General features: G+C 41.1%; 2 protein-coding genes across 2 annotated transcripts; both read left to right on the top strand.

Moving 5' to 3' along the window:
- The first annotated feature begins 2,806 nt into the window (after nt 1–2,806).
- On the top strand, nt 2,807–4,466 carry LOC103298012 (lysophosphatidylcholine acyltransferase 2B-like). Its single transcript, XM_008154748.3, has one exon. It carries the CDS (start codon nt 2,848–2,850, stop codon nt 4,384–4,386), a length of 1,539 nt encoding a protein of 512 aa, XP_008152970.2. The 5' UTR covers nt 2,807–2,847; the 3' UTR covers nt 4,387–4,466.
- Nucleotides 4,467–11,368: 6,902 nt separating this feature from the next.
- Nucleotides 11,369–110,506, top strand: BTBD8 (BTB domain containing 8). Its single transcript, XM_054721355.1, has 18 exons — nt 11,369–11,618; nt 20,191–20,388; nt 39,133–39,365; nt 44,934–45,051; nt 61,213–61,302; nt 72,903–72,983; nt 74,445–74,541; nt 81,059–81,147; nt 81,555–81,657; nt 90,726–90,908; nt 91,568–91,705; nt 92,596–92,725; nt 95,203–95,264; nt 102,191–102,902; nt 103,150–103,234; nt 103,625–103,764; nt 105,667–107,946; nt 109,239–110,506. Exons 1-18 carry the CDS (start codon nt 11,470–11,472, stop codon nt 109,703–109,705), a joined length of 5,355 nt encoding a protein of 1,784 aa, XP_054577330.1. The 5' UTR covers nt 11,369–11,469; the 3' UTR covers nt 109,706–110,506.
- Nucleotides 110,507–112,243: the final 1,737 nt, after the last annotated feature.

Raw genomic sequence — 112,243 nt, forward strand, 5'->3', positions numbered from 1 at the left:
ACCCAGGATCCTTCAGTTCACAGGCAGACACTCTATCCACTGAGCCAAACAAGCTAGGGCAAGTTTCTTGCATTCTTTACCCTGTTAACATATGGTGCCTTTACATACATATATTAAAGATTAGTCATATTGTCCTAGTCAGTTTTGCTCAGTAGTTAGAGTGTCGGCCATGGACTGAAGGGTCCCAGGTTTGATTCCAGTCAAGTGTACATACCTCGGTTGCAGGTTCGATTCCCGGCCCCAGTTGGGGTACCTGCGGGAGGCAACCAGTAGATGTTTCTCTCTTGCATCAATGTTTCTCTCTCTGTCTGTCTCTTCCCATCCTTTCCATTTTCTTTCTAAAAAAATAATGAAAAAATATCCTCGGGTGAGGATTAACAACAACAAATAAATAAATAGAAAGATTAGCCATATTAAAAGGCAAACTTGCAATGGTATAAATTTTCATTTTATTGTTCAAAAGTTCTTTTAACTATTTTTTAACCATTAAAAATTTCTATTAACAAGTTTCTTGTATTTAGAGTATATTTATTAGTTTGAAGGCAAATATGACTAGATGAATACTAGTATACACTCGTAAAACAGACCATAAGTACTACTTATACTGGGAAGATTAACAAGAGATGATATGAAGATTCTCATATATACATATATATATTAAACATTGCAAAGTAGGAAAGCATATCCATTAAATTATTTGCCTTAATTCTCCAGCTAAATTGGTGAAAGATTTAGAAAAAGTACCAAAGTGTCAGTTTGCCCCACTCCAGGCAACAAGAATTGAATGCTATCTTCCTATGTGCACCAGAATCTAAGTTCCCCAGGGCAGAGACTTTTTATTGTTTTATTAACAGATACATCCAGCATCTAGAAAAAGGGACTAGCTCATTGTAGGAACTCAAATACTTGCTTAATAAATAAATATCTGCCACACTGCTCGGCACTGTGGGAGAAGTATAAAGGAAAGATGACATGGTAATATAGAACTTTCTCTTACAGAATGCATTTAATTAAACAAGGGTTCAAGAATAGTAATGAAAATACAAATAAAAGTGGGTATCTGCCACACTGCTAGGCACTGTGGGAGAAGTATAAAGGAAAGATGACATGGTAATATAGAACTTTCTCTTACAGAATGCAGCTAATTAAACAAGGGTTCAAGAATAGTAATGAAAATACAAATAAAAGTGGGTATCTGCCACACTGCTAGGCACTGTGGGAGAAGTATAAAGGAAAGATGACATGGTAATATAGAACTTTCTCTTACAGAATGCAGTTAATTAAACAAGGGTTCAAGAATAGTAATGAAAATACAAATAAAAGTGCGAAGAGTTACAGAATAGAGAACAATACCAGCTCAAGGGACTACTCATTCTCTTGGGTTGCTCTCCTTGGCAAAGGAGACAACCAGTGATGTTGCCAAGCCATGGCCCCTTAGAGACTACATTTGTGTTCCCTTGGTGAAAGGAATGTTTCCCTCCCTAAGCATAGTTCTGACAGTGACAGAAGAAAGAGGAATGTCCCTAAGAATTCTCATCATTGTATCCTAACAACTTGTATTTACTAGTAAAAGCCCACTTTTCTCTATATATTATACTTGTGCCTCATAACAACACTCCCAGGTAGGGAGTATCAACAATTTACAGAGGTGAAAATGAGGTTGGCCAGTGACCACAGTGTTGGAACCGGGATCTGAACTAGATCCATCTGGTTGTAAAACCCATAATCTTTACACAGATCACATTCTGTTTAACAGGCTCTGGTGTCCACATATGTATAGGAAAGATTAGTCATATTGCCCTAGCCGGTTTGGCTCAGTGCTTAAAGCATTGGCCTGCAGATTGAAGGGTCATGGAGCACACCTGGTATGCTCCAAGAAATAGAAACATATCTCAGAAACCTTCAGTTCGACTTTTAATTCTAAGAAAAGGAATTTAACTTCGCAATTAGTGAACACAGGACTATTCGATATAGCACTGTCAGGGTTGCAAATGCTACAAAGTATAGAGAGAGCCTGGTTCACACCAGCTTTGATTATGCATCCCATTGATCACTTCCAAAAGACAGCAATAAAGGGAAGAGACAGGATGCTGACCGTGGTTGGCGCAATGAAGTAACCCTGATTTATTGTAATGAAAACTTGTTACTGACAAAGGTAATCGCAAGGTTTGCTGTTGTTACTTATGTCTGTTCGAAATGCTGATGGGTTCATGTGGAATAATATTAAGAGTAGGAATCAAACGTTCCATGGCTAATTCTGGCCTATGGTAATGGATATAGTCTAATTTTCAATGGATGTGGAAGAGTGTTTGTAAAAGATAAAGGCTCAAGGGTGCCACCAGTTAAACCTCTGAACATAAAGAGATATTACTGTTTCTGTGGAAATCAATTGTAGGGAGAGAAAATGAATTGGACTTACCAGTTGCCAAAGCATCTCACAGTAAAAACTGTCATTAAGATTCATATATTTAAATTAATTCAGCCCTAGTAGCTATATACTATGTGCTTAATATGAACGTCAGCAACTGTTATGTGAAAATAATTTATTAAGCATATATATATATATATATATATATATATCAAATTATATATATATGTATCAAAAAGAAGATGTTTACAAAAAGCAAAGAATATTGTCCCGGTGATATGATTCTAATCCTGCTACATCATTCACCATTTAACATTTTTTGGATTTTAAAGGTAATACATCATATCCTATTAACACACAATTGCCTCTAAGTTCTAATGCTGTGTGAGCAGAAAGAGCAGGAGGGGGAAGGTGTGCGCTCTGGGGGCCGCCCCGGATCCCAGCTGCTGGCCTCCCAGGACCGCCGCAGAGCCGGCCCCATGTCTCCGCTCTCCTCCTCGGACTGGGGGGCGGACGGGTGGGGGTCCTCCGGCAGTCTGCTGAGGAGCAGGTCCCTGTACCCGCCCGCGGTGGCCAACCCCTTCCTGCAGCAGACGCACATCAGCGCGTGGCGCTGGGCCTCCATGCTCCTCCTGGGCACTGTGCTGGTGCCGGTGCGGGTGTCCTGCATGGCCGTCCTCTTCGTCTTCCTCTGGCCCGTGACCATGCTGTCCACCATAGGCCACTCCGCTCGCCGAGGCAAGCCCGCCAAGAGCTGGAGGAGAACCCTGGTGCAGCGACCCCTCCGGTTCCTGTTCCAGACGTGCTTCCTGGTGTTAGGGTTCCTGGTGAAAGTGAAAGGGAAGAAGGCCACCCGGAACGAGGCCCCCATCTTCGTCACCGCTCCGCACTCCACCTTCTTCGACGCCATCGCCTGTGTGGTGGCTGGGTTACCCTCCGTGGTCTCCGCGAGCCAAAACGCGCGCATCCCGGTGGCTGGGAAATTCCTGCTGTCGACCCAGCCGGTGCTGGTGACGCGAGAGGACCCCAACTCCAGGAAGACGACCCGGGATGAAATCCTGAAGCGAGTGACCGCCGAAGGGGAGTGGCCGCAGATCATGATTTTCCCAGAAGGCGTGTGTACCAATCGCACGTGTCTGATCACGTTTAAACTCGGGGCCTTCTCCCCAGGGGTCCCCGTGCAGCCGGTGCTGCTCAGGTACCCCAACCGCCTGGACACGGTGACCTGGACCTGGCAGGGCTTTACCGCCTTCCAGCTCTGCATGCTGACCCTGAGCCAGCCCTTCACCAGGGTAGAGGTGGAGTTCATGCCTGTGTACATCCCAAGTGACCAAGAAAAAAAGGACCCCATCCTTTTCGCCAATGCAGTGCGGGTCAACATGGCAAATGCCCTGGGGGTGCCCGTGACCGACCACACGTACGAAGACTGCAAGCTAATGATCAGCGCGGGTAACCTTCAGCTCCCCATGGAAGCTGGCTTGGTGGAATTCACGAAAATCAGCCGGAAGTTGAAGTTGGATTGGGATAGCATTCACCAGCATTTGGATGAGTATGCTGCAATCGCAGTTGCCTCCAAAGGAGGGAAGATAGGAATTGAAGAATTTGCGCGTTATTTACAACTCCCGATTTCAGAGCCCTTCAGACAACTGTTCGCCCTTTTTGACAGGAATAACGACGGCAGCATAGACTTCAGAGAGTACGTGGTAGGGCTGACGGTCCTGTGCAATCCCGCCAACACGGACAAGATTGTGCGAATGTCGTTTAAGCTCTTTGATCTTGACGAGGACGGTTTCATAACACAACCGGAGCTGGCTGCGATCCTTCAGGCAGCCTTTGGAGTGACCGACCTTGATGTTTCCAGTCTCTTTCAGGGAATAGCTAGACGGAACTCAGAGTACATTTCGTACAAGAACTTTAGGAAATTTGCTTTGAAGCATCCAGTATATGCCAATCTATTTAAGTCATATTTAGAACTCCAGGCGGCCTATATATATACATTACCACAAGAACAAGTTTAATCACTGTATTTAAAGGTTTAAGTCAGCCCTGAAAATGGTGCAAATACCTTCCAGGTAGATGCTATGAAATAAAAAATATTTCTTTGCGGAAAAACACAATCGTGTTTACTCTAAGTGGCCTAGGCACTTAATTATGATATTTAAAATGTACTTAAGGCATTATATTTCAATTAGACTTTATAGCATCTAATTTTTTTCTATTTCTTTTAAGAATAAAACTTAGATTAGGTAGAATTGCCCCCTATAGCAGCAGTATTAATAAATATCTCATTTCCTTGATTTAACATACTAATAAGTATAATTTCAGGGGAAAAAGGAAAAAGATCCTTAAATGTGTACTTCTATTATAAAACAATTGTTGACACCTGTTTTTTTTATTGTTTTTTTTTTTAAAGAATTTCTTTTTAAAAAATATATTTTTTATTGATTTCCGAGAGGAAGGGAGAGAGAGAGATAGAAACATCAATAATGAGAGAGCGTCAATGATGGGCTGCCTCCTGCACACCCCAGAATGGGGATTGAGCCCACAACCTGGGCATGTGTCCTTGACCGGCATCAAACCTGGGAACCTTCAGTCTGCAGGCTGATGCTCTATCCACTGAGCAAAACCAGCTAGGGCTGTTGATACCTGTTTTTAAAGATAAGTTATAATTATTTTAGATACGTGAAAGATGAGAAAATGTGTACTTTACAATCTAAGAAATACAAGGACGTGTCATGTGTAGCAACACAAAGCAGTAACTGTTGTGTCTGAGGAGAAAGCTGGTGACAGAAGAGGTAGAACATTGCCCCACGAACAGACATAGAGAAGGGTCAGGAGTCATCTTGACACCCTCGGTGAAATAGGAATTTTTAGGGTTGAAATAGGCAGGTTTAGGGAATTTTTAAAATTAAGGGGGTCCATGGAAAAAACACAGGGCTACAGAGTTGCAAAATGATAGTTCCATAAGACAAGGGAAAGGCAGAAGTTACATTTCCATAAGATTAGGGAACTGGGAGTAGCCAAAGGTCTATATTTACAGAATAAAGAAGGAGGGCCTCACACATCCCATGTGAGGTTTGATCTTTGAGCTCAGGAGTTGCTATAGTGACCAAATCAAAGGGGAATAATGGCCAATCAGAGGGGATATCAAGGCACAAAAACTGTAGCCTTTATAAACCGGGAAAAAGGAACTCGGTGGGACTCTTTCCCCCTCCCTACATGGGAGTCTGTACTTGTTCTTCAATAAATTTCCACCTTTGCTATGCTGTCTTCCATCCGTGGTTCCATTCTTTAACTCCAATGGACAAAGAATCCGGGGAAGCCATGCTGCCCAGGGGAACACCGCATGTTCCAGTCCAAAAATCCCGTTCATCAGCAACCACTGCTGTCCTCCCAGCCCACCCCTCTCTGCCCCTCCCTTATGTCCAGAATAGCTAATTCTCATCTGTTCTCGATGGTAGTTGTTTTTTTTCTCACGAAAGCTATTTTTAACTGGGTTGTTTTGATTCTCCACCATTATGGGTTTTTAACAGTAACTGACAGTCTGACAAATGTACACAGTGCAAACATGTTCTTAGCAATGATGACAGAATAGCCAACAGAATGTTATGTGTGTGAACTGCTAACCTTAGTGTTTACTCTGAGCAAATGAGCAGTATGTGGACATATGAAATATATGTGTTTGATATTCTGTCATGTAAGGTGGTTCAATTCTATAGTCTATTTTGTATACTTTTCCATATGAAAAGTACCTGACAATGGCACCACCAGTTGTTCGTCAGTCCATGTGAGTCCACCCTCTGTCAGCCTGTGAGTTTATCATGATATACCTACTCGTACATGGAATGCACTGTTGCCTTTTCTCTGCTTCCTCATGCACAGGGGTGATGTCTCCTTCGGGCACGGGGACTCTGATTAGTGACATCTGTGTGCTCCCTTTCTTGGATCATAGCCACCAGTTTCTGTTTAATTTGGTTCCTCTCTAGGGCCTTCAAATTTTTATTTTCTTACATATTTCTTCAGCTTTTAAAATTATTATCAGTATGAGGATTAGTTCAATGGAAGTTACTTTGCTGTGCCTGAACCATAACTCCTGGAATCCAGAGTAGGGAGGCCAGATGGGACCGGAGTTGTGCGAGGAGAAACTGGGGTCTGTGGCTCCGGGGAGGGAGCTGGGGGACAGCCCCTAGGACCCCTGTGCAGAGTCACACTCCTGCACCGCAGATGCCATCCTTCCCGGGTCAATGTAGTTATTTCAGTGTAACTTAGTGGTAGAAGAATAAGAGATCTAGTCATAAACTTTGTTCACCTAGCATGGTCCTACTTAGTGCCTTTATTTTACTCAAAGTAAGTAAGTAAAATAAAGGCACAAGGTATTTTTGTTATGGCAGTCCAAATGGACTAAAACAGTGGGGATTATGAAGTACTTCAAGTAAGTAAAATAAGTGCCTTTATTTTGCTCAAGTAAGGCCAGAGGAACATTATAGCCCATCATTTCTCCCTCATGTTTGCAGAGAAAATATCTCATTAAGAGCTCCACTGGCAATAAATAAATACATTAAATTATTTTTATTCTCTCTAAAAAAAGATTTGCTGGCTAAATGCCTGCTTACCCTTTCTCAAAGTAGCTCAAATGTTCTTATTCTACAAGAGGAAATAAAGAGGAAGATATAGTATTGGGAATACCATTGAAACAGTTATATATGGTATGGCTGTCCATTATTATTATTATTATTATTATTATTATTATTATTTTAGGTATGGAAGTGTTATATAGAATGAGAAAAAGAAATCACAACAGACTACAACAGACTATTATATTTCAGAGAGGAAGGGAGAGGGAGAGAGAGATAGAAACATCAATGATGAGAGAGAATCATTGATTGGCTGCCTCCTGCATGCCCCCCAGTGGGGATCGAACCCGCAACCTGGGCATGTGCCCTGACCAGGAACTGAACCGGTGACCTCTTGGTTCCTGGGTTGATGCTCAACCTCTGAGACTTACAACTTCTGGAAAGCTAATATCAAAGGTTATAAATACAGGAATTCTGACAAATTCTATTTTTGTATGATTCTCAAAGAAAGGGAAACACTGCATGTTCTGCATTACTGAGAATAATCCTTTTGTTCTGACTAGACACCAATGAGAACTGCAGCCTCTACTTACTGTTGTGCATCCCCTTCTCTACCCATATACTTCCAGCACCCTTTGCTATAAGACATCTTCACATAATGACGTGACCTTGGGTTCTGTCACTTCATGTCACCACATGGGATGAATCAACGAGTATTCCTAGAAGCCATTTCTACACCAGAACAGGGAGCAAACTTACATAGATGTGGAAGTGATTTTGAACCAATAAATATTCCTTGCTAATCTAAACTACTGTATCCCCAACTTAGTTTCATTGTGGCTAAGTCTCAAAATTGCCTGTAGCCACTCAGTGTCATCAGATATGAGGGGACATTTGACTAAGGGGTAAGTCTTGATCATTTGTGGTCAACATCTCTTAGTTTTGCAAACTGTACAAAAAACATACCCAAGTAGACACATTTCTAGGGACCTTACTTAGAGATTTGGAATGAGCTTGTGCAAATAGGGCCCCTAAAGCTTAAACTTCATGAGTTAGCTTCCTGGTATTTTGAAGAAGAAATGAATCGGAGAAAGGTAAGCAGATGGGGAAAGCTGAAGGGAAGGGAAAGAAAAACACCAATGATTGTTTTCAGATAATTTCCATGTAGGTCTCACCCAAGAGGAGGAGATCATTAAATAATATTTCATAATCCTTTCTGTCTCAGTCCATTTGGGCTGCCACAACTAAACTACTATAGCTAAGTAATTTATAAATAACATTTATTTCTCACAGTTCTGGAGGCTGGGAAGTTCAATGCACTGGCCGACTTGGTGTCTGGTGAGAGCCTGCTTCCTGGTACACAGATGAGTGGCTATCTTCTTGCTGTGTCCTCACCTAGTAAACCAGGGAGAGAGCTCTCTGGAGTGTCTTTTATAAGGTTACTAACCCCATTCATGAGGGCTTCACCCTTATAACCCGGTCACCTCCTAAAGGCCCCATCTCCAAATACCATCACACGGGGGGTTAGATTTCCATTTTTGAATTTGGAGAGGATACAAATATTTCCATGGTAATAGTGCACACATGTAATTCAAATACAGTAAGTTTTAAGATGTACTGGAAAATAGTAATGTGAATAAGAGATTTTCGCTTAAAAGCAGTTGCCAAGGTATATCTTTTTTTTTTTAAAAATTTATTTTATTGATTTTTTTACAGAGAGAAAGGGAGAGGGATAGAGAGTCAGAAACATCGATGAGAGAGAAACATCGATCAGCTGCCTCCTGCACACCTCCTACTGGGGATGTGCCCGCAACCAAGGTACATGCCCTTAACCGGAATCGAACCTGGGACCTTTCAGTCCGCAGGCTGACACTCTATCCACTGAGCCAAACCGGTTTCGGCACCAAGGTATATCTTTATTGAAAAACTGGTACATTATTAAAACATCTACTTAACTCTAAAACTGTATCTAATTAGAAAATGAACTATATAAAATATCAGAGTCATTTATTTATTTTTCACTTTTCCAGCAAGTATTTAATATTAGTTAACCCATGATTCAGGATCCCAGGGTGGGATGTAGCCAGTTCAGATCTTCTCAGGAAACTGCCTTTTGTCCCGTGGTGGTCCCAGGATATGGGGCGGAGGGGCTTGCACACATGCTGGTACCATTTGCACATGGAGACATCACCCCCTCTAGCGGTCATTGCCTTCTCACAGTGGAGGAGGTCCAGGTAGTTTGGTTAACAGTTTCTGGTTGAAGTGGCTGTTAAAAGGGTAGCTATTGATTTTGGTCTTGATGTCTTCTGCCATGTTGCTGACTCTTAAAGACGCCCCTGAAACCACTCGCAGCTCAATGTGACCCTCAGCAAAGCCCCCTCCGTCAGAAGCGGAATTCTGAGTCATTTATTATACTCTACCGTTTTTAGAAAATATATATTTTTTTTGATTTTAGGGAGAGAGAGGAAGAGAGCGGGAGATAGAAGCACGGATGAATGAGAGAGAACATCAACATCCATCAGCTGCTGGCTGCCTCTGGCACACCCGCTACTGGGGATCAAGCCCACAACCCCCACATATGCCCTAATCTGGAATCCAACAGGTGACCTCTTGGTGCATGGGCCAGTGTTCAACCACTGAACCATATGGGCTTGGCTATTATACTCTACCTTTTAACTCAAAATGTTTAACATAATACGTAACACAAAGTTATTTTTATTGTAAAACAAATACAGATCAAACCAATCTGTAGTTAACAGTTAATACATAAGTATATAATATATATTAAATGCATATAATATTTTTCTTCTAATTTTTTTTAAATTCTCATGCGAGGACATTTTTCTATTGATTTTTAGAGAGATCGGAAGAGAGCGGGAAAGAGAGAGAAATATCGACGTGAGAGAAACACATTGATTGGTTACCTCCTGCACGAGCCCTGACCAAGGTTCTGCTGGGGAGGAGCCTGCAACCAAGGCCTCCCAGACAACCAAGGTACATACCCTTGACCAGCATCAAACCTGGGACCCTTTGGTTTGCAGGCCGATGCTCTATCCACTGAGCCAAACCCACTAGGGCATTAATATAATATTTGTCAAGATGAACGTTTTTGTCACTAACACTTGGATCAAGACATAAAACTGTTCCAGCTCCCCAGCCCACCAAGCATAATTACAACCTTCTCCTTCCTCCCAAAACCAAGCTATTTTCCTGACTTTCATGTTTTCACTCACTTGTGTTTTACATTTTTATCATCTAAATTTGCATGTTTCCTTCTATGTAAACTGGGCTCATAGCAGTATCTACCTAAATGGTGGTTGTGAGGATTAATTGAATTAATACATATAAAGCAGGTAGGGCAGTTTTCTCACCTAATAAGCACTCAATAAATATTAACCATTATATTATCTCTGACACTCCTCTTTTCTATAGGAATAAGAATCTACCATCCAGTTACATTTTAAATAAGGTGTCTGAATAATTGAAAAGGGCATTATTTGGAGAAATGTCTACTTCTTGGCCAATCTTATGGTACAAGGTCCGTGTATTTCCCAAGCAATTAGTATTTTACTCATTACCTTGTATAGAGCTTCTGAATGAAACAAAACGAATGAGCTTTCTTCCTTTGGAGAAAGTACAGTATTAAAAAACTTTTTAAATGATTCCACTACAGCTATTGTCTTCAGGCCAAAATATTCAAAACTCTGTAACTCCTCAATCCTCCCACTTTCCCACTCAAAGGCGCTGTCCCTACAACTTTACCTCCTCTCTTCATACTCATGCTGTGGCTTTATAAGCAAAGTGCTGTACGATAACCCAACATTTCTCAGCCGAAGTCCAAGAGCAATTATATGCGCGGCTCGAGATGCTGTACACCCCCTCTGCAGGGGACTCAGGAGTGTTCTGACTCCTGCTGATTTTATGTTCTCCCCTGCACCCCAGAACCCCCGATTTTTCTTGCCCAAAGCCATTTAAGTAAGGGAGTGCCACTGGCCGCTGGAAGGGTCTTGTGAACCTTTTGTGTGTGGGGGGGGGGGGGGGCGGGGGGGGCGGGGGCGGGGGGGAGGGAGTGCTCTGACATCCCACATAGTGTAGAAAGGCTGCAAGCGTTGATTAGATCTTAGCTCCCAATAAAACATCTATGAAAATGAATGACTAGCAACAACCCGGAAGCAAAGAAGAGGAACGGGATGAGGAACACCAGGGGCTGGGTAGCCCCGAGGGAACCGTTTGCCCCTGGAGCAACGAAGGGCCCGGTACTGGCCGGCAGAGGTAAACACAGCTACTACGCCTGCGCACAGCCTCCCCGGGTCACGTGCCGGCGCGGCCCCGCCTCCGGGGGTTGTCCGGACTGCAGCTCGGCTGCCGTCGGGGACCGTCTACACACTGACGGGAGGCGTCCACCTCTTCCCCGAGGGGGCGGATTCCGGCAGGAGCCGAGCGTTCGGTCGGAGCCGCCCCTTTCCTCCGGAGGTGGGGCGTGAGGCTGCGCCCGGAGCCCGCAGGCGCCGCCAGCCTCCGCGGGACATGGCCCGCCGTGGGGAGGGCGGCGCGGCCCCGGCGGGACTGGGGGGGTCCCCTGCAGCGTGCACCAAGGGGCTGCCGAGGAAGGGGCCGTGTGAGCGGCGCCGGCTGAAGGCGTTGGTGTCGGAGCAGCTCAGCCAGGATCTGCTCAGGTAGGAGGAGGCGGGGACGCAGCCGCCTCAGTTCTCGGCGCGCCCACCTCCGCCCCCGAGGCTGTGGCTCTCCTCCGACTCCGTCCCCGCCCGGTTCTCCGCGCCTCGGGCCGCCGCGCGGTGTTCAGCAGTCTCCTCCCTACGGAGCGGTTCGCCTGCCCGCAATGACCAGTCCCGAGCTGCTCGCAGACCACGTACCAGATTCCAAAAGAAAACCAAAATCACTATCCTAGGGATGGGCGGCACCAGTTGATGCCCACGTACTCGGACACGGCTTGGGTCTTGAAAGACATCCCGCTAAGGTCGGGGTGCCTCCAGGGTTCGCGGTCCTGAAACGTACACGTTGTGCTAAGCTTCAGCAGTTTTAAGAACAATGATAAAATTAGGCAGAAAAATAATGAATATTTAGAATGAGGAAAAAAATAGAACAAGTTACTGGAGCCTCGGAGGTCTCTTTCTTCCAAGCTCTCTTTAAACGATTCATCACAAATGCTGACGTAGAAATACTTCCCTATTGCAACCTGGCTTCCCCTCTCCACCCAGAACCCTCTACAGCTCCCAGCAGCTGCGCGCTCCCTGCAGACCCAAGCAGATGGAGGGTTGTTGTGAAACTTAACCCAGACTAGGGTAAATCCAGCTAAAGTCACCTCAGTTTCTAAAGAAAAGGAAGCTTAGACGTATTCTCTAGCTAATTTTCATTTCCACCAAAACACTGATTCTTGAACTTTAATGTGCATCAAAATCACCTGGAGGCCTTGTTACAATTTAGATTTACCGGGTCCCAGACCATAGGTCTGATTCATTTGGTCCAGGTTGGGCCTGAAGTTTCTGCATTTCTAACAAGGTCCCAGGTGATGCTGATACTGCTGGCCTGAGCCACACTTTGAGAACTACTGAACTAGAGTTAAACACAGTTACTACTAATAACTAACAGCTGTGCAGCTTTCTACATTTTAAAAAGCACTTTCACTCACACTTAAAAGGCTCCAGCAGCTATAAAATGAACTTTATAAGGTTAAAAACACTTCCTTTTAATTTGGGCCTACCTACCAGAGATGCTCCTTTGTCTCCACCAGTGGTGGATGGATGGAAAAGATGGAAAAAACAAGTCAGAAGTTGTTCTGTTTCTAGGCTGAGTCTCTAAGGATAAGGTGCTCCTCTTCAGTGACCTTATTCTTCTGGCTGTATTGTGAGCAGAAAGTGTCATGAATTTAAGGAAGATAACATATTTAATTTATATAAAGGAAATTAGGTTAAAAGTACAGCAGGTGAACAGTTTATCTTCATTCTAGCAGCAGTTAAGGACAGGACCCTGCGCTCCCAAGTTCTTACCCTATACTAGAGGCCCGGTGCACGAAATTCGTGCATGGGGGGCGGGGGTGTCCCTCAGCCCAGCCTGCACCCTCTCCAATCTGGGACCGCTCGAGGGATGTCCTACTGCCCTCTCACAATCCAGGACTGCTGGCTCCCAACTGCTCGCCTGCCTGCCTTCCTGATTGCCCCTAACCGCTTCTGCCTGCCAGCCTGATCACCCCCTAACCACTCCCATGCCAGCCTGATTGATGTCTAACTGCTCCCCTGCCAGCCTGTTTGCCTCCAACTTCCCTCCTCTGCAGGCCTGGTCACCCCTAACTGCCCTCCCCTGCAGGGTTGATCGCCCCCAACTGCCCTCCCTTGCAGGCCTGGTGCCTCCCAACTGCCCTCCCCTGCTGGCCTGATCGCCCACAACTGCCCTCCCTTGCAGGCCTGGTCCCTCCCAACTTCCCTCCCCTGCTGGCCATCTTGTGGTGGCCATCTTGTGTCCACATGGGGGCAGGATCTTTGACCACAAGGGGGCGGCCATCTTGTGTGTTGGAGTGTTGGTCAATCTGCATATTACTCTTTTATTAGATAGGATAGAGGCCTGGTGCATGGGTGGGGGCCAGCTGGTTTGCCCTGAAGGGTGTCCCGGATCAGGGTGGGGGTTCCCTTGGGGCATGGGGCAGCCTGGGCGAGGGGCCTGTGGTGGTTTGCAGGCCAGTCATGCCCACTGGCAACCCAAGCAGAGGCCCTGGTATCTGGAATTTATTTATCTTCTACAATTGAAACTTTGTAGCCTGGAGCAGAGCCAAGCCTCCTGCTCGCTCCCTGGCGGCAGCCATTTCTGTTGGAATTTATGTATCTTATATAATTGAAACTTTGTAGCCTGGAGTGGAGGCCTAGGCCGGCCAGGGCTGCAGAAGCTTGGCTTCCTCCATCGCTGAGGGCAACCCTAGCCTCCTGCTCTCTGCAGCTCCGTGGCTGCGGCCATTTCTGTTGGAATTTATTTACCTTCTATAATTGAAACTTTATACCCTTGAGCGGAGGCCTGGGCCCGCCAGGGTGTGTGGAAAGCTTGGCTTCCTCCATTGCCAGGGAAACCCAAGCCTCCCTCTTGCTCTCTGTGGCTGCAGCCATCTTGGTTGGGGTTAATTTGCATTAACCCCAATCTCTCTGATTGGCTGGTGGGCGTGGCCTGTGGGTGTAGCGGAGTGATGGTTAATTTGCATATTACTCTTTTATTAGACAGGATAACAAAAGGGTAATATGCGAATTGACTGTAAGGGCAGAAAGACCAGAACTACCGGTTGCTGTGATGCACACTGACCACCAGGGGGCAGACGCTCAATGCAGGAGCTGCCCCATGGTGGTCAGTGTGCTTCCACAGGGGGAGCTCTGCTCAGCCACAATCCGGGCTCACTCCTGTAAGCGCAGCGGCGGTGGCGGGAGCCTCTCCTGCGTCCTCCACAGCGCCAAGGAGATCTGACTGCGGGGAGCGGGCCTAAGCCGTCAGTCGCACATACCCTAGGGCTCTCGGGCTACCAGAGGGATGTCTGACTGCCAGCTTAGGCCCAATCCCCTGGGGAGCGGGCCTATGCCGGCAGGTGGACATAACCCTGAGGGGTCCTGGACTGCAAGAGGGCGCAGGCTGGGCTGAGGTACCCCTGCATGCACGAATTTTCATGCACCGGGCCTCTAGTTGAAAATAAAGAAAAATAGGTGCAGGCCCTAGCCAGTTTGACTCTGTGGATAGAGCGTAGGCCTGCAGGCTGAAGGGTACCAGGTTCGGTTCCGGTCAAGGGCACATACCTCTACATTGATGTATCTCTTCTCTGTCACTCCCCTCCCACTGTCTCTAAAAAAGTAAAAATTAAAAAATAGGTGCAGCATCTTTTTAATTACAAAAAAACTTCACATGCTCACCCAGCCACCTTAAATGCTAATATTCTTCAAGCACAGAAATATCATTGATTTATTTTACAAATATTAATGAAGTAGCTAGCACCTACCTGGCTCTGTTAGGAGCAAGCTCCTGTAGAATCAAAGATTAATAGGATATGGGTTTGGTGTTTGTGTTTACACTCTAGTGCAGGGGTCCTCAAACTTTTTAAACAGGGGGCCAGTTCACTGTCCCTCAAACCGTTGGAGGGCCGGACTATAGTTTAAAAAAAACTATGAACAAATTCCTATGCATACTGCACATATCTTATTTTGAAGTAAAAAAACAAAACGGCAAAAACACCTGCATGTGGCCTGCGGGCCATAGTTTGAGGACGCCTGCTCTAGTGAGAGAGAGAATAACCAAACAAAAGTGATGTTGGGACCCCAGTGAGTTGTAGAAAGCTTTATAAGGTAACATCTGAATGATCTCTGGGGGTTGATTAAAATTGATTAGGTAGAGATTAGTAAGGGAGAAATCAGAGGGTATTTAAACAAGAGGAATGGAGATTGGAAAGAGCTTGATATAGTCTCGGAAAGCAAGTTGTATTAAATTCTTCTAAACAGCAAGGAACAGAAACACCTCTGGGTTACCTGAGGCATTAGGATATATGGAGAAGTAAGGGAAAACAGGAAACAGTTTCAACATAAAGCCAAATCTGAGATCTGATGTAGAATTGGAAAGTTGCTGGGGATATAACAGCAACTGTGAAATGGACCATTATTCAGGACAATTGTAGTAAAAATATGTAATACTTCTTGCCATCCTACTATTAGCTAGACCCTGGGTTGATACATAATGGTTTATTTACTCCTCTGTAAGGTAAATCTTATTATTATTCCCATTCAACATAAAAGGAAACTGAGCATGAGAAGACAAGCAGTGGAGTTGGAAGAAGAATGTTGGCAGTCTGGCTCCAGATAGTAGAGTGACTTGCCCAAGGTGATGTGACCAGAATTTGAACCCAGTCTGCCTTCTCTACATAAACTGATCTTCCAGTAACTTTGTTCCTTCATCTCCGCTTCTCTCGCACATTTCTTTTTCTTACTCCACTTTGGGTCAGCTTTGCAACACTTAGAGTGCGATCAGTTGGTCCTTGTTTACTATAGAATGTTTCTGCCAGAGTTTACTTGTTTAACTACCACATTGGCTGATGGCTAACCTTGGCTCCGTCTGTTGCCCATTTAGATGTGGTTAAGAGTATCAGGATCGTGTGGTACTAATAAAAGCCTAATATGCTAAGTGTCCGACTGTTTGACCCGTCGCTATGACGTGCACTGACCACCAGGGAGCAGATGCTCCGACTGGTAGTTAGCTTGCTGCTGGGGTCCAGCTGATTGGGACTGGATGAGACGGGCCGGACACACCCTGGAGCCCTCCCGCGGTCCCTCCCCGGCCCCTATCGTGCACCGGTGGGGTCCCTCGGCCTGGCCTGTGCCCTCTCATAATCCAGGACCCCTTGGGGGATGTCAGAAAGCCAGTTTCGGCCCGATCCCTGCAGGCCAGGCTGAGGGACCCCACTGGTGTACAAATTCGTGCACCGGGCCTCTAGTATATAAATAATAAACAAATTTGGCAGCTTTATTTAGGAGGGGATTGTGGGTTTGGCAGGCAATCAGAGTGACAGTAGATGAGGGTAAATAGATAAAGTGACACTAAATCATGGAGGCCTTTTTTCAGTAAAGAGTTTGGAATGTATCTAGAGGCAGTGAAAAGCCATTGGTTTTTTGGAGGCTTTTTTTTCTAACATCCAGTATTATTTTATATTAGTTTCAGGTGTACCCATTGGTGTTTTTATTTTTAAATAAAGGGTCAACATATTTAGGTTTTGAATTGAGGAAAGAGAAATTGAAACTAGGAAACCAGCCAGGAGATTTTGTAATAGTTGGAGATACATAATGGTGGCATAAATAGAAAAGGTGAAAGGGATTCATATGGCAATTGATGAGCTTGGTGACCAATTACATGTGGAGGAACAGGGAGAGGAAAACAAAGAAGGTGGTGCCAAATCTTAGGACATTTGAAAGGGAGGAACATGGTGAATGTTCAGAAAGCCATATCAAAGAGACCTTTGGAAATATGTCTGGAGTATAGTAGGGAAATTGGGAGAACAGATATAGATTAAAGGTTGATGGCATCACCAGCACCCAGTTGTCCAAACCAAATAATGGAGAGATCCTAGCTTATTCCCTTCACCTTCTACATCCAGTCACCAACTATTGCCAGTTTTATTACCTAAATATATTTTAATTCTATCCTTATTCTCTGTCACCATTCATTTTCTCCTGGCATAATTCCTTTACATCACTCATCTGTGCTGTATAGTAGTTTTCTCATCTTCATTTTTCATTCTCATGTTCCCCTAATTCCTCTTCTACACAGCTAACAGGGGATATTTTGAAAAATAAATTTATTCATGTTTTGAACCATTTGGTGATTCCCCTTCAACTGTAAGATAGAATTCAGCTCTTTGCCTCTTTTCTTAAAAAATATATTTTTATTGATTTCAGAGAGGAAGGGAGAGGGAGATAGAAACATCAATAATGAGAGAGAATCATTAATCAGCTGCCTCCTGCAGGCCCCACACTGGGGATCAAGCCCATAACCCGGGCATGTGCCCTGACCGGTAATCGAACCATGATTTCCTGGTTCATAGGTTGACACTCAACCACTGAGCCAGGCTCTTTGCCTCTTATTCATCTTTATCCCTACAGCTTCATCTTCCATTTCTCATCTCAATACTTTGCTGACCAGTTTGTAGCTCTGCACTCATATATATCAGGAACTCTTTTCTACCTTGCTTTGTTTCTCTGACCAACTCTTACTCAATCTTTAAAATCCCATTTGGTTTTCATGCCCTCTATAAGGTCTTCTCTTATGTCTGTCTCTGAACAAAATTTACTTATTTGTGCGATTGAATATATCATGCTCTTCAATTTTCAGGCATGCCCTCACTACTATTATTCTATGTACTCTTTGAGGGCAGATATTATGTTTTAGGCATGTTTATATCCCCAGTGCTTAGTACATAGTACTTGTTCAATAAATATTTTAGTGATAATTAGGTTCAATCAGCAGTCTAAAATGCTTTAGATAGGTTAATATAGTAGTTGTTGGTAGAGAAATGATGTGGAAAGAAGCTGGGCCTTGACATCATTGAGCCTTTGCTCTAACCTGTCCTTCTTTTAGATCTTACTATTAGCTGAGCCAATAAACCTCTCTTAAGAGGTCCAAGTCAGATATTGTTACTTGTAACTGATACAAGTGGTTTTATAAAATAAAAAGCACTATATTTTCACATTAACAATTTTTTTTAACACATTAACTTTATTTATTTATTATTTTTAATATATATATTTTATTGATTTTTTTACAGAGAGGAAGGGAGAGGGATAGAGAGTTAGAAACATGGATGAGAGAGAAACATGGATCAGCTGCCTCCTGCACACCCTCTACTGGGGATGTGCCCACAACCAAGGTACATGCCCTTGACCAGAATCGAACCTGGGACCTTTCAGTCCACAGGCCGATGCTCTATCTACTGAGCCAAACCAGTTAGGGCTTAACACATTAACTTTAAAAAAAATTTTAAATACTCATGATCATCTATTATGAGCAAAACAGATTCTCTAGTGAAGGTTATATGGCTACCAACTGCAATGCTTCCTTGGCGAAGTGGGGAATGGAAAGAAGGTGGGTGGGAAGAATGAACAATTATTTGTACAATTTGAATTTGTATTAATTTTTGTGAAACCAATACATTTTGCATAACTTTAAAAATCAACTATGAGAATAAATTATTGATGAAAATGTTGACTAAAATGCATCTGTTTGCTCGTCGTTTCCAAGTTTCTAAAAGCTTTGCTCTGAAGCATTTGTCTTGTTTAGGATAAAATACAACAAAATTTAACAGCAGATATTGAGCTCTTAGTATATACTGAAGATACACAATTTTTGCCTTTGGGGAGTTCATTGTCTAATAGGGAAAAAGACACATAAAAATGATGATGCAATGACAGAAGTACTGTAATAGAGGTATGTACTGATGCGATGGGAACAGAAAAAGAGCCATTAACTTGGTCTTAGGGGAGTGTGTTAATGGCAACATTCTAAGCTTTCACTGTAATGGATATCTTTATCCATTACTTGGACTCCTATAGTGAACTGGTGTGATTGCCAATTATACCCTGCAAATACAAGTCCTCTGAGAATACATATCTTGTTGATGATAATGTTATAGTAATATGAAGTAAAATATATACTTACCATGGAGACAAATATTGTATTATCACAGTTTCTATTATGCTGATTTCTGTTCTTCCATCACCTTACCACACATATTATCAGTGGGCTATGTCTGTACATTAATAAAAGAATTTGAATGGGTTTTAAATCATTTTAATAATAGATTAGAGTATGGTTAGTTGTGTTTGTTTGGGGGTGGTGGTGGAAAAGGGCTTAAATGTCACATTCTTGAAGCCAAGTCTGCATTTCAGACTTGGTATTTAACAATGGTCAGAACAAAGTGTACTGGTTTCTAATCTGTATTATCTATTGTTATATCTGGTTTGCGGGTGTTGTTGACTGTTTACTTTTTTTACTTCAATTTTAGTAAGATTTTAAAAAATTGATTCTGCATAATGTCAACTATATTATTACTTTGTTTTCTCAAAATAAATCTAAAATAGAAAATCAACACAAATAGCAGGAGATACATTTTACTATTATTAAAAGGAATAAAAAATATTTTTTGAAAAAGTAGTCTTACTCTTTTAGTGAAATTACTTTGGTTTTCACATATAACTTTTGGAAAATTAGATTCATAGCCAATATTAAATAGTGTTCTTTGAAATGAACTAAGAACAAACTCATTTTTATATTAACATATTTATTTTATGTTACCTCTGTATTTATTTTGTTTGTGTTATTTTTAAAACTTACTTTATAAAAATGGGTATCTATACTAATAAAAGGGTAATTTGCTAATTAGACCGGACAGCTTCCAGATGACCTTCCAGACGTCCTTCCGGACAAAGCCATGGTGGTGGGGCCAAGGCAGAGGCGGTTAGGGGCGAGCAGGCTGGCAGGGGAGAGCAGTTAGGGGGGTCAGGCTGGCAGGGGAGAGCAATTAGGGAGATTAGGCCGGCAGGCAGGTGAGCAGTTAGGAGCCAGTGGTCCTGGATTGTGAGAGGGATGTACCGGATTGGAGAGGGTGCAGGCCGAGCTGAGGGACACCACCCCCCACCCGTGCACGAATTTCATGCACTGGGCCTCTAGTATTATATATCTGTGAGTATCACTAATTAAACTATTGTTCCTTTTTATTCCTGACAGGCTTCTAAGGGAAGAAGTCCATACAGATGTTACTTTCTCTATAGGTTGTACTTTGTTCAAAGCACACAGAGCAGTCCTTTTTGCAAGAGTTCCTGACTTCTATTTTCATAGTATTGGACAGACATCAAATAATCTAACAAATCATGAGCCTATTGCTGTGGAGAACTTTGAAGCTTCAGAATTTAGAACATTTTTACAGTAAGTGCTTTCTTTACCTTTTTTTCTCTTATATTTAAGTTTAATATGTAATCATTTTTAAAACATATGTATGTCATTTCATGTATTTTTATAAACTTCTAAGAAAAATCCATTCATTTAAATTCCAAATTATCTTAACTTAGTATTAGTAGAGGCTAAGTATTAGTATTAGAGTATTAGGAGACTTAGTATTGGTAGAGGCTACATACTAACTTGAGATTGATCCTGAGAGAGAAGAAATGAGTAGTGAGCTATCTGTTAATTTGAATGAATTACTCTATGCCAGAATTTCTCAACAGTAGCACTGTTGACATTTGGGTTAGATAATTCTTTGTTGTAAGGGCTGTGCTGTGCATTTTAGGATGTTTAGCAGCATCCCTGGCCTGTAGCCACTAGATATCAGTAGCACTTCCCCTCCACATCCTTCCTAGAGCTCCTCCCCCACAAGTTGTGACAACCAAAATGTCTCCAGACCTTGCCAAAAGTTCTCTGGGGTAAATTTGCCCTCTGTTGAGAACCATTGCTATACTGATCTCTATATTATTGATATGTAAAGCTTTAAGTAAATTATGTATGTTTATAAAAATATGAGATCATAATTTTTATTCTCTTGACTTGTATGTGGCCAACATTTTTGAAAATAGAACTTCCATTGAACTGTGTTTGGTGAAGTTAGAGAATTGTCATTGTTAAATAATGGGATAAAGTACTTTATATTAATCCCCATTTCTAATTGAATAGAATTCAATTTTAATGCTTTGCTGTTATCTGTGCAAATGTATAATTATTTGACACTAACTTTTGCTAAATGTATTGGGGGAAAGTACTTTCTAATGTATTTACTCAAAATTATATCTCTTTTTAAAGAACCTATTTAAATGACTTCAGAGAGGTCTTAAATACCTTAGTACAGTGGTCGGCAAACTCATTAGTCAACAGAGCCAAATACCAATAGTACAACGATTGAAATTTCTTTTGAGAGCCAAATGTTTTAAACTTAAACTTCTTCTAACGCCACTTCTTCAAAATAGGACTCGCCCAGGCCGTGGTATTTTGTGGAAGAGCCACACTCAAGGGACCAAAGAGCCGCATGTGGCTCGTGAGCTGCAGTTTGCCAACCACGGCCTTAGTACATTGATTTTTCAACCTTTTCTATCTTATGGCACACATAAACTAATTACTACAATACTACAGCACACAGATTTTTAAAAATATTTTTTGCCAATCTGACAAAAATCAGTATAATTTTGATTTATTCACACCCGATTACCTATTGTTATGTTGGCTGTTGTCATTTTTTTAATTTGACAATCTAAGGAAAAAGAGTCCAGTGACCTGACTAAATAGTCAGGTATTACATGTTTTAAAAATTCTTACAGCACACTGGTTGAAAATTTTTTGTCTTAGTGTTTAAGAACATGGACTCTAGGACTAAAGTGCCTGGGATCAAATTCCCTGCTCTGCCATTTGGTAGCTGTGTGCCTCAAACTTAACCCCTATGTGCCTGGAATTTCCTCAAATGTAAGATGCCTGGCATATGAATAAGCATTATAAAAATTGTTAACTAAGTTTTTTTATGTTTATAAATCTTGAGGTGTTTATTTGTATTTCATTTCAGTAATTTAAATACTGCCATCCCATCATTTCTTCCCTTTCTCTAATATATGGAAGTTAGTATCATTCTAATAATATTTTAGTGGTTTTCTGTCCTACCACCCCTCACATACACTTACTTAGTAGATATTTATTGTGTCCTATTTTGGGCAAGGTCGTGTGTGAAGGACTAGGTATGTACTGGCTAGTGGTATTTTATTTCAGTGATTGATAATAAGTGTGAGGAAGGGGAAATTTTTCTCTTTCCCTCCTCTGGTTCTTTTGGCTGGCCAAATAATCAAATCAACAGGAGGCAGATTGTCAAGAGTAAATAAATTTAATCTCGTGCACATGGGAACGCCACATATATGAGATGAGCAGAGATAGAAAAGGGGATTGAGGTATAAGACATTCTGAGCTAGGGATGAGGTATTGCCTCTTGGGGGCCTCAAAGTGTCATTACTGGATGATAAGAAGAGCAGATGTTTAAATTGAATTAAGGACAGACATACAGACCTAAGCTGTCAGTCAGACATCCTTAGCGCTGCTGCAGAGGCGGGAGAGGCTCCATGAGTGGCTTCTGGCTGAGTGGTGCTTTCCCTGTTGGAGCACACTGACCACCAGGGGTCAGCTCCTGCGTTGAGTATCTGCCCCCTGGTGGTCAATGTGCATCATAGCGACCGGTCGTTTCGCCATTCGGTTGCTTTGCATATTACCTTTTATTATATAGGATAGGATGGTTTTATTTTATTATTTTATTTTATTTTATTTATTTATTTATTTATTTATTTTATTTTATTTTATTTTATTTATTTTATTTTATTTTATTTTATCTTTTTTAAGAAAGGGTTTATGGCCGAAACCGGTTTGGCTCAGTGGATAGAGCGTCGGCCTGCGGACTCAAGGGTTCCAGGTTCGATTCCGGTCAAGGGCATGTACCTTGGTTGCGGGCACATCCCCAGTAGGGGGTGTGCAAGAGGCAGCTGATCGATGTTTCTCTCTCATCGATGTTTCTAACTCTCTATCCCTCTCTCTTCCTCTCTGTAAAAAAATCAATAAAATATATTTAAAAAAAAGAAAAAAAAAGAAAGGGTTTATGGAGCCGTATGCTAGCCAAAAAAGGACCAGGTCCTGGGGTATGAAGTCTAAACTAGGTGGAGATGGCAACATGTCCTTGGTTTTATGCTTTTAGCTCTTACATTTAGCCTTCTATAATCCATTTAGAGTTTGTTTGTTTGTTTGTTTATATGAGGAAGGGTCCAACTTCATTCTTTTGTGTGTGATACCTAGTTATTCCAGGACCATTTTTGAAGAGACTTCTTTCCCCATGTGGTTGCCTGTACATCCTTGTTGAAAATCCGTTGCCCATTGCTATGGACTGAATTGTTTTACCCCAGAACTTATATGTTGAAGTCATAACCTCCAGTGTGATGATATTCAGGGACTATATTTTGTGCCTTTGGGTGGTAATTAGATTTAAATGAGGACATGAGGGTGGGACCCTCATGATGGGAATAGTGCCCTTGTAAGAAGATATACCAGAGTCTGCTCTGTCTCTGCCATGTGAGGATACAGCAAGAAGTTGACTAACTACAAGCCATGAAGAGAGTTCTCACCAGAACCCGACCATGGTGGCACCCTGATCTTGGACTTCCAGCTTTCAGAACTGTGAGAAATAAATTTCTGTTGGTTAAGCCACTAGTCTATGATACTTTGTTATGGCAGTCTAAGCTGACACATAAACGTTAGGGTTTGTTTCTGGTTTCTCAGTTCTATTTCATTGGTCTGTATGTCTGTCCTTAATGCCAGTTATCAGTTTGACTTTTATGAGAACTCAGTTAGATTTTTCTGTTTTTATGTACTGGATCCTAGGTGTTTTTTAGATGCTAGGCTTTTAGCTGTTTGCTGACATACTTCTTGCCTATAATCAAAATCATGTTGACTTTAGCGTAGAAAATTACTTTTGAGTGATTAAATTTTAAGTATATTTCTTTGATTTGGCTTATTTTTTCTTCATTTTATGCTCCAGCCATTGCTTAAATGGCCTATTTCTTTATTTCAGAGTTTCTTTTTTTTTTTTTTATGTGCTCATCTTTTTTTTTTAATTTCTTTATTGATTAAGGTGTCACATATTTGTCCTCATCCCCCCATTCCCATCCTCCACCCCTCCCCACGGATGCCCCCACCCCCCTGTTGTCCTTAACCATTGGTTAGGCTATGAAGCTCCTACAAGCATAAATGGAAAATTGCCTAATCTTAGCTTCTCCCCATGTGTAAGAACAGTGACATATAATTTAAACAGAGACTGTAAGAGAAATTTAGAAAATCATTGTTATCTTCCAGTATAGATCATAGGCTCATCATTGAGTTTCAACTATCAACTTTAAATGTATATATTTTTTTCTCTAGTAGGTGGTATAGTGGCATTGTTGTAAGAGCAGGCTTTGTAGTCAAGCCAGGTCCACCACTTCTAACTATGAATTTGAACTAAACAGTTATCATTAGTTTCCTCACCTGAAAAAAATGGACATCATCACAATACCCACTTCAGAGTGTTGTTGTGCGGGTTAAATGAGATGCTCATAAAGCACTTAGCACAGTGACCTGCCATATGGTAAGCACTAAATACATTTTAATAAGTGTTATTCATAGTAGTTTGTCCTATGAAATTACACATTTCTTTAGGTATTGAGTGTATGTTTATAAGTAGATGCTTGATATAGACCAAAGTTTTATTTATTAGAGAAAAGGAGAAATTCCATCATTGTTATCCTTTATTTGTGATCATTAAAAATGATGGAATTGAGGTTTTGGAGGTCACAATCTGTTTGTGGTTTGGGTTGCTATCTACCTTTTAAGGCAAAGTAGAGGGTTTGTCTTCTGGGAAGACAAAGTTCTCTTCTCTGAAAAAAGCCTCCTCCATAGTTGGTTTTGGCATCTTACAGGAATGAGAGGGCAGGGATTGAGGCTTCCTGAGTCTGGCTTTCAGTTGAGATAGTGTTTATAACCAGGAAGTCCAGAGTGGGGTGTAGGTACCTCAAGAACTCGTCAGTTAACCCAACCTCCACTTCATGACAGTAATAGAGGTGAATTTCTTAATAATGGATTAATAATACAGTTAAAAAATAAATAAAAAGAATAGAAAAAAGATCGAATGAGAGACAGCATGATAGAATGGAGGAAGCACTGGACTTGGCAACAAGACAGAGATCTGCCTTCTGGCTGTGCATTATCTTGTTTTATGATTTCTGTTAGCTTGTGTGTGTTTTTCATCTTTAGAACAGGAGTTTGGAGTAAATGGCTTTGTGCTTCACAGTCCTCTCTTTTAAGCACTTAGTCACGTTCTGTTTTGTAGTAGGTTAGTCATGTATGTCTGTTGTTATATAAGCTCCTTGAGATTAAGTCATCTCATTGATGTGAACATCCCCAGGGTACCTCATGTATTCTTTTACATATAGAAAGTGTTTGTTATGTACCCTCTCCCATTTTTTAGCACTTTACATTGAAACTTCTCTATATTAATATAAAGCATAAGTAGAAGGTTATAATGTAAAATATGAGGTTAAATTTTTTGTTTAGTAAAAATCCTAATAAAAAAGATTTTTGAGTTTTTACTTTGTGAAATTCACTCCTTATAAGTGTCTTCAAGGCACATTCTTTCTCTTTAAATAACCAATAAAATTTTTGAAATATTCTGTTATGTTGCTACTCAATATAGAGTACTTTGGTGTATACTTGAGTTAGAGTTGGAAATACAGTTTTTGAAAAGTTGTTTTTTATACAGTGACTTCAAATTTGGATCAAATGATTTAGTGGAAAGTAGTGTTTGCTTTATGATCTCATGATTAAAATTTAACTCAGGGTTATAAAAATCTTTGATTTCCCAACAAGACTTCCTATGTTATAGTTGTGAGACTGTATGTATATTTGTATGTGTGCATGTGTGTGTAAAGGAAAGAAAAGAGGGAAGATCTTTGAATTTTAAGTTTAACATCAATAACTGGGAAATGCTAGGATAAAATATCAATAAGGTAAACATATAGAATAACACAAAACCAAGGATTCCATTTTCCCTGCAGCTTTCTCGAGTGCTGGCTGTTTTCCCTCCTACGTCCTTTATACTGACTAGTAGGGGTGGAGGTGGGTGAGATAGGTATACTCTTGTATTAATTATACTTAACTATATTTTCTGTGTTCTTGATATTTTGGCATTTGGGGCCCTACTGACCCTGATGAAGTAGGGCCCCACAGTTAGCTAATTCCTGTAAGCATGCCTTTGATAAGCAAACCACCCAGTCCAGAGTTCATTCAGGCACCCATGTCTTTTATCTGGTTCTTACACTCCAGAAAGTAATATTCCTCTGCTCTAATCTTTCCATGGCTAAATAGTAGACATCTAAAGACCACCTTTATAGCCCAGAGTCTCTAGCCCTCTGCCACCAGGGCCAGGGATCGAACCTACAACCAAGGTACATGCCCTTGACCAGGAATCAAACGCGAGACCCTTCGGTCCACGGGCTGATGTTCTAACCACTGAGAAAACTGGCCAGGGCATAGATGGTGTTTTTAATACAATGGCCTCTTAGTTCCTTAATTCCCATTTTCTGGTAATCTTGTTTTCCATTATACCTTGACCACTCAATACCAAGTGAAATAATGTTATGTCATTATCAATAACTGCAACTTTCCACAATCAGATTCCAAGCATCTCACTCTCTTAACTTCTGCCTCCTATTTTTCTAGTTCACTCCTTTAAAGCTCCAATTCTAATAATTCATTAACTCCACCAGGACCTGCAGTTAATCTTACAAAATTTTATCGTTTCTTATCTGCTGATGTTTTCATTTCCATCCTTACTCTGCTTACATTCCTTTCTATCATTGTGTCACTTCCTTTACATACAGCCTCTATTCCCCCTTCCCTCTGAATTTGTCTTATTTGCATGTCAAAACTCTAAACCTAGAGTGCAACCCTTTGACTACTCCATTCCTGCATCTATACAGTCAAGTAAGACAGGAGAAAAACACATACTAGTCAGTCTCACTATATATATGTATATCCTCTCTAATAAAAGAGTAATATGCAAATTGACCATCACTCCAAGACACGAGATGGCTGCCCCCATGTGGTCAAAGATGGCTGCTCCCATGTGGACACAAGATGGCCTGCAGGGGAGGGCAGTTGTGGGCAGTTAGGGGTGACCAGGCCGGCAGAGGAGGGCAGTTGGGGCAGACCAGGCCAGCAAGAGAGGGCAGTTGGGGGGGACCCAGGCCTGCAGGGGAGGGCAGTTGTGGGCAATCAGGCCAGCAGGGAGGGCAGTTAGGGGAGACCAGGCCAGCAGAGGAGGGCAGTTGGGGAGGACCAGGACAGCAGGGGAGGACTGTTGAGGGGAATCAGGACAGGAGGGGAGGGCAGTTGGGGGGGACCAGGCCTGCAGGGGAGGACAGTTGGGGGGGGGGACCCAGGCCTACAGGGGAGGGCAGTTAGGGGTAGTGGGCCAGCAGAGGAGGGCAGTTGGGGGGGACCAGGCCAGCAGGGGAGGGCATTTGGGGGGGACCAGTCCTGCAGGGGAGGACAGTTGGGAGGGGGCAGGCTTGCAGGGGAGGGCAGTTAGGGGTGACCAGGCCAGCACGGGAGGGCAGTTAAGGGTGACCGGGCTGGTCAGGGAGCAGTTAGGCGTCGATCAGGCTGACGGGAGTGGTTAGGGGGTGATCAGGCTGGCAGGCAGAAGCGGTTAGGGGCATTTAGGCAGAGGCAGATAAGCGGTTTTGGAGCCAGCAGTCCTGGATTGTGAAAGGGATGTCCAGCCACCCATTTAGGCCCGATCCCAGTGGACATCCCTCAAGGGGTCCCAGATTGGAAAGGGTGCAGGCTGGGCTAAAGGACAACCCCTTCCTCTCCCCCACCCCCGTGCACGAATTTTGTGCACCAGGCCTCTAGTATATATATAAAATAAGACAGGAGAAAAACACATGCTAGTGAGTCTCACTATATATCTATATCTATATATCTATATCTATATCTATATAAATTGATTTCAGAGAGGAAGGGGGATAGAAACATCAGTGATGAGAATCATTATGCTATGGCTGAAACAGTTTTGCAATTGATCGGCTGCCTCCTACACACCCCCAATAGGGATCAATTCCGCAACCTGGGCATGTGCCCTGACCGGGACCCTTCAGTCTATAGGCTGATGCTCTGTCCACTGAGCCAAACCATCTAGCTTCATTTAAAGTGAGACCAGGACAGCAGGGGAGGACTGTTGGGGGGGACCAGGGCAGCAGGGGAGGGCAGTTGGGGGTGAGATCAGGCCGGCAGGGGAGGGCAGTTGGGGGGTGAGTTCAGGCCAGCAGGGGAGGGCAGTTGGGGGTGAGTTCAGGCTGGCAGGGGAGGGCCGTTGGCGGCTAGATCAGGCTGGCAGGGGAGGGAAGTTGGGGATGAGATCAGGCTGGCAGGGGAAGGCAGTTAGGGGCGATTAGGCAGGCAGAGGCAGTTAGGGGCGATCAGGCCAGCAGGGGAGAGCAGTTAGGGGCGAGATCAGGCTGGCAGGGGAGGGCCGTTGGGGGTGAGATCAGGCCGGCACTGGAGGGCAGTTGGGGGCGAGATCAGGCCAGCAGGGGAGAGCAGTTGGGGGCAAGATCAGGCCAGCAGGGGAGGGCAGTTAGGGGCGATCAGGCAGGCAGGTAGAGGCAGTTAGGGGAGATCAGGCAGGCAGGCAGAGAGGTTAGTGGTGATCAGGCAGGCAAGCAAAGGGGTTAGGGGCAATCAGGCAGGCAGGCAGAGGCAGTTAGGGTTGATCAGGCAGGCAGGCAGGTGAGCGGTTAGGAGCCAGTGGTGCCAGATTGCGAGAGGGATGTCTGACTGCCAGCAGGGGAGGGCAGTTGGGGGTGAGATCAGGCCAGCAGGGGAGGGCCCTGTGGGATTGGGCCTAAACCAGCAGTCGGACATCCCCCAAGGGGTCCCCGATTGGAAAGGGTGCAGGCTGGGCTGAGGGGACCCCCCCCCCATGCGCGAATTTCATGCACTGGGCCACTAGTGTATAATAATAAAAGCATAATATGCAAATTGACCACGTCAGGACATCCTTCTGGACAACCTTCCGGATGAAGCCGGGGTGCAAAGGCCTACTCTTGCACGAATTTCGTACATAGGGCCTCTAGTTAGCATATAAACATGGTGTCTCCCCTCACCTAAAAGAACAACAAAACCCTCTCCTTACCCTACTTACCCTCCAGCTAATACTCTACCAGCTAATATCCTAATGCTCTGCTCCCTTTCACATCAAATCTCAAGTTATCTATCACGCTTCCCAATTCCATTCTCCTTTTAAAAAATTGAGATATTCACATATTATAAAATTCACTCTTTTAAAGTAAGTAATTCAGTGGTTTTAGAATACAGTTGACCCTTGATCAACGCAGGTTGGAACTGCACAGGTCCATTCAAATGCTGATGCTGATTTAAATCTAAGCTATTCAAGGATCTACTGTATTCACAGTGTTGTGCAACCATCATCACTGCCTAATTCCAGAATATTGTCACCATCCTAAAAAGAAATCCTATACCCATTAGGAGTTACTTTCTACTCTTTCCTCCCCTCTAGTTCCTGGCAACCAGTAATCTACTTTCTGTCTTTAAGGTTTTGCTTATTGTGGGCATTACAAATAAGTGGCATCATATAGTATTCGGCCTTTTATGTCTGGCTTTTTAAATTTGGTATGATATTTTCAAGGTTCATCCATGTTGTGTTGTTCATCAGTACTTCGTTCCTTTTTATGGTTGAACTAGAGGCCCGGTGCACAAAATTTGTGCACTCAGGGTGGTGGTGGGGGTCCCTCAGCCCAGCCTGTGCCCTCTCACAGTCCGGGGCCCTTGGCGGATGTTTGACTGATGGCTTAAGCCGGCAGTCGGACATCCTTAGCGCTGCTGCAGAGGTGGGAGAGGCTCCTGCCACCACCGCTTTGCTCACCAGCTATGAGCCTGGCTTCTGGCTAAGTGGTGCTCCCCCTGTGGAAGCGCACTGACCACCAGGGGCAGCTCCTGCATTGAGCGAGATCAGGCTGAAACCAGCTTTCTGACATCCCCCGAGGGGTCCTGGGTTGCGAGAGGGCGCAGGCCAGGCCGAGCAACCCCACCAGTGCATGATCGGGGCTGAGGAGGGACCGTAAAAGGGCTCCAGGGCATGTCCATCCTGTCTCACTCAGTCCCGATTGGCCGGACCCCAACAGCAAGCTAACCTACTAGTCAACTGTCTGCCCCCTGGTGGTCAGTGTACGTCATAACAACTGCTCAATGGGTTGACTATCTGCCCTCTGGTGGTCAGTGCATGTCATAGCAAGCAGTTGAGCGGCCTTAGCATATCATTAGCATATTACGCTTAGATTGGTTGAACAGACTACTGGACGACCTGACACTTAGCATATTAGGCTTTTATTATATAGGATATTTCATTGTATAATGGATCAAGGGTCACCAAGACCATCCTCAGGTTTGATGATTTTGTGAGAAGGATTCAGGACTCAGCATATAGTCATACTCTAAGCTATGATTTATTACAAGGACACAGAGAAAAGGCACATGGGGTAAAGTCTACAGGAAACCAGATGCAAGCTTCCAAGGATCCTCTCTCCTAGCAATGAGTTGTGACAACATTTCTGAAATGTTTTCAACCAGGGAAGCTCATTAAAGGCCAACATCCAGAGTTTTTATTAGAGGTTAGTTACATGTGCTTCCTTTGCCTAATGCAGGGGTCCTCAAACTTTTTAAACAGGGGGCCAGTTCACTGTCCCTCAGACCGTTGGAGGGCCGGACTATAGTTTAAAAAAAACCTATGAACAAATTCCTATGCACACTGCACATATCTTATTTTGAAGTAAAAAAACAAAACGGCAAGAACATCCGCATGTGGCCCGCAGGCCGTGGTTTGAGGACGCCTGGCCTAATGTATACCCATATTCCAGTCTCCTAGAAAGAAAGGAGGTGTTTAGCATAAACCAATTGTTTAGGCATAATGAGCCACCCTTGTAATTTACAAAATCCTAGGAACACTCCTGAAATCATGTTTTCAGATACCAACCAAGGGCTAACCTTGTAAGTCTTACAGAAGATAACAATCAGGTCTGGTATGTTAACTCTTTTCTGTACATGTGGATATACCATATTTTGTTTATCCATTTATCAGTTGATAGACATTTGGGTTGTTTTGATCTTTTAATGTTATGAATAATTCTGTGAACATTATGTGCAAGTTTTTGTGTCAGCATGTTTTCAGTTTTCTTTTGTTATACACCTAAAAGTAGAATTGCCAGACTGTTTTTCAAAGATGCTACACCATTTCACATTCTTACCCCCATGTATGAGGTTTTCAGTTGTTCCAAATTCTCAACAAAACTTGTTATTATCTTTTTTATTATAGCCTAATGGGTATGAAGTGATATCTTGTGGTTTTGATTTTCATTCCTCTGATGACTAGTGCTTTTGAACATCTTTTTTTGTGTGTGCATATTGGCTGATTGTATATCTTGTTTGGAGAATTGCCTATTTTTTGCCTGTTTTAAATTTGGGTTATTTGTCTTTATATTTATTGAGTTGTAGAAATTTTTTTTAAACAATATTTTTATTGATTTCAGAGAGAAAGGGAGAGAGAAATAGAAACATCAATGATAGAGAATTACTGATCGGCTGCCTCCTGCATGCCCTTTACTGGGGATTGAGCCCACAACCTGGGCATGTACACTTGACTGGAATTGAACCCAGGATCCTTCAGTCCACAGGCCCACGCTCTATCCACTGAGCCAAACCGGCTAGGGCTAGAATTTCTTTATATATTCTAGATACAATCTCATATTAGATAAATGATTTGCAAAAGTTTTCTCCCATTCTGTGGGTTGTCTTTTAACTTTTTTTATGGTATCCTTGAAAGCACAAAAAATTTTTTTCTTTTAATTTTATTTTACTTTTTCCATCACCATTTATCCCTCTATGTCCTCTTCCACCCGCTCCTCCCAATCACCACACTGTTGTCTATGTCCATGAGTTCTTTAAAATTTTAAATTTCTATGATTTCTATTTTATTTACTTTTTGTTAATTGTGCTTTTGATGTCATATCTAAGAAACCATTGCCTAATCCAAGGTCATGAAGATTTATATCTCAGTATACTTACAAAAGTTTTATACTTCTAATTCTTACATTTAGATCATTGAATAAATTAATTTTTGTATATAGTGTGAGCCTAGGGTCCTACTTCATTCTTTTGCATTTGGATATCAGCTTGTCCCAGCACCATATTTTTTAAGAGACTATCTTTTCCCATTGGATTATCTAGACACCTGTAAAGGAAGACACGCTCCTGTGTGTCTCTTCCACTCTTTTGTTTTGTTTTGTTTTATTAATCCTCATTCGAGGATATTTTTTCCATTGATTTTCAGACCAAGTGGAAGCGCCCGGGGGGGGGGGGGGCGTCATCAATGTGAAAGAGACACATCGATTGGTTGCCTCCCACCCATGCCCCAATCGGGGCCAGGGATTGAGCCTACAACCCAGGTATATACCCTTGCCCTGGAATCAAACCTGAGACCCTTCATCCTACAGGCCGGCACTTTACTGGGGATTGAGTAAAGTGCCGGCCTGTAGTCAGTGATAACTAACCACTGACCAACCCTGACAAGGCTCTTTCACTCTTAATACTCTACTCATAGAATACTTAAGTCCTGACACTTCTGGTCACCAAATGTGTAGGGATTTTTCCTCACACCAAGCAATTCTGAGATTCTCCAGACACCAGCTAGGTGTCCTATAGATTTAACTAAATTCTGATAATATATACCTGGAGAAAGCATCAGATCCCACAGGTTAAGGGCTCATTCCCATAGGACTGCTCCCCATTCCCCACTTCAGATGCCAATCTGAAGTCCAGGTTGTTACCTATGCTTCTGACCAACTGTATAACTTGGAGGTTCCCACAACTCGTACCTTATGTTCAATAAATTTGCTAGAGCAGATCACAAAACTCAGGAATACATTTTACTTACTTACATTACCATCCTATCTAATAAAACAGTAATATGCAAATTGACCATCACTCAAACACACAAGATGGCTGCCCCCATGTGACACAAGATGGCCACCACAAGATGGCCATCAGGGGAGGGCAGTTGTAGGCGATCAGGCCAGCAAGGGAGGGTAGTTGGGAGGGACCAGGCCTGCAAGGGAGGGCAGTTGGGTGTGATCAAGCCTGCAGGGGAGGGCAGTTAGGGGTGACCAGGCCAGCAGAGGAGGGAAGTTGGGCGGGGACCCAGGCCTGAAGGGGAGAGCAGTTGGGGTGTCCAGGCCTGCAGGGGAGGGCCCAGGCCTGCAGGGGAGAGCAGTTGGGGGAGACCCAGGCCTGCAGGGGAGGGCAGTTAAGGGTGACCAGGCCTGCAGGGGAGGGCAGTTAGGGGTGACCAGGCCTTCAGGGGAGGGCAGTTTGGGGCAATCAGGCTGGCAGGGGAGCAGTTAGGCATCAGTCAGGCTGTCAGGGTAGTGGTTAAGGGGTGATCAGGCTGGCAGGCAGAATCGGTTTGGGGCAATCAGGAAGGCAGGGAGGCAAGCAGTTGGGAGCCAGCAGTCCTGGATTGTGAGAGGGATCCCAGATTGGAGAGGGTGCAGGCTGGGCTGAAGGACACACACACACCCCGTGCTCTAATTACGTGCACCAGGCCTCTAGTTTTATTATAAAGGATATTACTCGGAAATAGTCAGATAGAAGAGATGAATAGAGTCAGGTATGTGTAAAAGGGCACAGAGCTTCCATGCCCTCTCTGGGCAAACCATGCTCCTAATATCTTTACGTGTTCACCAACCTGAAGGCTCTTCAAACCCCACCCTTTAGGGTTTTTATGGAGGCATCATTACATAGGCACAAATGATTAAATCATTGACCATTAGTGATTAATTCAACCTCTGTGTACGTGTTTGTCATCTGTAAATAGAGATAGCTTTGTGTATTCTTTTCTTTTTAAAAAATGTATATTTTTTATTGATTTCAGAGAGGGACAGAGAGATAGAAACATCAGTGATGAGAGAGAATCATTGATCGGCTGTCTCCTGCACACCCCCTACTGGGAATTGAACCCACAACCCAGGCATGTTCCCTGACTGGGAATCAAGCCATGAACTTCTGGTTCATGGGTCAGTGCTCAACCACTGAGCCACACCAGCTCAACTTGGTATTATTTTCCAATCCAGACGCCTTTTATTTATTTTTCTTGCCTAATTGCCTCAACTAGAACTTCCAGTTAAATATTGAATAGAAGTGGTGAGAGCTGGTATCTTTGCTGACCTTAGAAGGAAAGCTTTCAGCCTTTCACTGGTAAGGATGATGTTAGCTATGGGTGTTCTTTTTTTTTAGTCAGGTTGAGCATGTTCCCTTCTATTCCTAGTTTGTTTAGTGTTCTATCGTGACAAGGTTTTGGGTTTTGTTAAATGCATTTTCTTAGTGTTTATTAAGATGATCATGTAGGTTTTTGTCCTGTTGATATGGTGTCTCAGTCCATTCAGGCTAGATTCGGGCTGCTATATGAATATACCACAGACTAGGTGACTTATCAGCAACAGAGATTTATCTCTCACAGTTCTGGAGACTGGAAGTCTGAGATCAGAGTGCCAGGATGGTAGGGTTCTGGTGAAGGCCCTATTCTGGGTTGCAGACTGCTGACTTCTCACTGTGCCCTCACATGGTAGAAAGAGGCAAGGGATAACTTCGGAGTTTCTTTTATAAGGGTACTAATTCCATTCATGAGGGCTCTGCCCTAATGACCTAATCACTTAGCAGAGGTCTCACCTCCTAATATCATCACACTGACCATTAAGTTTTAACATTTGAATTTTGATGGGTTGTGGGGGTGGCGCACAGACATTCGGGCCATAGAATATGGCATATAACATTGATTTTCATATGTTTAACTACTCTTGATTTCCTAAGTTAAATCCCAGTTAGTCATGATGTATAATTCTTTTTATATGTTGCTGGATTCCGTTAGCTATTATTTTGTTGAGGATGTTTTCATCTTTATTACTAAAGATACCAGTCTATGTTGTTGTTGTTTTTCGTGTGATGTCTGCGTGTGCTTTTGTATCAGGATAATACTGACCTCACAGAATAAGTTGGGAACTGCTTTCTTCTCTTTGGAAAAATTTGTAAAGGTGTTAGTTCTTCTTTGAACATTTGGTAGCGTTCACCAGTGAAGGCACCTTGTTCTGGGCTTTTCTTTGTGGGACATTTTTGATTACTAATTCAATCTCTTTACCTGTTTTAGGTCTACTTAGATAGTCTGTTTCTTATTGATTTCAGAGAGAGGAAGGGAGAGGGAGAGGGAGAGAGAAAGAAATACCAATGATGAGGACCATCGATCGGCTGCCTTCTGCACACCCCGCACTGGGGATAGAGCCCACAAACCAGGCATGTGCCCAGACTGGGAATCAGACCGTGACCTCCTGATTTGTGGGTCTATCACTGAGCAACACTGGCCTGGCTATTCTGTTTCTTCTTAAGTCAGATTTGGTAGTGTGTGTCTTTCTGGGAATTGTCCACTTCATTTAGGTTATCTAATTTGTTGGCATTATATATTCCTCTTTAACATAAAAAAATTTATAGACTACTTTTCAAACTTTCTGCTATTTTAGATAGACTTTTCTACAGTTTGTTCAGATTTTAAATTTTTAAAAATATATTTTTATTGATTTCAGAGAGGAAAGGAGAGGGAGAGAGAGATAGAAACATCAATGATGAGAGAGAATCATTGATCGGCTGCCTCCTGCACGCCCCCTACTGTGGATCGAGCCTGCAGCTCAGTCCATGTGCCTTGAATCGAACCTGGTAACCTTCATTCTGCAGTCTGACACTCTATCCACTGAGCCAAACCAGCTAGGGCTTAAATGTTTTTATTTTTTTTTTTATTTTTATTTATTTATTTATTTATTTATTTATATATTTTTTATTTTTTTAATTTCTTTATTGATTAAGGTGTCACATATTTGTCCTCATCCCCCCGGTCCCATCCCACCCCTCTCCCCACGCATGCCCCAACCCCCTGTTGAACTTAACCGTTGGATAGGCTTATATGCATGCATACAGGTCCTTTGGTTGAACTCTCCCCCTCCCCCCACCTTCCCCCCACCATCCCCTATCCTTCCTCTGAGGCCCGATAGTCCGATCGATGCCTCCTTGCTTATGGTTCTGTTCTTGTTCCTCAGTCTATGTTGTTCATCATTTCCCCTAGATGAGCGAGATCATATGTCACTAGATATATACTTATAAGAACTGAATGTGAGACGAGCAATAATAGTTATGTTGACAGGCAAATGAATCAGTCTGTAGCGAGCTTCCCCCTGGACCAACAGTTCTTTTGAGACCCAATTTCAATGTCCAGCAGTTCCTTATGTGTACATGTCAGCACTGACCCCTCAGCTCTGGATGGTGGACAAATGGTGGTAACAGAGGTCCGACTCCCTCTGGTTTGGTCTCGGCCGGACCCAGGGGCACGGCGTCACCCGGACTAAGGGGCACGTGGCCTCACCCTTACCCAAGGGGCGCGTGGTCTCACCCGGGCCTGGGATCCAGCCTCACCCGGATGGATCCAGGGGCACACGGCCTCACCCGGACCCAGGATCTGGCTTCACCCGTACCCAGGGACGCTTTGCCTCTCCCAGACCCAGGGGCACGTGGCCTCACCCGGGCTTAGTTGCACAAGGGCTCACCTGGATCCAGGGACACATGGTCTCACCCGGACCCAGGGATGCTTGGCCTCTCCCAGACCCAGGGGAACGTGGCCTCACCCGGGCCTAGGTGCACGAGGTCTCACCCGGATCCGGGGACACATGGTCTCACCCGGACCCAGGGGCGCTTGGCCTCTCCCAGACCCAGGGGCACGTGGCCTCACCTGGGCCTAGGTGCACGAGGCCTCACCCGGATCCAGGGACACATGGTCTCACCCGGACCCAGGGGCGCTTGGCCTCTCCCAGACCCAGGGGCACGTGGCCTCACCCGGGCCTAGGTGTACGAGGCCTCACCCGGATCCAGGGACACATGGTCTCACCCGGACCCAGGGACGCTTGGCCTCTCCCATACCCAGGGGCACGTGGCCTCACCCGGGCCTAGGTGCGCGAGGCCTCACCCGGATCCAGGGACACATGGTCTCACCCGGACCCAGTGGTGCGTGGCCTCTCCCAGACCCAGGGGCACGTGGCCTCACCTGGACCTAGGTGCACGAGGCCTCACCCGGATCCAGGGACCCATGGTCTCACCCGGACCCAGGGGCGCTTGGCCTCTCCCAGGCCCAGGGGCACGTGGCCTCACCCGGGCCTAGGTGCACGAGGCCTCACCCGGATCCAGGGACACATGGTCTCACCCGGACCCAGGGGCGCTTGGCCTCTCCCAGACCCAGGGCACGTGGCCCCACCCGGGCCTAGGTGTACGAGGCCTCACCCGGATCCAGGGACACATGGTCTCACCCGGACCCAGGGACGCTTGGCCTCTCCCAGACCCAGGGGCACGTGGCCTCACCCGGGCCTAGGTGCGCGAGGCCTCACCCGGATCCAGGGACACATGGTCTCGCCCGGACCCAGTGGTGCGTGGCCTCTCCCAGACCCAGGGGCACGTGGCCTCACCTGGACCTAGGTGCACGAGGCCTCACCCGGATCCAGGGACCCATGGTCTCACCCGGACCCAGGGGCGCTTGGCCTCTCCCAGGCCCAGGGGCACGAGGCCTCACCCGGGCCTAGGTGCACGAGGCCTCACCCAGATCCAGGGACACATGGTCTCACCCGGACCCAGGGACGCTTGGCCTCTCCTAGACCCAGGGACACGTGGCCTCACCCGGGCCTAGGTGCACAAGGTCTCACCCGGATCCAGGGACACATGGTCTCACCCGGATCCAGGGACGCCTGGTCTCTCCCAGACCCAGGGGCACGTGGCCTCACCCGGGTCTAGGTGCACAAGGCCTCATCCGGATCCAGGGACGCATGGTCTCACCCGGACCCAGGGATGCTTGGCCTCTCCCAGACCCAGGGGCACGTGGCCTCACCCGGGCCTAGGTGCGCAAGGCCTCACCCGGATCCAGAGACACATGGTCTCGCCCGGACCCAGGGGTGCGTGGCCTCTCCCAGACCCAGGGGCACGTGGCCTCACCCGGACCTAGGTGCACGAGGCCTCACCCGGATCCGGGGACCCATGGTCTCACCCGGACCCAGGGGCGCTTGGCCTCTCCCAGACCCAGGTGCACGTGGCCTCACCCGGGCCTAGGTGCACGAGGCCTCACCCGGATCCAGGGACACATGGTCTCGCCCGGACCCAGGGGTGCGTGGCCTCTCCCAGACCCAGGGGCACGTGGCCTCACCTGGACCTAGGTGCACGAGGCCTCACCCGGATCCGGGGACCCATGGTCTCACCCGGACCCAGGGGCGCTTGGCCTCTCCCAGACCCAGGTGTACGTGGCCTCACCCGGGCCTAGGTGCACAAGGCCTCACCCGGATCCAGGGACACATGGTCTCACCCGGACCCAGGGACGCTTGGCCTCTCCCAGACCCAGGGGCACGTGGCCTCACCCAGGCCTAGGTGCACGAGGCCTCACCCGGATCCAGGGACACATGGTCTCACCCGGACCCAGGGACGCTTGGCCTCTCCTAGTCCCAGGGGTACGTGGCCTCACCCGGGCCTAGGTGCACAATGCCTCACCCGGATCCAGGGACACATGGTCTCACCCGGACCTAGGGACGCTTGGCCTCTCCCAGACCCAGGGGCACGTGACCTCACCCGGGCCTAGGTGCACGAGGCCTCACCCGAATCCAGGGACACATGGTCTCACCCGGATCCAGGGACGCTTAGCCTCTCCCAGACCCAGGGGCACGTGGCTTCACCCGGGCCTAGGTGCACGAGGCCTCATCCGGATCCAGGGACACATGGTCTCACCCGGACCCAGGGACGCGTGGCCTCTCCCAGACCCAGGGGCACGTGTCCTCACCCGGGCCTAGGTGCACGAGGCCTCACCCGGATCCAGGGGCTTAAATGTTTTTAAATTATGTAGTTGTTGTATATGAAAGCTGCACAGTAGGAAACTAATTTTTAAGAATCATCATTCTTTCTATTAATATTTTACATTTTGTATTTTAGGATTGTATACTCATCAAACAGAAACTTAAAAAACTATGAAAAGGAAATTCTTAGGAAAAAGATAGGAGAGAGTGGGTTACCACAAACTAAACATGACTTCAGTTTTGGAAAATATACTGACAATGATGGAAGACCATCTTTAGAGCTCTTAGATAAAACATCACCTGATTGTTCTCTTCTGAAGCATGAAATTCCAGATATCAACGATGAAGAGGACAATTTTATTTCCAGTGGTAAGGCATTTTATTTGTTGATTTTTATAAAATTTTGTGGGCATGAAAGTAATTATATTCTGATATAATTAGAGAAAAGCATACTTCAAAAATAAGCTCTACTGCTCTTTTTATAAATTAAATGAAAGGAAATTTTATGGGTAAATGAAAATAATAGTATGGTCAACTCTCATATTCCCAAGTAATTTGAGATGGAATTATTATAAATAAATACACATATAATTTACAATTATCCTTTTAAGCTTCCACATGTTGTTATCCTTATTCTAATCTACCAGACCATAGTCAGTTCTGTTATAATACAATGTAATGCATTTCTTAAAAAACACCATGCAACACAAAAATCACTGTTACTTTTTGTCATGACACAAAAAATTACTAAAAATTTTGCCATGACACATTTTTAAAAGATAGGAACATAATAAAAATGATAGCTTAGTTTTAAAAACATGTTAAAAGGTGAAGAAATATATAAATACTTCAATAAATATGGCATTTGACTTTGAAAAAGCTTTTAGCTTGTTTGTGGGAGTGCATGTCAGAGGAATTGCAGCTTGTGAATTATTGTGGAATGGTGGGGAAGGAGGGTGTTAAGGATATAGCTATAGAAATACAGATATATAGAAATAGTAAATGTTCTAACAAGAAACTTGAAATCTCTGAGTCAGAGAACAAACTGTTTATTACGCACAGAGCATCTTAGTGCTAGTTCCAACCCCCAATTCCCATAAGGCTATGTGGTGAGGCCCGAATGTTATCCTTCACATGCAGTGGGATTGCACCACGGAGAGGAACATGAAAATTCGGAGAGTTTTATAGTGTTCCAGCAGATCTGCCCATCCTCCAAACCAGAGAGAGACAGAGAGACAGATAGAACTTTGCTTTGGAAGGTAAATACATCTCTGGTGAGGGGAGAGGAAGGGAGCTTCACTATCCTGGAGTGTAAGGAAATAAATGGTTTGGGGGTGAGGAGCATCTCTAAATCTTTTTGGGGCATCACATTATCTCTAGCTTCCAAGGCATGTTTACTGTTAATCTTTTATCCAAATTTGCCAGTGCTCTCCTGAAAGGCCAGACCATGTAGAAACACAAATATATTAATAGAAAGTGGTTTCCCAAATATTGGTTGAACTCCACCTAAAATAAGATGGGAATTTGTAACACCAGATATGGATGGGTGTGGCTCATAACATGCAGTGAACTGAGTATCTAGTGGATGTTTTAGTGTGCTTTGTGTATTTTTTCCATGGTTCAGTTCAGCTGGTACAGTTTTCTGCATTGACCTAGTGTTTCTCGTGGATGAACTTGTACCTAAGCAAATGAAAATTTTCTGTTATGCTCAGATTGTTCCCTAATATATCAATTGTGTTGGATCAAACTTACGTTTTCAAAACAAGTGTTACAGCAAAATTGAATGTATATGGAATTATCAGTTAACTAAAGGATTTTGTTACTGATGTTTAGTTCAACAATAATAACAAACAAAGTGATTTTAGCTCAGTTATATTACTCTGATTATTCACCATACTTTATTATCTATACTAATAAAAGGATAATATGCTAATTAGACCGGGTTGACTGGACATCTTTCGGTTGTCTGGTCCTCCTTCCGGACAAAGCCACAGTGGCGGGGGCCAAGGCAGAGGTGGTTAGGGGTGATGAAGCTGGCAGGTGAGGGCAGTTAGGGGCGATCAGGCTGGCAGGGGAGGGTGGTTAGGGGAGATCAGGCCAGCAGGCAGAGGCGGTTAGGGGTGATCAGGCACACGGGCAGGTGAGTGGCTAGGAGCCAGCGGTCCCGGATTGCAAGAGAGATGTCCAACGGCCGGTTTATGGATTTTCCTGTGGGATCTGGCCTAAACTGGCAGTTGGACATCCCCCAAGGGGTCCCGAATTGGAGAGGGTGCAGGCTGGGCTGAGGGACACCACTCCCCCCGCTCCCCATGCACGAATTTCATGCACTGGGCCTCTAGTGGTGAATAAATAAGAATGAATGAATGAATGTCTATTCTAGGCTTGAGACAAATCCATTCATATTTTATCTCCTTTAGCCTCAGATAAACTAAGACATAAGTAGTTACAGACTGCTTTTATAGGTAGGATTCCAAGGCTCAGGATTAAAGGACTTTCCCAAAGCCATACATATAGACATGGGCAGAGCTGGTATTTGATACCCATTTTTCCTGCCTGTAGTCTAGAGCTCTGTAGTGGCCCCACCACAACCCATTAAAGCAGCCAAACAAGTTGTTAAGTATAAGTGAAAAGAGTTCTTTTACTCCTCAACCCCCTGCCTTTTAACCACTTTCTCCATCACTCCATGGAAAATGCCCATGTTTACCAGTTTCACAGACACTTGTCCATATTTTATTAACTTGTTTGCAGTCTTTCATACTGCCAATACCACCCTCCTCAAAACTTCCTCTGTGTTCTATGATGTTGTGCTCTCTTGATTTTCTTTGTTTTTCCTCATTCTCCTTCACTGGCACATCATCTTTCTGCCCTTCAGATAATTGTTGTTCTTGATTTTTTTGAACTTCATATATTGTCTAAATACAGAGTGAGGCAAAAGTAGGTTTACAGTTGTTTGTATGAAAAATAATACAACAGTTAATAATAATACAAGAATAAACTCACAACTGAAATCTACTTTTCTTCCACCTTGTATACCTTAAATATCTCAAAATTTAACCTGTCCCAAACTGACCTAATTATCCACCTCTCCCAACCTGCTCTTTATTTGAATACTCTATCAGTGTGAATTATCTATATATATAAAGTAGAGAAACATGCTAATCAACTGCAATACCATAACGGGTCAACCGTACAGGAGGAGGTTGTGTATGCAGTGTCGAGGGCGCGCCTGTCCTGGAGAAGGGCCTGATCAGCAGCGGCCGCAGCTGCTTCAAGGGCTGGAGAGCGAGGCAGGGCTGGATCGGCGACTCGAGGGTGGGCGTCGCCGCGCGATTTCGAATCGCACGCTGGGCTCCTAGTATTATACTATGTTTCTATTCATTTACTCTCCTCATACCCTTCTGTTGATTTATTAACCTGTCTATTGATTTACCTCCTAAGTAGTCTTAAAAACTTCTCTTATATATCCTGTTGCCAATTCTTTATTTTAGGACTTGGCTATTTTCCTTGAGAATTTGCACCCCAGCTGCTTGCCAGGCCTCTCATTGTGCCACCCATTTATATCATATAGAACAATGTCTGTTGATTGCAAGTCTACTCATGGCACTCCTCTTATTAAAATTCTCCAGTGGTGTCGCATAGCATTAATATAAATCTCAAATTCTTTCCTGCCGTGTAAAGGGATTTTGTGAACTGGCTCCTGCCTAGAACTCCACACCATCCTGTTTTCAAAACCCCCTTGTACCCCGTGAGCTCTTGTCTTACTGAATTACTTGGTGTTTCCCTCCAAAAAACTATATTTAGTCACTGTGTGCTTTTGCACTTGGATTTGTTCCTGGAAGGCCATTCGAATTATTCATCACAGTATTCAATTGAGTATCAACTTGGTGCTAGGAGTTGAAGATTTACAAGTGAACAAAACAGGTAGTGTTCCTGTCCTGCAATTTAGTAGTGTTATCTGTGGGGTGCTGTTGCTGGTGGAAGTGGACTTCTTGGTGTGCCGTGGGAACAAGAATTTCCTGAGGCCCTCATGGGAGGATGAGATATCATGGAAAGCTTTATTTCTGTGGAATTAAACCCCTGAGTTTCCAAGGTTCAATCTCCCTCTGTCCCACCATGGAAAAAGTCCCATTTTGTCTTTAGCAGAGCTAAGATCAAGCCATTGCCCAGAGTTTCCGCTCCACATTTGCACAGTCCAGTCCAGCATCAGGCTAGTTAGGTTGTGTTCACAGCTGCAGTCCATTGTATGTGGGGTCCACATGGCCCTGGGCCATGTGGTTTCTAGGCCACATGGCTGTGGAGGGAGCATTGGTGAGTGCAAAAAGCAGGAGCAAAGCAAGAGGAGCAAGGCAGCCAAGAGAATTCCTTTGTCTGGGGATTATGTGTATCCAGATTTTCGTGGGCTTGCAGTGGCTCCACCCCCTAGCCAGTTATCTTTGTTTCAGGTGAGACTGACAGGCAAGCACCTTTCCTGTGTCACCCCAACTTCACTGTGCATGTACCCATCTTCCCCTTTGTTGGACCTCTTCCCCTAGTGATTGTAGGGAATGGACCCGGGGTTCCCGGGGGAGCATGAAGTTGCAGCTTCCTGGTGAAGCTGACCAGATGACCATGCTTATAATGTCTGGCCTCCACATTGCTCCTTTCCTATTACTAATATTAATAACAGGCACAACAGTAACAGTAGGAGATAGGTGGGTTATGTACAAAGTGTGATGAAGACACCAGTAGGGCATATGTTACCTGGATTTAAGCTTCTAGAGAAAACTATCTGGAGAGAGTGATGTCTGAATTGAGTCCTAAAAGGAAGAGCAGTTTAGGGGAATATTCTAGGCAAAGGAAACAACATGTTTGGAGGCAGAGAGCCAGGTACATAGCATATTTAGAAAATCAGAAGTGGTTTGTTGTGAGAGTGGAGGTAAGTAGAGGATAGAAATGGTTACAATAAGAAATGAGCCTGGAGATATAAGCAGAAGCCAGATTATGAAGAGCCTTATTTATATAAAGGATGATCTTATATTTTATTGTCTAGTCTGGGACCCTTATGAGAGAGTGAAAGGTGAAAATTTATTACTGCTGTTGATAATTATTCTGGGGCAACAACAGGCATTAACTGGGACTCTCCCAGACTAACCATGATATGTGGTCACCTTACTCATAAGCCATCTTAAGGAGTTTGGGGGTGCCATTTTGCAGTGGTCAAATTCTGGATCTCTTTTGATAAGTAGAGCCAATATTGGCATTCTGGTTTATAAATATTTAATTTGTAATTTTGGTTAGTAGGAATCTGTCCCCTGTGACTGATCCTCACCAGATGTACTGATGAAAGTTTTTGGACTGACAAAGCTATGATATACAGAGTAGTGTTTTTCTTTTTTTTTGTATACATGTTTTATATTTTACTTCCCACTACCTAAATTGTGAACCTTTTGAAGTAGAGCTAATTTATAAAATATTGATGTTCTATACCTCTCCATACTGTGTATAGTACTAAACTCATAGTAAGTGTTCTATAAATCCCATTGATTTCAGTTGAATTTCTATTAATTCACTGATAATTCTAGCCATAAATCCAGGAATAGGAAGGAAAAATACCAAAATTGGAAAATTTTCTAATTTTCTATGTCAGATGTTCATGCAGTGGCTTCTATTTTGGTTTATAAGTTTATGATACTATTATATATATTTAAATGTGTATCTACATTTAAAGGTATATCTATATTTAAATATAAGTGGAAATATTTATTTCAAAGCAGAAAGTATACATGATTTAAAATGTTGTTTTATTTTTAACTTTCCACTTAAATATTCCAGTTATTGTTGCTCTATTTCAATAGCTAATCAAGATGACTATGTGGAAAAACCTTTGTTAATGTTAAAATATAATTTTTTGATATTTATATTATTAAATAAACTAATTTTTAGTTTTCTCTTTTAAAGATATTTATGACTTGGAACCTGCATCTGAATTGGGAAAAGACTTATTGAATCTTTACGTGAATCATTGTTGCCCAGATATTGATATTTACGTTGATGGAAAAAGTTTTAAAACTCACAGGTAACTAGGCATGTGATTGGTTTGGTGTCTTGGTTGTGGCAGTATTAATTGTCAACGGGTGACTGTGTTTTTCTAGCACAGTGGCTTTCCGGCTCTGATTACACAGGGGTTCCATGCTGATTCCTCAGGGGGACTCTGACAGGGGAGGGGTTGGCCATCAGGTAGCATTTTCTGCCTGTGGGTGCACACAAGCCCCAACCCCGGCATGTGCACATGCTTCAGCCAGAGCAGATCTGTGTTTTGCATTGGGCAGGAACCTAAGCTTTCATTAGAAGAAAATATTCTGCTGCCTAAAATAGATTTGAAAGCCACTGTCACAGAAAATGTAATTAAATGCAGTTTTTCGTTTCACAGGCGTTATAGTATTAACAATGATTATTTCTACATGAATGACATGTATTTTCTCTGAATGCATTTCAATTCAGTCTTTCATTCAAAATGGATTCTAGTGAATAGCATTGATTAGGAGGTTTAATATTTCAATGTACTTTTAAAAAATTCTGCTTTACTGTTAGGTTAGACATTCAAATTAAATTCTGCTGCCTGTGTTGGTCCAGTTCTTTTTTTGCAAATAATTAAAATCTGCTTAAAAGAAGAAAAAGTTTTAATAAGAAATACAGACTTTCTGTTGGAACCCAAGGGACAGAAGTACAGCTGGTCCTCACAATGGACTAGAATCAGAACCACAAAACTGAGGAACCCAGACAATTCTTCTCTTTCCCTCTCTGTGTTTCAGAGAGAATGTTGGTAAGTCACTGTGGTGCTCCTGAAGAGGAAGAACCAAATTATTTGCAGTGGCAAGAAGCAGTCCTCAAGGTGCAAGGGTGCACAGCCTTAATAATATTAGCATTGGGTTTAGATTTCAGCCATTCATCAAGCCAAACAGTAGTGATGTTTGTGCTTTCAAAAATCATACTGATGCCCTGGCAGGTGTGGCTCAATTGGCTGGAGCATTATCCCATGCACTGAAGGGTTCGATTCCCAGTCAGGGCACATACCTAGCCAGTCAGGGCACGTACGGGGGCAACAATCAATGTTTCTCTTTCACATCGATGTTTATATATCTATCTCTCTCTCTCCCTCTTCCTTCCGCTCTCTCTGAAATCAACGGGAGCATGTCCTCAGTGAGGATTTTGAAAAATCATACTGGTTTTGCCTATTAATTGACAGCATTACATTGCTAAACTCTAGGATTGCCATTTCATTCAGGCTATTTACCATTCAAAATTTGAACTTTTCTCTTTGGGAACATATATTTTTTAATTACATGCGTACACATTTTCCTAATATTTATAAAATCTGCATTATATATAATAAAATCCTGTATAATAAAGAGGGAATATACTAATTGACTGCCACACCCTCACAAAGATGGTGGCACCTATAGCCAATAAGGAGGGAATATGCTAATTGACTGCCACGCCCTTAAAGAGAGCAGCACCCACAGCCACAAGATGGCGGCGCCCAGTCCCCTCAGCCCTGCCAGGGCGGCAGGCGTGTGGCACAGCTGGGCCCATCCCCAGGTGGGTCCAGCTGCTCTGCGCGCCTGCCTCCAGAGTCCCCCTGTCCCCTCAGCCCCCCAGCCGCCCAGGGCCAGCCTGAGGTGCAGGCAAGCCTCAGATGTCGGCTGTCTAGCCACCCAGGGCCGGCCTGAGGCACAGGCAAGCCTCAGATGTCAGCTGCCCAGCCGCCCAGGACCGGCCTGAGGCACAGGCAAGCCTCAGATGGTGGCTTTCTAGCCACCCAGGGCCACCTGAGGCTCAGGTAACCAGGGCCAGCCGAGACTTGCACTGCTGGCAGTGGCAGCAGCAGAGGTGTGATGGGGCGTTGCCTTCCCCTGATTGCCAGGTCGCCGCCCGCCCCTGAGGGCTCCTGGACTGTGAGAGTGGGCAGGCCAGGCTGAGGGACGGCCCCCTCCAGTGCATGAATTTTCATTCACCGGGCCTCTAGTACAGAGTATAATATAGATTTATCAGTATATTTTTCATATCATGGATATATATTTACTAGTTGATAGTGTGTGTGTATGTGTTTCCTTTTGGTGGGGAGAGGCCAACACAATTATATTTTATTTTTCTTTATTGATATAGGTATTACATCTCCCCATTGCTCTCCTACCCCCTACCCCACTCATCACTCATGCCCTCACCCCCCAGTGTCTGTGTCCATTGGTTAAGCTTATGTACATGCATATAAGTTCTTTGATTGATCTCTCTTCCTTACCCCCACCCTCCCCTATGTTCCCTCTGAGATTTGATGGTCTGATCGATGCTTCTCTGTCTCTGGATCTGTTTTTGTCATCAGTTTATGCTGTTCATTATATTCCACAAATGAATGAGATCATGTGATATTTATCTTTCTCTGACTGGCTTATTTCGCTTAGCATAATGCTCTCCAGTTCCATACATGCTGTTGCAAATGGTAAGAATTCCTTCTTTTTCACAGCTGCATAGTATTCCATTGTGTAGATGTACCACAGGTTTTTAATCCACTAATCTGCTGATGGGCACTTAGGCTGTTTCCAAATCTTAGCTATTGTAAATTGTGCTGCTATGAACATAGGGGTGCATATATGCTTTCTGATAAGTGTTTCTAGTTTCTTGGTATATATTCCTAGAAGTGGGATCACTGAGTCAAATGGGAGTTCCATTTTTAGTTTTTTGAAGAAACTCCATACTGTTCTCCACAGTGGCTGCACCAGTCTGCATTCCCACCAGCAGTGCATAAGGGTTCCTTTTTCCTGCATCCTCGCCAGCACTTGTCATTTGTTGATTTGTTGATGATAGCCATTCTGACTATCAGGTGTGAGATGGTACCTCATTGTCATTTTGATTTGCATCTCTCAGATGATTAGTGACTTTGAGCATGTTTTCATATGTCTCTTGGCCTTCCTTCTGTCTTTCGAAAAGAATCTATTTGGGTCTGTTGCCCATTTTTGGATTGGGTTGTTTATCTTCCTTTTGTTAAGTTGTATGAGTTCCCTGTAAACGTTGGAGATTAAACCCTTGTTGAATATAACAATGGCAAATATGTTCTCCCATGCAGTGGGCTTTCGTTTTTTTTTTTGTTGATGGTTTCTTTTGCTGTACAGAAGCTTTTTATTTTGATGTAGTCCCATTTGTTTATTTTCTCTTTAGTTTCCATTGCCCTAGGAACCTTATCAGTGAAGATACTGCTTCGGCATATGTCTGAGATTTTGCTGCCTGTGGATTCCTCTAAGATTTTTATGGTTTCCCATCTTATGTTTAAGTCCTGTATCCATTTTGAGTTTATTTTTGTGTATGGTGTAAGTTGATGGTCTAGTTTCACTTTTTTTGCATGTATCTGTCCAGTTTTCCCAACACCATTTATTGAAGACTCCATTGATGTTCTTGACTCCATTGTATGTTCTTGCCTCCTTTGTCCACTGTCTTGACTCCATTGTATGTTCATGCCTCCTTTGTCGAATATTAATTGAGCATAATGGTTTGGGTCGATTTCTGGGTCCTCTATGCTATTCCATTGATCTATATGTCTGTTCTTGTGCCAGTACCAAGCAGTTTTGAGGACAGTGGCTTTGTAATACAGCTTGATATCTGCTATTGAGATCCCTCCTACTTTGTTCTTCTTTCTCAGGATTGCTACAGCTATTTGGGGTCCTTTTTTATTCCAGATGAATTTTTGGAGAGTTCGTTCTAGGTCTGTGAAATATGCCATTGATATTTTAATGGCGAGTGCATTGAATCTACAGATTGCTTTGAGTAGTATGGACATTTTAATGATGTTGATTCTACCAATCCATGAACACGGTATGTTCTTTGATCTGTTTATGTCTTCCTCTATATCTTTTTTCAGTGTCCGGTAGTTTTCCGAGTACAGGTCTTTTACCTCCTTAGTTAACTTTATTCCTAGGTATCTTAACTTTTTTGGTACGATGGTAAATGGGATTGTTTTTTAAATCTCTCTTTCTGTAAGTTCACTATTGGTGTATAGAAATGCCATAGATTTCTTGGCGTTAATTTTGTATTCTGCTACATTGCCGAATTCATTTATTAAGTCTAATAATTTTTTGATGGAGTCTTTAGAGTTTTCTATATACAGTATCATGTCACCTGAGAATAATGACAGTTTTATGTCTTCTTTTCCAATTTGGACAACTTTTATTTCTTCTTTTCAATTGCTATGGCTATCACTTCCAGTACTATGTCGAACAGGAGTGGTGAGAGTGGTCATCCCTGTCTTGTTCCTGTTCTTAGGGGAAATGGTTTTAGTTTTTGACCGTAACACAATTTTATTTTAAAATTTAATTTTGTGTCCAGGTTTTTCTTGACACAATATGGACATCCTACCAAAAGTTATACTGATAGAGTCCTAAGGCTCTTTTAGTACGAAAAGCAAGACCCTGTGACCATTTGCAATGTGTCCTCATACAGTGTCTGTATTTGGCCTCCCTCTGTGGGCAGCCTGACAATGGACTGTGTTTTAGGAGTGGATCTAGAATATTAGGTTTGTATTCCAGGACAGCTCTTGCACACATTTCTGGTTTATTTTGTTCACCTACCAATAAAAAATAAACTTATATTAACTAGAAAGGCAATTTCCTGAGGATATGTTTCAAGAAGATCTGGCTTAAGTTTTCCTACTTTGTTTTTAGTGCCCTATGTGAGTTACAGTTACCTTCATAGTTAAACTCAAACACATCTCTATTTTAGTACATATTAATTTTATCATTCAGTTCAAGGAATATTATGTCAGTAGTTTCAAAAACACATACTAACGTAATGTAGTCTGAAGCCCAACACAGAACTTTCTGCTGGATCAGTGTCAGCATTTATCCTAGTAGTACAGCTGAAAATTCATTTGTAATACGGCTGCTTTAATTGTTCAATTATATTTACTTACTAGGGGCCCGATGCACAAAATTTGTGCAAGAGTAGGCCTTCCTTACCCTGGCTGCCGGCACCAGCTTCCCTCTGGCACCAGGGACCCGGGCTTCCCTCTGGCTGCCAGCAGGCACCTGGGACCCGGGCTTTTATCGCAGCCCCAGCTTCTTCTGAAAGGTCGTCTGGAAGGATGTCCAGTCTAATTAGCATACTATGCTTTTATTATTATAGATATACTAGAGGCCCGGTGCATGAAATTCGTGCACGGGGTGGAGGTGTCCCTTAGCCTAGCCTGCACCCTCTCCAATCTGGGACCCCTAGAGGGATGTCCGACTGGTAGGATTGGGCCTAAATGGGCAGTCGGACATCCTTTTCACAATCCAGGACTGCTGGCTTCCAACTGCATGCCTGCCTGCCTTCCTGATTGCCCCTAACCGCTTCTGCCTGCCAGCCTGATCACCCCCTAACCACTACCCTGCCAGCCTGATTGATGCCTAACTGCTCCCCTGCCAGCCTGATTGCCCCTAACTGCCCTCCCCTGCAGGCCTGGTCACCCCTAGCTGCCCTCCCCTGCAGGCCTGGTCACCCCTAACTGCCCTCCCCTGCAGGCTTGATCAACCCCAACTTCCCTTCCTTGCAGGCCTGGTCCCTCCCAACTGCCCTCCCCTGCTGGCCATCTTGTGGTGGCCATCTTGTGTCCACATGGGGGCAGCCATCTTATGTGTTGGAGTGATGGTCAATTTGCATATTACTCTTTTATTAGATAGGATTGGAAGATCAATGCAAGTATTCACAAAGACCAGGATTTATGTTCAGAATTACATTTGTTTAGGTCTCAAATTTTAGAACAGTTTAGGTTGCTAGTTTAATATGTCCAAATTGGTATGGCAATTAGGTAGTTCCTTCTTTGAGTCATTGTATTCTTCTCTTGTTCAAGTTCATTCCTCAGAAAACATCTCTGTTACCCCAGTTTTACCAACAGTATCTCTTCAGTTGCTAGTTGCTCTGTCCAATCTTTATCTCGATCCCAGCCCAAGGCCTGGAGCCGTTTATATGCTACAAAACAGTTTGATGCCAACCACTTGCTTACAGTGGCACAGTTAAGCCAAAGAAGTTATTGATAACAGAGTGGTTAAGAGTGTGTGGACTGTGTGGGACCTAGCTGGGTTTGAAGTCCAGCTCTACTATCTTTGAGCTGTGTGAATTTGAGCAAGTCATTTAACCATCATCCTGTGCTTCAGAGTCCTTATCAAGCATGGGGATTATAAAAATACCCATCTCGCAGGGTAATTATTTAAAGCGTTTTAAACTATACCTGGCATGTAGTAAGTACTATGTAAGTGTGTGCTATCATCATCCAGTTGATGGGCCTTTAACCTTTTGCACTCGGATGTCGAGTGTGACTCGACATGGTTAGCATTGGTAGCAGCTCTTTTTATACTCTTTGAATGTATCAATAATTTGAAATATAAAAAAATCCAAATAAATAAGTTTGTATGAAAAGAAACTCCAGTTTTTATTCTACTGCCGCGCTTTGTAAAATCTGGGGTATTTAAAAAATTAAATCCCGAGTAGAATAAAGGAATCGAGAAAAAAGCAAGCGAGTGCAAAGGGTTAATATAACCTTTGCATAGATGGTAGCAACCGTCTGCATGCCCTTATGTGGAGCAAGCAGAGAAATGTGGGTTGAGTCATTTGCATTTTCCCCCAATCCAAGGAAGAATGAGATAGCATTACGCCTCCAGGGAAAGTCACATTTATTACATTCCTCCATCTACACAGACCTTTCCCTCTCTGATGCATACTTCTTCACCCCTTCCCACATCTTTGTCCTTGTTTACTAGTATATCCAATACTTTTGCTGAAAGGAGAAAGGAAGAAAGCTCTTTTTATTTGAGGGGAGGGAGGTTATAATAAAAGGAGGACCTACTAAAGTTCACTGATCCCATTTGTTGGTTATGTTACTATTTTTCTGTATTACTTCCTGGAACACTACCACAGAGATCCTTGTGGATCTCTGAAACATTACTTTCCTGCTTGAATTGCTCTCAGTCATCACATGAATACCATCTGGGTATTTATTGTGCATTTATCTCTGCTTGTATTTCCTCCTGTCATCATCAGCCTACCCCTAAGCACCTATCTGACCCACTCATTGCTGGTGTCCAATTTTATATTGTTATCTATTATTTTAGTGTTTTCTGAGAGGAATTGAATCTCTTGTGTTTTTAAGATAAATAATTTGTTGCATTTCTATGCTCCATAGTTAAGATTCTCCTGTGCTGCTTTATTGAAAAAAGCAGGGCAGTGATTTCTAATTTTAGCTTTGTGACACTCCAGATCTGATATCTCTTCCAAAATACCTTTCTTTTCAATGCCTGATATTATACCATTAGATATTCATTCACTGGGTTAAAACATTGTCAAAGCACCTTTTAAAATGCAGATTTCTTTGAATATTTGGTACACAGTGGCCGAGTCAGGAGTCAATGTTCTAGTCTGGACTATACCACTAATTACCTGTATGTTCTTAGGTACAGCAGCTGAAAGGTTTTTCAGAAGCATATAGTTTAATAATTTAGATGTCAGTCTTTCTGGGTTTAGATACTAATTCCACCATTTATGTAATCTTGGAGTTAATCTCTCTAAGTCGGAATCCTATCTAATAGAAGGGTAATATGCAAATTAACCATCATTCCGTCACAAAGATGGCAGTGCCCAGTCCTGTCTGCCCCGCTGGAGTCCCACAGTCCCGGGGGAGTGGCCTCTGAGAGCAGGCAGTGTGAGCGGCATGGCGGAAAGCTTGCTTTGTCGCTGCAGCAAGTACAATAAAATTGGCTCCAAAACAGCCTGTTTCTTGGCAAGTCTGGGCAGGAGGGGGTGCTCAAAGCTCTTCTGCTGGCTGCTCAGGAAACAGCGCTGATGCTGCTGAGGGAGCCATTGGGGAGGAGGCGGTAACTGCTGCTGCGGAGCCTGAGCGGAGGAGGCGGGCCACCACAGGAGCCAGAGCGGAGGAGGCAGGGGAGTGGAAGCGGAGGAGGCGGGGCTGCCTCTGCTCCTGCAGGGGTGGCGGGTGAGCCACAGTTCAGGAGCCTCTGGGAGTGGCGGCGCCAGGCCATCCAGTGCTGCATCCAGTCCCTGAGGCATGCCCGCCAGTGCCACGACGCCAGGTGCCCGCAGCCATCCTGCCAGAAGATGAGGTGGGTTGTGCAGCACCCCAATGTGCCAGCGCAACACCAATGGAGGCTGCGGAGGTTGCAAGCCGTTCATCGCCCTTTGCTGCTACCATGCCAAACACTGCCAAGAAAACACATGCCCCATTCCCCACTGCCTCAACATCAAGCAGAAGCTCTGCCAGCAGGAGATGCAGCACCGCCGGCAGCACGTGTAGCTCATGCGCCAGCGGAAGCCACCATCAACACCCGCACCGTGCCTCAGGGTGTCTGCCTCCCCCTCCTTCAGCACCACCCCGGCCCCCCACACTGCATCCCAGCACACCCTGGACACCACAGCCCCGACTCTGCCCCAGACCTCGCCTGTGAGCATGTCACTAGCCGGCTTCTCCAGCGTGGCCAGAACTCAGCCCCCCACCACAGTTTGCACTGGGAAGCCCACTAACCAGGTGCCAGTCCCCCCGCCCCCCGCCCAGGCCCACCTGTGGCAGTGGAGGCGCCCGGCAGATTGCACGTGAGGCACAGCAGCAGCAGCACCTGTACTGGGTGAGCACCAACAACGGTATGCCCCTGAGGCACAGTGACCCCTGAGAGCCAGATGGCCCCCCTGGGCCTGAATGTGACCCAACCAGGTCAGTGGGCCTGTTATTCTGCCCCCGACCCCCCGCAGTGGCAGCCGGCACCCATCCCCCAGCCACAGCCAATGTGAGGCATGCCCAGCCCGTGATGTCTCTGCAGACTAAGGTGCAGCCCCCTCAGAGCATCTCTCCAGGTGCCCTGCTGCGGACCCTGAAGTCTCCCAGCTCCCCCAGCAGCAGCACGTGCTCAACATCCTCAAGTCAAACCCTCAGCTGATGGCAGCTCTCATCAAATAGCACACAGCCAAGTAAGTGGCCAGCCAGCTCGGCCTTCAGCTCTAGCCCAGCCTGCTGAACCTGAACGCCATGCAAGCCAGCGGGCCACGACCTGCTGTCCCTCCGCAGCAGCAAGCAATGGGAGGCCTGAACCCCCAGGGCCAGGCCTTGAACATCATGAACCTGGGGCGCAACCCCAGCATGGCGAGTATGAACCACAGTACAGAGAGATGCCACGGAGCAACAGCAGCAGCAGCAGCAACAACATTGTGAGAGGCATGTCCTACTGTCGGTTGTGATGGGGTGTCGCCTTCCCCTGATCGCCGGGTCACCTCCCACCCCTGAGGGCTCCCAGACTGTGAGAGGGGGCAGGCCAGGCTGAGGGACCCCCCCCTCCAGTGCATGAATTTTCATGCACCGGGCCTCTAGTTTCTTTATAAAAGGAATAACCATTGTGACTAATACCATAGGATGGCTGTGAGGATTGAATCAGATAAGGCACACAAAACACATAGCACAATATTTGGCATATTGTAAACTTTCCATAAATGTTAGTTGCTATAAATATGTGTTAGATATCTGGGAGGCCCATCGTTGCCTATGCTACCTTATATTTATGTCTGATATTTACTATTTGGCCCTTTATAGAAAAAGTTTGCTGTTCCTTGTCTTTCTAGGTTTGCCAGGAAGCTGTATTGAAATCTATGTACTATATAGTAAAAGGCTAATATGCAAATTGATCAAACAGCAGAATGACCGGTTACTATGACACGCACTGACAACCAGGGGGAAGACGTTCAATGCAGGAGCTGCCCCCTGGTGGTCAGTGCACTCCTACAGGGGGAGCGCCGCTCAGCCAAGAAGCCAGGCTCATGGTTGGCAAGCGCAGCAGTGGTGGTGGGAGCCTCTCCTGCCTCTGCGGCAGTGCTAATGATGTCTGACTGTTGGCTTAGGCCTCCTCCCCAGGGGGAGCGGGCCTAAGCCGTCAGACATCCCCCAAGGGCTCCCAGACTGCGAGAGGGTGCAGGCCAGGCTGAAGGACCCCCCCCCCCCCAAAAAAAAAGTTCACGAATTTCATGTACCGGGCCTCTAGTATATATATAAAAGGCTAATATGCTAAGTGTCCAATCGTCTGACCAGTCACTATGATGTGCACTGACCACCAGGGGGCAGACGCTCAACACAGGAGCTGCTGTGACACGCACTGGTACCATGAACCTGGTGCCCACAAAGCAACACTCGGCTTCCCCCATGTGGGACACAGGCCCCACCACTACCCCGGAACGACAGCCCACCAAATTGCAGCCAATGCTGCCAAGACCTCATGACACAAAATGCGGCCCATGGCCCAGCCCAGCCCAAAAATGGTCACTGTGGGCACCGGGTAATGATGTCATGTAGCAATGCCCAGCTTCCTCTCCCTAACAACAACTAGCCTTCTTGCAGTTTCTTCAGCCCAGGAACACGACTTGCTTTATAGCCAGGTGCAAACATTTCACATTTTAACCAAATGTCTGTGAAGCATTTTCCTGTGCCTCATCTCATTTGATCCTTACAGAAGTCCTGGAGTAGGTAGATAGGAGACTTGGTAGAATCCTATTTTCTTTTTATTAGCTGGAAAAACAGAGATTTAGAAAGTTTAGAAACTTGACCTGACTAAAAAGAAGTAAGAAATGGTGGGCCTTGAAAATGACTTCAGGTTTTCTCACTGCACAGAATATAGTCAAACACTGCTGTAGTTAAATATTTTACCCTTTGTTCTCCCTGTGTGATCTACAATAATAATCTGCTTTGTGTTGATATTTACTGCTGTGTTGCTGACATTACCTGAAAGAGAAGTTGGGGTGCTTCACTGGATTGGAAAAAGTTTAGCTACTCAGAAAGCAGGTCTAATTAAGCAAGTTTATTCTATATCCATAAAAGGCTAAGTTGACTCGCGTATGCACAATACATATAAAGCTCTTTCTGGCGCCAATCACATGTGTGTGTTTCGATCTGTCATTGTCAATCGTGAATTTGGTTGACACTTCTATTATAAAGAAAGGACAAATAGCAATATTAAAATATTTCTTTTAATTAATTTCCTTTCAATGTGCACAAATCCATGCACCAGGCCACTACTAATTATAATAAAACTCCAAATTACCATGCAATAAAGTGAGTTACTAAAGTCTTAATACTAATTATTAGTGATAAATAGTCTACTTGAGAGGCTTAAAACAATGATAAATTATATGCAGGAACCATAGAAGAAAAAGAGGCAAAATTCTTTGGTACCACAGGTCTTTGTGGGCAGTAGCAATGGGGAACCAAAGCAAAAGCCACTGGAAGCCTGAAAGGAAACAAACTACTTATAGTAGAAGCCCCTTAACTAAATTTGACTAGACCAGCTCTTTGTTTTTTAAAATATATTTTTATTGATTTCAGAGAGGAAGGGACAGAGAGAGAGAGAGAGAGAGAAACATCAATGATGAGAAAATCATTGGTTGACTGCCTCTTGCATGCCCCCTACTGGCGATGGAGCCCACAACCTGGGCATGTGCCCTGACTGGGAATGAACCATGACCTCCTGGTTCATAGGTCGACGCATAACCACTGAGCCACTCCCGGCCGGGCTAGAACTGCTCTTTAGATGTTTTTTATAGAACCTGGTAATAGCATGTTAGGCAGAACTCTCAAACAGTGATGGCGAACCTATGACACGCGTGTCAGCACTGACACGCGTAGCCATTTCTGATGACACGCGGCCGCTGATGAAACATTTGCTGCTCCTGAGGATGAAACATTTGCAAAATAATGTTTTTTCCTCAAAGTGACACACTACCCGAGTTATGCTCAGTTTTTTTGGCGAAATTTGACACACCAAGCTCAAAAGGTTGCCCATCACTGGCTTAGGAGGTCATTTTCTAGGATACCTACACGTTTCCATTCCCTATTAGTGAATTTGTGTCTTCCAAGAGTCACTTGGGTTTGTTACCAAACCTTTTAATGCCATTTGAATTTATTATTTTGATGTCATAACTTAATGAAATATCACATAAAGCAATGATATATGAAATATGAAAAGAAAGAGTTACTGTTCCAGTGAAAACTAAAAGTGAATGCTTTGGAAAGATTTAATAAAGGAGAGGCACTTTAAAAATTGCTATTGAATTCAGTATAGATGAAACAAAAATTTGAGGGTAAGTTATAAAACACTAAAATGATTCAGATTGCTTCATAAAAGTTTTAAATTTCCTTCTTAGTTTAGAACAGTTTAACTAGAAATCAGAGGGAGCATATATTGGTATAGTTTTTGCAAGAAATATGAGGCTCTAATCAATAAATCCACATTTAAAAAAAGATTGGCCTTATGTTAAAAGATTTGTGAATGAATGCATAATTATATTTTAAATGAGAATAAAATGATTATGATATATACAAACTATTTTTAAAATTCCTGATTTTTTTATTAAATAAGCAACTATTAGTCCCAATTGTGTTGGATAATAGGGCACTTACTACACTTTACAAATAATTATTTAACTTAGGAAAGGCCAAACCTATGAAAGCTATAGTCAATGGATGTTAAAGTGGATGTCTTAAAAGAAAGCTAACTTTCCTTTTTCAAATTTTATGTTCTCTAAAATATTTGCCAAGAAGTGGTGTGTGTAATAGTGACAGCTCCAAAAAGTTTGGATCTACTACTCTGGATTTAATCCTTATGAAGTTATGTGGAAATAAAAAGGAAAAAAAAATATTGGAAGCAAGAGTATTTTAGAAAATAGTTCTGGTTTAAAAAAAAAAAAATCCTTTTTTAGAGCTTCTCTGAGTAATCCAGGCCATTATTCTGCCTGGAGTAGTGAATCTAGTTGAGCTAACATCAGGAAGAATTGAATAGCAATGGACTAAAGCAATAGCGAGGGGAAAATTAGGGCATCTCAACAGAGCCAGAAGCAGCTTTGTCAGTTGAAATTAAATTTAATCAAAAAGAGAAAATTGTTTTTGGCGTGTGGGAAAATGAAAAATCTGACAAAAGGTTTTAAAAATATCATGCCATCTACAACATTATTGTTTAAACTGAGGCTTATAGCCTGATTAAATGGGAATGTTTTCTAAGTTTCTGTGGTGAGGGTAATTGTTTAAGCCCCAGATGCTTTTATTCTTACTTAGATGGAAAAGCTAGCTGCTGTGTTAGTTCAAGTCTTCTGAGAAGCAGACATAAAGATGGAATTCGACTTGCAAGAAATTTATTAGGGTAAATGCATGTGAGAGAATCTGGGAAAGAATCTAGAGGTGACTAGAAGAGCTGTTAAATTGAAATGTTATTCTACCCTGAGTAAGGGAGACAGGAGAGAAAGGAAGCTTGGTAGAAGCATCTTAGACTGCAATGCAGTTCTGAGGAAAGTTTGACAGGTTGGTAGAAAGTTCCTAAGCCAAAGTCACCTATCAGAAAAGGCCCTGTCTCCCAGGAATAGGCTTATTTTATTATCCTTGATATGCTGAATGACTGGCAGGGAACAGCCAGTGAGAAGGTGGTCTTGGAACCAAGGTGGTATGGATTTCAGAGTACTGTAGCAGCCCATCAATGATTTTCATCATTGCTGTTTCTATCGCTCTCTCCCTCTCCCTCTCCCCCCTCCCATCTCCCCACCTCCACCATCTGCCAGGCCCGGGGCCCGAGCCCCAGAGGGAGACCCAATGGGGCTGCTTCTTAGGGGCAGCGGTCATGAAGAGGTGGTGGAGGAGCTGGAGCTCGAGCAGGCTGCAGCATGGGAGAGAAAGGAGGGGACAGAGAAGGAGGAGGCAGAGAAGGAGGGGCGGAGAAAGAGGGGGGGGGGGAGGCAGGTCTGAGCCATCTTTTACTTTTTTTTTTTTCTTTGTTAATCCTCACTGGAGGATATATTTTATTTATTTATCTTTTTAGGGAGAATAAAAGAGAGAAACACGTTGATTGGTTGCCTCCTGCACGTGCCCTGATCAGGGGCAGGGAGGAGCCTGCAACCAAGGTATGTGACCTTGACGGGAATCAAACCTGGGACTGGCCTGCAGGCCATGCTCTATCCACTGAGCCAAACTGGCTAGGGCATCCATATACATTTTTAAATGAGGTTATCAATTGCTACTAAAAAAAAACTTAATCAAGATTGTGTGGAATCTAAAAATTAATTTAGGTAGAACGGGCATGTTAGCAGTTTTGGATCTCCAAGTCCATGAGTGCAGTTTAGTTCTTTCTCTCTTAGGCATTTTAAAATTTATCTCAAAAATGTTTTATAGCTTTTAATGTAGAGGTATTACACTTTTTTGTTTATTTGTTCAAAGTACTTGACCTTTTAGATACCAGTGTAAATGAAATGTCTTCATTTTCTAGGTGTTGATTATTATTCCTGATTACCTATATATATAAAAGCCTAAGAGACCGTTATGATGGATTGACTGGTCAGCCAGTCCCTATGATGTGCACTGACCACCAGGGGGCAGATACTTAAGGCAGGAGCTGCCCCCTGGTGGTCAGTATGCTCCCACAGGGAGAGCGCCACTCAGCCAGAGGCGGGAGCCTCTCACAACTCTGTGACAGCACTACCGAGTGGCGGCAGCAGGCGCAGTGGGCCAGGATGAGCGTGAGCAGTGAGGCACCCAACCCCAGTTTTGGCTCCTCCCTAGCCACCTGCCACTGTAGCAGAGGGTGCACTGCTACATCCCTCTCGCAGTCCGGGACCCCTTAGGGGCCTAAACTGGCAGTCAGACATCCCCAAAGGGGTCCCGATTGTGAGAGGGCACAGGCCGGGCTGAGAGTTACCCCCCCCTCCCCCAGTGCACAAATTTCATGCACCCGGCCTGTAGTCTTTGGATAATTGCTGAACATTTTCTTGAGAATTTATAACAGTAATTTGACACTCTGGGTAAAGTCATTTTAATAACTACAGGACTTCCTTTTGCTTCTGGCCAGCAGTTAGGCTGGATGCAGATCACTTTAATTCAATCATGAGTTCAGCTGATTCAGAGCTGGACTTCAGTTCTAATAAGGGCTTGTCCATTTCCCACTCATTCTTCTCTCTGGTTGTGTAGCCTTTCTGAGCCCACCTGTAATCCTGGGGTATCCACCAAAGGCTCCCCTCTTTGATGGACACCAAATTCCTATTTGTGTGCCTGTAAGCCAGTGAAGAGTGCTAGAAGTTATGCTCAGCGTTTAGCCTCTCAACCATTGCTTTTGCTTTTGGATTTGGCAATTGCCTCAATGGAAAAAATTACCTCAAATACTTGTCTCTCATAACTTGTCTTAAAAGCTACCATCACAGTAGCTTTCTGATGCCTTCAAATCATGCTTTATTTCTTTTTTTTATCTTTAAGATATATATATATTTCCCATTTTCCTAGCTGTTTCCAGCAGGAGGGTTGGTCTGAGAAAACCTAGTAGGCCATTGTCAAAAGTGTCTCTCTTCTCCCTCTCCTCCTTCACTATTCCAACCCATTCTCTACTAAAATGTAACATAGTTCTTTATAGTATCTCATTTACTGCTATTTCCAGCATCTAAAATAGTGCCTAGCACAGAATAGAAGTCAATAGATATTTATTGAATTGAAGAATGAAGGAGAGAGCAAGCAGACAGCTCTGGTGGAGCTGGGGGAATGTTGGGGATGGATGGAGGGATTGAGCAAAAAAGAAAAAGAGAGAGAGAGAACTCATGGACATGGACAACAGTGTGGTGATTGCAGGGGGAGTGAAGGGAGGTGGAAGTGGAAGAAGGTATAGAGGGGATAAATGGTGATGGAAAAATAAAACAAAAAATGAATTAATTAACGTTTTACCTGAGAAGATAGAATGGAAATTCAAAAGAAAATGTCTTCACTGTCATTTTCTCAAACCTAAGATACAGCCATTCTTGAGCATAATTTGGGTGAGTTCTGAACTCGAACTTGGGTCCTTTAGGGTTCAAGTCTCTTAGTGACATTTCCTCAAGGAAGGTACAACCTTTGGTCATTATTTCTCCATTTGTAGATGATTTATTACTCTCTTACTTAATGGAAATAGTTTCAATTTTTTTATTAAGATTAAAGAGCTTTTAAGAGAAAAAATTATAAAGATAGGAAGGACATTGGGTTTAATGTTACAATCAAGCAATCAAAATACTTCGGTATAAATATAATTTTTATGATAATGATACTATTAGTGAATACAAACAAGAAAAATAGATTATCATATTTTAAAAGGTAAAAATGAAGAGTTTCATAAAAAATTACATTTTGCATAATATGTAAATGTTTGCCTGTGTTTTCCTCCTCTTCCTTTAGAGCCATTTTAAGTTCCAGATGTAGTTATTTTGCTGCGATGCTGAGTGGCTGTTGGGCTGAAAGTTCTCAAGAGTACATTACTCTTCAAGGGTAAGCATAATTTTTATAAGGCAGTTTGACTATAACAATTACAAATAATACGAAGCACTTTTTGTGAATCTGATTTTTCTGTAAGTTCAATGAAATATTTTTCATGTTGTGGAAATCTACAAAGTACATTTTCTGAAAACATGAGGAAGTTGGGAACATCTATCATAATAAAAGCATAATATGCTAATTAGACCAGACAGCCGAATGACCTTCCGGACATCCTTCTGGACAATCTTCCAGACGAAGCCGGGGCTGTGAGGGCCGAGCCCCTTGCACTAATTTCATGCATCGGGCCGCTAGTTTAGTAAAAATAGAGATAGTGTATCAATCTTCTCAGACTGGATGGCTTAAACAACAATTAATTTTCTCACACTTCTGCAAATTCAGAGTGCCAACAAGGTCCTTCGGTGTCTAGTGAGAGGTGTCACCGTGGTCCTTTGATTGCAGGCAGCGCGTCTCCCTGTGTGCTCATCCCCTTTCCTCAGTGCATGGGGGCGGGTGGGGAGGTGAAAGGAAGGTGAGGGAGAGAGAGTGCTTTGGTGTTTCTTATGACACTAATCTTATCACATCAGGGCAGAGCCTCATCCTAATTACCTCATTTAACCTTTTTTTTCTTTATTGATTAAGGTATTACATATGTGTCCTTATCCCCCGTTTGTCCCTCCACCCCCACACACTCATGCCCTCACCCCCCTGGTGTCTGTGTCCGTTGGTTAGGCTTATATGCATGCATACAAGTCCTTTGGTTGATCTCTCCCCCTTATCCCCACCCTCCCTTACCTTCCCTCTGAGGTTTGACGGTCTGATGGATGCTTCTCTGTCTCTGGATCTGTTTTTGTTATTACTTCCTTAGAAGCCCTGTCTCCAAATATAGTCACACTGGGTAGTTAGGGTTCAATATATGAATTTGGGAGGGTGGGGGAACACAAATATTCAGTCTGTAACAGGTAGTTTCTTTTTTCTTTTTTTAAAATTTTGGGTTTTTTAAATGTATTTTCTTATTTTTCTTTTTTAAAGAATAATTTGGAAAGGTGTGGATTTCAGTGATCTATGATAGTACATGGTGAATCTATATAATTGATGGCACTTTAAACTTTCAAGACAGTTATTAAGAGATGAACTATTCCTTTCGAAATATTAATGTTTATTGCATGTAACATATTTAAAATAGTTTTTCTTGAAATATTAAAGTTTATTGCCTTTAACATTAAAAAAAAAAAAAGATGTACTACTTCCTTAAATGGTGAAATGGAACATTTTGGTCACAGATGATAACTGCAAGATTCTGTAGTGTCAGTATGGGGGAGGGCTTTCTCAGTAGGAAAATTGCCTGGGAGTCCTGAGGGAGTTTCTCAGTTCTGCATCATTTTCACCATAGATGTTTCCTTGATGGGGTCAGTTTTGGCCAGAGGCTTAGGTATGGAATGGTGATACTGGCAATTCTGTAACAATGGATGCATGGAAAATATTCATAATTTCTTACTGGATTTGTATTTGTCACACAGGCATATAATCTTGAGCCTTCTAGGTTACAATAATCTGGTTCTCTTTATTAACTAAAAGTACCTTTAGACTACCTTCACCCTGGCAACCAGGTAGTTTCCAAATTTGGAAGATCTTAATATTCCCCAAATCCCTCTCTATAAAGCATAAATTTTGAAACATTTGTAAGAATATATAATGTGTTTTATTTTTTGCATTTTATTCACATAATAGAAATGAAACACATATAAAAAAGAGCCCAAACCATTATCTTTCATACCATGGTTACATTTTATTTATTTATTATTTATTTATTAAAAATATATTTTATTGATTTTTTTTTTACAGAGAGGAAGGGAGAGGGATAGAGAGTTAGAAACATCAATGAGAGAGAAATATTAATCAGCTGTCTCCTGCACACCCCCCACTGGGTATGTGCCCGCAACCAAGGTACGTGCCCTTGACTAGAATTGAACCTGGGACTCTTGAGTCCGCAGGTCAACACTCTATCCACTGAGCCAAACCGGTTAGGGCTACCATGGTTACATTTTAATTATACTACCACAATTTCAATACACATATAGCAATATATTTTGCAGCCTAACTTTTGGGTATAGTTTCAGCAACTGCCACTGTTAGTGATTTCAATTATGTATCCATGAAATCATGTGTATGCTTTTATTACAGTGTATGTGTTTTTTTAAGAAAAAAGAAGACTAGGTACTAATGAAATGGTAATAAAGAAAAATAATGTAGGATGTAAATATCTATCTGTCTGTCTGTGTGTCTGTCTGTCTATCTATCTATCTATCTATCTATCTATCTATCTATCTATCTATCTATCTATCTACTAGAGGCCAGATGCATGAAGTTCGTGCAAGGGGCTCAGCCCTTGCAGCACCTGTCTAGTTAGCATATTAGTTCTTTATTATATAGGATATATATAAAATCACCAAGTTTTTACTTGATATTACTAAACTTCCTAACTAATTTGTCCCCCACATGCATAAAATTCTTACATATGGAAAGTTTTATCCTATTTTTTCATTAATATAGCATCAAAATATAACATGATTGCTTTGATGATATTTAAAAAATAACGTTTGCTGCCTTGGCTAGTGTGTTCAGTGGTTAGAGTGTCGAGCTGTGCACAGAAGGGTCGCAGGTTCGATTCCTAGGTCAAGGGCAGGTATCTGGGTTGCAGGTTTGACCAGGGCCACATGTGGGAGGCAACTAATCAGTGTCTCTCTTTCACACCAGTGTTTCTTTCTCTGACCTCCTCCCTCACTCCCTACCACCCTCCCTCCCTTCTACTCTCTTTAGAAATCAGTGGGAAAAATGTCCTCAGGTGGGGATTAACAAAAAGAAAAAGGAAAAAAGTAATGTTTCATCTATGTAACCCTGTTATCTTTCCAGCTGAGTTCTCTTTTATTAATTTAGTTAAAAACATTTTATTGAGATATTATTATATAACATAATATTATTCTTAAGCATACAACAAATAATTCACTATATGTATATATTGTGAAATGATAGATAACATCCATCACCACCCGTAGTTGTAATTTTTTTTCTTGTGATGAGAATTTTTAAGATCTAGTCTCTTAGCAACTTTCAAATATACAATACGTATTTAGACACCATGCAATACATTACAACCCCAGGATTATTTATAGACACCATGCCATACATTACAACCCCAGGATTTATTTATCTTATAACTATAAGTTTGTACCTTTTGACCATCTTTAACCATTTTGTTCACCTCTTTACCCCCTTCCTGTGGCAATCAGGTAGTTTCTGATTATGGAAGATTTTAAACACCAAGCTAAAAAAATTTATCCTTGAGGTAAAAGGAATGTGTAGATGGATGAATTGGTGACATTTTATCAGCATTGTTGAAAAACAACCTGAAAGATATATGTATCCTACTGATAAGATCTCTTTCTTTCTGATGAATTTAAAATATCCCTGAATATAGGGATAGTGGTAGCAGAGGCCAGAGTCTTTCTATGTGTGCCAATTCTAGGGATAATTACTGTGGTGTAATTTTGGAAACTTGTTCAGGGACTATGTTTCAGATGTTTTAGACATCATTTTAAAAAACTATTAATCCACTCTCATTAGAACTGAATTCCATAAAAAATGTACCAGTAAATGGAGAGAAAACACTAGTATGACTCAGAATACAACTTTTTGGTATTCATTAAAAATCATCTGATTCTGTGTAGTGAGATAAAAGTCAAAAGAAGTATCTGATTATGCATCCGAGAAATGCAAAGTAAAATCACAATGTGATATCACTTCCCATCTGTCAGAATGGCAATCATCAATCAATCAACAAACATCAAGTGTTGGTGAAGATGTGAAGAAAAGGGGAATGCACTGTTGGTGGGAATGCAGACTTGCAGCTACTAAGGAATACAGTATTGAGTTTCCTCAAAAAATTAAAAGTGGAACTGCCTTATGACCCAGCAATTGCACTTCTGGGAATATATCTGAAGAAACCTAAAACACTAATTCAAAAGAATATGTGCACCTTTATGTTCATTGCAGTGTTATGTACAATAGCTAAGATATGGAAGCAACTCAAGCGCCTATCAATAGACACGAGGATAAAAAAGCTGTAGTACATATTTACAATGGAATATTACTCAGCCATAAAAAAGAATGAAATCTTACCATTTGTGACAGCATCGATGGACCTATAGGGTAGTATGCTCAAGTGAAATAAGTCCATCAGAGAAAGATAAATACCATATGGTTTCACTTATATGTGGAATCTAAAGAACAATATAGATGAACAAAACAGAAACAGACTTATAGATAAGAGAACAGACTGATGGTTGCCAGAGGGGAGAGAGATTTGGGGGTCTCAGTGAAAAAGGTGAAGGGATTAAAACCTAAAAATTGATAGTAATAAAATAGTCACGAGGATGTAAAATACATAATAGGAAATATAGTCAGTAATATTATAATAACTATGTATGGTATTAGGTGGGTACTGGAAATATCTAACTACTATCCTGTACACCTGAAGCTAATATAAAATAATATTGAATGTAAACTGTGATTGAAAAATAAAATTTTTAAAAATTATGCTGTAAGTAAAAAATTGTGACAATATCTGCAATCCTATATAATAAAATCCTAATATGCAAATTGACCAAATGGCAGAACGACCGGTCGCTATGATGCGCACTGACCACCAGGGGGCAGATTCTCAATGCAGGAGCTGCCCCCTGGTGGTCAGTGAACTCTCACAGGAGAAGCGCTGCTCAGCCAGAAGCCGGGCTCACAGCTGGCGAGCGCAGCGGTGGTGGCGGGAGCCTCTCCCACCTCCACAGCAGCGCTAAGGACCCCTTGGGGGATATCCACCTGCTGGCTTAGGCGGACATCCCCCGAGGGGTCCTGGACTGTGAGAGGGCGCAGGCCAGGCTGAGGGATCCCTCCCCACCCCAGTGCACTAATGTTGTGTAACGGGCCTCTAGTCTAGGTATAAATGTACTGCATAGTGTTAATTATTGTTAAACATAGTTGAAATATTATTTGTAAATTCTCAAACAAAAGCATGTGATTGTGGAACCTTATTCCACAGAGGGGGAAAGTAATTTTACAGAAAGCACATGTCTGATTTTTTCCTGGAAGAAATCTTAGTTCCTGTACATTTAGTGACAATTTTTACTACCTGATACCTTTTGTTTTATATCTTTGTTTCTGTCTCCAGCAGTAATAAATTCTGTCCTCAGCAGTAATAATATCTTACAATATAACACCATATATTTTCTAGACTTCTTTCACATTTACTATGCCCTTTCATTTTTAGAATCAGTCTTTGAGAGAACAGGTCTAGTCACGTATTGCAGATAAATAAAAACAAGATCAGATAAGTTAAATGTGTTCCTGGGGGTCACTGGGTAAATAAGTGCTTATGCTAAATGTGCATTTCATGTTTTAATTCAGAGTCTATTCCATCACAGTCACTGAAGAAATCAGAAGTTCCCTGTTGGCATGTGTTTTTGAGCTAGCTAACCAGCCCTCCACTGTTTAAATCAGTGACTTTCAAACTTTATCTCACAGGACCCTAAAGATCCTGGTGGGTGTGTTAGGGAGCACAGGTGTGGGTTTGGGGTCTGAGGGGAAGGCCTTTAGAAAGGGTGCCTCTTCAAGCAGAGCTGCTCCACCTTTATCTGTTTATGCTGTTCAAGGTTACTTCTGAGTTTAGCAATAGGAATAAAGGCAGTCCTTAACCCTCATGAGCCATTAAACACTCAAAATACACAGACTTTTAAAAATGATGTCTCTTTACTAAGAGATCAGTAGACAAGAAAGAATTAGTGGCATCAACTATTGGTCCCTATTTCCTCACCTGTAATTCCCCATCTTTGATTAAAATGGAGATAATGGATAAATATTTACTTTTATAATATGGCTTGACTACTCCTGACAGACTTTAATCGCTTGTTCCAGGGAAGAAACCAAAATTTGTTTCAGTGTCATCCAAATTGTGCAGTAATGCCACCAATGACCAGCTCACTCCTCTTTCGATATTTCCCCTTCTGTTGTGATAAGCAAGGCTCTGCTTCTTACTGGTTCATCTTACCCAGAGCTGCTGTATCAGCACTGGGGGCTCACTCCCAATTGGCTTTTTCAGTTCTCATGCTAGCACATTGGAACTGAGTTCCATTTTTCTTACCTTGATTGATAAAGCAAGGTTTTCTAACACTAAAATGAAAGAAGAATGTCTCAACTTACTATCTAAAATGTTATTAGTATCATCTATACTCATGAAAGGGTAATATGCAAATTGGTCAGGACACCCTCACAGTAACAACCGAACAGCAGGCTGCGTGGGGCAACAAGGCCGGTGGGGGGGCAGTGAGGGATGACCAGGCTGGCGGGGTGGGGGGCAGTTGGGGGCGACCAGGCCGGCAAAGGGGGACAGGGAGGGGTGACCAGGCTGGCATGGGGGGCAGTTGGGGGCGACCAGGCCGGCAGAGGGGGGCAGTGAGGGGCAACCAGGCCAGTGGGGGGAGCAGTTGGGAGCAACCAGACTGGCAGGAGGGGCAGTTGAGCGCAACCAGGCTGGTGGGGGGCAAATGGGGACAACCAGCCTGGCTGGGGGGCAGTTAGGAGTGATCAGGCTGGCGGGGGGGGGCAGTTAGGGACAATCAGGCCGACATACAGAGGAGGTTAGGGGTGATCAGGCTGGCAGGGGGGGGGCAGTTAGGGGCAATCAGGCAGGCAGGCAGGTGAGCAGTTAGGTCCTGGATTGTGAAAGGCATCCTGGATTGGAGAGGATGCAGGCTGGGCTGAGGGGACCCCCCCTCCCGTGCACAAATTTCGTGCACTGAGCCTCTAGTGGTTAAATAAAAACCATTGGAAGAGTAAAGGGAATTTAGAAATTTTACTTTAAAAAAAAAATCACATCTTTTAGGGATTTGTATATTGTAACAAATTCTGTTTTCATATTAACTTATACTGTAAAACTGGGTAGATGTTTCTATGGATTGTGTGGTATAGTAGAAAGATAATGGGCTTTGGTGTTCTCAAAGGCACTCCTATATCCAGTCCAAACTTTTTATATGACTTTAGGAATATTGCTTACTTTCCCTGAACTTTCTGAGGTTGTTGAAAAGATTAAATGAAATACAGCAAGGAGACAATCTGGCATAGTGCTTGGTACATAGTATGTAGTGCTCAATAATATTTGTCTTCTTCCCCCCACCCCCTAAATTAGATTGTTCTCATTTTCTAGAGAGAAATGGGTTCAAGTGAGGGTCATTACCGATACCAGGACAGCAGTGCCTGCTTTGCTTGGTTCTCAGCCTCTCTTGGAACTGGGCCAGTGTTACACGTCTGCAGGATGTTTTCTGCAACAGATTAGAATGAAATCCTGTCTGTCCTTACAGAAAAGAACCAGTGTTCTTAATGAGTGGTAACTCAAAGACATAATGCATGTAATATTTTTCAAGTGAGACAGACAGCCTTCAACAAATTGAGGTAGGAATAGTAGAGTCCTACAACCCTACTTCTACCCATGTCCCAGAGTTGGGAGGTGGAAGGGTATACTTGGAAGAAGTTCTCCTGTTTTGGTGGAAGAAGGGAGAGATCTACCACTTCCTATACTGGAAACTGAACCACAGCAGTATTTCTGTAAAGAAACCTCACATAAATAAGCCAGGCAGAGAAAGATAAATATTACATGATCTCACTCATTTATGGAATATAATGAACAACATAAACTGATGAACAAAAACAGATCCAGAGACAGAGAAACGATCAGAACGTCAAACCTCAGGGAAGGTAGGGGAGGGTGGGAGTAAGGGGGAGAGATCAACCAAAGGACTTATATGCATGCATATAAGCCTAATCAATGGACACAGACAGCAGGGGGGTGAGGACATGAGTGGGGGGGTTGGGAGGGTAATGGGGGAATAAGGACACATATGTAATACCTTAATCAATAAAGAAATTAAAAATATATATATAAAGAAGATTTTTTAAAAAGTATCCTATATGATAAAGAGGTAATATGCAAAAAAAGAAAAAAAGAAAGAAACCTCACACATTTCTATTTTCTATACATAGATGTCCTCCAGTGGTGGCTTGGGGCTTTGAAGCATGAAATTGGATTGTCTCATGTCCCTTAGGAGATTTCTGGGGATTGCTCTGAACCTTCAGTATGGTCTTTTGAAATATAAATCAGATCATATTTCTCTTCTGATTAAAATCCTTAGTGCCTGCTCATCACAATTAGAATTAAATCCAAATCTTTACCATAACCCACAAGACCCTGCATGATCTGGTCCCTGGGCTTTCCCCAGACTATCCCAACTAAAGTAGCTACAGACAAACTTTCCAATTACTCTCCTTTATATTATCCTGTTGTATTGTCTTCATGATACTTTTCACTAAGTATAATTTCACTATTAAAATTATCTTCTTTATATATTTGTTTACATATTTATTGCCCATGTCCTCCTAGAATGCAAGCTTCTTGTATCCTCAAGGTCTAGAATAGAGCCTATCATTCAATAAATATTGAATGTGAACAGATGAATGAACGAATGAATGGAGTCCATATGTTACTTTAACCCACACACATAGGGACCTGGGACTTTCGGAAGCACAGAGATTTTAGTAGAATAGGAGTATGTTTGCTCTCTGATCTTAGAGTTCTGTCCTCATACATTTTTCTTTGTTCTGACTCTGAGTATATGTACTGTTTTCATTTCCTACAAGCTTCTATTCTGATTATGTTTAAATGGAAATAGTGCTTTAACTCTTCCCATTTAAACTGAGGGCTATTGGAGTAACTTGTTACTCTTTTAGGTCAGTTGATCATGTCTTTCAGACACTTTTAGTAAAAATACAAATGACTTACAACACAATACTGAGAATGTATTAGTAAAACATCTGTCAAGACAGCAGGAAAATGGTTTCTTGCTGTTTTTATAGCTATCATATATATTGATACATAGACTCATATGTCTAGATTTTGCTATTTATGTTAATAAAACTACTTTTGTTTTTATTTAATCATTATTTTTTGCTTAAATATGTCAAGTCTTAAACCATTCTTTCAACATAAATGGCTAATTCTCATTAACATTGACAAGAATGGCTCTTGATATTTGAGGAAAAGTGTATGGAATAGTATACATTCTAGTAATTATGCTAGTATTTAGATTAATAGGCTATGGATAATATGTCAAAATTATTCTTATCATATACATAGCATATAAATGAGAACATTTAGGGATTGACTTTTTTTCTGAGTATTAAAGATTGGAATTTTGAATCAGTAGAAACCAGTACTTAGCCATAATGACAAATTTATAAAATTAATTTTAAAGTATTTATATATATTATAACTCAGTGTGTTCTTCTGAAGGTTTTGAAAGATGCTGTAAGTGCCCTAATAAGCCATTTATTTAAACGTTTCATCAAACATTTATTAAGCATGTATTATTTAAGGCCATAGAATCAAAGCAAACACCTTTCTAAGTACTGCTTGTGGGACTCCATTTCTTGTCTTCTTGCCTTCCTCCTTTTATTCATTCCTTTAGCAGATACTTAGTCCTATGCTTAAAAACTATGGGTGTCTTATCAGCACTGTCCCCACCCTGATTCCACTGCATAGCTCCAGGGCTATGTGGGACATGGGAAATCTTCTCATCCTGGGATAGTGAATCAATGCTGACATTCTGCTGCTACTAGAGATGCAAGGATAACTAAAATACAAACCCTCCCCTCACATAACTCAGTCTAGGTAAAGATATTACAAGTCAGTTTGATAAATGTGATAATGAAAGTATATATCGCATACTTCTTCTTCCTTTTTTTTTTTTTTTATAGCATACTTCTTAAGAGCCCAGGCTTTGGAGTCTTGTCTGCCTGGATTTAAATTCCAATCCATCACTATCCATTTGACCTGGGGCATGTTACTTAATTTCAGTTTTTTCATCTATAAAATGAGACTAATAATGGTACCTGCTGTGATGATTAAATGTGCTAATGGCATTCAAAATATTAGTTCAGTGACTGGCTCGTAGTAAGTGCTCAGTATAGATGTTAGTTATTATTGTATTTAACAGTCAGTGATTTTTTTTGCCTTAGGGCATTAAGGAAACAATCAGAGATAAAGAATCACATGTCTTGTGTCTGAAAGATGAAGTAAATAGGGAGAAGATTTTTTTTTTAAGTATATTTTTGTTTCTTTCAGAAAGGAAGGGAGAAGGAGAGAGTGAGATAGATACATTAAGGATGAGAGAGAATCACTGATCGGCTGCCTCCTGCATATCCCTTACTGGGGATCAAGCTGGTAACCCAGGCATGTGCCCTGACTGGGAATCGAACTGTAACCTTATGGTTCATAGGTTGACGCCCAACCACTGCATCATACCAGCCGGGCGACAGGAGAGCATTTTAAGCCAAGTGAGCAATATGTGCTAAGGCATGGATGTATAAGGAATTACAAGTAGTTCTGGTATAGGAAATAAGTAGTTCACTTTTCTTGGAACAGCTACTAGAGAGGGAGAACCAGAGGTCAGATGATAAAGAATACTGTACACCACGCTAAGGAATTTGGACTTTTTTTCCTGTGGACTATGGAGAATTGTTGAAGTGGAAGGACTATCAGATTTATATTTTAGCAAAGTCACTCTAATGGCAGTGTGGGAAATGGAGAGCAAGGAGATTATTTTAGGCAGGAAACGCATATGAAAGTGTTATCAGAGAATGCCTTTCTCTGTTGCTGGTGAGAGTGGGGTTCTTGGGGTGCTGCTGGAATAAGCATTTCCGGAGGCCCCTATGGGAGGATGAGATGTGGCAGGAAGCTGTATTTGTGTGGAATTCTGTCCCTCCGTTTCTAAAGTCCCATTTCCCTTAAACCAGTCCAAGAAGATAGGCAACTTGGGGATTCAGCAGTGCTAGAAGCAAAGCCAGAGTCCAGTTTCCGTTCCATGTTGGAATTGGGTCCAGCACAGCATCAGGCTAGTTCCAGTCCGTCAGTCTATTGTGTGGGCAAATGCAGGGGAGTGTACCCCTTGCAACAAGAGAGCCGGGAGCCCAGCACACAAGAGTGAGCAAGAGGCAAGAGAGGGAACTCCTTTGTTCAGGAGCTTGTGTATCTCAAGTCTTCCTGTGCTTGCAGTGACCACACCTACTCTGCCAATGACCTGTTCCCAGGTGTGACTAACAAGTACCTTCCCATGTCACCCAGACTTTACTGGGCATGCCTATAATATTTGCCTTCCTTTGTTCCTTCCCTGTTAATAACTGTGTTTATTACAACGGTATCAAAAGGATTTTGTCATAGAACTGAGGAGAGAAAATGTGAGGCTAAGCCATAATAAATAATCAATAAGTAATCAGTGGTGTGATTATATGCTAATAACATTTTATAACATATAAAAAGCCATAGCTGCAATCATACTTCATATTAAATTAATGGCATACCTGCATGGATGTTATTTGAAGAATATATTCTTTAGATAAAAGTGAGATTAAAACTTTATCTTGGCTAAAAGTTTATGGGAAAATAGAATGTATAATTAATATCAGTTAAACCTTAATTTCTGGATTTGTGTTTAGTTTTCTTTTCTTTTTTTCAGTATAAACCATGTAGAAATGAATGTTATGATGTCTTTTATATATGGAGGAACTTTGGACTTTCCAGACAAAGCTAATGTTGGGTATGTATTATTTTTTAATTATTTTAAATATAAAAGTATTAATATTTTTTTGGCTTCTGCTTTGTTGAGCTATGTTTCAGAGTATCAATGAAGTAGAAGCTTCACTATTATCACCTGTTTTGCCATATCTTGTGTGTATTTGGGAATATCTAAAAATAATGTTACTGTTTTTAGAAGAAAAAATGTTCTAGGAACTCACAGTAATAAGATTAAGAAAAGTCTTTATTAGACTTAAATTATGTTAGAAAAACCTTATATTTGTTTTGGAAAATAAATGAGAGGATTTTATAAACTAAAATTGATTAAACCTTTATCAAATTTTGAACAATTATTTTACTACTTTATTTTTTAACTTTAGCATGTCTCTTAAAACAGAAAAAGAAAAACCTTAAAATTAATTTAAGAATATAGGCATCCTAAAGACCAACAATGATGTGATTCTTTTATTATTATTATTATTGATTTTTTACAGAGAGGAAGGAAGAGGGATAGAGAGTTAGAAACATCAGTGAGAGAGAAACATCGATCAGCTGCCTCCTGCACACCCCCTACTGGGGATGTGCCCGTAACCAAGGTACATGCCTTTGACCGGAATCGAACCTGGGACCCTTCAGTCCACAGGCCAACGCTCTATCCACTGAGCCAAACCGGTTAAGGCATGATGTGATTCTTAATTGCTCTATAGTGAAATGCCATATAAACTGCTGAAATTCTATTGGAGAGTGAAATGTACCTGGTCATCTAATTTTCTGGATGTGCTCTCCTTTTATTGCTATTCTAACATCAAAGTGAAAGCTGCTCTTTTAATATTAAATATTCATTGGTTCTTTTACTTACAAACTGAATAAATATGATTTTGGGGAAGAAAGCCTCATGAGTCACAAAGATTCAGTACTGAAGTTTTCCCCCCTGGAAACCTATATGAATTTTATCTTGCTATCCAGGCTTGTTGGTTTCCTAAGTACCTAAAGTATGTATGGGTGCTCAGAAATATTTGCCCAATAAAAGAAGTGACTGAAAACCTTTTGAATAATTGCATGATGTCTCTAATCTTAGGGTCATTTGTAAGCATTTCAATCTGATAAGCATCAATTTGCTATCCCAAAACTTTTATTATACAGATTTATTGCAAAGAGTTTATAACTTTTAATAGCCTTCAAAGCAGTTTCCTGGGCTTTGAGATATATCTGCGAATCTGAGAGGAATTTGCTTGAAACATCTTCAAATTTATTTCTTCATATTCTCCACTATTCAAATCTTGTGACAGTGCTTTCAACTTTTGGCCTTTTTGTAATCCATAAAGATTATTTATTATATAGGGCAGAAAGTTATAATTAAATTAATAATAATAATTTATATTTTTCTTTTTTAAAACACACCATATATTAGTAGGAAGTTACTATGTATTTGCCTTGGTTTTTAAAATGGAAAATTAACACACCATATCTACTTTTATTTTAGTAAAATACTCAATATGGCTGATATGTATGGACTAGAAGGATTAAAAGAAGTAGCAATCTATATTTTAAGAAGAGATTACTGTAATTTCTTTCAGAAGGTAATTATTGAGTTTCAGAAATCTTTACCCAGTACTTATGCCTTAAAGTCGCACATTATTACCTACTAGATTTTTAACGCTAACAATAAAGTGTTTAAATCTTAAAAATATTAAGTTAATTTAATTAGTGGGAACTTTAGTTGACAAATAACTCATGTGCTATACTTTAAAAAAACACACAGACATTAAGATCATTTTAAATTAAATAAAATTGAGGTGGGGTTTGTTGAAAGGATACAGGAGTGTCCTATACAATTCAAGATGGAGAGTGTACATCTGGGACTCAGGGTTTGGAAATCAGGGAAAGGAAATCAGGAACCCAGGTTACCTTCTACATTTACCAAGGTACATTTATCACAGTGCTGCCGTGGTTCTCTTCCCTGAAATTATACTCCTTTTTTCTACCACTTCTCTTTATAGCATGTACTTGGGTGGAATATATTTCTCTTCTAAAATACTGACTTTTAAATTTTAGTTTATGTAAACATAAATTTATTGTCTAAAAAAAGATCCTATACTTTGTATTGGTACAGATTCTATTTTGTACATTTTTTTTTATTTTTATATTTTTTAATTGATTTCAGAGAGGAAGGGAAAGGGAGAGAGAGAAATAAACATCAATGATGATTTGAAACATCAGTGAGAGAGAATTATTGATCAGCTGCCTCCTGCACACCCTACACTGGGAACCAAGCCCGCAACCTGAGCATGTGCCCTCACCGGGAATTGAACCATAATCTCCTGGTTTATAGGTCAACACCCAACCACTGAGCCACACTGGCCAGGCTGTACATTATTTTTTATTCTTCATTGTTTTAATTTACACTGTGACTATAGGTTATTTTTTATATTCTTATTTATGCTTTTCTATATTTTCTAAATTTTCTACAATGGTATTTATTACGTTTATAATCAACAAAAAACAAATCTTAGAAGAATTGTTTATATCAATACTAGAGGCCCGGTGCACGAAATTCATGCACGGGGGGAGGGGTGTGTCCCTCAGCCCAGCTTGCACCCTCTCCAATCTGGGACCCCCTCGAGGGATGTCCAACTGCCCGTTTAGGATGTGTCCCTCAGCTCAGCCTGCACCCTCTCCAATCTGGGACCCCTCAAGGGATGTCTGACTGCCCTCTCACAATCCAGGACTGCTGGCTCTCAACCGCTCACCTGCCTGCCTGCCCGATTGCCCCTAACTGCTTATGCCTACCAGCCTGATCACCCCCTAACCACTCCCTGCCAGCCTGATCGATGCCTAACTGCTCCCCTGCTGGCGCAGTTGCCCCTAACTGCCCTCCCCTGCCGGCCTTGTCACCCCTAACTGCCCTCCCCTGCCAGCCTGGTTGCCCCTAACTGCCCTCCCCTGCAGGCCTGGTTGCCCCCAACTGCCCTCCCCTGCTGGCCCAGTCACCCCTAACTGCCCTCCCTTTCCAGCCTGGTCGCTCCTAATTGACCTCCTCTGCTGGCCTGGTCGCCCCTAACTGCCCTCCCCTGCAGGCCTGGTCAACCCCAACTGCCCTCCCCTACCGGCCTGGTCACTCCTAACTGCCCTCCCCTGCAGGCCTGATTGCCCCCAACTGCCCTCCCTTGCAGGCCTGGTCCCTCCCAACTGCCCTCCCCTGCTGGCCATCTTGTGGTGGCCATCTTTGACCACATGGGGGTGGCCATCTTATGTGTTGGAGTGATGGTCAATTTGCATATTACTCTTTTATTAGATAGGATTCCCCTATTATTGGATACTTGAGGCAACAATATACATTGTATGAATTGTAATTTGGTAATTTTAATAATTTCAATAATACTTAAATTTAGATTTTTGTGTTGGGTAGGACTTTTCCTAGCTTTCTATATGTTGTAGCTAAGGAAGCACCCCATGTACTAAAACAGAGCCATGAACAGATGGGTCCTGCACCACCACCACTACCACTCTCTCAGGGTTTACTGAGGAACAGTTAAATTCAGCTACCTTTACTCAACTCTTTATTCCAGCCTCTATAAGTAAGAGGACTAGCAGGATGGCAGTCTGTGGTGACTTCAGCTTTGTAGAAAGTGAAGAATTCTGGTGAAAGATTTTCCTTCTCTTTCGTCTGCTTCCCCCATCTTCCCAGCCAAATGAAAGTTAGGAGGGAGATCCAAGCATATCCCAAATAAAGACTAAAGATGTCTTCTCATCTCCAGAGGGACATCTACCATAACTATAAAACCAGCCCACTCAGGAGCTTCCATTAAAGTAAAAAAGGAAGTGGTAAGAGATTTTTGGGGAGAGCCTGGAATATGCCTCAGAAACCAATGAGAGTATACTTGAATGTGGAGATTTCTAAAAGGAGAAGGAGGCTTGCTGGAGAAGCCAGTACTAACCTGGTGATTAGGGACAATAGTTATTATCATAAATAGAAAAAAGTATGGGGAGTTTACTCGACACCTGATATCCTACTGGAGAGTGAATTATACCTGGTCATCTAATTTTCTGGATGTGCTCTCCTTTTATTGCTATTCTAACATCAAAGTAAAAGATGCTCTTTTAATATTAAATATTCATTGGTTCTTTTAATTACAAACTGAATAAATATTATTTGGGGTAAGAAAGCCTCATGAGTCACAAAGATTCAGTACTGAAGTTTTGAATAAGAAGGACCTTAGTGATTCATGAAGATTAGAGGATACAGAGCCTGGTGACGCTGTGTCCCACCTGCGACTCATTGTGCATCATGAACCACTAAAAGAATCTTTATCCACTGAGAGACTAGGGTGAAGTTCAGTCTGTCCCTAAAAGAGCCACCAAATCAGACTAGGCCACCAACACACCAACATCTGAATTAGATCAAAATCAAGGACATCTCCCTACTACCATGTTGGTCTCTGGTTAGTTACTTAAGGTGACCATAGCCACCCATAGCCTTCTTCCACAGGAGTTAGACCTAGAATATGGAGGTGCAGGGCAACTGCCCTATTCCATACGTTCTACTATCAATGTAGTCAGTGATTTAAGTCAGATACGAGATAGGTGCTTAACAGTAGTATACTGAATTTCAATTCCAAAAGTAACCACAAACTACTGAAATTTGCCTATAAGGCATTAAGGGATAGACAAAGGGGGATTTTAACACAGCATGGTTGACAGCACTAGGTGGGAAAAAGAAGTTTTATGTTAGTATCTTCTCTGAACTGAGAATCATTAATAGACCAGTTACACCTAACATTTAAAAAAATAATCTCTTTTATGGATAGTCTTATGGGTTGTTTGCAACTTCTTATATTTTACTTTCAATAATGCCCTCAATTTTAAAACACAAAAGGCATAATATTTGATGCGATTAAAATAATAGAAAAGGAAATTTAAAAAATTATTAGTATAGTATTTTGTTGAAAACTTTTTTTACTTTATTTTACTTATTTTCATATAGTCTGTATTGCTGTGGTAACATATTTCTCTTTTCATTGACCTGATCTTTAAATTATTTGCTTTATATATTTTGATAATATATATTTGTGTGATACATCTTTTAATATATGATTTTAACTTCTAGATCTCAGATATGCAGTTTCTTGGCGGTGACTTAAATATAGTAAGCCTTTAATAACACTTTCCATAGTAATACAAATTTGGGTATAATATAGTGGGTAACTGACCTGGAACTCCTGGCAAGCTGGCTTCGGTTATTTCATTAACTTTATAGTCTTGCCTTTTACATGACTTTGGGACTTTACTTATAGGGTTATAGTGGGATTTATATATTTTTTGCCACTGATTTAAATTTTTTTAGGTAATGATTTAAATATATGTCTTTCCACATTCTACAAGTAGGGTTTGAAAATAGCTAAATGTGAGTCATCCCATTTATACAAAACACTTGGGAATCAGCATTTCCATGTAGGTAAAATTCTCGGAAAGCTAAAGTTAACACTTTAAGCCAGGGGTCAGTAAACTTTTTCTGTAAAGGCCAGATAGTAAATATTCTAGGCTTTGTAGGCCATGTGGTCTCTATCACAACTACTCAGCTCTGCTGTTGTAGAGCAAAAGCAGCTAAAGACAGTATATAAATGAAACAGAATAGCAGTGTTCCAATAAAACTTCATTCACAAAAACAGTGGTAGGCTAGATTTGGCCCACAAGCTATAGTTTGTCAGTTTTCGCTTTAAGCAGTAAATTATTTTATATTTTAATAATTTTATGGAAATTATTCTTGTTATATATCAATTAGTGTACTTTGTTTTAGAGGGCTAGTCATCCTAATATATAAAAAGCCAGGGGCCGTCACAACCGAAACAACCGGACGGATGACCGAACACAGACTGTGTGGGGCGACAAGGCTGGCAGGGGGTTAGTGAGGGATGATCAAACAACTGAACAGTAGGCTGCATGGGGCGACCAGGCTGGCAGGGAGGTTAGTGAGGGATGACCAAATGACTGAACAGCAGGCTGCATGGGGCGACCAGGCCGGCAGGGGATCAGTTGGGTGTGACCATGCTAGTGGGGGGGGGGCAGTTGGGGGTGACCAGGCCAGCAGGGGGGCAGACAGGGGCAACCAGGCCAGCAGAGGGGGGCAGTTGGGGGTGACCAGGCCAGCGGGGGGGAGGGGGGGGGGCAGTTGGTGACCAGGGCTGCGGGGAGGGGGGGAAGTTAGGGAGGGGGGGCAGTCAGGCAGGCAGGTAGGTGAGCTATTAGGAGCCAGCAGTCCCAGATTGTGAGAGGGATGTCTGACTGCTGGTTTAGGCCAGATCCCTAAACCGGCAGTTGGACATCTCCTGAGGGGTCCTGGATTGGAGAGGGTGCAGGCTGAGCTGAGGGGACTCCCCCCCCCCATGCACGAATTTTGTGCACTGGGCCTCTAGTTTATATATATAAAAGCCTAAGCGACCAGCCAACTGTCTGGTAGCTGTAACGCGCAATGACCACCATAGGGAAGACACTCAATGCACAGGCATGGAAACATGGAACAGACTGATGAATCTCAGAGGTAAGAGGGGAGGGGGGAGGGCAGGAAGAGATTAACCAAAGATCTTATATGCATACTAGAGGCGGGATCCCTTGGCCTGGCCTTTGCGGATCGGGTTGAAACCAGCTCTCTGACATTTCCCGAGGGGTCCCGGATTGCGAGAGGGCACAGGCCAGGCTGAGGGACCCCACTGGTGCACCAGGCCTCTAGTTCCTAAATAAACTTAGGCTGTTGGACTTTTTAACTCTTGTGTTTGCTTTTGTAGTTTTTCAGACTTAGGGGAACTTTTAGGTTGTCAAATATGTCTATACCAGTAGTCTGACCCCTCATTCTAGTTTAATACTCTCACCTAAAGTAAGTCAGAAAATCAACTTATTTAACTTTATAGAATTATTACTTTAAAATCAATATATTAAGTCATTTCTGGTTTTAGGACAACTTAGAGTACCTCCAGTTATCCAAGGGGAACAACGCAATTGTTAATATGCAAAGCAGAATATTTATATTAAATTTATTAAACGCTAATATAACACTTTAAGGAAATGGGTATTAATAGCAATTCATAATTTAAGAGGTTGGAAATCACTGACCTTATTAGGACTATGATGGAGGCATTTCTGAAGAGACTTTTACTCTGAAAGTAGGGTATCTCCAGAAGTATGCATTTAGAGATTATATATACAAATTGGCTAATTGCTGGTCTTTATTGTCTAAACCCTAAATCACAATTAATTACTTTGTACAAAGAAAAGTTGAACTTTGTTTACCCTAATGGGCAATAAATGTGCTTAGGAACATAGTCCAAAAAAATTGAAAATATGTGACAGTGGGCAGCATGAGGCACAGAGGCTTAATGCCAAGAGCAGTGAGTTGTTTTCATTTGTATCTACATTTTATTTATTTATTATTTTAGCTCATTACTTCTGTATATGTGCTTTTAAAATATATCCTATATAATAAAAGGCTAATATGCAAATTGACTGAACAGTGGAATGACCAGTCACTATGACGTGCACTGATCACCAGGGGGCAGACGCTCAATGCAGGAGCTGCCCCCTGGTGGTCAGTGTGCTCCCACAAGGGGGAGCACCGCTCAGCCAGAAGCCGGGCTCATGGCTGGTGAGCGCAGCAGCGGTGGCGAGAGCCTCTCCTGCCTCTGTGGCAGCACTAAGGATGTCCGACTGATGTAATTACATTCTATCATTATTTGAGGTCAGTGTAGGACCTTCCATTGCACATGTACTTAAAAGTTATATTTGTATTTTAGGAAGCAGATTAGATCAAGTAATCATATTGCAATGTAATGTGCTAGAAATTATTCCACTTTTACTTTAAAATTTTAAGCTAAATGAAATTAGAATAGAAATTGTGTGTATTCTGGCAGTTCAAAGAACTCAAATGCTGTTCTATAAAACTAGAAGTTATTAGTAATACTTCCTTTTAAAAGAATAACAGATTTTTAAATTACAGATATTTTATTCTGCAACTTGGGTACATATATCAGATCATCTATACGAATCAAATACTTTTAGCTTCTGTAAGTTGAAAAGGAACAAAATAGTGCTTTCTATCAATTTCAGCCCGTCCTCAGAAGCTTGGCGTCTATACTAGAATGCCTGATTATCGCTCATTCAGTTGGAGTGGAAAGTCTTTTTGCTGACTGCATGAAGTAAGTGATCCGAAGTAGTGCTGTTACTATTAATTGAGGGATTCTTTCATTCTCCTAATTTTCTGGGAAAGTTTTAGACTTGGCTGGTTTTCTTGGGTGCAATATATGTAACTTAATGCTTAACTAATTGTAACAATTAAAAAGACATATTGATTTAGGTATTACTCAAGGTGCTTGGGATCAATTTTATTTTAGCCCAACCATTATTACTTATGTTAAACCAAAGTGGATTTAAAATATATGTTTACCAAAAAGAGCATAGTCAAGTCCACTGTAGAGCTCACAAAATTAACTGTAAAAGTTAGTCAAAATATATATATGTACAAATTGAAAACACAAATATTGTTGAATATTATAAGGAAAAATATTTTTATTTCTCTAACTTGAGATTCTTTTATTTATAACAGGTGGATTGTAAAGCATTTTGCAAGGTTTTGGTCTGAGAGAAACTTTGCAAATGTACCTCCTGAGATTCAGAAACGTTGTCTTAACATGTTGATTCAGTCCTTAGTAAGTATAACCTGAATACTCTTGTTTGTATTTCACTTCAAGAGCTTTATTCAGTTGTATATAGATACTTTCAATATTTCAATTATAAAGGTAAAGTGATATTCCTGATAACCCAGAACCAGTTCTGAAAACCTATCCTTAAACGTCTCTTCCTATGTGCCAAATTCATTAGGCAAGGTTCAGTCAGAGAAGCAGGAAGGTATGTATTGGTTTATGAACAAAAGATACGTGGTAGTAGGGATGGAAGTCATCATTTGCTCAACAACATGGACTTTCACTCTCTAAGGTGGATTTGAATATAACACTGAAATTTCTCTATGGCAACATTCCCCAAGAGGACCAGCTATCTACCTACCTGGTGGCAGGTTAATTACATTGGACTACTTCATCATGGAAAAGGCAGTGCTTTGTTCTCAGTGGAATAGACATTTGCTCTGGATATGAATTTGCCTTCATTGCTCCTTGTGTTTCTGACAAAGCCACTATCCATGGACTTACAGAATGCCTTTTCCACCATCATGGTATTTCACACAGCATCACTTCTTACTAAGGAAGTCCACAGCAAATGATGTATAGCAATGGGCCCATGTTCACAATTTCACTTTTATCATGTTTCCTATCCTGTTTCCTATCATCCTGATGCAGCTGGCTCAATAAAATGGAGGAATGGCCTTTTTTTTTTTTAATCCTCACCAAGGATATTTTTCCATTGATTTTTAGATTCAGAGAGAAAAATCGATGTGAGAGAAACATATTGATTGGTTGCCTACTGGACGAGCCCCGACCAGGGCTCGAGCCCCAGCGAGGGTCTAGGCTGGGGAGGAGCCTGCAACCAAGGTATGTGCCCTTGACCGGAATCAAACCTGGGACCCTTTGGTCCACAGGCCGATGCTCTATCCACTGCGCCAAACCAGCTAGGGCTGGAATGGCCTCTTGAAGACTCACTTGCAGCACCAGCAAGGTAGCAGTGCCTTCCGGGGTTGGGACATTGCCCTTCTGGAGGCTGTATATGCTCTAAATTAATTTTTTATTTATGGTGCTATTTCTCTTATAACTAAGATTCATGGGTCCAGAAACTAGGAAGTGAGGATGGCTCCACATACAATTATTCCTAGTGATCCACTTGCAGAATTATTGCTTCCTGCCTCTAGAACTTTAGTTTCTGCTGATCCTAGAGGTCTTAGTTCCAAAGAGAAAAATGCTTCCATCTGGAAACATAACAATGATTCCATTAAACTAAAAGTTGAGACTGCCTCCTTCTGGTTACTTTGTAAACCAACAGGCAAAGAAGGGAAATTATTGGTAGATTGAATCTGACTATCGGGGAGATTGGGTTGGTAACATAACATGGGTAATGAGGAATACACTTGGAATGCTGTGCTCCCATGTCCTATGATTAAAATCAATGGAAAACTAACAACCAAATTTAGGCAGCACTGATAATGGCCCAGATTCTTCAGGAATTAAAGTTTGGGCCACCCTCCCAGATAACAAACTACAAACAGCAGAGGTACTTGCTGAGAACAAAGGGAATATGCAGTGTAGTGGGAAAAGGTAGATATAAATGCCAGCTATGAGCAAATGAACAGTTACAGAAATGAGCACTAATAGTTATGATATAAACATGATTAATTTCCCTTTTTATATGAATGTTTATATCTACACTAATAAAGGAGAAACATGCAAATTAACCATCACTCCGCTACACCCACCAGCCAATCAGGAGGGAATATGCAAATTAGAAGGCCAAAGATGGCAGCTGCCCAGCTGCTCCAGGCTCAGAGTGGCCAGGTGGGGCAGGACGCCTGCTATGAGAGGGAGGCGGGGTGCGCAAAGGGATCTACAGGAACGGAGTGCTGCAGTGAAGACAAAAACTGCAGACTCCAGAGTCTGCAGCGAAGATGAAGGTGGCAGACTCTGGCTGGAGCCTGCAGCAAAGATGAAGAAGGCAGACTCTGGCCGGAGTCTGCAGCAAAGGCAGCAGACTCCGGCCAGAGGGAAGGCCTGGGTCCCGGGTGCCGGAGGAAAACCGGTGCTGGAAGCCAAGGGAAGGAAGGCCTATTGCACAAATCTCTTCGTGCAATGGGCCTCTAGTGTGTGTGTATGTGTGTGTGTGTGTATATATATATATATATATATATATATATATATATATATATATTAAACCAAGTATTTTTTACAGTCTTATTCCCCTACCATCTAATATAAGACAATATTAATATTAGTTAGCTTTATATCTCCATATTTAAGTTACTGACTCAAAGAGGAGTGTGAGTCAGTTTGACGAACAGTGAACATTATCCAAAGGCAATACAAGAGAATTTTTATCCTCTTTTAAGGAAGGGGTTAGCCTATTTGTTGTATAGGAGATAGTTATGTTAGGCAGAAGCATAATTTTGTTATCCCTATTTGATAATTAAATATGGTTTAAAGGGTGCCAGGTTGACATGGTACCTGTCTGGGAAGCATGAATGAACCATGCTTCCCAGAATTTCCTTCTTGGTATATTTCTAGAGTGGCCACAAGAGAATTTGGCATGAGATTTGTAAGGTAGATGTGAAGCAGCAGTAGCCTTTCTTTTACACCAGGAATATTGGAGCAGGCACTTTTAGCTTGTACATTTTGGTTGTTTACTGGCTTACCTTGTTGGCGAGGAACAGCAGCCAGGCCTGCAATTGCTTCACCTTGCCCTGTATCCTCTTTTGGGTTCTCTTCTCCTGAGCCATGGATGTGTTTACCTCCTTGATGAAGGATGCCAACATCTCCTGAAGGACACCCATTCCATCCAGGTTGGAGTCAGTGAGAGCTGAAATGAGTCCATCTTTGTGGATTACAACTTATGCTCTTGGATATCAGCTTGTCCTTGGTCTTCACTTTATGTCCATCTTCCCTTCTCGACTGCCTTCCCTGTGGACTTCAAACTACCACATCATCTACAAAGATTGTTTAACCATCTCCCACAATTGTATATGTTCGGACCTTATAACAAATTCCTTTATGTATATGAATGCCACCACCACCGTTACCACTACCAATACCACTACTACTATTACTATTAGGAGGAGGAGGAGGAACCGGAGGCAGAGAAGGACAAGTGGTAATAGTAACAGTAGTAGTATTTGGTAGTTTTTTTAAAACCTTTTTACAGTTCAAAAAGTACTTTTTATTTTATTGAAAAATTTTTTTTATATTTTGATTTTTTACAGAAAGGAAGGGAGAGGGATAGAAAGTTAGAAACATCGATGAGAGAGAAATATCGATCAGCTGCCTCCTGCACACCTCCCACTGGGGATGTGCCCGCAACCAAGGTACATGCCCTTGACCGGAATCGAACCTGGGACCCTTCAGTCCGCAGGCCGACGCTCTATCCACTGAGCAAAACTAGTTAGGGCTATTTTATTAAAATTTTGTATAAAACAGGTACTATTATCTCCATTTCACATACAAGAAAGGAGAATCAGAGAGGTAAGTGCTTTTATTCAAGTTCACAGTGCCAGTAATTACAAAGCCAGGTTTTAAAACCAATTGCTTCCATTCTCTCATGGGCAAAGACTTTATTTTTAGAAAAGTATGGGCCTTCATGTAGATCAATGGAACAGAATAAAGAGTCTAGAAATAAAGCCATGCCTTTATGGTCAATTAATATTTGACAAGGGAGGCAAAAACAATTGGATAAAGATAGTCCATTCAATAAATAGTGTTGGGAAAATTGGGCAGATATGTACCAAAAAAAAATGAAACTAGACCACCTTCTTACACCATACACAATATTAAATTCAAAATGGAATAAAGACTTAAATGTAAGACTCAAAATCATAAAAATCCTAGAAGAAAACATAGGCAGTAAAATCTTGGACATGTCTCAAGCTACTGTATTTTTCCATGTATAAGACGCCCCCATGTATAAGACACCCTCTGCTTTTCCAACCCAAAATTAAGAAATCATTATTTTGAACATTTTGCTGGTTTTCCTCTTAAGACCTTCTTTTTTGGCATCTTAAGGAGTTGTTCTTCCTGTTTTCTCCACTGTCTGATCATACACTCAGTGGGAGGAGGTTCAAATTGTCTCTCTGCAGCTCTTTTTCCATGCTCTTTTGCATAGCTGATTACATTCACTTTGAATTTTACAGAGTAAGACAATCTCTTACCAGTATTTATCTTTTTAATTTTTGACAACTTTATGGGCCCAGAATGCTCCAGTCCCTGTTGCATCTGTGCACTCTCCACCTCCACCTCCAGTAACAATAAGGCTCATGATTGTAGAAAGCCTGTTTGACAAGGTATGGGCAGCTACGCACCCACACGGCTCCCTCCTCAGCTGACTTCTGTGTATAAGATGCCCCTCAATTTTCAGTCTAATGATTTTAGAAAAAAATAGCATCTTATACATGACAAAATACGGCATACTTTTTTCTGATACATTTCCTAGAGCAAGGATAACAAAAGAAAAAGAAAACAAATGGGACTACATCAAACTAGAAGGCAAAGGAAACTTGGCAAAATGAAAAGACAATCCACTGAATGGGAGAATATATATACATCTAATAAGGGGTTAATATCTAAAATTAATAAAGAACTTATATAGCTCACTACCAAATAAAATGTATATTTAGCTTTTGATAAAAAAATAGAATATTTTTTATTATTTTCCAATTAAAATTTAAAATATTACCCAAAAATATTAAAGAAAGCAGTCTTCTTACGTCTTCTTTAGTTCCAATTCTGTTCCACCACATGTGCCATGGCATCACTTTATACCGTCAGCAAGAAAACTTACCCTTCCATCGGCTTTCCCTCCGTCCCTGTTTCTCTCTCCCAGCGCCTCAGATCCTCTTGGAATCACTTTTCAAAATAAACTATGTGCATGCAACATGCAAGCCTATTTCTCAGTCTCAGTTATTAGGCAGACCCAGTCTAAGACTAGCAGTATTGGCCCAACAATTCTATTTCTAGGAATTTATCCTATAGATTTATTTACATATGTGTGAAATAATGTTATCTACAACATTATTACAACAATAGCGAAAAAGCTGTTAACAGTGTAAACGTCCATAAGAGGACTGGTTGAATGACTTATGATATATCCATATTGTGGATTATTACATAGTTGTTAAAACAATAACAAGGTTCTTTACATTCTGATAACAAAAATATTCCAGATATATGCTAAGTGTAAAAGGGAAGGTACAGAGTACTGAGCATATTAATGCCTCCGTTTGAGGAAAATAAGGGGGAAATTACATATATTTATGTTTGTATGCACTAGTACATAACTCTGGAAAGATACAGAAAATAATACTGATTGGGACAAGGGAAAATGGGTGGCTTGGGGCAGGAAGGAGAGGGTCACTTTTCTTGGTATTGCCCTTTATATTTTTTTGAAGTTTGAATCATGTGTTCTGTTAATGAATTAAAATTGTATGTGTTTGGTCTAGAAGTGTATTACATTTTCTTTTGAGCCTCAGGCTATTCTGACTTTTAATGCCATCATGGATTCAGATAAATGTGGAATAAGCTCACATAACACTTATTTTAATTTTAAGTAGATTGCAAGTTAAATCGTGATAACTATACTCTATATCTGTATTTTGAAAAAGATATTACTGTCAGAGCAGATAACATATGTATGTAGTAAACATTTTGTAGATACCTGCCAAGTTTATTTGAATACCCTATACTTGGCACTACTACCAGAAAAAAAATCTCTATAGTACAGCAAATTGGGCTTATTGCCTAAAACTCTTAGTAATTGCAGTTACTCAGGGAGTCACCAGATGAGAAAAGGATGATAATGGTACTAAAATAATTTTAAAAGACTTGAATTACAGCAAAGTATGGTTTCTTTTTACTCTAATAAATAAAGAAAGGGAAATATATAGTGTTTTAAAATAATTCTTGAGCCCTAGCCAGTTTGGCTCAGTGGATAGAGGGTCGGCCTGCAGACCAAAGGGTCCCAGGTTCAATTCTGGTCAAGGGCACATACTGTGGTTGCAGGATCTTCCCCAGCCCAGGCCCTGGTCAGAGCTCATGCAGGAGGCAACCAGTCGATGTGTTTCTCTCACATTGATGTTTATCTCTGTCTTTCCTTCTCTCTTCCACTCCCTAAAAAAAACTAATGGGCCCTAGCTGGTTTGGCTCAGTGGATAGAGTGTCAGCCTGCAGACCAAAGGGTCCCAGGGTTCGATTCCAGTCAAGGGCACATGCCCGGATTTCAGGCTCGATCCCCAGTAGGGGGTGTGCAGGAGGCAGCCGATCCATGATTCTCTCTCATCATTGATGTTTCAGTCTCTCTCTCCCTCTCCCTTCCTCTCTGAAATCAATAAAAATATATTTTAAAAAATTAATGGAAAGATATCCTCGGGTGAGGATTAACAAAACAAAAAACAAAAAAATTAAATGGCCCCCACCATGATGCTATACACCTAAAAAAAAAAAATTCTTGATAAATGGGTGAACATTTTAAATCTTTATGTTCAATAATTAAACTTAATTCAGCTTAGGAATTCACTTATAGATTCTAAGTCTCTGATAATGCTAAGAGATCAACAAAATATTTGAGTATCTACTATGATCCATTTCTTTGTTTTTTTTTGTTGTTTGTTTGTTTTTGTCTTTTTTTTTATGATCCATTTCTATACTAGGCTTTGAGGATATAATGGTGAGCCAAAAACAGATATGATTTTACACCCAATAAACATACAGCCTAATGGAGAGACGGATATTAATCAAATAGTTAGGTTAATTATTGAATACTAGAGGCCCAGTGCACAAAATTCATGCACTTGGGGGGGGGGGGCGTCCCTCAACCTGGCCTGTGCCCTCTCACAGTCCGGGAGCCCTCGGGGGATGTCCAACTGTCAGCTTAGGTCCGCTTCATGGACATCCTTAGCAATGCTGAGCTCGCCAGCCGTGCTTCTGGCTGAGCTGGGAGCGCACTGACCAACAGGGGGCAGCTCCTGCGTTGAGCATGTGTCCCTGATGGTCAGTGTGCGTCATAGCAACTAGTTGTTCCGCCGTTCGGTCATTTTGCATATTAGCCTTTTATTATATAGGATAGGATTGCAAATGAATGAGATGATTTAAAGAAAAGGGACAGATGCTGAAACCGGTTTGGCTCAGTGGATAGAGTGTCGGCCTGTGGACTGAAAGGTCCCAGGTTCGATTCCGGTCAAGGGCATGTACATTGGTTGCGGGCACATCCCCGGTAGGGGGTGTGCAGGAGGCAGCTGGTAGATGTTTCTCTCTCATCGATGTTTCTAGCTCTCTATCCCTCTCCCTTCCTCTCTGTAAAAAATCAATACAATATATTAAAAAGAAAAGAAAAGAAAAGGAAAAAAGAAAAGAAAAGGGATAGATTCTCTGATGGCAGGTATAAAGGGAATCTGATGTAGGTTAGGAACCTACATCAGGGAAGAAATAGTGCTTGAGTTCAGATCTGAAAGCTACAGAGGGTCTGCAAAGTTTCTCTCATGCAGCCTGCATTAAGGATTTCAGGCTGTCATTTCCAGATTTATTAGTTATCTATTGCTGTGTAACAAACCACCACAAAACTAAGTGGCTTAAAACTACAGTTCATTATTTCTTACAATTCTGTGGGTTGACGAGGTGATTCTTTAGTTGATCTTGCCTGAGCTCCATCCTGAACTGCTTTCAGCTGATAGCTAAGTTGGAGGCTGGGCCTCCTATTCCATGTGGTCATTCTTACCAGGCTTCTGTATGGCCTCATGGTCCCAGAATTCCATGGTGGTAAAGACAACTGCAAGGCTTCTTGAGGCCAAGGCTCTGGAACTTGCACAACACCACTATTTGTGTGAGCAAGTGAAAAGGCCAGTATAGATACAAGGGATGAGGAAATAGATTTTACCTCTTGATGGATGGAGCTATAAAAAAATTATGGCTATGTTTTTCAATCTACTACAGTCTATCGGATATTTCAATAATAGTTATTACCAAGCATTGTTTTTAAGAACTAGAAATCAGCCTGGACAGTGTTGCTCAGTGGTTGAGTGTCGACCCATAAACCAAGAGGTCACCAGTTCAATTTCCAGTCAGGGCACATGCCCGGGTTTGGGACTCAATCCCCAGTAGGGGGCATGCAGGAGGCAGCTGATCGTTGATGCTTCTTTCTCATTGATGTTGCTATCTATCCCTCTCTCTTCCCCTCTCTCTAAAAATAAAAATTTAAAAAAAAATTTTTTTAAAGAACTAGAAACCAAACATAACTAAGATGTAATTTATAAGTTGTTTTTTTTTTTTTCTTGGAGCCCATGGTATTTGTATATTGTCATTCCATTATCCATAGAGATTAGTTTTTGTGAACATTTTTCCTATGGTATAAAAAATGAATCCTCAGTAAATGAATAAAACATAAAAGAGGGGTCTTACCTCATTAGAGAAGAGGAAAAAAATCATTGGGGATTATAAGTAATTTTAGCCATTCTAAATTTGTAATAAAGAACATGTATTTTATAGTCATGAAAGAAATAAGGCTATGCTAGTGTAGCTATGCATTATGAATGATACCTATAAAAACAAAAAATTCGATAGTGAAAATCTCAGGAAAGGTAAGTTTTTCTTTTTAGTTATAACTTGCTTTCAGGTTTGTTTTAGCTTCTTTAAAAGGTGATTTCTTCCAAGTTCAAAGTTTGCCCTTTGGGGTAATTCTGAATGAATGAATAAATATTACATGTAAAACTAATGATAAAGGTATTAGCTACCTGAAATTTCGTGGTTTTTTTTGCAGGAAGCATTACAAGAAAACAAAAGTATTTTATTTGCTTAGAAAATGATTTTATGAGCAGTAATCTAACTTTTTTCCAATATTTTTCAAATTATAAGAATGATAAGGCCCTAGCTGGTTTGGCTCAGTGGATAGAGCGTTGACCTGCGAACTGAAGGGTTCCAGGTTCAGTTCCGGTCAAGGGCATATGCCCGGGTTGCAGGCTCGATCCCCTGTGGGGATATGCAGGAGGCAGCCAATCAGTGATTCTCTCTCATCATTGATGTTTCTATCTCTCTCTCCCTCTCCCTTCCTCTCTGAAATCAATTAAAAAAATTAAAAAAAAAAGAATGATAAGAATGCTGCTTTTCTTCTGATGGAAAGTGACAGGCTAATCATCAGTTTGCCCAGAGTGAAGTGGACCGAAGCAGCACTGACTATGGCATCTCGGCTACAGGAAGAGTGCATTGCATTTATTGTAGAAAACTTCTCCAAGATCATTCAGAGTGAAAATTTTGCTCTACTCTTACAGGTACTCTGTCTAAAATTATATCCTATATTTAGTTCCATCTTTGTGTTCAGATTATAATTACGCAACACTTTTTAAATGCAGGTTGTCATTGATTAAATTAGTATGGCTTAAATAAATTCCATAGCAGATGGCAGGTTTGCGTAGGATTTGGAGCAGTGATGGACAGGATTTTTGGCTCACAAGATAATGAAGGCAGGAAGGGACAGGTTTGTGTACCCTGGCAAAGCCCAATGTAACTCTAGCCAACTCTGATCCTCTATCAGCATAAGCCTTGTTTTAGAAACTAAAGTCATAAATTGTTTTGGTCACTAATACAATTATGGTCCATGCAAAATTCTTTGTTTTCTTGGAGACCCACTTTCTCTAAATGTAGTCATTGAATAAAGAACTTCTTTTACTTGTTTCTAAACTATTTTTAGGATGATTTTGGCTTTTAAGATAAGTGTGTGTATGTGTGAAGGTATTTTTAACAACGGGAAGGGATTATTATAATAGTTGTTATTATAATAATTATTATATTATTTTAACAGAGGAAGTAAGATTTCTAATTGATTTCGAACAGCCAGTTTTGATGAATGGTCTGTTGTAATGCCAGACTTTCACATTTCTTACACATTTTACATGTATTCCTATTAAATATCAATTTCTGTGTTTCATAGTCACAAGCAATGAGCAGCACAGCTGATTTGTTGGACAAAATTTTAAAAGCAATCGAAGAAAACATTACCACTGAGAATAGTTGCTCTCTTCTTATGGCTCTGGACAAGTTACTGAACTCCGACAGTATAAAAGAAATGGTATTGAATGTAATAATAACATTCATTAAAATGGTTTAACATTTAAACTGTTTTAAGATTTTAAAAAAATATGCCCATTTTAAATGTTGCTTGGTTGAAACTAGGTAATTGATACATGGGGATTGATTATAGTCTCTGCTTTGGTGTATATTTGGTATTATCTTACAATACAAAAATATTTTCATTTTTATTTTCCTCCAAATGGACATATTATAAAAGTTTGGAATTTGGCAATTTTACTGGCTAGTTCTAGACATAGTTTGGTATTTAACAATATTAATTTATATAGCATAGCTCTAGTATTTCTCTCTGGTCACTACTTTAAAATTCCTAAATATTAAACAGAATTTAAAATAATTTTTTAGAAATTTTAATCATCAGTATCTTTTATTTTTATAGTATATTCATAATGCCTTTTGTCTTAAAATAATCATATTAAATAGTATTGACTGGGTAAAAGCAAAATTAAAATATTACTCATTTTTAAATGCAGTTAATGGTAATTAATTACTAAGCTAATTGCTAATTATTGACATTTTATATTTAACAAAAGTGATAAAAATTTTTCATCATATTTTTACTACTGCATAGAGTATTTGACCTTGTAATGTCATAGTGGATTTGAAAAGGCTGAGGAAGGTATTCATGTAAAGGCCATTGGTGGTTTAAAATAATGTTTAGTTGAAAGGATAAGGTTTAGCTTCATGTTCACTGTAAAATTCTGTTGTGAAGAGTAAGCCTTCATAAATAACATGTACCCGACGATCTTGAAAATCTAAGTGATGACATCATTGATCTAGCTTAGGAATAAGTAGATTCGGAAAGGAATAATGACTGGTTGCTATGACAATGTGGCTCTCACCAGCTGCTGATTTGTTGCTTGAACGCAGGGTTTTACGTGCAAGATCCAGGCTGTGCGTGATAAGCTGTGGATCTTCCTGGTTCAGTCTTTCTATGCTGTTCGTCATACAGAAAGCTGGAAGCTGATGAGCACAGATGATCAACAGAAAATCCAAGCAGGTATATTAGCCCTGAGATTTTTTATTCTTATATTATAATCTTTGTGACAAGGGATATTTTGAGGGGATTCTAATAAGTGATAGGATTAATATTTGTTTGTTTCTGTTCATTAATAGCTTGCTGATTAAAACTAGTGATAGTATGTTTAGGCAGTTTTAATAAATCATACTCTTATGCTATTCTTAGAAAATGAAACTCATTTCATATATATATGTGTATGTTTTATGTGTATGTTAATATATAAATTTTTTATCTTACTTTATATTAACAACAATGTTCCAGCCAAATATGCTTAAAAGCATTCTTGTTTTACTTAAAAAGACTGATTAGAAGTGTAGGAAAATGTAATCCATGTAGAACAGATTACCAAACATCATACTTTCTCTTCCTTTTTAAATATATTTTTCATAAGCTTTTCCATCTTTTGCATAAGATACCCTTTCCTGTGGTTTTTGCCTAGATTAGATGGGTTAATTCACAATTGATGGGTTCAGTGATGTGGTGTGTGCTATTGCGGAGTGTCCCTCGGGAGCCACACAGTGGTCTCTGACATTTAACAGATAACATTTGAAACATTAGTATTAAACAAAAGATGTATATAGCTCAGAATGTGTGTTTGTTTCAAAAATATTAAAATAAAATTTTGAGGGTATGGAACTAAAAATGGCTTCATGACTATTTTTGGGTTAAAGCAGGTGCTTTAGAAAATATATTGGCAGATTCAGCAAGTGTACTTTGAGACATTTTAAGTTAAGAAAGACTAGAGACTGTATTTTATGAGACAAACATTTTTTACTATAAAACATGGAAGCCATATGTGATATAATATATTCTTATGGTACCTAGATATGTTAAATTCTTTAATGGTTTAATTAGAATATGATTTGCTCTGTCTTGTGTTATGGGCATAACATTGTAGCTAGATGTGATCTCAGGAACACTTTTCAAAGAAATTCCAACAACAACAACAGCAAAAACAAGCAAAATCATGGAACAACAAAAATCACAGTCTTCAGAAATTAAGAAATTTATTTCTTGTTACTTTTTCTATACTGATTTTTAAATGACAATTTAATCTTTACCAAAAAATCTGTATAATGTGAAGAAATAAGATCAGCATTCCCAGAGTAGGTGTCATTCAACTCTCTTCTGATTGGCAGTTAACTTTATTTTTCTCCATTTTAGAGGATTTCGTACTTAAGTTGAGCCTCAAACAATGTTCTTTATCTTAATTCTTTAAAATGCTAATTAAAATTACATGTAAATATATATATATATGTGTGTGTGTATATATATACACACACACATACACACACATATCTAAAACAAAATATTATTGGTAATCCAACTAATTGTCAAAAAAAACACTTTTCAATCGCTTACAGTGTAAAATAATATTTTTAAAATCTTAAATGTGCTGAGTTATAATTATTCCTGAGTTGTGGATAATTATTGTATTAGGAAACTCCAGAGAAAGGGGTGATTCTAGGTTGTCTTTCTTATAACATTTCTTTATTCTAGTTTGAGTTACTGACCTTTGGAAGAAATTATATATAAATTTCTTCCTGTGTATTATTGTGCTAAGTCATTTGCTAACTATGAATCAGCTCTGATAATGCCATTTCTACGACCCTGCTTTGTCTTATAGCACAAATCCTATAGAATAGAGATAGTAGAAAATGCATGATAGAGTTACAGATAATTTAATGAATTTTTCATAAGTTGTTTTAACAAAAAGAAAATAAATTTGGAAAGTATATGTATTTCTTCAAAATATATTTTAGAGCCCCATAAGCTTCAAAAAGGCAAAAATGCATTAGGTAAACTGTATGTGTAGCTCTTGTACCATTATTCCTAGATACTTTCCTGATGTCATTCAAATTTTTATTTGAAGAACATAAACATGACTTCTCCAGTATCCCCAAATAAACCTAATCAATAAAATGATTATGTGATTCTAAAAAGAACATGAGTTTGAGGATTGTTTCTTCTTTCATTTCAATAGAACCTTATCTTTTTCTCTTTCCTCATGATATTTGTAGTTAATTTCAATATTATTTTTACAATTTTTAGGATAAACATTTCTCATATTTAATACTTCATAAAATATCACATTTGCCACAATCTGTAATTTTTTGAAATTTGGAATACTAAATGAAACCAGTTATCTTAAAAATTTTGCAGCTTAAAAAAATTTGGTTTTTATAAAATGTATGAATCTTCTCTGTGAGATTTTGTATTTCTTATTTATTAATTTTAATAACAAACTTCATGAGGAACAAAAAATAAGATTCAAAATGTGATTTTAAAAATTTAGTATAATAGGGAATTGTCTGTGTGTACTAGGTGGGTTTCAGCTATTTTAAAATTATTTTCTATCAAGACAAACCCTTTTTCTGCTAGTATACTATTTTACCTCTAATTTTATGTTAATAATAGTGCCTCCTATAAAAATAAATTCATGTTTTTTTTTACAGCTGCATTTGACAAAGGTGATGATCGAAGACTTGGTAAAAAGCCTATATTCAGTAGCTCTCAGGTAAACTTTAAAAATTTTATAGGTCCAAATGAGAAATGACACCAAATAATTTAAATTTTATTATTTTATTTCAAAATAATTTTTAAAAATCTATTCTTTAATTAAAGCTATTCCTTAATGGAAATAATTTTGGGTCTTTTTTTAATCAAGTGAACATTTCATAAATTTTTTAATGATGTGAATTTTTTATATCCACCTGGCATAGAAAGTGTAATATTGTCTAACTTTTTTATTTCCTTGAAAACCTTTTTGGCAGCTAACATATTGGAGCTATTCCAGTAGATCAGAAATTGTCTAGAATTCTAGACCTAATTCATGTCTGTTTTTCTAATTAACCTATTTCTTACAAAAGGAAATTTTGGTTGTCCCAGTTTTCTCTATACTAAGATTTTAATTCATGTAATATTTGGTGTGAAAAAGGCAGCTAGTACCAAAAAGTTACTTAGTATACTCTAAAAATTACTTAGTATACTTATATGAGGTATCTAAAGTAGTCAAAACCTTAGGAACAGGAAGTAGAATGGTGGTTGTTAGGGCCTGGGGGACATAGAGTTTCAGTTTTGTAAGATGAAAAGGTTCTATGGATCTTTTGCACAACAAGGAGCTTATAGTTATGATTGTATTGCCCACTTAAAAATGGTTAAGATAGCCGAAACCGGTTTGGCTCAGTGGCTAGAGCGTCGGCCTGCGGACTCAAGGGTCCCAGGTTCGATTCCGGTCAAGGGCATGTACCTTGGTTGCGGGCACATCCCCAGTGGGGGGTGTGCAGGAGGCAGCTGATCGATGATTCTCTCTCATCGATGTTTCTAACTCTCTATCCCTCTCTCTTCCTCTCTGTAAAAAATCAATAAAATCTATTTATAAAAAAAAAAAAAAAATGGTTAAGATAGTAAATTTTATGTTGTTTGTTTTTTACCACACACATAAATTACTTGGTATATTCCTTACAACATGAAATACTTTTTTCTTCTCCAAAAATGTCATTAGCAATGTTTAGAGGTCTAAGCTAGCTAACTTACAGATGGTTACTCAATAATCTTCTCTAATAATAGACAAATATGCAAATTGACCATACCTCCGACACACCCACAAGCCACGCCCACCACCCAATCAGAGCGAGTATGCAAATTAACCCAAACCAAGATGGCTACAGCCACAGAGATCAAGGTTTCCTAGGTAACAGAGGAAGCCAAGCTTTCCGCCTGCCCTAGCCAGGCCTAAGCCTCCACTCAAGCTACAAAGTTTCAATTATAGAAGGGAAACAAATTCAAACAAATGGCGGCAGAATGGAGCATGAGAGAGCAGGCCAGGGTTGCCGCCGGCAACAGGGGAAGCAAAACTTTTTGCACACCCTGGCCGGGCCCACCCGCTTAAGGCAACAAAGTTTCAATTATAACCCCAATACAAATGCCTGCTGGCCTCGGAGGGAGCCCCTGGCTTGGCTCCGCTCCAGGCTACAAAGTTTCAATTGTAGAAGGAAAATAAATTCCAGATACCAGGGCCTCTGCTTGGGTCGCCAGGGGGCGTGGCCGGCCTGCAAACCACCACAGGCCCCTCGCTCAGGCCGCCCCACACCCTAAGGGAAACCCCACCTGATCCGGGACACCCTTCAGGGCAAACCAGCTGGCCCCCACCCCTGTACCAGGCTTCTATCCTATCTAATAAAAGAGTACTATGCAGATTGATCATCACTGCAACACACAATATAGCTGCCCCCATGTGGTCAAAGATCCTGCCCCCATGTGGTCACAGGATGGCCACCACAAGATGGCCAGCAGGAGAGGGCAGTTGGGAGGCACCTGGCCTGCAAGGGAGGGCAGTTGGAGGTGATCAACCCTGCAGGAGAGGGCAGTTAGGGGTGACCAGGCTGGCAGAGGAGGGAAGTTGGGGGCAAACAGGCTGGCAGCAGAGTGGTTTAAGGGGCAATCAGGAAGGCAGGCAGGCAAGCAGTTGGGAGCCAGCAGTCCTGGATTGTGAGAGGGATGTCGGACTGCCCGTTTAGGCCCGATCCCACCGGGATCGGGCCTAAACGGGCAGTCGGACATCCCTCAAGGGGTCCCATATTGGAGAGGGTACAGGCTGGGCTGAGGGACAACCCCCCTCCGTGCACGAATTTCGTGCACCGGGCCTCTAGTATATTTGAAGTACGAAATTATACTAACCTAGTATTGTGCATTACAGTGACAGGGAGACAGACATCGAGATTTCCAGTTTTGAATGCAAAGAGCATACTGCCCTTGAAGCGTGGGAGAGGGAGTCTTTTCTTTCTCATCAGCCGGTAGATAAGAGCTCACACAACTCTAAGCCGCAGCTGAGAGCTCTCCTGGCTTCAAGTGGAGGTCAAGCTCCAAATGTCTTCTGTGGAAAACTGGGACACTGGAGTGTTCTGCCAGTAAACTTCCTAGGATTATTTCCCAAAGTGTGTTCCACAGAAGACCAGCTCCCTCCTGTTCTACCTACCAGCATGTGTCATCAACTCAGTTTGAGAATTGCTGCACAGCATAGCTCCTCTTAGAGAAAAGCTCTGAAGAACGAACACTACAATAAAGAACACTGTTGAATTCAGTTTTATCCAAATTATCCCCAAGTTTTATAGTCATAGAAAACCACTAGACTCCCCCTCGGTCCTTTGTAGGCGTATTATATAGTTATACTGAACATACTCAAGGAAATGCACTTTAGGACATTTTTTTCTGTGTACCCTGTGGATTTTTTAAGGTCCTAAGAATTAGCTTATCTGCCTTCCTTTCCCCTGCCCTACTAACTGTTATCAACCAGGCTTTTCCTCCTTCCTTGCTCTACAGCAAAATCGAACAGAGTCTGATTGTTCTTCTTTATCCCCCTGATTTTCAGGTTGAACAAGGGTTTATACTCTTTTTTCTTTTATTATTGATTTTTTACTGAGAGGAAGAGAGAGGGATAGAGAGTTAGAAACATCGATGAGAGAGAAACATCGATCAGCTGCCTCTTGCACACCCCCTGCTGGGGATGTGCCCGCAACCAAGGTACATGCCCTTGACCGGAATCGAACCTGGGACCCTTGAGTCCGCAGGCCGACGCTCTACCCACTGAGCCAAACCGGTTTCAACAAGGGTTTATACTCTTAACCACAAAGGGAAAAACAAATTAATATGTTTCCCTCAGAAAGGCAGTGATATTCCAAAATGGGTGCTGGACGTAGAATCAGAGAGTTTGAATCTTGACTTCACATTTATTATCTATGTCATCTCTAAGTCCTAGTATGCTTATCTATAAAATGGGTTGATAAAACCTAGCAGGATTATTGTGAAAATTAAGTCAAATAATTTATGTGCAATTATCTGGTGTGTAGTAAGTGCTCAATAAGTGTGGAATGAATAAATGTGTCTTCCACATTTATAGGCAGAGAAAAGTTTAAGAAGACCACTAGTATCACAATACTTAAGGGTAAACGTGATATCTGGGGTTGATTCAAAATAAAACAGGGGTGCCCAACTGGCATGGCTCAGAACCAGGAGGTCACAGTTCAATTCCCAGTCAGTGCACATGCCCTGGTTGTGGGCTCGGTCCCCAGTGGGGGGCGTGCAGAAGGCAGCCAGCCAACCAATGATTCTCTCTCATTGATGTTTCTATCTCTCTCTCCTTCTCCCTTCCTCTCTGAAATAAATAAAAATATTTTTTAAAAAATAATAAAACAGGGGTAGTTATATATTAAACAAAATTGGCCCAGAGTTGATGATTGTTTAGGCTGGGTAATAGGTACATGAGGATTCATGATACTGTTCTTTCTTCTTTTGATTGTTTAAATTTTTCTATATTAAAAAGTTAAAACTAGAAGGAATAGCACTAAAACCAAAAGGGATGTCTAAGGGGATTGCTTTGTAGGATTACCCTCTTTTTCCTTATTTTTGTCAATAGCACACGTGACCATTCCAAGTTGGCCATTTGTATATGGGTACTATATGTAAACTTTGCAGACGTAAGTCAGAGACTGCCTAGAAATGTGTATAAATTGAAACCCCATCATGATGTACTGTGTTAATGTGAAATTGTTAAAGGAGTGTAGTTACCCCATATACTATATAGATCTCCCCCATAGCATGATGCTTTAAAATAGATTCAATGATAGAATAAATTAAGGAGGATCAGTTTTAGGGGTGGGAAGAGGTCTACCTAGTTTTAGGTATTAAAAATAAAGAAATCTTTTTCAAAAATAATGAGTCCTGGCTGGGCAGCTCAGTTGGTTAGAGTGTCGTCCTAATATGCCAAGGTTGCAGATTTGATCCCCGGTCAGGGCACATACAAGAATCAACCAGTGAATGCAAAAATAAGTGGAACAACAAATCGATGTGGTATTTTCTCTCCCCCCACCCCCTTTCCTCTCTCTCTCTCAAACCAATTTAAAAAAATATATTTTTGAGCTAAGATTTGATCAAAAAAACAAAAAGTGAGAGCTAAGCCTATTTGAACTTTATAAATATTACACACTACACTGAATTGGACCAGTCTCCACCCTCTCAACATGCATAGTTTGAGGCCCAGAGATGTTAATGATCTCTTAAATATCCTAAGTCAATGGCAAAGATAGGACAAGAACTAATGATTCTCTTATTATCATATCTTGCTTTTTCCTAAACTTAGCCAGGTAATTATTTATTTACTAGAGGCCCGGTGCATGGATTCATGCACAGGGCCTCAGCCTGGCCTGCCCCCTCTCGCAATTCAGGACCCCTCAGGGGATGTCCAACTGCCAGTTTAGGCCTGATCCCCAGGCCTAATCTGGCAATCGGACATCCCCCAGGGATGTAGCAGTGCACCATGTGGCAACGGCCAGGGAAGAGCCCGAGCTGGGGCCAGGCGCCATGCCGCTGGCACTCATCCCGGCCTGTTGTGCCTGCTGTGCCTGCTGCCACCACTCAGTAGTGCTGCCACAGGGTCAGGAGAGTCTCCCGATGCAGTGGCAGGTGTGCTCGCCAGCCATGAGCCAGCTTATGGCTGAGCAGCACTTCCTCTGTGGGAACACACTGACCAACAGGGGGCAGCTCCTGAGTTGAGCATCTGCCCCCTGGTGGTCAGTGTGCGTCATAGCGACTGGTCGACCGGTAGTTCTGGTAGTTCTGGTCGTTCCGGTCGTTCAGTCGTAATGGTCACTTAGGCTTTTACATATATAGATGTATAAACATAGATGTTAATTTTATCTTAGACAAAATTTTAATGTAGTTGGAAGCTTTCTATATTTAGAAATAATTAGACTTTGAACTTTACAATATATGCTCAGGTTTAACAACATTCACCATATTTTTTTGTATATTTAGTATGTGATGGGCACAGTGCTAAGGGACACAAAGATGAAGATAGCACAGGCTCTGCCTCACACCTCTACAATCTCATACAGCTTTCCAAAGCAGGGAAAAAGCATCCAAATTTTTTAAAAAGGCAAAATAATTTTAAATTTTCTACCAATTTAATAATTTTTCACTCCCTCCCATATCAAGGTTGTTCTAAACAAAATGATGAAATAGGTACATTTGTCTTGAGTTCCTTTCTATTTTCCCTTTTTCTCTATTTTACCTATTCTTAGGATCCTTTTTCCTCCACTTTCTTCAGACAACCAAAACTGTATTACTATCTTTTTTCTGTATTACTACCTTGTTCCCTTTTTTGTTGTTGTTAATCCTCATCCGAGGATATTTTTTGCATTGATTTTTTTTAGAGAGTGAAGGAGGGGTGGGAGAGAATCAATGTGAGAGAGACACATCGATTGGTTGCCTGCTGCTTGCGCCATGACCAGGGCCAAGGATCAACCCTGTAACCGAGGTACATGCCCTTGACTAGGAATCAAACCTGCAACCCTTTGGTGTTTGCACTGATGCTCTAACCATTGAACCATGCCGGCCAGGGCAGTATCTTGTTTCTTTTAAAAAACAAATTTTTCAGATGTGATGTGTTATGTTTTTCATGAGTGCTTTTTTTCTTTTTCTTTTTCTTTCTTTTTTTTTTTTTAAATGAGGACTCCAAGAAGTAAACAATTCTTACCACAGTGGATAAAATGTCTGGCATTTGGCCCTTTCTGGTGTGCTCAGTGGTTAGAGCATTGGCCCTCACACTGAAGCATCTTGAGTTTGATTCCCCATCAAGAGCCATGTACCTGGGTTGCAGGTTTGATCCCCACCCTGGTTATGGCACGTGCGGGAAGCAGCCAATCGATATGTCTCTTTCACATCTCTCTCTCCTCTCTCTTTCTCTCTCTGCCTCTTTCCCTTCTTCCCACTTTCCACTTTCTCTAACAAATCAATGGAAAAATACCCTTGAGTGAGGAGTAACAAAATAATGATTAAAAAAAATTTCTGGTATTTTTTGGTGAAAAGTTTGATAATGTCTCTCAAATTATACCATATAAATGACCACCTACTGAAAGCAGTAAATCATGAGGTCAAGTCCTAGTTCCATCCCTTATCAGCATATGATCATGGGTAAATCACATACTGGCTTTAACCCCCAGTTTCTTGCTTAAGAAATAGAGATAGCAACAGGAGCTATCTCATAGTATTATTTTAAGATGAAGTGAGATGACGTATGAAAAGGGTTTTAGCACAGAACCTGAGAGTGGACCTTCAAAGATATTGGAGGTTGTTATCATTCTCTCAAGCCATCCTGACACCGTCAGGTACTAATTCTCTATCATAACTTCATAAAGTTAAGTAATAGGCCTTTTAAAGTAGTATAGGTTTTAAATATTTTGTGCTGTATTTTAGATTTGATTAAGGTAATGTGATCAAAAACACATTGAAAGTATTGCTCACAGTGACCAAAGATAATTCAAGTTTGAATGGAACTAAATTATGAACTTTGCTGGGGATTTTTTCTTTGAAAAACTGGCTTACTTAAATGTTAAGTATATGTCAAAGATTCTAGTCAAGTTACAAGTATTTTTTTCTTCTTTGTAGCAAAGGAGACAAGTTTCTGACTCTGGTGTTATAAAAAATAAATCTTTGAGAGAAAATAATAAGAAAGCGTGCTGGAGGTGCCCCTCTGCTAATCAAAAGATGAAATCTGATGGGTTAGGAGCATCTGGACATTCATCCAGTACTAATAGAAATACTATAAATACCACTTTGAAGCATGATGACTTAAAGGAGAAGGATGGTATAAAAATAGCACCTAAGATTACAAAAGAATTAAAATCTGGTGGGGGAAATGTTTCTGGAAAGCCCAAAGCTATAATAAAACCCAAAACAGAAAACAACGATAATGCAAAGTCAGCAAACATATCACCTAGACAAGTTGTGGAAAGAACGGCAATAGCAGCAACAAATGGACACAAAAATGCACTAAATGGAAAAAGAGTGAGAAATCAAGAAGGACAAATTACAGGTGCCAGACCCAAGGTACTCAATGGAAACTCAAATGGGCAAGCCAGAGCAAAGCCTTTGAAGAAAGCCACAGGGAAAGATTCTCCATGCCTTGGCATCGCAAGACCCTCCAGCAGATCTACAAATTCAAGTGTGGAATTATTGGTTTCCACTGAATGTCTGGATGAACCAAAAGAAAATGGATCAATAGGAGAAGAGAAGCCATCTGGTCATGAACTGTCCTTTTCTGAATCTCCAGGACAGACAGAGAAAAACTTTGTAGAAAGTATCAAAACTTCCACTGTAGGTGGGTTTTAGCACACTTTTTTTTTTTAAAGCTCCTGACAGTTAAAGTTCCTAGAAAAAAATGACCTGTTTTATTTAGTTTCACATGCAAAAAGTATTTATTTACATGTATTCATGCAAACAGAGAAAACCCAGTTCTTCCCTCATTGATATTTAATTTTGTTTAGTGCCTGACTAGTGACTTTTTAAATAATTGTTACATGGTTAGTGTTCCATCTCATAACTCACTTTTCCTTAATTTGCAACAGTAAAATCTCGACCTGTTTCAAAAGTTATCAATGGAACTTCCAATAAAAAAAGCATTCATGAACAAGAAACTAATATAAATAATAGGTAAGTTTTCATTCATTATTTTACCTATACATTAGTTTTCTCTGAAAGTTACTAACTTCTAGCTAAATATTTTAATTATCATTTTTGTTAGAAAATGTAACGTATTTACACAATTGTATTTTAAACTTTTCTTATGTACTAAGAGAAGTTAGTATAGTTATGTAAAATGATGATTGGTGCAAATAATTTACGCTTGTCCCACTTGATTATGCATTGCTTTATCATACTTGATCTACAGTTTTATAAACTTAAAGACATATGCACATATGTGTGTTTTTTATTTTCAGAAAAGATATTTTTTATTTCTTTGAGAAAAAATATATTTTATGTATGGGCCTTTTAAAGCTTATGTTTTGGAATGTAATACTCAATAAAAATCATTTTTCTTAGTGTGCTAAAGAAGGTCGCTAGCAAAGGATATAGTGATCCAGTACCTCAGGCAATTTTAAAGAAAAGAGGAAATGACAATGGATGTGCTGCAGCTCAACAGAGGACCAAGAATGCCCCCTCTAATCTTGCTAAAACTCAAGGTAAAGCTGACAAAGTTCTGGTGTTCCTTCCTTGTATAAGTGGAAAAGGCTGAACTCCGATTTGGAACTTGAGCAGCAATCTATATACATACTAGAGGCCCAATGCACAAAATTCATGCAAGAGTAGGCCTTCCTTCCCCCAGCTGCTGGCACCGGCTCCCCTCCAGCTTCCCTCTGGCACCCGGGACCCAGGCTCCCCTCACAGCCCCAGCTTCGTCCAGAAGGATGTCCGGTCTAATTAGCATATTATGCTTTTATTATTATAGATAAGCCTAAGCGACCATCTGACTGTTCAACCATCCAACCGGTAGCTATGACACACAGTGACCACCAGGGACAGATGCTCTGACTGGTAGCTATGATGCACACTGATCACCAGGGGGCAGACGCTCAACGCAGGAGCTGCCGAGATGTGGAGATTTGGCAGCTGCAGTTCTCAGGTGACACATCCGGAACTAGAGAGGAGGGAGCTCAATTCCGGGATGTGTCACCTGAGAACTGCCCTCTCACAATCCGGGACCCCTCAGGTGATGTCGGAGAGCTGGTTTTGGCCCAATCCCTTCAGGCCAGGCTGAGGGACCCTACCTGCTGGAGAGACCCCACTCACTCTGCAGACGCCCTTCCAGCCCTGGTGTAGTCCCAGGTGCAGCCGGCCAGGGAGGGACCGCAGGATGTTGGCTCCAGGGCGTGTACGGCCTGTCTGGCCCATGCACAAATCCGTGCACCGGCCTCTAGTTATAAATAAGCTGTAACATGGTTTCACTCATTTTACATTCGTTTCATGCTATAGAAATGAGATTTTATACTTTTAGTTTTCAGACAACTATTTTGGTATTCTGGGGTGTTGGTTTGGTTTTTATTGTTATTTTGTGAGAAATAATTACGGGAGTCACTACTTTACCTGCATTTCTAGTCCTTTTATATGTTATATCCATGTTTCTTCAAAGTTTGATTGATAACTAGGAATTCCATCTGCAAAACCAATAATAAAGAGTTTTTTGAAAAGTAATGGCACAGTCTAGAGAGCTGCAATACATCGGAGGAAGAATTTTTCCTCTGGAATCTGTGTTGTGCCTGTTGTTTTTCCATGTTCTAAGAAAGAAAAGCCTGCTGATCAAAATGCATAATTTGCTAATGTAATAACTGATTTAAAAATTAATTTGCTTTATGCATTAGGAGCAGTTTGTAAAATCGTAAAAACAACTTTGAGTAAGTAATGAATTAATACTGAAAGTAAATAAAAAATAAGGCAGAGAAAAATTATTCAGGTTTTAAAATATTTGGTAATTCTGTTTGATAGTGATCTCTAGGACTTTAACCAGTATAAACAAATAGATTCCCCAAATGAATCCTCTTACCCTCCATTACCTGTTTTAGTTTCAACTGCATATCTAAGTTGCTAACTCTAATATGCTACAGTAATAATTACCTGGTTATGATAAATAAATTAGTTTTGTTCATGTTTGGGGAAAAATGCAGCAGTTTTAACATTTATATTTAACTCAGCTCTCCTTTTCAGCTGTGTGGAATATAGTCATTTTTTCCCCCCTAAAAGAACATAAAAGAAGTCCTGTGCTAGTCTTTTGGTATAAGAAAATCAGAATTTTCCACCCCCATATATTTATGCAAATCCAATTCTGGCATAAGTTCAAGGCTCTTTACTTGAGGAAGAATGATCCTATTTTAATAATTTTACTAAGATTCTGGAATAGTTCTATATTTATAATAGAAAATATTTATTTTATTTCATTATGCTACTAATTCCTAATCTGTAGTTGTTTATTTGATTACAGATATATTACCATTCATTGTTTTATTTCTTCTAAAGTAATTGAAAACCAAATATTGAATTTTATTTACAAATTGGAAGGTATATTATATTTTTGAATTTTCTTTTTTTAGGTTCCCAAGGAGAATCACCCAATTCAGTAAAATCTTCAGTCTCTTCAAGGCAGTCTGATGGAAGTGTAGCAAAGTTGGACCACAGTACAACAGATAAACAAACACCTAAGAGAAAAATAGGTGTTAAGCAAGGGCACACAGCTTTGCCTAAGGTTAATGCAAAAATAGTGGCAATACCTAAAAACCTAACTAAGAAAGGTGAAACTTTGAATAATAAAGATTCAAAACAGAAAATGTTTCCTGGACAGGTCATAATGAAGAGTCAGTCTTCTTCTCAAAGACCTTTAAAAAGTGAAATATCTGTTGTCCGAAAAAGTAATAATAATGGCAGTGTTACTGAACAGAAGCCTCATGAACCTCTGATTAACCTCACATCTGACATCAATGGCACAGAAGCATTATGCACACCTGACCCACAAAAGCCATTAAACAATCAAGAGAGAGAGAAATTGGTATTGAAATGCCAAAATATTTCAAATCTGGATAAAGCAATAAAACATGAATTGGAATCAAGACAGAGTGGTTCAGATAAAAGTGAAACACAGTTTTCCAATCACAAAGAAACAGATCATTGCAACACATCTAAACTACATGGTCATTCTGATGGAAGTGATCATGTGGATCCAGAATTTTATAGCACCACTGCCATAAAATCCATGGTTTCAAATCCAAATGAAAACCTCTTGAACTCTAATCTAGTTTGTGATTTAGACTCAAGAAACCCACAGCAAATGCATTCAGTATTCGATAAGGAGGAGCCTGTAGGGAGAAAAGACCCGAACAAAAAATCAAGCATTAAATATGTGAAAGACGTTTCACCTTGTGTTCCTGAAAGGATAAATGGTACCTCACATACTATTCAAGATGACAGAAAATCTAATTTTCATGAAGAACAGACAATTCCTAGTCAGTTATATGATGGCGCTACTATGAATGAAGACAGATATGCTACAGCAGACTCCTCCCAGTGTTTTTTGGAACAAATAGCAGGGAAAAATTCTCCTAAAGATATGGAAACAATAGAAACTCCAGAGAGCCATGAAAATCCAGAAGCTCCATTTGCGAGTCACTGGAATGTGAGTACCGGTGTTCTGCATCAGAGAGAGAGTCCTGAATCTGACACTGGCAGTGCTACCACGTCCTCTGATGACATAAAGCCCCGGTCTGAAGACTATGATGCTGGAGGGTCTCAGGATGATGATGGGTCAAATGACAGAGGTATTTCTAAATGTGGCACTATGCTGTGCCATGATTTTCTTGGAAGAAGTAGCAGTGATACCAGTACTCCTGAAGAATTAAAAATATATGATAGTAACTTAAGAATTGAAGTAAAAATGAAAAAGCAAAGTAGTAATGATCTTTTCCAAGTGAATTCGACAAGTGATGATGAGATTCCTAGGAAAAGGCCAGAAATCTGGTCTCGATCTACAATAGTCCACTCTAGGGAAAGAGAAAATATTCTAAGAGGCAGTGTCCAGTTTGCCCAGGAAGTAGACCAAGTTTCTTCCTCAGCAGATGAAACAGAAGATGAAAGATCTGAAGCTGAAAATATTGTAGAAAATTTCTCTGTATCTAACTCAGCTCCTCAGCATTTTCAGGGGATTATTAACTTAGCTTTTGAAGATGCAACTGAAAATGAAAGTCACGCATTTTCTGCAACTAAAATTTTTAAAAGGTCAGTTTTACTTTCAGTAGATGAATGTGAAGAATTGGGGTCTGATGAAGGAGAAGTCCATACTCCCTTTCAGCCTTCTATAGATTCTCTTTCACCTTCTGATGTTTTCAGTGGCATTTCTCGTGAACATCCCGGAAGGACCTGCTATTCCAGAGACTCACAAGGAAGTGAAGGCAGTATTTTAGAACATAAGCGAGATAAAGGCAATAATGTATGTAAAAACGAAAGCTTTCTCTTGGGCTTTAGTGGCATTGACTCTTCAAGAAGAGATAAACAGAATGCTTCAGCCACAGAAAAAATGTATACAATCGGTGTCCTGTCCAAAGGAGACAAACAACTTCTTCCAGAAAATAAAAAAGTAAACAATGGAAGCAACATAGATAATGACATTCAGCAACGCAGCAGACTCTCAGAGAGTGATACAAAATCTCAAGAGAGACCATGTCATTTGGAGCTCCATCAAAGAGAACCCAGTTCTGACATACCAAAGAACAGCTCTACAAAATTTCTGGACTCCTGTCGGAGTCAGCTTCTGCCTCAGGAAAGTCAAGTGAAAGAGAGCCATTCTCCAGCTACTGAAAAAGCTAATATTGCTTTATCTGCAGGTAATGTACAGAAATAGCAATGTTAAATCCATAAGAAAATTAGTTTATAGAATTTAAAAATTGTATTGTAGCCCTGAATGTTATATTTTAGTTAGATAGAAAAATTACTTAAGCAACAGATTCAAATTTTAAATGAAAACTTAAATTTCTTAATAGTATTAAAATGAGCTAGTTACTCTTTATTGTTCACTTAAAATCCTAGTGCAGAATCAATATCTAGTAAAAATTTTGGTGATTTCTTAGAGCTAACTTACTCTTAAGAGATTTTACATGAAAGAATAAAGAGAAAAACTTAGTTTGCTATTATTTATTTATGTCTAATTTAACAGGAATTCTTGACTATTAGAAATTTTATTATACATTGGATATGACTTATGGATTATGCTAGTATATATCTAAGAGGTCTGTGCAATAACTATAGTAATATGTAACTTAAAGCACTGAACTATTTTAACTACATTAATTATTACAATTTATATACATTTTACAGAGATCAAGACTTTAAGGATCACTATAATTCTATTATAAAATTTTCAAGTAAAAAGATAAATTTCCTAAAAGAGATTATATTTAGAAGCAATGATAATATGAAAAGGCCCAGGCTTGTTTCATATGTATAGATGATTTCCCGTCTAATTGTTTTGTGTTTGTTGTCCTTATTATAGTAATTTGAACTAATAACCCACATTTAAAATATGCAATAGTCACTGACTGAGTAGCTATTGTATATCAGAACTAAGAAAAATACTGATCTGTGGTCCCTGTTGAGCAAAATCACAAGAATGGGGAGCTCCTTAAAGTTGTACTTTTTTTGTTTGTCCTTGCTTGCATTCTCCTTTGCATGTGCAATATACAAATAAGGCTTTAGGCAGAATGTATTTATTCTTCATTTGGAACTGACTTACCTTAAAAGTCACCATCAAATAGCCATGTCTTTTTTTTTCTTCTTCTTTAAGTTTTTATTGTAGTGAATTAGATATATGTGCATATTCTTGCTTTATATTTAAATAACTTCTATTGTTTTCTGTACCACAAGTTTTCAAACTAAAGTATGAGAATTATTGTTAGTTACCGATTTTTATTTTGCTGCTAAACATTATCTTTGAGTTGTGTGTTTTTTTAAGATAGAAAAAAAGAATTGCCTCAAAAATCTTGTCAGTTTTGTATAAATGTAATTTTCCCCATTCTGTGTTGTTGTTTTTTGACTATAACTGTTAAATACTGTTCTACAGAACTCTGAGGGTACCAACATGTGCAATTTTTACATTGTGTAGTATTATGAATTATTTCAGGAGACATAGATGATTGTGATACACTGGCACAAACCTACATGTATGACCATCGGCCTTCAAAAAACCTCTCTCCAATATATGAGATGGATGTAGTAGAAGCATTTGAGCAGAAAATGGAATCAGAAACACACATTACAGACATGGATTCTGAAGATGATCAACACTTTGCAAAACAAGATTGGACACTATTAAAGCAACTGCTCTCTGAACAGGATTCAAACTTAAATATTACAGATTCTGTTCCTGAAGACTTAAATTTAGCACAATATCTAATCAATCAGACACTACTTTTAGCACGAGACAGCTCAAAACCTCAGGGTCCAGCACATGTTGACACTTTGAACAGATGGAGTGAACTAACCTCTCCACTTGATTCCTCAGCAAGCATCACCATGGCTAGTTTTTCCTCTGACGATTGTTCACCCCAAGGGGAATGGACAATTCTGCAACTGGAAACTCAGCATTAAGAGTACTAATACTTCGGAAATTTTTGAACTATTCCACCCCTTTATTTTTTGATGTTTATATTGTATCCAAATAATTACATTAGCCAGAGATGCACTGCTCTTAATATTGAGGGAGTCTTTCCAATTTATTGAAGTAAGCATAGTTTGTTTATTAATATGATATCACACATAGAAAACAAGTTTTTCTAAAATTTTTGAGCATGTTTTATTATTAGAAAAATAAGAAGACTATAAGGAAGCCCTTCAGTTTTTCTTTCCTAACTGGTCATTTGTTCACTTACCATTCAAGAATTTAAAATGTGAATGCACAAGTAGATTTGTTCCTTTACTTTTTCCTCTGCATATGGTAACATAGTAATTTAACAATAAAAAACGTATTGTGCTTGTGTCAATTATGTAGAGTTAATCTGTAACGTTCAAACTTGGGTTGGTGGGTTGATGTGGTTGAGGCTGACAGTTGAATATGAAAAAAAAACAACCTTGATGGTATTTTTCTAAGTGAAGTAAGTCAGACAGAAAAAGACAAATACCATATGATTTCATTTATGTGTGGAATATAAAGAACAAAATAAATGAACAAACGAAACAGACGCAGACTCATAGATACAGAGAACAAACTGATGGTTGCCAGAGGGAACATGGGTTGGGGGCTGGATGAAAAGGTGAAGGGATTAAGAAGTACATATTGGTAGTTACAAAATTGGATGTAAACTATAGCCTAGGGAATATAGTCAATAACATTGAAGTAATTATATATGGTGCCTTGAAATATTAGGGGTTCACTTTGTAAAGTATATGATTGTCTAACCACTATGTTGTAGCTAACATAAAATAAATGTCTAACTGCAATTGAAAAATAAAATTTTAAAAAGAGAAAAAATTTCGCTTCCCAACAATTCAGGTCTAGGAAATGATGAATTTCAAGTTTCAATGCCATTGTCATTAAAACAGAGAAATGGAATCCCCTTTAACTCTAAATTTGGGGGATTTATCCAGAGAGAGACATATGCCCTTTTTCAAAAGAAGTAGGAAAACTCTCCATCTGTTTTACCAAGATAGACTCCCTTTATAATTAGTTAATTTCTCCCATTTTCCATTCTATATTAGAGATATTTTGGAACTGCACCTGCAGTAAATGCCTGCACTAAATATTAATTTGAAAATGGGTACATGAGTTAAACTGTGTGTGTGCGTGTGCGCGCATGTATGCTTGCTTCTTCCATGTGTCTCTGTATACTCTACTTTCAAAAGATATCGATCAAATTGTCTTTCAGTCTGCAATTTTGCTACAAAGGCAAACATAAAAATCTTTTCTACAAAGTGATACTGGGGAGTGAACACTTGGATGCCTACTTGATATTGGTGGGCATTGCCCTTCCGATGATGAGAGTTAGTAGAATTAGCCTTTCTGAAAAACTTTGTAACTAATAATTTATCTAAAATATGTCAGAAGTAAGGAACCACTTTGGTTTAGAATTTCTTTTCTAAATGAACAAAGTTTCAAGTGATCAACAATAGAATCTGTATATTGAATATAAAAAATCATAGGAATGCACACCAGTTGTTATTCTTTTATAATACAATTAGCTACTAACCTGTTATAACATGGATTTGCTCTGCCTTTTTTCTTTTTTAACAAGAAGCTCATTAGAAGACTCATTCATTCGAAAAGTCAAACAGGCATTGGTTCAAGGCACTGAGTTGCAAAGATGAATCAGGTTTGATTCCCCCCCTCCCACTCAAAAAGAGAATTTCGTTTCTACTGAAGGGAAAACCCGTGTGAAAACAAAAACGGTTAAGCCCTGGTTGGTGTGGCTCAGTTGGTTGAGCATTGTCATTTGCACTGAAAAGTCGCCAGTTTGATTCCCAGTCAGGGCACATACTCAGGTTACAGGTTCGGACCCCAATCAATTCATCCATCTCTCTCTCTCTCTCTCTCTCTCTCTCTCTCTCTCCTCTCTCTCTCTCTCTCTCCCACCTTCCCTCCCTCCCTCCTTCCCTCTCCCTCTCTCTCTCTCCTTTCCTCTCTTTAAAAAAAAATCAATAAAAACATTTTTTAAAAGAAAAAGGTTAAAATACAGTACTATAAGAACTTCGCATTGTAGAGCTGGATGGAAATTTAGACATTAGTCTAATCCCTTCAAATTCCAAAGGAGGACTCTGAAGCCCAGAGGAATGAAAAGAGTGCCCATGGTCCCACAGCTAATTTGTGGGCTAGAATCCAATTCAGTATTCCTTATTTCAGTTTGATGGTATTTCTACCACACAACACACTTCATTTGATTTTTATCATAAAACCTGAAAACAAACACATTTATAGATAGCTTGTAGTATAAAGAAGTAATACCAGGTATATGATTGTCAAAAACAGTACAAATACCTAAGACATTGTGTTTTCTTTTTCTCCAAATGTGAAATTGCTCTAAGTGTTATTTTATTTATTTATTTTTTAAAGTATATTTTATTGATTTTTTACAGAGAGGAAGGGAGAGGGATAGAAAGTTAGAAACATCAATGAGAGAGAAACATCAATCAGCT

Source organism: Eptesicus fuscus, chromosome 9 (genome assembly GCF_027574615.1).
Source record: "Eptesicus fuscus isolate TK198812 chromosome 9, DD_ASM_mEF_20220401, whole genome shotgun sequence".
NCBI classification, from domain to species: domain Eukaryota; kingdom Metazoa; phylum Chordata; class Mammalia; order Chiroptera; family Vespertilionidae; genus Eptesicus; species Eptesicus fuscus.

Bases quoted from the DNA above. Each gene is read 5' to 3' on its own strand.
- LOC103298012 (XM_008154748.3), top strand. From the start codon at position 2,848: ATGTCTCCGCTCTCCTCCTCGGACTGGGGGGCGGACGGGTGGGGGTCC.
- BTBD8 (XM_054721355.1), top strand. From the start codon at position 11,470: ATGGCCCGCCGTGGGGAGGGCGGCGCGGCCCCGGCGGGACTGGGGGGG. The intron at 72,984-74,444 runs GTATGTATTATT...CTTTTATTTTAG, and splicing joins CCAGACAAAGCTAATGTTGG to TAAAATACTCAATATGGCTG. The intron at 107,947-109,238 runs GTAATGTACAGA...GAATTATTTCAG, and splicing joins TAATATTGCTTTATCTGCAG to GAGACATAGATGATTGTGAT.